The sequence below is a fragment of the Hoplias malabaricus genome, chromosome 2 (genome assembly GCF_029633855.1).
Source record: "Hoplias malabaricus isolate fHopMal1 chromosome 2, fHopMal1.hap1, whole genome shotgun sequence".
NCBI classification, from domain to species: domain Eukaryota; kingdom Metazoa; phylum Chordata; class Actinopteri; order Characiformes; family Erythrinidae; genus Hoplias; species Hoplias malabaricus.
This window is the reverse complement of record NC_089801.1, coordinates 836,592-954,607: the sequence shown is the minus strand read 5'-3', so window position 1 is coordinate 954,607 and position 118,016 is coordinate 836,592. Positions and strand designations below refer to the sequence as shown.

The 118,016-nt window shown below is 41.9% G+C and overlaps 4 protein-coding genes across 4 annotated transcripts; 3 read left to right on the top strand and 1 right to left on the bottom strand.

The window, feature by feature from the left end:
• Positions 1–12,557: 12,557 nt before the first annotated feature.
• On the top strand, positions 12,558–13,856 carry wu:fd46g04 (endonuclease domain-containing 1 protein). The gene is made up of 2 exons (XM_066659870.1): positions 12,558–12,874; positions 12,980–13,856. The coding sequence occupies exons 1-2, from the start codon at positions 12,575–12,577 to the stop codon at positions 13,484–13,486; spliced, it is 807 nt and encodes a 268-aa protein (XP_066515967.1). The 5' UTR covers positions 12,558–12,574; the 3' UTR covers positions 13,487–13,856.
• Positions 13,857–14,344: 488 nt separating this feature from the next.
• On the bottom strand, positions 14,345–41,020 carry casq1b (calsequestrin 1b). Its single transcript, XM_066659869.1, has 11 exons — positions 40,784–41,020; positions 22,641–22,734; positions 21,180–21,280; positions 20,964–21,075; positions 19,759–19,832; positions 19,184–19,314; positions 17,530–17,575; positions 17,376–17,430; positions 17,165–17,265; positions 16,387–16,461; positions 14,345–15,729 (listed from the first exon to the last, which is right to left on the bottom strand). The coding sequence occupies exons 1-11, from the start codon at positions 41,018–41,020 to the stop codon at positions 15,463–15,465; spliced, it is 1,293 nt and encodes a 430-aa protein (XP_066515966.1). The 3' UTR covers positions 14,345–15,462.
• On the top strand, positions 34,578–95,624 carry LOC136686236 (astrocytic phosphoprotein PEA-15). The gene is made up of 5 exons (XM_066659871.1): positions 34,578–34,881; positions 52,802–53,043; positions 86,185–86,359; positions 88,003–88,158; positions 88,762–95,624. Exons 1-5 carry the CDS (start codon positions 34,842–34,844, stop codon positions 88,824–88,826), a joined length of 678 nt encoding a protein of 225 aa, XP_066515968.1. The 5' UTR covers positions 34,578–34,841; the 3' UTR covers positions 88,827–95,624.
• Positions 95,625–96,650: 1,026 nt separating this feature from the next.
• sb:cb1081 (NACHT, LRR and PYD domains-containing protein 1 homolog) lies at positions 96,651–103,745 on the top strand. The gene is made up of 13 exons (XM_066662288.1): positions 96,651–96,685; positions 96,816–96,888; positions 97,916–97,958; positions 98,292–98,455; positions 98,650–98,687; positions 99,309–99,385; positions 99,479–99,693; positions 100,367–100,617; positions 101,105–101,224; positions 101,625–101,757; positions 101,847–101,876; positions 102,526–102,555; positions 102,739–103,745. Exons 1-13 carry the CDS (start codon positions 96,665–96,667, stop codon positions 102,996–102,998), a joined length of 1,455 nt encoding a protein of 484 aa, XP_066518385.1. The 5' UTR covers positions 96,651–96,664; the 3' UTR covers positions 102,999–103,745.
• Positions 103,746–118,016: the final 14,271 nt, after the last annotated feature.

The following is a 118,016-nucleotide window of genomic DNA, read 5'->3' as shown; positions in this document are numbered from 1 at the left end:
GTTTTACTCCTGTGCTTACACCTGTGTTTGTTGGTGTTGAGTGCTGTGTTCAGTAATGTATCTGGTGCTGTTTTACTCCTGTGTTTACACCTGTGTTTGTTGGTGTTGAGTGCTGTGTTCAGTAATGTATCTGGTGCTGTTTTACTCCTGTGCTTACACATGTGTTTGTTGGTGTTGAGTGCTGTGTTCAGTAATGTATCTGGTGCTGTTTTACTCCTGTGTTTACACCTGTGTTTGTTGGTGTTGAGTGCTGTGTTCAGTAATGTATCTGGTGCTGTTTTACTCCTGTGCTTACACATGTGTTTGTTGGTGTTGAGTGCTGTGTTCAGTAATGTATCTGGTGCTGTTTTACTCCTGTGCTTTACACCTGTGTTTGTTGGTGTTGAGTGCTGTGTTCAGTAATGTATCTGGTGCTGTTTTACTCCTGTGTTTACACCTGTGTTTGTTGGTGTTGAGTGCTGTGTTCAGTAATGTATCTGGTGCTGTTTTATTCTTGTGCTTTACACATGTGTTTGTTGGTGTTGAGTGCTGTGTTCAGTAATGTATCTGGTGCTGTTTTACTCCTGTGCTTTACACATGTGTTTGTTGGTGTTGAGTGCTGTGTTCAGTAATGTATCTGGTGCTGTTTTATTCTTGTGCTTTACACCTGTGTTTGTTGGTGTTGAGTGCTGTGTTCAGTAATGTATCTGGTGCTGTTTTACTCCTGTGCTTTACACCTGTGTTTGTTGGTGTTGAGTGCTGTGTTCAGTAATGTATCTGGTGCTGTTTTACTCCTGTGCTTTACACCTGTGTTTGTTGGTGTTGAGTGCTGTGTTCAGTAATGTATCTGGTGCTGTTTTACTCCTGTGCTTTACACCTGTGTTTGTTGGTGTTGAGTGCTGTGTTCAGTAATGTATCTGGTGCTGTTTTACTCCTGTGCTTTACACCTGTTTGTTGGTGTTGAGTGCTGTGTTCAGTAACGTATCTGGTGCTGTTTTACTCCTGTGCTTACACATGTGTTTGTTGGTGTTGAGTGCTGTGTTCAGTAATGTATCTGGTGCTGTTTTACTCCTGTGCTTACACATGTGTTTGTTGGTGTTGAGTGCTGTGTTCAGTAATGTATCTGGTGCTGTTTTACTCCTGTGTTTACACCTGTGTTTGTTGGTGTTGAGTGCTGTGTTCAGTAACGTATCTGGTGCTGTTTTACTCCTGTGCTTACACCTGTGTTTGTTGGTGTTGAGTGCTGTGTTCAGTAATGTATCTGGTGCTGTTTTACTCCTGTGTTTACACCTGTGTTTGTTGGTGTTGAGTGCTGTGTTCAGTAATGTATCTGGTGCTGTTTTACTCCTGTGCTTACACATGTGTTTGTTGGTGTTGAGTGCTGTGTTCAGTAATGTATCTGGTGCTGTTTTACTCCTGTGTTTACACCTGTGTTTGTTGGTGTTGAGTGCTGTGTTCAGTAATGTATCTGGTGCTGTTTTACTCCTGTGCTTACACATGTGTTTGTTGGTGTTGAGTGCTGTGTTCAGTAATGTATCTGGTGCTGTTTTACTCCTGTGCTTTACACCTGTGTTTGTTGGTGTTGAGTGCTGTGTTCAGTAATGTATCTGGTGCTGTTTTACTCCTGTGTTTACACCTGTGTTTGTTGGTGTTGAGTGCTGTGTTCAGTAATGTATCTGGTGCTGTTTTATTCTTGTGCTTTACACATGTGTTTGTTGGTGTTGAGTGCTGTGTTCAGTAATGTATCTGGTGCTGTTTTACTCCTGTGCTTTACACCTGTGTTTGTTGGTGTTGAGTGCTGTGTTCAGTAATGTATCTGGTGCTGTTTTACTCCTGTGCTTTACACCTGTGTTTGTTGGTGTTGAGTGCTGTGTTCAGTAATGTATCTGGTGCTGTTTTACTCCTGTGTTTACACATGTGTTTGTTGGTGTTGAGTGCTGTGTTCAGTAATGTATCTGGTGCTGTTTTACTCCTGAGCTTACACATGTGTTTGTTGGTGTTGAGTGCTGTGTTCAGTAATATATCTGGTGCTGTTTTACTCCTGTGTTTACACCTGTGTTTGTTGGTGTTGAGTGCTGTGTTCAGTAATGTATCTGGTGCTGTTTTACTCCTGTGCTTTACACCTGTGTTTGTTGGTGTTGAGTGCTGTGTTCAGTAACGTATCTGGTGCTGTTTTACTCCTGTGCTTACACATGTGTTTGTTGGTGTTGAGTGCTGTGTTCAGTAACGTATCTGGTGCTGTTTTACTCCTGTGCTTTACACCTGTGTTTGTTGGTGTTGAGTGCTGTGTTCAGTAATGTATCTGGCGCTGTTTTACTCCTGTGCTTACACCTGTGTTTGTTGGTGTTGAGTGCTGTGTTCAGTAATGTATCTGGTGCTGTTTTACTCCTGTGTTTACACCTGTGTTTGTTGGTGTTGAGTGCTGTGTTCAGTAATGTATCTGGTGCTGTTTTACTCCTGTGTTTACACCTGTGTTTGTTGGTGTTGAGTGCTGTGTTCAGTAATGTATCTGGTGCTGTTTTACTCCTGTGCTTACACATGTGTTTGTTGGTGTTGAGTGCTGTGTTCAGTAATGTATCTGGTGCTGTTTTACTCCTGTGTTTACACCTGTGTTTGTTGGTGTTGAGTGCTGTGTTCAGTAATGTATCTGGTGCTGTTTTACTCCTGTGCTTACACATGTGTTTGTTGGTGTTGAGTGCTGTGTTCAGTAATGTATCTGGTGCTGTTTTACTCCTGTGCTTTACACCTGTGTTTGTTGGTGTTGAGTGCTGTGTTCAGTAATGTATCTGGTGCTGTTTTACTCCTGTGCTTACACATGTGTTTGTTGGTGTTGAGTGCTGTGTTCAGTAACGTATCTGGTTCTGTTTTACTTCTGTGCTTTACACCTATGTTTGTTGGTGTTGAGTGCTGTGTTCAGTAATGTATCTGGTGCTGTTTTACTCCTGTGCTTTACACCTGTGTTTGTTGGTGTTGAGTGCTGTGTTCAGTAATGTATCTGGTGCTGTTTTACTCCTGTGCTTTACACCTGTGTTTGTTGGTGTTGAGTGCTGTGTTCAGTAATGTATCTGGTGCTGTTTTACTCCTGTGTTTACACATGTGTTTGTTGGTGTTGAGTGCTGTGTTCAGTAATGTATCTGGTGCTGTTTTACTCCTGAGCTTACACATGTGTTTGTTGGTGTTGAGTGCTGTGTTCAGTAATATATCTGGTGCTGTTTTACTCCTGTGTTTACACCTGTGTTTGTTGGTGTTGAGTGCTGTGTTCAGTAATGTATCTGGTGCTGTTTTACTCCTGTGCTTTACACCTGTGTTTGTTGGTGTTGAGTGCTGTGTTCAGTAACGTATCTGGTGCTGTTTTACTCCTGTGCTTACACATGTGTTTGTTGGTGTTGAGTGCTGTGTTCAGTAACGTATCTGGTGCTGTTTTACTCCTGTGCTTTACACCTGTGTTTGTTGGTGTTGAGTGCTGTGTTCAGTAATGTATCTGGCGCTGTTTTACTCCTGTGCTTACACCTGTGTTTGTTGGTGTTGAGTGCTGTGTTCAGTAATGTATCTGGTGCTGTTTTACTCCTGTGTTTACACCTGTGTTTGTTGGTGTTGAGTGCTGTGTTCAGTAATGTATCTGGTGCTGTTTTACTCCTGTGTTTACACCTGTGTTTGTTGGTGTTGAGTGCTGTGTTCAGTAATGTATCTGGTGCTGTTTTACTCCTGTGCTTACACATGTGTTTGTTGGTGTTGAGTGCTGTGTTCAGTAATGTATCTGGTGCTGTTTTACTCCTGTGTTTACACCTGTGTTTGTTGGTGTTGAGTGCTGTGTTCAGTAATGTATCTGGTGCTGTTTTACTCCTGTGCTTACACATGTGTTTGTTGGTGTTGAGTGCTGTGTTCAGTAATGTATCTGGTGCTGTTTTACTCCTGTGCTTTACACCTGTGTTTGTTGGTGTTGAGTGCTGTGTTCAGTAATGTATCTGGTGCTGTTTTACTCCTGTGCTTACACATGTGTTTGTTGGTGTTGAGTGCTGTGTTCAGTAACGTATCTGGTTCTGTTTTACTTCTGTGCTTTACACCTATGTTTGTTGGTGTTGAGTGCTGTGTTCAGTAATGTATCTGGTGCTGTTTTACTCCTGTGCTTACACCTGTGTTTGTTGGTGTTGAGTGCTGTGTTCAGTAATGTATCTGGTGCTGTTTTACTCCTGTGTTTACACCTGTGTTTGTTGGTGTTGAGTGCTGTGTTCAGTAATGTATCTGGTGCTGTTTTACTCCTGTGCTTACACATGTGTTTGTTGGTGTTGAGTGCTGTGTTCAGTAATGTATCTGGTGCTGTTTTACTCCTGTGTTTACACCTGTGTTTGTTGGTGTTGAGTGCTGTGTTCAGTAATGTATCTGGTGCTGTTTTACTCCTGTGCTTACACATGTGTTTGTTGGTGTTGAGTGCTGTGTTCAGTAATGTATCTGGTGCTGTTTTACTCCTGTGCTTTACACCTGTGTTTGTTGGTGTTGAGTGCTGTGTTCAGTAATGTATCTGGTGCTGTTTTACTCCTGTGTTTACACCTGTGTTTGTTGGTGTTGAGTGCTGTGTTCAGTAATGTATCTGGTGCTGTTTTATTCTTGTGCTTTACACATGTGTTTGTTGGTGTTGAGTGCTGTGTTCAGTAATGTATCTGGTGCTGTTTTACTCCTGTGCTTTACACATGTGTTTGTTGGTGTTGAGTGCTGTGTTCAGTAATGTATCTGGTGCTGTTTTATTCTTGTGCTTTACACCTGTGTTTGTTGGTGTTGAGTGCTGTGTTCAGTAATGTATCTGGTGCTGTTTTACTCCTGTGCTTTACACCTGTGTTTGTTGGTGTTGAGTGCTGTGTTCAGTAATGTATCTGGTGCTGTTTTACTCCTGTGCTTTACACCTGTGTTTGTTGGTGTTGAGTGCTGTGTTCAGTAATGTATCTGGTGCTGTTTTACTCCTGTGCTTTACACCTGTGTTTGTTGGTGTTGAGTGCTGTGTTCAGTAATGTATCTGGTGCTGTTTTACTCCTGTGCTTTACACCTGTTTGTTGGTGTTGAGTGCTGTGTTCAGTAACGTATCTGGTGCTGTTTTACTCCTGTGCTTACACATGTGTTTGTTGGTGTTGAGTGCTGTGTTCAGTAATGTATCTGGTGCTGTTTTACTCCTGTGCTTACACATGTGTTTGTTGGTGTTGAGTGCTGTGTTCAGTAATGTATCTGGTGCTGTTTTACTCCTGTGTTTACACCTGTGTTTGTTGGTGTTGAGTGCTGTGTTCAGTAACGTATCTGGTGCTGTTTTACTCCTGTGCTTACACCTGTGTTTGTTGGTGTTGAGTGCTGTGTTCAGTAATGTATCTGGTGCTGTTTTACTCCTGTGTTTACACCTGTGTTTGTTGGTGTTGAGTGCTGTGTTCAGTAATGTATCTGGTGCTGTTTTACTCCTGTGCTTACACATGTGTTTGTTGGTGTTGAGTGCTGTGTTCAGTAATGTATCTGGTGCTGTTTTACTCCTGTGTTTACACCTGTGTTTGTTGGTGTTGAGTGCTGTGTTCAGTAATGTATCTGGTGCTGTTTTACTCCTGTGCTTACACATGTGTTTGTTGGTGTTGAGTGCTGTGTTCAGTAATGTATCTGGTGCTGTTTTACTCCTGTGCTTTACACCTGTGTTTGTTGGTGTTGAGTGCTGTGTTCAGTAATGTATCTGGTGCTGTTTTACTCCTGTGTTTACACCTGTGTTTGTTGGTGTTGAGTGCTGTGTTCAGTAATGTATCTGGTGCTGTTTTATTCTTGTGCTTTACACATGTGTTTGTTGGTGTTGAGTGCTGTGTTCAGTAATGTATCTGGTGCTGTTTTACTCCTGTGCTTTACACATGTGTTTGTTGGTGTTGAGTGCTGTGTTCAGTAATGTATCTGGTGCTGTTTTATTCTTGTGCTTTACACCTGTGTTTGTTGGTGTTGAGTGCTGTGTTCAGTAATGTATCTGGTGCTGTTTTACTCCTGTGCTTTACACCTGTGTTTGTTGGTGTTGAGTGCTGTGTTCAGTAATGTATCTGGTGCTGTTTTACTCCTGTGCTTTACACCTGTGTTTGTTGGTGTTGAGTGCTGTGTTCAGTAATGTATCTGGTGCTGTTTTACTCCTGTGCTTTACACCTGTGTTTGTTGGTGTTGAGTGCTGTGTTCAGTAATGTATCTGGTGCTGTTTTACTCCTGTGCTTTACACCTGTTTGTTGGTGTTGAGTGCTGTTTTACTCCTGTGCTTTACAGTTGTTTGCTTATGTTTTTACCACTGTTTTCACTGGTGTGTTCTCTGTTGTGTTCACTGCTGTGTTTTTGTGTGGTGTTTAGTGCTGCTTTGATCTTATATTTTCTGGTGTTTACTGCTGTGTTTACTGTTCTGTTCAGTGTTTTATTACTGCTGTGATTCTTGGTGTTCACTGTTGTGTTCATTGCTGTTTTCTAATGTTCCCTGGTAATCAATGCTGCTGTATTTACAAAAAAATAAATAAATAAATAAAAAATTAATACCCATCTACAGGTAGAAAAACAAAACTGAGTTGTGAACAACTATTTACTCATTATGTACTGTTATCTGTAAAATATACCGTCATAAAGTCAGGAAAGAACATATTCAGTCTGCCCTAAATACTGCATTGTTTAATGCATGAATATTTTAACTGGCTTTTTCAGCTTTACCTTCATCAATAATCAGGTCTCCTCTGCTGCATAATGTTATTTAACTACTGCATCAGTGGCTTTTCAATGTGGTTAATTAAAGAATGTAACAGGCATTCGATTCATGTTTTTTTGACACTCGACGTCTGAAAACTCACTACACCTTCTCCCAGTATACACCGTGTGAGTATAGGGCCGGCAACTGTCTGACATCAAAAAAGGAACACAGAGGCCGGGGGACTAGTGTGCACTTGTAAATCTTTTCGACTGTAGGAAATCAGACATTAAGCCATCTCCCATCAGGACTGTCAGTGCCTGTCAGTAACAATGGCAAAGCAGAATCTGTCCATGTATTTTAAAAGAATCTTATTGGTCTAAAAGTCTAAGAGTCAGTCTCGTCTATTATCATATGTCCAGTCAAATGTCATAGATTTACTTGCTTGTTTACCACACATGCATCCTCCTGGATCACTGGCGTTGTGTGGAAATATTTTGGTCACATTCTGTAAAGTGTGCGGTGTTTGTGGGCACGGTTAGTACAGGAGTAATGTGTAGTTGGGAATTTCAAACTCATCCATTCACCAAATTAAATACAGTGTAAAAATCTTCACTTTTGGAGGAACATGACTCAAAAGCAACACAAACTGAGGAGGAAAATGCAGATTGAAACAAACTTTAGTCATTCATTCATTCATTGTCTGTAACCCTTATCCAGTTCAGGGTCACGGTGGGTCCAGAGCCTACCTGGAATCATTGGGTGCAAGGCAGGAATACACCCTGGAGGGGGCGCCAGTCCTTCACAGGGCCTTTGTTTATTCATTTATTACAAAACAAATTGCAAATAAGCCACACCATGTTAGAAATCCTACTTGTAGATTGTGCAAATAGACCCTCAACATATAATTTTCAAGTTTTTAGTGCTCTTAGAATAAAAAAACAAATGTCTTGCGTATATTTAAGCATTTGTAAAACATAAGGTTTTAAGTAAATATTACAAGTGATTACTAAAATGTATTGAAGCCAACATTAGGGTTAACAGCGTGTGTCACTTTTGAAGACTTCAGAGTGTTCAGCATTTAATGTGTGAGACTGTAACACCATTTCAGCACATTGGTAGTTGAGGGGGTGGGTGAAGGAAACGCAAGTGATGAACTGAAGACGTCTCAACGGATCTTGTGTGAGACCTTTTATGAATTTGCTTCCTGCAGTAGTTTCCAAATGAGCTCCATAACTGCACACAGTGAAGGTACGTTAGACTTTGATTTTCACCAGAAATACACCTTACTTTAGACATTCTAGACATAAAACAGAAAGTAGAGGAGATATTAAACACTAGTGATGGTTACAGTCATCAGAAGCTTTCATATGTGGTCAAATCACTGTAGAAAATAAACCCAAACACTGTATCTTCATTTTCATCATTTATTTTTGTTCATATATTTGACCCCATTTTAAACTGCTCCTCAGAAAATGGTTTTAAGATGGAGGCTGGTCCTGTGGGTGAATTAAACCTACGTTTCTAAAGCCAGCGGTCAGGGTTGTGCAGGGTAAGTCAGGACCTAAACACAGCCCTGAAACTAGAAGGTAATTTTATTAGAAATAAAAGGCCAACTTTTAATGAGCGTAGACTTAGAGAAATCCTTCAAAACTGACTTACGATAAAGTCTTTTATCATTAACCTACACTACAGAAGAAGAAGAATTTTGCTGTCTTCTGTAAAGTTGCCATTTTGAAGATATTTGTGTTTTTGGAGAGTGATGATACACACGAGCGCTGGAGCAGGATAAAGGAAGGAATAACTGAAACAATGCTGATCTGAATTCTGAAATCTGTCTCTCTGTCTCTCTCTCAGAATGAAGTGTGTTCTTATCCTCACTCTGCTGGTGAGTCAGGGGTGGACTGGCCACTGTGACGACCGAGACACCTACTCGGACCCCAACGCGTTTCCCTGTTTGCGAGCTCCTGATCCCGGAGCCTATAAGACCTTCCTGGAGCAACATCTGCTTCTGGAAACATTTGATGTCAAAGAAAATGCATCTTGGGCTGACTACTTAAACAAACGAGGCCTGTGTGGTCGGACGGGACCAGAACCTCAGTCCTTTTTCCAGATTAGTGAAAGAGTGAAAGCCATAAATATCTGCAACGGCTGGAGCGTTCGCCAGAAGCTCAATTTGTGCAGGAGTGTGGAAAGATTTGACATCTCACTTATTCAGAGTGAGAGGATGAACCAGTCCTGTAGGGTCACACAAATTACACAGAGGAGGGTTTATGTCACTGTGGCCTGTGATCTGGTCGGTGTGGTATGTGTCCCGGTCCACTATGAAGGACAGACTGATTATGCCCCGGATAACAATGGGACATTTTGTGAAAAACGCAAAGAATTCTGAAGCTAGCTGAAGTTTCCTGTTTGTTGCAAGTTTATTTTTATTATTAATTTGCATTTGTTCTTTTATTAAAGAAGCGATGTGTAATGCTAACTTTTCAGTCATTAACCTACACTAGCAAAATGCAAAAAATGAAAGAGCTGCCATTGTTTTTCCTGTATTTACAAGCTTTAAATTCCCGTTTCCACCTTAAATGTTTCCACTAGACGAGGTGGGTGTAATTTTCCTACATAATTTTGTCCAGTCCACCATTCCACCTTAACTGGGCTACTTTGCGAGGCTAACTTTTTGAATGTTCCATTCAACCTTAATTCAGCGACCACGCAAGGCTGAAGAGATTTTTCTCTCTTTCCTTATTTTCTTTTTTAATAAAACAAACAAAGATATTTACAGTTTTTAATCCACTCATCCACTTTGTACTTTTTTTTTATTATTATTATTTTTTTAATTATTATTTTATTTTTTTCAAAAATGACTTGCCATTATTTTCTCTGGTCACTGAGATGTTTAGATGGAAGCTGATGATTTTTATGTTTAGCAAACTTTATCTTATATCTCTTACTCTCTTCCATGGCTGAAGCACACTTTTTGTGGCTTCTATAGTGTGTCATACCTGGCAACCCGTGGTGTTCAGACTACGCTGTGATTGGACAGTGTGTGTGTGTGCCCCAGGACCAAACACCAATAGAGCTCCGCTCCTGAATGGACCTTGTCACGGGAGGATGTACGGACTGTAGCACTTCTCTGAGACTTAACAGGTTTCTTTAATCTCTGATGACACACCATGGTTGTTTTTTGATTGACTACAATAATATTACAGATTGCTCCTTTAATGGATTTAAACGCAAACCTCTTTTGAAAAGTGTTGCATCTCAATAAAACACCCTTGGTGCCCACCTTGTAGATCTGTTTCTTTCTTCTCTGGTGGAATAAGCCTTGCTCATGCTCCTGAGGTGTCCTTTTACCTCCAATAGCCTCTAATTTTCTGTGAAGTCATTACTTAAATATATTGGAAAACTGCTGTGAGGATCTGACTGCCTTCAGCCATTAAAACTCTAGTGAGGTCAGGTTCTGATGTTGGATTATTTTTGTTCTAGATCACAAATACCACTCCAGCTGGTTTAGGAATGAATGGAGGCTGTTCTACACCAATCCGCCAAAACATTAGAACAGTCTCCTTGTTTTTCCAATCACTGTCCATTCTCTCGGCTCCACTGACCACACAGGAGCACTTTGTAGTTCTACATTTATAGACAGAGCACATATGATTTGGGTGGTGGATCATTCTGAGCGCTGCACTGACACTGACATGGCGGTGGTGTGTTAGTGTGTGTTGTGCTAGTACAAGTGGATCAGACACAGCAGCGCTGCTGTAGTTTTTAAAGCCCTCAGTATCACTGGCCTGAAAAGGAGCTCCTGTCTCTGATTTGACCTCATGATTATGATTCTTGGTGTAGATGTAAAGCACGAAGGGCTATCAAAGACTACAGAACAACTGATGTAAAAGAACAAAGTGCAGCAGTATGGTCAGTGGAGCTGATAAAATGAACAGCGAGTGTAAAAACAAAGAGGATATGATGCTTTGGGTGTTGACACTTCACTGACTGGTTTCTGAAAGGACACTTTAATGCGACAAGTTGAGGGTGTGAAGCCACCACTGGTCGTCGGAGAAGGGAAACACTGAGACACCTTCTGTAGCTCTTAGAAAACCAACAAGACATTTCCTGTGGCTCAAGAGCGAGGTCTGCAGAGCTGTGAACATCATTTGTCGCCTCACACCATCCTCTGAGCTGAGAGAGACTCCTTCTATCTCTTTAATGGGAGAAAAGTGTTGCGTGACTTTTGCAAAAAATACATTGCAGGATGTGATCTGCTTGCCTTATATATAATATATATAGGGGACGTGTGTGTGTGTATCTCATTTAAGAGATATAACAGGGCAGCCCCCCACTTCATTGGCTTTAGGTGGCATATTATATGTTGTTGTATTTTCTCACTGGTCTTGATGCAGTGGTTCTAAAGATGGCCCTGTGATCAGGAGAGCATTTTTTTAATCTCTAGTGATGCCTCAGATATCAAGGCTCAAGAGTCCAACAGAGCATCAGATCCACAGTCTCAAAGTGAATACAGGGTGGGCCATTTATATGGATACATCTTAATAAAATGGGAATGGTTGGTGATATAAAACTACCTTAAAACCAAGCACACCATTGTTTTTCTTGTGAAATTCCCAATAAGTTTGATCTGTCACATGACCCTCTTCCCATTGAAAAAACAAAAGTTGGATCCAAAATGGCAGACTTCAAAATGGCCACCATGGTCACCACCCATCTTGTAAAGTTTCCCCCCTCCCATATACTAATGTGCCATAAACAGGAAGTTAATATCACCAACCATTACCATTAAGGTGTATCCATATAAATGGCCCACCCTGTAGAATCACCACACTTGTGCCCTCATGACAAACAAAACGCTGGCTAGTTTGGGCATTTGTTACCTATCATACCAGAATTGGACAGTTAGTGATCTTCTCCAAGCGTGTTGCGCTGTCCAGTGGTATATTGTTGGCAGCAGTAGTTGTCTTCACATGTCTCGGAGGAAGGTGACATTGCGGGATGATGGGAATTCTAATGGAATTGGAAATGGCTGCCAAAACTTTAAATTCACAAACACCAATTTCTCTAGGACTGAACTTTTCCAGTTTTCCCTCAGCCGTGTGAAGTGGAGCAGCTCGTGATTACCTTTGATAACTCGTTGTTAGGGAAAGATGCCTGAAATGCACCTGTCTGCATCATTATATAAATGACCTCAGTCTGGTAGAAATATCTGTTCTACCTCAGTCAGCTGAGAGAGGTTTAGTGACCCAAAGTTCCAATGAAGTGGCTCCATTCTGAAACTTCATGTAATAAGAAAGTCCATAATCATCCTATAGATCATAACTAGTATACGTTTCCTGTGTTGCAGAGAAGACCTGGTTCCTATCACCACAACTGTAAACATCTGGTAGTTTTTTGGTTATTTATTTATTTTTTTAAACAAGCAAACATCTCATTTGTGTGTTGTTCTTTTGGTACTCTGGTTTGTGCCTGAATTCTAAATCCTGAATTCATAGAGGCAGTTATTAAAGCTCCTTTTGGTTTTCACAGCTTTACAAATGCTATGCTTTCAAACCCAGTGAGTTGCAGGAAGAATGCAATGGTGCATTCCAACGTCCAGACTAAAGCCTTCCCAGAAGAGTGGAGACTTACTGCAAGTGACTAGTTCATGGAAATCAATTTTTTCTTGCAAATATGTGAAGAATAGCTTCTTTCTGTGTGTGTGTTTTGCTGCCGACCTTTACAGATATCACTAATACCAAGCTGTGACTATTCCCATACGGAAGTGTGGACACATTGCCATAGTAGTCAATAAATAACAGGCTGGGTAAAAATAGCTTTCACTTCCCCCTGTTTGTGAGCACCGGTGTGGGTCAGTGGAGTATTTAAGAATCTAGTAAAACAGCATTCTCCCACGTCCTTGTCTGTACATCAGCCACAAACAAAATGGCACACCTTTGTGTAGTTCTTCTCTTCTTACTTCCAGCTGTCTCCATGGCAGAGGTCACCTCTTTCACACAATGCCCACAGTTCTTCACCGGGGGACTTCCTCCCACAGTTCTGGAGGACAAACTGGACAATAATCGCTACCAGCAGATATGCCAGTGCCTTCTGGACCAGAACGAGAAGCCGGAATATTTCTACGCCACGTTGTATGACACCAGGAACAAAATCCCTGTCTACTCAGCCTATGAGTTCCACCGGGCTGAAGTGGAGAGGGATGACCGCTGGTATGTGGAGCCGCAGGTAAGAGCTTCAATTTAATTGTCTAGTAAGGCTTGCCGCTACCATCTACCAATCCCCTGGATATGAGTCTACAGTTGTGTTAATCTATGACATCTCCCTCTGCAGCTGGACGGGGGAACTCTGCAGTGTATGGGAGGCCAAAACAAGATCCCCATGGCTAACAGAGGTCAGCACCAGGCTCTGAACAAAGACTATGATAGCTCTGGGTATGACAAGGGTCACCTGTTCCCTGTGTATCACACCCACACGACAGACACCATGCTGTCCACGTCCACCCTGACTAACGCTGCCCCTCAGGACCCCAACTTCAACCGTGGCCAGTGGAGGCACTACGAGGAAGATGTGGCTGCTCTGCTGCAATGGGAATGTGACGGCGCCTATGTCGTGACGGGTGTAATTCCCGGGAATCAGCAGATTGGAGATGGTGTCAGAGTGGCACAGTATTATTGGAGTGCTTTTTGCTGCTTTAAAGGAAGTGAGGTGCCACACTCAGCTGGCTACATCGGCCCTGATAACAACGGTAAAGTGCAAGAGGTGGAGATGAAGCAGCTGGAAGGCATACTGAGTGACCATTATGAATCGGAGTTTAGCATCTTTCATGGCACATGCTAATTATGACTGACTACAAGCTAATGAGCAACTACAGGGTGAATTATAGAAATGAGAGTGATTTCAGCCATGATTATAAATGATCTACAGTTACCTTTGCAGAGCTTTTTATACAGTGCTGTCCACTGGAATTATGTTTGTGGAGGGACACTTGAATTTCAGGCAAATCAGCATTAAAACCTAACCATGAGCCCAACACTAAGCTGCAAATATTAAAAAAAAACAGTGTGGGATTGTAGCCCTTCTAACAAAGAATATGAGTGGATAAAATAAAAAAGTGATTATTATTTTAATGGTGTATATGTTTAAATAAAGAGTTTAACTCCTTATATTGACTTGGTTTGTAGGATGTCTTTCAGTCCTGGTCTTCTACTCCCCATCAAACCCTTAAAGCCTCTTTGTTTTTAAGTGTACCTTAAGTGTTTCAGAGCTGCTCTTCTACTCGGTGGTGACCAGCCAGACTCTGCCCCACGAATGCTTCGATGGGGTGGAGTCAGGCCAGTCACTGCAAGACAAGTGGGCCGGTCTCTCAGTCCCTCTATGATTTCTGTTCCTCCATGGACTGAATGCAAAGGACGTTTTTAAAAAATAAAAGTACCATTGTCAGTAACTTGCAGTTAAGTTTTATTTTGTTACTACCTTTTAATTAAAAATAAAATAAATAATCCAAAGGTTCTAACCTACCTTCAATGGGCAGTATTTAATTAGTAAGACAAGGCTGCTGACCTAGAGACCTCCTGGAGCAGGCCACCAGCCCCTAGACCAGACTTTGGTCCATGGAGAAACAGAAATCATAGAGGAACTGAAAGACCAGCCCCTTAGAAGGAATTTGGGGGAGGGCCCCCAATTCATGATCCTCTCTGTGCTTGAGGCCTAAAGTGCCCCTGCGCTGCTTTACTGCTTCGTGGTGATCGGCCTGAATCCGCCCTCATGGGGTGGAGTCTGGCTGGTCACCACCGAGTAGAAGAGCAGCTCTGAAATGCTTACGGTACACTCTTAAAAACAAAGAGGCTACAAAGGTTTGATGAGCGTTGCAATAGAAGAACCACCTGAAACAACTATTTTTTATTTATTTGAGTTGTTGTTGCCTGGTCATTATTTAAATATTGGAAACCAGTTTGTCAGAAGTGATCACAGTTGTTCAGAGTCCAGTTTCAGGAACATGTAGATGGATGAGAGGATGAATAGCATTAAGTCAGTGAAACCATCAGTGGTGTTGGATGAAGTTGTGGAACAGGAATCCTATGCTACTGCTCTAGAGAAGATCCCACTAATCAGCAGATCAGCACCTTGTGGCATTCTAACCCGCTCTCTCCAACAAACACTTACAAAGAACTGACATGAAGATCATGGATCAGTTTTCTTCTTTTTTTTTTTTTGGACCAAAAAACAAACATCGAAATTACTTTCACGCTTAAATTAATGTTGGACAAAACAGAGGCACTTTAAGACATTGAAATTTGAACAGACTCCTATTGCACACATGCTCTCTCTCACACACACCCCTTAGTTACAGCAGTCTCCGCCCTCCTAATGCTCCAATGAACAAGCCAGCAGTGGGCAGCAGTCTGAGAATCTGAGCTTGGACCATAGAACTCTGATTACAGTGTCTGAGGCCGGGGTCTGAGTCGAGTCTCGAGACCCTAGGCTCCACAATCTAAGTCATTAGGGTCTAAGTCTGAGTTGAGTGCTGCTCATTTCTAAGCTAAGGATATAGGTCGAGTGTATTTTTTTAATTTTAAAAAAACAAACAAACAAAAACTTCACTATAGTTGAGGGACTTCTAAAGACCAGTCCAGACCTGACCCTGAAGACTGGACACTCCATCATTTGATGAACTGTAAAGCTGACTGGGTGCTACTGATGTCTGGACAGTGCCACACTAACATAGACTGACCCCTGAGATGAGTTTACACACGGTGGTTATTGTCTTTGTCATTGTCTTCGCTATTGTGGGTGGTTCTGTAGATGGCATGAGTTTATTCGTCGTCATCGTCATCCTCCTCCTCCTCCTCCTCTTCATAATCGTTGTCATCATCATCTTCATCATTGTCATGGTTGTTGTCGTCATCATCATCATCTTCATCATTGTCGTGGTTGTCATCATCATCATCGTCGTCTTCCTCTGTATCGTCATCTTCATCAGGGTCTACTTTGCCTGCGAGGACATCCTCGATCCAAGTGTCCAGTTCGTAGGCAGTGGGCATGTCCTCTTCATCATCCATCTCCATCCAAACACTGTCAGCCTGTTTGAGAGAGAGAGAGACGTAAATGTAAATACAGTGGGAAATACACTTAACCCTCAGAAGATGATGCTGAAAAGGGTTAGTGTTAAATCTGGAGAAGAGTCCAAATTTTAAACCGTCAAAAAGTCTAAGAGGGTGTTTTAATATGCAAATTAGTTGTTCTATTATTATAATCCATGTAAGCTGTCTGACTGCCTGAAGAGGTGTCCTCCAGCAGAGGGCAGTTTTGAGCCTGCAGCTTCTAGAGTTTCAATTTCGCCAAAATACAGAAGCATAAATAGACTACAGCAGGAGCATAAAGGCTAACGCTCACCGCAGGAGGATCTCTACATCAGCGCTGCAGAGACAACAAAGTGCAGTTAAACGCAAACAGGAATTAAACATACAAAGACCATGAGCTGAAGCTTTTTTACAGCATGCAGTGGTAAACGTAACAGGGAGTGAGGTGATGGGGGTGGGGGGGCACAGAGGCAGGCAAAACAGAGGACAGTAGGTGAAGAAAGATTGCAAGAAAGACACAAAAATGACACAGTCCAAGCTCTTACAAACTCTCCTCCAGAACACAGCCCACTATTTCAGGCAACGCTCAGGCAGCTTATCACAGCCCTTCAGGCAAGAGTCTGGCAGTTAACACAGTCCTCCAGGCAGCGGCCTTACATCCTCCACATCCACCACGCCGATCTGAGGGGAGGACAGGTCAATGCCGAAGGTCTTCTCCCAGTACGGCACCAGCTGGACAACACAGAAACAGAGGTTACTGGACATAGGACATACTCCTGAGGCTCTACAGGTTCACTAACTGAGGTCTGTCACTAGGTGGCTCAAGGATTTTCTCCACATAAGGATACAGTCTAGGGAAGGGGCCATCTTTTTTTCTATAGCCTATATCCTGTACTATTCATGACACTTCACTTACAAAAGGTGAAAGTGTACAGGTGCCAGGTCCCACCCACCGACCCACAGAGAGGGGGCCTAACCCTGAGATGGAGGTGCTTTCATACAGGAGAGTCAGGAGGGGGACATGTGCTGCCTATTCTCCTTAATGAGGCTGGAGCAGCAGATCTGTCTCCTCCTTGTGGCTGGAGATGGTGTAGCAGGTGACCAAGAATCTCCCTCTGCTGGGTCTTTACACTCCTAAATCACATTTTCAGTTCTGCATCTATGTTAGTTCCTGCTCAGCAGCTTTTGAACATAGTGAACAGTAATTGCATATATTTTCTGGGTGAATTAGCAAAATTACAAATGTCTGCAATTAGGGCCTCTGCTCGTTGTTGAGGTGCAGGAGGTGGAAGAACCGAGTCTGAGTTTTACTTGACTTTTCTGAACGCTCAGCCTCCTGCCTTGCATTCGTCTGCATTCAAACCTCTGGTCTAGGTTTAAGCCTAATCTCAGTCTGCAACTGTTTTGTCAACATCAGGTTTCCAGTGGCTCTCACCAGAGGGAAATCGTCCGGGTCGATCCAGATGATGCTCAGCTCTAGGTTCTCCGTGTTCTCACGGGCCACTTCCTTCAGAATCTCAAGGAACTCAAACCCGTCTGTCCAGAGATGAGACAACAGCAGGTTAAGGCCATGTTTTTTAAAAGTAAATAAGCTGAATACATGGTTGTTACCACTCCCTTATTTTAACATAAAAGTCTTAATGTACCGGGGTCAGTTTCCTCAGCGAAGGCCACAATGTGCTGCCCATTGATGTCATCCTCCTAAACCAGGAAAAAGGAGAAAGAGCAGGACACAGACTCTAATCATTTTCTGTTTCGTCCTAATGATGAAGGAACTGTGTAAGTGTGGGCGGAGCTTACCCAGGTCTCATACATGCTGTGGGGTTCCAGCTTTCTCAGAGTCGGTCTGAAAGACGAAGAGGAACAGATTCCAACAGAGACCCTCAAACATACTCCAAACTCACTGAATAACATTCATTTCCAAACAAAACCATTTGATTTGAACATGGGCTACTCTTTTATTTGTGCAAAGGGCAAAACATCCATCCATCCATTATCTGTAACCGCTTATCCAATTCAGGGTCACGGTGGGTCCAGAGTCTACCTGGAATCATTGGGCACAAGGCAGGAACACACCCTGGAGGGGGCGCCAGTCCTTCACAGGGCAACACAAACACACACACACACATTCACTCACACCTACGGTCACTTTTGAGTCGCCAATCCACCTACCAACATTTTTTTGGGACTGTGGGAGGAAACCGGAGCACCTGGAGGAAACCCACACAGACACAGGGAGAACACACCACACTCCTCACAGACAGTCACCTGGAGGAAACCCACACAGACACAGGCAGAACACACCACACTCCTCACAGACAGTCACCGGGAGGAAACCCACGCAGACACAGAGAGAACACACCACACTCCTCACAGACAATCACCCAGAGGAAACCCACACAGACACAGGGAGAACACACCACACTCCTCACAGACAGTCACCCAGAGGAAACCCACGCAGACACAGGGGGAACACAACACACTCCTCACAGACAATCACCCAGAGGAAACCCACACAGACACAGGGAGAACACACCACACTCCTCACAGACAGTCACCTGGAGGAAACCCACGCAGACACAGAGAGAACACACCACACTCCTCACAGACAATCACCCAGAGGAAACCCACACAGACACAGGGAGAACACACCACACTCCTCACAGACAGTCACCGGGAGGAAACCCACGCAGACACAGGGAGAACACACCACACTCCTCACAGACAGTCACCCGGAGCGGGACTCGAACCCACAACCTGGAGCTATGTGACTGTAATACTTCCTGCTGCACCACCGTGCCACCCAAGGGCAAAACATATGTTCCAAAATCAAACTAACCAATTTTATTTAAATTTAATAACCAGTGTCAAATGATTATAAGCCCTTTAATGATATCCAGTCTGAATGTGTTCAACAGCAGAGTTGTCTCCCCCTCGTGGTCAAAGGAGCCTTGCAGGACCTAGAGCTTCATAAACTTTAGCAGCTTCCACTGCAGATACATAAGGAACACACTTGGTTCCATGACAAATAAGCATTTATGTTTTATATTGTCTTGTTTTTATTAAAATCTTTAATTAGATCCCTGTTTTTTATTTGTGCTTGTATTTTTTTAATTATTGCTACTTGTTTTATTTTGTGCGGCATGTTGTTCAGCTCATGTTGTTTTTATATGTGCTTTATAAAGGACGTGGCGGGGTTAAATCATGAGAGGTTATAGTGAGGTCAGGTGCTGAGTTGTTCGATGGAGCTTCATCACTGCCCCATAAGCCCAGTGCTGAAGGGCTTCATCTTCATCCCCCACTTTCTGTCTTAGGGCATGATGACCATAGGTCTTTTATTTTGTTTTGTGCTTTTTCTCTGATGATCAGTGACCACAGCTGGTGTCCCTTTACAGAGGGGATCTACAAAGGTTTGGATTAGATTAGCGTTGTAAAACTAAAAAAGTAACAGCACCTCTCATGTTCCTCAATGTACTCGATGAGCTCTGCCTCAGTGTATGGTTTTCCTGGAATAGTGACTGGCTCCTCCATGAAAGGCTCATAGAAATCCACCTCATTCAGACCCAGGTTTAGCTTCTTGGAAATCTGCAACGGGAAGTGGACGAGAAGAAACACACACTCAAACTCACTCTCTCACAGATCAGCTGAAAAGTTTTTTCTGACCACCTCGTATATATATATAGTTTACATAAAGTTAGTGAACCTACGTCGAGTCGTGCAGTGTACTCAGACATTGTGTTGTGAGTGTGTGATAAAACATAAAAGAGCTACAGATTAAAACCTGCTATCGTCTACTGAGATTTCCTTCCACGCCAGGGTAATAGCAAATAAGTTTCTTAACAAAGTTGTATTTATTACCCATACCACACTACAATATATACATATAGGTGTTGTGTAAAATATACTGTCTATTATTACTTTATTTGACTTAATTTTAATATCAAATACAGGGCCAATCCTTGTAAAGCTCATGTCTCTTGAGTAAATCCATATTAAAATGTGCATTTATTCATGATGGGAGCTGCTTACTTTTGGGTCGAAGGTGGCAAAGAACTTGACAAATGGATGGAACTCTTCAGCAGCATCATCATACTCAATAAAGTCTGAAAAAAAATTAAGATTCAGACTTTAGTCAGTATATAGTTTACTATAATGTCACTCTTGGGAAGGTTACATTTAAAATGTATTCCACTGCAGAAAAAAACACATGCCTTGAAATGTAATTTTTAACATATTCAGTTACTGAGTGTGAGTAACGTATAAAAATACTTTGGAGTACTTCAACATTTTCTTATTTTTTAAAAATGTGAATGAGCAAAAAACAATACCCCAGTGACTGTATTATTAGTTTATAGTGAAACATACTGAACAAATATAAAATATTGTTTTTGTAGAATTTACCGTTACTAACACAAATATTACTTGAAAAGCTCTTAAAACACAAATGAAATGTGTCTGAAATATTACCATTTTGGGTAGAACTTTGGATTAGTTTGGGGGCATTTTCTACCATTTAAGGTGGAAAGAGATTCTTCATTTCATACTGGTGAGAGTACTCGAACATAATTATAGCACTGTTTAAAGGCTAAGCAGCAGCTCTATGAAAGTGTCAAACAAATAAATACAGTGGAGTTTGAGTTCCTAACTTGTACCAACATTTTTTTGGGACTGTGGGAGGAAACCGGAGCACCCGGAGGAAACCCACGCGGACACAGGGAGAACACCAACTCCTCACAGACAGTCACCCGGAGCAGGAATCGAACCCACAACCTCCAGGCCCCTGGAGCTGTGTGACTGCGACACTACCTGCTGCGCCACCGTGCCGCCCACTAAATCACCAATGTAACTATATTCTGAATACTGTATCTGTATCCTTCATATTTTGCATTTTACATACATAATGCTGTTATTCAATTACTTCCCAACATTGTATGCACTCTATGATCAAAAGTCTAGGGCAGCTACACAAGTCAAAGAGCCAGCAATGGGCTGTAGGCAGTGGAACTGATGGAGCACCATGAATTACATCCGAGACCAATGGGAGTGGTGTCCGTGATCCAAAACTAATCATCAGTGCTACATCAGTACCTGACCTCACAGGTTATGAGGCTTAATGCCATCAAATCCTCACAGTAATGGTACAATGACTAATGCAGTGGCTGTCATAGCAGTAAAGGAGGACGAACTCCCTGTTGCTGTAGTTCTGGATAAGCAGGTCACTGCTCAGTACTTACGGCGGGAGTTCTCGTTCTTAAAATACCCCACCAGCTTGGTGTCCTCTTCGAGGTTGAAGAAGCCTTTTAGTTCCCTTTCGTTGTCAATGATTTCGACTGGATCCTCAATGACCTGAGAACGGTATCAGCAGAGCAATGCACATAGCTTAAAAGACTGACCACCTGTAGTCCTGAGACCACCCAACAGGTTGTGCTCAAATAGTTGATGCGCCTCACATCGTATAGGAACTCCACCAGAGTGTCTGCAGCCAGCTGGCCGTCGTACTCAATGATCTCGTCATCAGCGAAGATGTAGATGCTGTCAACCTCATCCAGACCTGTCCAAACGGATGACTGATGGTCAGAGGGGTGCTGTTTACAACAATAATAAAACCCAATAGTCAAAGTGTCACTGCATTGATTCATTGCAGCATCCAGCATTCATTTCCTAGGACTGGCACCATAGATTCATTAAACATTATTTCAACACCTCACAAAAACACTGATCAGCCAAAATAGTAAAACAACATCAATTCTACACTCACTGTCCAAGCTCCACTTTTGTAGTTCTACAAATACAGAGTGTAGTCCGTTGGTGGCTCTGTACATTTCATTAGGCCTCTTTCACCCTGTTCTTTAATGGTCAGGACCCACAAGTGTGAATTGGGTGGTGGATCTTTCTCAGTGCCGCAGTGACACTGACTTGGTGGTGGTGTGGTTAGTGTGTGTTGAGCTGGTACGAGTCGATCAGACACAGCAGTGCTGCTGGAGCTTTAAACCACTCAGTGTTTGTAGAACCACAAAGTGCCCCTGTGCAGTCAGTTGAGCTGAGAGAATGGACAGTGAGATTAGAGTTTCTTTTTCCTACTGACCTGCTGCTATCGTATGATTTAATTTACTCGGAAAATGTACTAAATATTCTACATGTTCATATTGTTAGCATTAGAAGTAGTAATAATAATCGCAATAACAAATAACAAACAGCATGTTTGTTTGAATATTTGTTATAACTTTATGGTAAAATCTAGGGAACGAGTAATTTGTAGAACATTAAAGCGAACACTAAGTAAGATTTTTTTTTCCTCCTGGGCTTCCTCTAGAGCTCTTACATTGTAATTCAGTTTACAGCACTATACTGAAATCAAGTAGAAGCGGGAGGGAGGATGTGCCAAAAAAGCTACATAGTGTAGTTTCTGTAGTGCTGAGCCCAGAGAAGTAATGGCAAGGGTCTGTTCTCCCTATTACTGGTCAGTGGAGCATCATAATGATGTTAATAAAATAACCTAATGTTGCTTTAAAATCTTTTTTCAAAAGTGAATTATTACACTTTTAAACACAAATATCTCAAATTATTGGAATGGCAGGAAATATAAAAACCAGACATGTAATCACATCTGTGCCCAAAGACCACCACTGTCTGTCACTATGTTTCTTGTCCACTAAGATGCAGTTTCACGACTCTACCAACAGAGGGAAGTGTTCTGTTTAATGTTGAACAGATGTTACAGCCCTGTAGGGGGCTGTGAACGCAGCCCTTAAAATGTAGCAAGTGGCTAGAGGAGGAAGAGTGATTCCTTTAATCTGCTCTTCATATGTTTCTAACCTCCCTGAGAGGAGAGGGCTGATGGTGACTGAGCACCGAGATGGAGCAGGCCATGATTGTGCTGGGCTTGAGAGATTACAGTGGGAGGCCATTACCCAGTTTCTTGGCAACGGCAACATCTTTCTTCTCATCCACCAGACCGAATCCGACGTCCTCGTCTTCGAGATCGTCCAGCACCTGGGCGGCAAGCTGTGTGAACAAAGAGGTAGAGGAGGAGGTTGGCAGAAGCCCAGACCCACTGTGATAGACCTGTAGGTGCGACCTGAGTCAAAAGCTGCACGACCAAGCAAGGCGTCTTAGTGCTTCCCGGACCCTTGAAAGGGTGCAAGCGCTTGTGTGAGGGGTCCTAACAGCTGCCACCCCCACCGAGCTTCTTCCTGCAGAAAGCTTAGCGTTGGACATCACAGCCAATCATCGTGAGGGCTTTTGCTAGAGAACCACCATGTGGAAGCCTTTCTGACATGCTACTGGTGCACACAGCCCTGCCAGGAATTCTCCTTGCATACGTGCAGCCATTAAAGCAGCACTAACCCTAGAGCTGTTGAGGAATAGATGGCTCACAGGGCGTTTCACATACACTCCTGAAACATGACAAAGTGGGAAAACTTGTGGAATACACACACTGGCACACAAAAATCCACCAAACTGTACTGTAGTCTGATCACAACAGGGGGTTAATCTCAGACCCTTATTCCTTTTGGACTTAATACACAACAGACCTGCTAGTCTGCTGAGGACAAGTGTCGCCCATGGAATACCGAATATATACTCTACTTTTCCTTACGCTGCTATATTGCTAAAGTAGTGCTACTCTTATTACTAGGCACTGCAATCTAAGACCTAATCACATTTACTATAGCTGCTGTCCCTTATTATTCAAACCCAAGGCAAGCTCCCATTCTCCACAGCCAAAGAAGCAGCATTGCAAGCACAGGTCTGTCTTAAAAACACACCTCTCCCATTATATCCAGGAGATATGACACTATGGGAAATAAAGATGACAGCCCGTGGTCTTCAGTACCTTTATTAATGGCACATAATGGGGCCAGGTTGAGTTGTAAACTAAGCTATACTACTTTCCTAGCTTGACCTTAAAGCTGGAGCTAACCCTAGCTTGTTTTTGAATATATCCAACTGAAAAAAAAAACTACACTCTCCCTTACGCCCTGCTTCCAAAACTACTCCCCAAAACACTTGAACACTCACTGCCGGACTACAGCTGGAGGAGTCAACAAGAGCGTGTGTTGGAGAGAGAAGCTAGTAACTTGTTCTTTCTGGATTTCTCTTTCTTTGTTGAGCAGGGAACACTGTTGTCAGGAGTTGTTAAACCATCTGCCATTCTTGAACTACAATCTCTATATACAAACAGATTGCTTTAAAATATAAAACATAAAAGAAGTGCTTCTAAAATAAACAACTAATTTCAGCTTTAAGAAACATGCAGCATGTCTGAAGGGAACACAACTAATGCCAATGTCATTGGTTGGACGAGTGGTTGCAGAAAGATGGAAGGCTCAGACGGGAGGGTTAGACAGAAGCCAAGAAGGGTTAATAGCTGTAGTGGTGATTATATGAACATACAATCAAGGCAGCAGAGGTTCGGCGTCTTGCTCTTCCACAGCTAAGCATCGTCCTTTAGAGAACGCATTGCCTCGAAGGTAAACAAGCCACATTCAAAAAATCTACAATAGCATCGCTCTCTGTTTCCTTCCTCATTTCGCACGCTAACGTAACGTGTGAGAAGATACCTCAACAGGTGAAAGAAGTCCAAACAAACCAATCCTAGACAGAGAGAAAGGAAGGATGCCATTCAGATTTTTTTGATCAGGCTTTAGTGACAGGGCAACAAAGACAGAGGGAATAACATGAAAAGGGAAGAAAGGAAGGAAAGAAGAAAGGAAAGGAGGAATGTATCGAGGGCCTGGACATACCTGGTAGGTCAGGGCGGCGGGACTTGTTAGCAACTGCAGAGAGAAGTCAGGTGACTTTTTAGAGTGGGACAACCAATGGATTACACACAATCATGCAACTCCAGAGGATACTCAAGAGCAACCAATCGCACACAGAGTCAGTCACCTCTGGAGGACAGGGATCAGGAAAACAGAACTGAGACTACGGTGGTCAAACAACTACGAAATGAGACACAATGCAGCAAAGAACAGGCAGAACCACTTCAGGGAAAGTGCACACAGGGACAATGTCACTCCACTGGACAACAGATTCTTAGAGACTTTTCCAGGCTGTGTAACCCATACCCACTTACCCTCAAAGTGGCCAAACTTCAACCCAAATCAGATGTAAACAAAGTTATTCAGAACATGTCTCAGCAGTGTTCACAACGATGGTGAACAGACCTAGATATCCACAGCATGTGTTACCTATAATACCTAAACCCCAGATGTAACAAGGTTCCTATCCTTTTTAAACTCAGCCCCAAATTATCCAAATACAGGCTCCTTGCTCTTTTGACATCCCACCTGGCTTCCAAAATAACACACCGAAACAAACTAACTAGCATAAAGCTATTACTTGCTAATGATCCTGTTTTTTTACTTTCCAAAACCCCATCCAGTGAAAGTCAACGGTTTGACCTGGTTATCAGATCCACGTGGTGGTGTTGACAGTAGAAAACATATCATGAGTGAAATAAGCAGTGAACACAATGGCCGAGCATTTCAGCTTTATAAACTGCAGTGTTCCAAAGAGAGGCAAAAATGGGCAAATTCAGACAGACAGGGTTTCTGACATCATAAACCTGAGGAACTAATTGTGACTTGCAGGGCAGGGTTTTCAAGCTGCAGGCAAACAATGAAGGAGTGGGTGGAAGGGAAGGAACTAATTGCATATTCATAGATCTGTGAATACAGAATGAAGGTGAAGGTCTAGAGTTACTTATAAGCCTTAGGCGACTGTTTTTCTTGGCAATAACTTCTATATCAGTAATATTGTCACTCAGAAATGACTGTTTACATTTCACTGATCATGTTCTGCAGATAATCTTGGTCACTGGATGATATCTCGTTTAATTAGCACTGGAATACAAAGCACAAAGCAACTGCTGACACTAAACTATGTCCTGAGTGACCAGAGCAAGACATGGTTAGAAACGTCCAATCCGTCAGCAGTATCACTCCCAAAGCATAGCCTAGTGCAGGAGAGTCAGTGAGTCCGTTTACAGAAAGAACATGCAGTAACTATGCTCATTAATATCAGTAAACTCCATTTCTTTTGCTGTGGCTCTAAAATACACTACATGGACAAAAGTATAGGGACACACCTCCTAATCATTGAATTTAAGTGTTTCATTCAGTCCCATGGCCATCGGGGACTAGCCCTGTAGTATGCCTTTAAAAACATTTCTAAAAGAACGAGCTCACTGAATTCCAGTGTGGCACTGTAAGAGGATGCAACTGTTACAAGAAATCATTTCATAAAGTTTCTCCCCTCCTAGACATTCAACAATAAACTTTGAGTGGTTTCACAGAAAAGTGGAGCATTTAGGAACCACAGCAACTCAGCCACCAAGTGGCAGACCATGTAACGCGACTGTGCTGAAGCTCAGAGTGCTTAAACTCTGCTGACACAATAACTACAGAGTTCCAAACCTCTTCTGGTGCATGGCATGGTTATCAATGATTGAGCAGCAGCCTGCAAGGCCTTACCTCATCAAGCACAATGCCAAGCATCAGATGGTGGAAATGTGTTCTGGGGAGTAATGCTTTTGTGGATTGATGGATGGGTAAAATTTCACACAGATGCCAAAACCTTGTAGAAGGCCTTCCCAGTAGAGTGGAAGCTGTTACAGCTGCAAAGGGGGATCACATTAGTCTATATTAATGCCTATGGATTTAGAATGAGATGTCACACTGCTGGTGCCTCAAACCCTTTGTCCATATAATGTACATCCTTAAATTTAACATGCAAGAAAAAAACATTCTCACGCACAGATTACATTTAATACTGAAGTTCCTAACAGAGGAAACTGTTGTTCCCAGCTGTTTCCCAGCTGGAACCTGTTGATATCTTTGACATATTGAGTCAGATGGGCTTCTCTTGCCCACACAGCTCTCATATTTCAAGCTGAGATAAACTCTACATCCCACTGTCTTAAAAATGCTACCGAAAACTGGATTGGGAAGATGTGGACCTCTGCAAAAGATTCCAGTGTTTAAGATACAGCAATCAGCCAAAACATTAATACAACCTCCTTGTTTCTACACTCACTCTCCACTTTATCAGCTCCAGTGACCATACAGGTGCTCTCTATGATTCTACAATCACAGACTAGTCCATCTGTTGCTCTGCATACTTTTTGCCCTATGTCGAAGGCCCCCCCCCCCCCCCCCCTGATGTGCTGGTGGCGGTGGTGTGTTAGTGTGTGTTGTTGTTGGGGACAGGCTATCTATCTTGTCTTGGGCAAGCGAGTGTCAACAAACTTTTCAGTGTACTGTGCCCTACTAGTCATTGTATCTGCGCGGTCACCAATGACTCTCACACCCACCATTCAGTAAGGAATGACGACATGGTTTGAACAGCGATTACGAAAAGCCCAACAGAAGTTGAACGAAGTTGGAGTCTGATGAGCTGTCAGGAGACAGAAGGTTTCTGGGATGATTGGGGTTGGTTTGGTTACCGTGTGAGAGAGATGACAGATGAAATGACTCAGACGTGAGCAACAGACGGCAGCATGCTGCATGGATAGAGAAAAACACACAGGGTCTGTGTTCGGCGCTAGGAAAGAGAATGTCTAGAGGGAACAATTGTTTAACCGGCGAGGGTATACTTTCTCCATCACTCATTGTTCAAAGCCCTCAGACAACGATGGCAGTGGAGGCAGCCGAAGAGAAATTTTCACTAAGATTTTGGCTGAAATGAATGGGTTTGAATCACTCTTGACCTTCCTTTGATCTTCCCATCAGACGAAGAAATAGAAGGGGCACTAAAATAGACATCGCTTTCATCAGGTGTGACCTCCACACAGCCACTCAATGAGCTTCTATTAAAAACACAGGAATAAACTCTTTCACAGCAGCGACGCTCAAATATGAAGTGTGTGACGGTGTCAGAGGGGTCAGCGCTGAATGCTTTGAAGTTGCCACTTTCGTCCATTATGTAATTTTCCGTTGTTTTTTTATGTCTCCTTGGAGCCGGTGACGATTCTTCCCGACGTTCATAAAACATAAGCTCTGCCCTGCGGTCATACACTGTCTTAATTACTTCCATTCGTTTAGCATTTGTCTGATCTAGATCCTGCAATTAGTTTGTACAAACGACTTCCAGGTCTAACTTTGCGGATACATTTGGTCAGTTCCTTTGTGTACATTCATAAAGTGCCATATGAAATACATAATATACCTCACAGTGCCTCTGTAAATGGCTATTACCCTCTGGAACTGTAAGTACTTGGAGGATAATTACATCCATGACACTTCATAAAACAGATACTGTATATGATATTATAACGTCTTAATACATCTGTTCATAAGACTAGCGTAAGAGGTATGTCCAGACCTCAGCCTACAATGGTCATCATTCATTCATTCATTCATTCATTCACACACTCACCCAGTCACTCACACTCACACATGTGGAGAGTTTCCCACAGTCATAGGGAGTGCCACCATAGGTTTAAAAATGGGGAAAGACCTCCCAGCCCAGTCCTCAGAGCAATACCACCTCTGTAACCATATCATTCTTTTCTCAAATTGTACAAATAAATAATGGCCACTGTGGTCTTTGCTGTCACTGCTTTCTGCTGCAGGGCGAGGGTGAATCATACAAAGGTAACATGGAGCTATTCAAGGACCAATAAGAATGTCTTCTCGACAGCTTAATGTCTGATTTCCCTGGACCTGAGGTATTCACTAGGTGGTCTTTGGCTTTTGCACACTATATGTGTACACATGCACAGATAGCCTATAAATGGGCTGAAATCACTATAATAATGCGAAATGGAGGTCTCACATTTGCCAAGGCTTTGTATCTGCCTGTTCTCTGCATTCTCCTTGGCAACCCGAGGCTCAGTGCTGGCTGCTGTAGCTGTACGATTCACACACTCGTCACCATTTCACACAGTAAAAGACAAAGACCGTGGGCAAAGGTTCAGGTGCCCCCTGCTCTAATGTCCTGCTCTGTTGATTGTCTATTTGATGATAACACAACCTCTACAAGAACACAGATCTGTACGCAATTCCAGTGCTGGGGGGATTAGTACCCCACCTGCCAACACTTGGCATTGCACATGGTGGTCCTGGTCCTCTGCAGCTGTTTCAGAGCATCCCATTACATTTCAAGCTTTCCTTTGGTGATTACACAACTGAGTGTGGGACATGATTAACACCGTAGACACAGAGCATTATCAAATCTAACAGGAAACTTGAGTTATTCCTTTGATTAGAACAGTACCCACCCTCCTAGACATGCCCCCACCCCCATTCCAACTATTCCCACTGACAGCTTTATATCCCAGCTCCTGCTGAAACAGGAGCATCTGATTTGCTTCATTTTGGTCGTGGCACTGATATGAAAGCAGCGCTTCCCGTTGTGAGTCGTGAGAACTGCCATTTGATGCGTCCCACAAATAACAGAGCACCTTCTCCGGGAAAACAAGAAGGGAATGAGTTAATGAGTTAATTAAGGGCTGATAAAACGTCCTCCAAACTCAATTTCCTTCCAACTGGGAAATATGACTCGTTCTCGTAGGACGTACACTGCCGTACTTTCATATCCGGCCATGAGCAGAGAGCGAGGAGAAGTGCCATGTGCTTCTTAAAGCAACACTAGGTTTATTTTTACTATTATTACTCTTTAAAATTACAGCTTCTAAATCATTGTGTTGCTTCACTGAGCTGTAACAGGGCTCAGCACTGTAGAGGTTGCACTATGTAACTTTTGGTGGACAGCAGGCTCTAATCGCTGTGAGATCCTAGGTTTCGTCTCCTAAATGAGAGCTGAATGAGGACAGAACTGAATGAGTTGGGAACGGTCATGGAGAGGTTCAGAGATGTAAGTGTGACATGGTCAGTCCCCTGCTGCTTGCTGGACACTGTGTGGAGCTGTTGGACATGACCAGGGAGAGTGGACAAGCCCTGCAAATAACACCAAGCTGTGTGTGAACTCCGTCAGATGGTCACCGAAGATGAAGTACATTTAGTGTGCACAGATTTCTAACAGGACATGGGCTGTTCTGTTATTAGAAATTGGAAATTTACAGTAACATTTCCTGTGAATGATGTAGTAATTATTTAAATGTGTTATAATAACGTGTTATATTAAGGTGGCATTTCTAAATTTATTATCAAACGTGACAAAGTGAGGCACTATATACACTGTTATTCCTGAAAGTCTATGGAGTGGATGTCCGTTTACAGTGGTGACAGTCTCTACAATTGGAAAACTGCAGTGAGGATTTGATAGAGTTCAGTCGTGTAAATGTTAGACAGTTACGACACTGATGTTGGATGATTGGCTCTGGATCATAAACATCACTCTAACTCATCTCAGAAGTACAGTATGGTGGTCGATCACTTCAGACAACATCATTCCATAGCTTCACAGCCCACTTGGCACTGGGCATGGTGACCTTCAACTCATGTGCTGTTGCTCCAAAGTGTCACATTCAGTTAGAAGTACAACACAAGCTAAACACCCATCAACAATGGGTTCATCTGAAAGTACCTGGACTAAGGGTGGGCTACAAAATGGTTGGATGTTTGGAGTGTGTATCAACATCCTAAGGGTCCTATAAGCTCCTCGGTACAGTCGAGGTGGAGCAGTTCTTATAGAGATTCCCCATTGGTATCAGCTATAAATAACCGTAGTAGACACTGAGAGCTGTACACAAACAGAATTACATAACACTGCACTGGGTAGCTATGAAAGATTTAGATTCTGTCTAGAAATACACAGATCACCACAGACCCTAGCCATGAAAGATGAAAGATCAGCGGGGACAGGTGCACAGACGCGTTCACTTTAAAAGCTCCACATTCAGTAAAGGATTTAATGCAGGCAATAGAGGAAAACATTCATTCGTTCATTCATTCATTCATTCATTCATTCACACACCTGTGGACAGTTTCACACACTCACCCAGTCACTCACACACTCACACCTGTGGACAGTTTCACACACTCACCCAGTCACTCACTCACTCACACCTGTGGACAGTTTCACACACTCACCCAGTCACTCACTCACTCACACCTGTGGACAGTTTCACACACTCACCCAGTCACTCACACACTCACACCTGTGGACAGTTTCACACACTCACCTAGTCGCTCACACACTCACACCTGTGGACAGTTTCACACACTCACCTAGTCACTCACACACTCACACCTGTGGACAGTTTCACACACTCACCCAGTCACACACACTCACACCTGTGGACAGTTTCACACACTCACCTAGTCACTCACACGCTCACACTTGTGGACAGTTTCACACACTCACCCAGTCACTCACTCACTCACACCTGTGGACAGTTTCACACACTCACCTAGTCACTCACACACTCTCACCTGTGGACAGTTTCACACACTCACCCAGTCACTCACTCACTCACACCTGTGGACAGTTTCACACACTCAACCAGTCACTCACTCACTCACTCACACCTGTGGACAGTTTCACACACTCACCCAGTCACTCACACACTCACACCTGTGGACAGTTTCATACACTCACCCAGTCACTCACTCACTCACACCTGTGGACAGTTTCACACACTCACCTAGTCACTCACACACTCACACCTGTGGACAGTTTCACACACTCACCTAGTCACTCACACACTCACACCTGTGGACAGTTTCACACACTCACCCAGTCACACATACTCACACTTGTGGACAGTTTCACACACTCACCCAGTCACTCACACTCACACCTGTGGACAGTTTCACACACTCACCTAGTCACTCACACACTCACACCTGTGGACAGTTTCACACACTCACCTAGTCACTCACACACTCACACCTGTGGACAGTTTCACACACTCACCCAGTCACACATACTCACACTTGTGGACAGTTTCACACACTCACCCAGTCACTCACACACTCACACCTGTGGACAGTTTCATACACTCACCCAGTCACTCACTCACTCACACCTGTGGACAGTTTCACACACTCACCTAGTCACTCACACACTCACACCTGTGGACAGTTTCACGCACTCACCTAGTCACTCACACACTCAAACCTGTGGACAGTTTCACACACTCACCCAGTCACACATACTCACACCTGTGGACAGTTTCACACACTCAACCAGCCACTCACACACACACACACACACAAACACACACCCTGTGGACAGTTCCACACATTCACCTAGTCACTCACACCTGTGGACAGTTTCACACACTCACCCAGTCACTCAACACCTGTGGACAGTTTCACACACTCACCCAGTCACTCACACACTCACACCTGTGGACAGTTTCACACACTCAACCAGCCACTCACACACACACACGAACACACACATGTGGACAGTTCCACACACTCACCTAGTTACTCACACACACCTGTGGACAGTTTCACACACTCACCTTGTCACTCACACCTGTGGACAGTTTCACACACTCACCCAGTCACACACACTCACACCTGTGGACAGTTTCACACACTCAACCAGCCACTCACACACACACACACACACACAAACACACACCTGTGGACAGTTTCACACATTCACCTAGTCACTCACACACTCACACCTGTGGACAGTTTCACACACTCACCCAGTCACTCACACACTCACACCTGTGGACAGTTTCACACACTCACCCAGTCACTCACACACTCACACCTGTGGACAGTTTCACACACTCACCCAGTCACTCACACACTCACACCTGTGGACAGTTTCACACACTCACCCAGTCACTCACACACTCACCTAGTCACTCATTCACACCTGTGGACAGCGGTGTCATTCAGTTCCCATCTCAGGTCACTGTGTGTGAGGAGTGTAGTGTGTTCTCCCTGTGTCTGGGTGGGTTTCCTCTGTGTCCTCCAATGACCCTGATCTGAATGAAACTGTTAAAGAAAATGAATGAATGGATGAACAACAAATTAATGAATGAAAAGTGTGGGCATATATTGTAGCTTAACCCAGTCAGAGTCACATGACTTTAACCACAAACTCATAGAGGTACAGTGTCTCAGAGCTTTATCCGTTCACAGTCCAAAGTGGTCAGTCGACTGTGGCCAGAAGTGCATCTCGATTTCTAAGAACTTCCCACACTTCCTCCGGAACAACACGATCCAGTGGCAAATAAAAACAGGATGTGGGCCTCGGTGGTGAGCCATGCTGTGGTCCTGCACATCGAGCACAGGTGTGTGAGTGTGACATGGAGTGTGTGTATATCCCCATACTGATCAAACCACAGCTGAGACCCATTACACACCGACTGAATGAGGGAGCGTGGGGGGTCAGGAGTCAAGGGTTTGGCCGGATGAGCAGCCTTCTGTTTACCAAACACATATGGACAGTAATGGATAAAATATGTATCTCCCTTTTCTATTGGCCAATGCTCTTCTGTGGAGATTACACCAGCTATGTGTGTGTGTGTGTGTTGGTGTGTGTGTACACAAAGGAAAACCTGTATCAATGAAAGTGGATGTGTTTACTAATGTGAAGGTGGCCAGGTGTCTGTAAACTTGTGGCCACGTCTGTCCCCTTGTTTGCAGTGTGTTTGGCGAGGGGGCCGCAGGGGGACATAGTGAACCAAAACTGACTTCACTGAATATTTCATGTGGCACTTTGCTACGTTCCATCTGCATGACATACTCAAACACAAGCAGGGGATATTAACACAACAGCGTCTTAATCCTGTATTAATCCTCACACACACACACACATACATTCTTCTAACTAAAAGAGTATAGAGGTATACATCACATTCCCTCATGTCATAGTTCATCAGTGAAGCTCATCTCTCAGAGCAGTGGAGTGCAGTCGGCTCGTATTATAGACGGACGGGTGGCTTTGGTTATGTAATCATGGTCACACACACACACATACACACACGACTTGGTTCAACTTGAGGATGTACGCGACCACTCTAGGTCTTCTCGAGTGATAGACATCGCTAAAGTCAGTGTGGCTCCATACAAAATCCTCACTGTCCCAATGTTCCATCATGTTACTTACACATCAACAAAGCAGAGGGAGTCCCTCGTTTCCAGACTTTTTCAAACCTCAGCTGGTTACATGAAGGAGCAGTGCCTCTGCTCTAAGCTTGGTCTGGACTGGAGAGCTCAGAGAGGTTGAAGTGTCCCAGCATCGGATAAGGATGTCCCCTGGACAGAGACTGTGCCCAGCAAACCACTGGGAAAACATTATTTCCACTGTTTCCACAAAATCATTCTTTCAGTCACTGCAACAGACTGTAGTGATGAAGAGGGAGCTGAGTCTTAAAGCAAAGCTGTGAAGATAGAACTCGATCTACGCCTCCATCCTCATCCATTGTCATGGGAATTTGGAACAAAAACAGCTAAAGAAATATGAACAGGCTCTTTCTGATTGGTTGATTAAATTCTGTGCTGATGTTTTTCTAGGTACTGTACTAAGCATTTGGCACCAGTTTCAGGTCCTTCTCTAATACATTCTGCCCAGTTCTTACACTCAAACCTGGGGCAAAGAACAAAGAACTCATGGAAGAACACTGACTGTGCTTCTTTTCCTCAGGCATAGGCATTGGGAAGATGTGTAAGTGCAGACGGAGATATAACGCACTCTGTTCTGCTTTATTTACTAATGTCTGAGCAAGTCACAGCAACAGGTTTTGCGCCTGATTTCTTCTACCTTTTAAAATAAGGCATACATCTGTGTTAGATCCTAAATATCCAATGATTTAATTGGATTTCAACAGATTTAACAAAACAAAAACACTGCAGATTTACAGGTCTGGCCTCTTCCGACTGACCCCCAGCAGGGGGCAGAACCAGCCAAACTGTGGGACATATACCAATCTTGGTAAAGAAGAAGAGCTCGAAGAAAATGGGGGTCATTCTTGTGGCCTGGACATTACTGAAAGCGCAGTTAGTTTCAGCAGAGCCACTGCATGTCAGGGGCTTGGGAGAGGTGGTAATGGAAGCTAAAATTAGCTGCTAAAAGGCAGCCACCAGGCCATAGCCAGCGGGAGCTATTCTGGCAGTCAGAGGCATTTTGGCAGCTCCTGCAATCTGCTGACACTACAACAGACCTTCTCTTCTCTGCAGGCCGGGCCGTGGAACAATGGGGAATGTGGTTGTATCACCACCACAGACGGACTGATGGAACGTGTGGAACTTTGGCAACCACAGAGAATTTCAAGTAAACAAGCTGATTCATTTCAGAACACATTCTGTATGAGTTACTATTACATTTAATATTACTGTGATAGGAGGGAAGGACAGTATGCAGTAAAATGCCTTCCACTGGAACCAAAGTTTTTCCAAGACATGAGCTAATCAAAAAAGGATCTAATCAGCACATCAATAATTTACCTTAATATGCATTTTTTATTGAAAAGCCATTACAAACACCAGCTTTCCTTTGGGAGATCCATAAAACCAAATCGGAAAACTAAAGAAAAATAACATTTCTATATTGTCTATTCAATATATGATTTACTTCACCATCTGTTTTCCTTATCACTAAAAGCAAATTTGAGTAAAGTGCAATGCAAAGAAAAATCAGTGGTTAGTAAATTACCTGCAGTGTGTTTAGAAAAAACAAACTTTTTTTTAAAATACTGAAATTCTTCAGTAATTCTACTGATTTTGTTAGTTTGCTGCTCAATGATTTATTTGTATTCCTCCTGCGAACACTGTCCAGCTTCTAAACTTATTTCTAATAGATGCAGGATTTAAGAGGTCAGATATTCCTGCAGGATGTTCTCTGAAACAAAGGCTTTCAAAGGATGACATCATTAAGTTTAACACGCTAATGTATTTATCTGCACAGGCCTTCTTCTACTTGTGTTATCCATCTCTTTGATCTATGACTCTGAGAAATTCCATAATTGCATGCTACATTCTTGAATGAATTATTTATTATAATCAAGAATCCATCCTCCTGAGGAATGATTTCAGCTAATAGACACAGCATGGATTATTATATCTTCAGAAAAGCTAGGAATCTTTTTATGGAAACTAAGATATTAACATTAAAATCATATCATCACTATACATGATGTACATGTGTAGTTTAATAGGTTCGATGGTGTTGCTAAATTTGGTTGCTATGGCATCCCTGTGGTTGTTAGGATGGTTTCCATGGTGTTGCTCCTAAGGTGTTTCTCTGTGGTTGCAATAGTATCCTAAAGGATTCCAAAGGTGTTGCTGGGTTGCTAGGTTTGATGGTGTGTGTTTCTAAGTGGTAGATAACAGTGTCAAAGGTGGTTGCTGTGGTGTTGCTAAATGGGTGCTAGGGTGCTGCTAAGTACTTCTCTGTGGTTGATATGTAAATCCAGGTGCTTGCCTAGGTGTAGCTAAGTGGGTACAACTGCTAAGTTGTTTCTTGAGGGTTGCTATGATATCCCAGTTGGTTGCTAAGATTTGCAAATGGTTGTTATGGTATCCCAGGTTTTTGCTAGGGCATGCTGTGGTATATCACGTGGTTGATTGCTAAGCTGTTTTTAGTGGTTGCTAGGGTGGTTGCTAAAGTGTTTTTGCTTACAAATGCTAACTACCTCAACCAAGTAAAGGAAAAACCACAGTGTTCCATGAAAACTATGAGTAAATGAACAGAATGAGACCCTGTGGAGCAGGTGCACGTGAGCTTACTATGCCCAGTTCCAAGTGTCAGCCAAGGGGTAGAAACATCTGTAATACTGGGAGTGATGGATCTTTTTTCTCTGGAGTTATTGATCTCCATCTAGTACATTTTGAATAATTTGGAGTGGTGTTTGTGTACCACAATTAATCATCCAACACCAGACTCTGAACAGTGTTACTGCTTGAGTACAATCCAATACTCAGCGCAATGTTCCATGACATGTAAGCGCTTCCTAGTCTCTTATTAACACTGTTCACTGTTCACCAAAGGCAGGGTTTTTCTTCAGCAAAGGTGTATTGATGTCCTTGATTTCAGAGTCAGTGATGAGTGAACATGTGTCCAAATAATGTGTTGATGGATATTAACTGACCCTGTTTAACCCTCATGTTTGCTGACCACAAAACTGTCCATAAGGCCTTTGATTGGGAGGCTACCTGCGCATACAGTGGATCTGTACTGAGGCAGAACTGTGGATCAGTTACACAAGCAAAGGTCAAACAATCCTCTAGACTCCTAAAGCAAGAACACAGAAAACAGACTTTGAACCATGCAGTGCCCTTCACTCTGTCCAGCTTTCACTGCTGTGGTCAGCATGGTGGTCCAGAGCCTTTCGACAAACAAAAGATAAGTACACAAGGACATTAAGGCAGAAGGTTGAGGCTGAACGCCCACCTGCTCCTCCAGTATTTCTTCCACAATGGAGGGCATCTGTTGAACCTTTGTCCCCCTTTTGTTACAGTAACAGCCTCTGCTCTTCTGGAAAGGCTTTTCCATAGTTGCTGCAACATTGCTGTAAAGATTTCATGGTATTTAGCCAGTGAGATCGAGTACTGATGCTGGACGAAATCAAAAACACAAGATGGTGGAGGTGTATGGGGCTCCATCTCTCCAGAGAACAGCTCTGTGCTCCCCAAGTCCAGTATGGTGGGGGGGGTTTATACCTCTCTACCTCACATTTGCATTGAGCATGGTGACCTCACGCTCATGAACAGCTGCTCCAGAGTGTCCCACTATCCCGGCAAATGCTTTTCTTTGGAGATTGTACAAACTGTGCAAGTGCCATTGGGTACATTCTTGTACTCTGTCTTTGAGTTTGTGTTTTTGTGACTCCCTGGGCCACTATAGTCCTGCTTAGTCATGCCAGTTAATAAGAGACTGCCAGAAAGTGTGAGTCCAGTGCTGGAGCCTCGCAGAGAGAGCATCAGGAGGAGAGCTAGATCAGGGCTTTATAACGACATTGCAGTTTCCACGACAGGGCTGTGATCGCAGCCAGGACTGGCTCTAATGAGCAGCTGTAAGACGATGACAGCCCTAGGCCTCGCAGGCATCCAGAGGCAGGGACAACATCCACACCCTAAAATGATTCCAGCTTTCTCTCTGTGCATTGCCACGGCTGAGAAATGGCATTTAGAGGTGTTTGGACGGTTGTGAGGCCTACAAATGTTGAAAAGCATGAAAAGAGATGGCGATGTTGCTCTATTCTGCTCCACATGTGGGTAAAACTGACTATAGAGGCTGTTGCAGATGTGTTACTTAAGTTGGACTCTAAATTCAGGAGGCCACTAACATTCCATGAAAGTAAACGCAGACCAAAAGTGCTACAAAAACTATGCAGCTCAAGTTACACAAGAGTTTCTGTTGTAATTCAAACAATGAATAAAAACTTTCAGACAAGTTCATATTCAGCTATAAATAAACTACAGTCAGTTTCTTACTTAAAGATACTATTCCACCTTAAAAGATGCAGAGCTTCTGAATGGACACAGACAGAGGGGGACAGATTGTTTTGCTGTGAGAACAGATGATCTCCAAAATCGTCTGCATTGCCTTGAACTCTAACCCTGACCATAACGTATAACCCTAGCCCTAACTTTGGTCCTAATCCATAACTCTGAACCTAACCCTTCAGTCCAAATTTTTCTTTTTGTTTTATTTTGCCATCATACTGTGTTACACTCTACCACAACAGTTACAGCACTGTGTCTGTGATTCTTCTTTAGGTTCATAACAGACAGTTTTCATTGATTTAATAAAACAGCACCACCAGTGGACAGGAGCTCAGTAATTGTAGAATAACTACCAATAACTACCAATTCAATTTTAGGCCTGAAATTACTGTCCAATCTTTTACCAAGTCATTATAGGTTTCCAGGGCAAAGAAGCCATACACAAGCCAAAGATCACCCTGAGCTATGCCAGGTATCGGCTGGAGGGGTGTAAAACACAGCACATTTGACTCTGAAGCAGTGGAAGCATGTTTTCTGGACTGATGAGTTCCACTTGAACATCTGGCATTCTGATGGATAAATCTGCCATTGTTAGGAAAAAAGCTCCCTGCCGTAGTTCAGAGAGCCTACAGTAATGTTTGGTGAAGCAGGAATGAGCGATCTGGGGCTATTTCTTATGATCACCTAACACTGAAAGGAAAGTAATCTACAGAATTGTGTGCTTCCAAATTTGTGGCAATGGTTTCCTCATTCAGACAATATCCACAAAGTCTGCAAGATCCTGATAGGCACAGGGATCTATGCTGGCCAATCCCCATCACAGATCTTAGGAATGAATTAATAGTTAGCCCAGGTAAGTGGAGGTGGGAAGAAACATATATTAATGCCTGTGGTTTTGGAACGAGATCGTCACAAAGTTCATATAAAACCACAGAAATTGAATTATGGAAGACAGAATAGCCTTGCAAATAAAGCAGACACTTATTATATTTACATTTTGACAGTTGTCTGTAATTCAGGCTGTTTTCTATGCAGGCAAAAACGCAAATGATGGCTTTACTTCAAGTCATAATAAAACACTTTAGAATTTATCTTCCATTCAAACCATAATGCCATTTAAATTGTTTTTGGCTCAACTCAAAGGCTATTAAGCCTTCTGTGAGTACCCTTTCAGTAGTAGGTTTGCCAGCTTCCTGTAGGCCATCACTTTAAAGAATTCTGAAGTGCTCTTAGCAACAGCGCATGGCTATGAACTCAGATTGCAGAGTGGAAGTGAGTCAAATCGAAAAGTTATAAAAATCCAATAGTGATTTATAACATCGACCCCTTGCCAAGTTTTGGGAAAAGATGCGAAAGGCATGAGCTACAACTCTCGCCTCCCTACCTCTCCCCAGAGTGCTGTCTCTGTTAGCACACAGCTGTCTAGGCCTATTTGCTGAGGTGACTTATACCGGTCGGCTTGCTCTGTAAGAGGACACTTCTGCTGTGGACATCAGCTTAGCTCCAACAACAGTCAGGTTACCCAGGAGGACTCACCAGCCTTTCACCCAGATGATCTTCAGAAAAGCATTTAGGGTGTTGAGGTTTGTCTAAAACACAGAACTTTAACTTTAAAACTCTGAAAATCAATTTCTATCCAACACATTGCACCTTTATAGATGTTTATGTGGATTTTCATCAGTTATATAGTTATAGGTGTCATTTCAGTTTAGCTAGAGTCCTAGCAGCCAATAAGAAATCTGCTCCCCCTCATTCTATACCAGTTAAGATGGTTACCTGTCAGAGGGTGAGCTAAAATCCTGCCTTTAAAGCCCTGCATGGTCTCACACCCATCTCTCAATCTGAATTTCTGAAATTCAAAACCCTCATGTTTGCAAATGTCTTCTGACTCTAATCTTCTAGCTGCCCCAGTTTCAGGCCGTCCCCCGTGGTGGTAGGTCTTTTAGTGCTGCTGCATCTACCCTCTGGAATACCTTATCTTATCCTTTCATGGAATAACCCCGCTCCTTCTTAACTGCTGCTTCTGACTGGGGATTGATGTTTTAAAGAGAATTTAGGGATGTGAAAAATGCTATTTCATTCATTCATCCATTCATTCACCTAGTTACTCACACATTCACACCTGTGTACATTTTCACACACTTACCAGTCACTCACTCTCCCTCTCTCACACACACACAACTGTAAACAATTTCACACAGTCAACACAGCTACCAACATATGTTTTTGGACTCTGGGAAACACCACAGCACCTGGCGAAAACCCACTCCAAAACTGAGAGAACACGTCAAACTCAGAAAGTGACCAGTGATCATATGTTTCATCTATTATTATTAATATAATTATAAATCAAATGATTGCTTTCTGCACATGCACTGCAATCAAGAACCAGGTCTCCTTAAGTCAAAAAAACAAGTCTAGATTCAAAGCAAATCTTCCACCTAAATGCTTTATCATGAATGACCCTTGTCTCCACTGGCATTTTGCCTGACCAGCCACTGACACCCTTCAGCTGGGTCTTATTTCATCCTCCTGAATGCATGGCAAGGACCATCTGAGGTTTCAACACTCCGCTACATTACACACTGACAGAACGTTCACCAGCTCTTCCCTGGTAGTTAACACTTACTGGACTTTTAGGGCCACTTTGGTCAAACCTGTAAACCTAGAGCTTCATGGTCACTCCATCAAAACCCTTGCCCCAGGTCTGGTGGAACCCAAGAACACACCTCCAGAGCGAGCTCTTCCACCTCGAACTGCTGCCTGGCCATGCGGTTCTGCCCCACAGCCTTGTGGTAGTAGATCACCATGACGTCATACTTTTTCATCACTGTCTTGTAGTTCTTGTTGGTCAGTACGTGGACACGGTCCTTGCCGTCATACTCGGGGATCTCCAGACCCCTTTCGCCCCAGGATAGAATTCCAAAGGTGAGAAGAAACGCTGCAAGCCCCCAGCCCCACTTCATGTTCCCTCAGGTGGAAAAGTACAGAAATAGTTGCTTGTTTTTCTAGGTTTTTTATTTTTTTGCTTTGTTCCTAACGGCAGGTTACATAAACAGTTAGGAACAAGGTCCAGTCCGTGTATTCACCACCCAGGAAAGAGCAGGACTGACCCTTCACACCAGCTTTTAACACACAACAACGTGCTGTGCACTTGCAGGGGCGGGTACCCCTCTGTTAGAGTTGCATAGACAATGAGGAAGCATCAAAACAACTGATCCGTGATTGGGCAACTACTTGGAAAAGGGGTGGGCCGTGTCCAAGGTGGGGGGTGTGCAGTACAGACGGCACCTGTTGGAAGCAGCGGAAGGGTACTGAGAGGGATTCAGATACCGTCCCTCTCAGAGCTGCAGCTGAGCCCGAGAGGGAGGCGGTAAGATTCCATTGCCATATTAAGTTCTGGAGAGGATTTTGACCCTCTCTAAATATAAATGCTCATTTGGACAGTGAAAGCAAATCAGCCTGGGTCTCTGCTGCTTGTTCTGATTGTGCTACAGTAACAGTGTCACATTTGGCTCTGGTCCCTTTGGCGCAGGCTGAGTGTCTTCGCAGCGAAAAGTGACACATACACTCTTAAAAATAAAAGGTTGTTAAATGTTTCTTAGCTTGAGGAAACAATTTTAGTGATCTCAGTATGTGAAGTTATATAATGGTATTTGTCTTCTGTGTTCTCTGTCTGTAACATAATACAACCCCACCACTTCCCGAAATCCCTGCACTGTCAAACCAATCCAGCTGCATGCCAAGACACTGATCTATAAGCTAAATAGTACAAACAAATATGAGTTTAACTCTCCCGTTGGTTGCTGAAATAATCCAAACACAACAGTTGGCTACTGCTGTCAAGCACAGAACACATGCAAGAGACCAGCTTTTACTCTTCGGCATCCAGAGGTAAATCAAAAAACAAGAAACGAAAACATCCTGCCTCCAAAATCCACCCAAACCCAGCTGGAGTATTTGACCCACCCACCATCCAGTGGCACCATCAAAAGAGGGAGGACTAGAACTATTTCAGCTGCTCTAGTTCCTTAATGAATATCACATTTGTTTAATATATAGATGTTTAGGAAAGTTTTAAGCACTCAGCGGAACCAATCAGCTCACTGATAAATCATGACATTATTCAAAAAGTGTTTTTAAAAATGAACAAAATGAAACAAAAAAAGACTGTGTACTTACGTTTTTTAATGTCTGAATGAACTACTTATGCCACAAATCACTTGGAATGGTCTCAACCAATCGCATGCACCACATTTCTCTAACACTTTTTAGACAACTTTTTCAATCACATATTTATCTTGTGTTTTTGTGTTAATTTTATATTTAATAAATGTATATTATTATTATTATTATTATTATTATTTATTATTATTATTATTGTTTTTGTTGTGCATAGTTGTTTGTGCAGTTTTTGTTATTGTATCGTTAAGGTTTCTAGTTCCTGCTTCTTTCTGGCACCAGGCCACACATTTTAAATCTCCATGGTAACATTGCCATCTCTTATTGGTGGAATTTGCATTAAGCTCTATTCGTAATTGTAGAATAAGGGAATTAAACCCCTCTGTAAAAATCTAAATCCATATGGCGATAATGATTCGAATTTTTACTTCTGGAATCAGACGATTCAGCTCTGTCAAAACTCAGGAAACATCTGAGCAAAGCCACAGGAAGAGCGACATGTTCGTACATATTCCAGGCTGTTAGTGACAATCTTTAATTGCTTTACAAACTGCAATAACACTATAAAAAATAAGGAAGTCAGACATTGCTGTCCCTTACTGAGTGACTGACTGACAGATGAAATGCATGTGAAAGGTGGCACTATATACTATCAAACATTAGTCCAATGCTCCCATTGTGTTTTTCTCTGGCATCCAATGTGCACCTATTCCATGAATTCTGGGAGTTGGAGAAAGACCGGTGGCTTGTTTATGGTACTTTATCTGACCTACGATCTAAAAAATACATGGTCTTGCCACCGGCGGGAACGCACGTAGATTAGTCTGTGCTTCTGCTCCTGGCAAAGCTTGACCTTTGTCTTTTCCTTCAGAAATTGAGAGCAGCTGCTAGAGACATATACTGAGAGAGAGAGAGAGAGAGAGAGAGAGAGAGAGAGAGAAAGAAAAACTAGTCCACCTTTTATATTTATTTCCACCTTTAGAGAACCAACCGAAGAGATTGAGGCCGTGTCCAATATTATTTTACAGAGTGAAACTGGAGACTGGGGTTATTAATAAAGTGAGACACCTGATCTCCGCTCCTTTATTCTGTGTGTTGACTCAAACAGACCATGGCATTTGAAGAGGTAGGACGGGGGGAAGGCTGCGTTCAGCTTTCTGAAGCCTGTTGAAGAAATGAGCCTTAATGGCATTTACAGTTATGTTGTTGTATGATCACAACCGACTTTATGATAAAATATAATGATCATATGATATAGTTGACTAACATTTATTATTTCTAGGTTCCAGTTTCTTCTTTGCATGGTCAGACTATGCTCGTATGATGTCCAGAACACACAACAACAAAGCCAAAATCTAAAGGATGGCAGACATCTGGCTGAGAATTAAATAACTTGTGGCCCTATGTTATGCATGGAAACTTTCTTAAAGCGCATGTATGGGCTGCACTGACCCTCAGATTGCCATTGGTACTGCTCTGCTTCATTTACATCTGTAAACTTCCAGCAGAGTATGGACAGAGTGGCTCATCTCCAACTGCATGTGTATTTAAGGTTGAGTACAAATGAGTATTTGCTGACTGACACGTACACCTGCAATCATCTCCTGGGGAAAGCAGGAGGTGGCGCTACAAAGTGCCATCCCCATGCTCTACCAGCTCCACTTACATCTGGACGGACAATAATGGAAGAAACAGCAATAGCAACTGAAGATGAATCAATTAAACTTTGAGGGTCACTTGTATTAATATTTAACGATAGTCCTCATTTAGGAATAATGACACACTCTATATTTAAGCTCTTGTTGTGATGTCAGCATTGATCAACACTCAGTCCTTTTAGTTTCTTTCCAAGGCTCATTACTTTTCCACTGCACTTTTCGGGCCGTCTCCTTGCTGTGATTTTCAAACAGTGCTTAGTCCAGGCTTAGATGGTGTGTGTGTGCGAGAGAGAGAGAGAGTGGGTGAGCATGTGGGTGGGTTTTGTTGTGTTTGCAGGATTTTGTTTTCCTCCATGTGGTCTTATCTTGTGCTTATCACTTGAAGGTACATATACATTACATGCAGCGGATTATGGATTCAGGAGGGAAGCCAACTCCACCAGAAACAACATGCTGAAAATGTGACACCTCTGACTGCAGGCGCTAACAAGATCCAACAACAGAGATCACTAACATCACTCTATCTCATCCCAGAGGTATTGGATGTGGCTTCGTCCCTCTAGAGAACACAGTCCCACTGCTCCAGCTAAACACGATGCTTCATGGGGCACAGGGTGCACATACATAGTGGGGCTTGATGGGGATGGGTTCAAGTGGTGCCTCTGATACTAATCTTCCAGAACTGGACCTCACCAGAGCTGTTGATGAATGCCTCTCCATCCTCACAGCAATGGTCCGACCTATGGTCCAAAGAGGGGAAATCTTTTTAATACCTTCAACACGTTACTAGCCTCCATTTCAGAAGGTCCTTTGAGGGAGAAAGTGTCCAGACACTTTTGTCCACATGATACTGATCAACCATAACATTAAAACACCCTGATCACTCTACAGGCCCCTGAAGAAGCCTGTGGTATCTGGCCCTAAGGCGTTAGCAGTAGATCCCATAAATCCTGTAAGTTGTGAGGTGGGGTATCCATGGATGGACCTCGTCACCACCTTGAACTCTTTAACTAATGTTCCACAGACTATTTGCAGTGTGGCACGGTGCGGTATCCTGCTGAAAGAGGCCACTGTAAATAAATCACAGTAGCATCCACAACAAATGTCCACAACTTCCACAACAAAAACAGAACAGAAGACTGACCAGAGCATCACACTGCTTCCATCCTGGACTTGCATGATGTAAAGAAACATGATTCCTCAGTGAACCTTCCTTCATGGTCCACTTTTAGCAGTGGACAGGGGTCAGCATGGCATGTGCACTCTGTCTCTTTCTTTCTACATCTTTCTACCACAGAGTACACTGACAACTTCAAGAGCTGAGTGGTCACTTGCTGTCTAACGTATCCCACCCCTCGACAGGCGCCACTGCAACAAGATAATCCGTGTTATTCACATCACATGTCAGTGGTTATAATCTTGTGGCTGATGGGTTGAGGCTGTATTCTATATTAAAGATGGTGTGGGTGACTTGTGGAGGTGGTTTTGGTTTTATCCGGAATGTTTGATGGGATTATTGCTGGAGTGGTCCTGCTGGCGTCTGTGCTTCGGGGGATTGGATTGGAGCCGAAGCCCTCGGCTGTGGTGGCACCTGGGAGCAGACAGAAGCTTCACGCTGCATATATTTCTAGGAGAATGCAAGCTTCAGCAAAACACATCCTGGCCATTCTGGCACTCTGACCTTGCAGCAAGACTGAGGCCATTGCCAGTGGATGACCGGCTGAAGGCTTAAAGAAATTTATGTTTTAATATCCAGTGATTTATGAGGAACCCCGGAACCACAACAGGAAGCTGCTACACTATGTCCCTGTACTTACAGACATCAATGGTTTTTTCCCCACTTTCACCAGAAGCTATTAGGTGGGCACAAGTTACTGATTCACTTAATAATACAGTGAAACCTTGACTTACAAGTGAATCAAATTACAAATTTTCCAAGATATGAGCCATTGCCCTGACAATTTTTTGCTTTATGATGGCAGCTGAGATCTGAGTTACGAGCGAGCTAGCTAGGTAGCCCACTACGTAGCCTAGCGAGCATTCGGTTCACTTGGTTATCTTGCTGTACAAGCATCTGTCGTATCACTGTTTCTTGTAGCATGGAAGCTTTAAGTGTGCAGCGAGTAAGTTAAGTGATAGAGTACAAAAATATTACTGGGCGGCACAGTGGCACAGCAGGTAGTGTTGCAGTCACACAGCTCCAGGGACCAATTTCCGCTACGGGTGACTGCCTGTGAGGAGGTGCTCCGGTTTCCTCCCACAGTCCAAAACACACGTTGGTAGGTGGATTGGCGACTCAAAAGTGGCCGTAGGTGTGAATGTGTGTGTGTGTGTGTGTTGCCCCCTTCAGGGTGTATTCCCGCCTTGCACCCAACGATTCCAGGTAGGCTCTGGACCCACCGCGACCCTGAACTGGATAAGGGTTACAGACAATGAGTGAATGAATGAAAAGGTATTACTGTATTTGATAATCTTTCAATACTTTGGTGGTCTCATGATAGTATCTTGTTAGTATCTGGTGTTAACTATTTCTGATTTTGTTGTATTCTGTGCTCATTTTAGAGTATCTGGTGATCATGATGTAGACTATAGTATTCACCAGACTTTATTTGGTGCTTAATGATTGTATCTGATGCTCACACAATTGTATCTGGTGTTCACCATATAGTATCTCAGGCCAGGTCTTTCTGAGATGACAAGAAAATGAAATAATAGGTCCATTCTTCATGAAAGTTGACAGAGCAGGTGTTTTCAAAAGGAAAAATGGAAGATGACCCAAAATGGAGGCGAGGGTGAATTCCAGCAGTGACCCACACAGTGTCTAAATCTTTTAGTTGTGCTCAGACAGAGTCTCCTAAAAGCAACTGTGGCTCTTGAAGGTTTGTGTTTTTTTCAGCATTCAGCCATGAACAGATGGTTCAAAGAAGAAAAAAAATCAATACCGAAGGCATTTCACTTCTGTTCGGCATCAAAGTAGCGGTGCTGCTCTCCGTCTGGTACTGCAGTGACCGGACCCTCGCTGCAGGGTGGGGGCTGACCGCGTGCAAAGAGCAGCAGGGCCACCCTGGGTCTTGTTGATGTTTGAAATGTCTCACAGTGTCTGGCGTTCATTCTCGCTCACACTCCCGTTGCTCAGCGGGACGGTTGTGAAGACACACACACACACACACACACACACGTCGCCCACTGCCCGTATGGAGCCAAACGGGCTCTGAGAGATGCTCAGAGTGCTCTGTGCTTGGTCCCTAGACAAGCTGTTGGCAGATGGTGGTGCCAGAACATGACCAAGGCGGAGGGTGCTTCTAAATGATGCTTGGAGGGGTACCAAAAAGCTGGAGAAATGTGCTGCTACCATACTTTCAGAACTTTTTACACTGAGTGTCCAAAGGCCTACATAACATTCACTGAATAAACCCTCTTATGGTTGTAGATTTCAGAGCTGCACCCAGTGCAATACTGAATGTCCCTAGATCCTGTTTCACCCACAGGCATATGCGACACTAGTCTGTTTTTGACTGGCTTCTCCCTAATTTAGGCATTGCCATATCCCCCATTTCTAGGGCATCCCCAAATCACACAATAGTACCAACTTAGGAGGCTAAAGGCTCTTCAAACTGCTGCGAACACAATGTGATTAACACACTTGCAGGAGAACATTAACAGCCCAGATCTGACTTGATAGCTCAGACCCCACAACACTGTGGTTAGGCAGAGGAGGGCCATTTATTGTATTAAGCGTGGACTGTAATAAATGACTACATTGTAATTACTATAGCAAAACTGCATGTATGAATCTAATAGTTAACAAACAAGTTGAGAAGCCCACCTCATCTGTGCCTGTGCAGTCAAGGATTGAAAGTACATTTGGACTTGCAGCAATATTACACACAGTATGAATATGATTTTAACAATGTGCCACATGGTGAAAACTCCAGGAGCGTGACGGCCCTGAAAGGAAGCGTTGAGTTTTGAGTTATGTTCACAATTCATCATCAAAGGCAACGTTTGAGGAGGAATCTTGTTGCCGGGCAACTGCAGGCTTAATGGATCTGATGGCTGAGGGCGGGTCTGAGCGAGTGGTCCTTGGGCTCTGAACATGGTGTTCACGCTGTGGTTTGTGTGTTTGTGTTTGCTTCAGTCTAAGCTTCTGTTTACACGCTGCTGTCAGAGTGTTTTTTGGGGAAAAATCAAGTTTACAGTTGGCCCCGCCCCCTTCTGGAGAAAAGTAGTCTTTTGCTGAATCTTGAGGTCTTCATGGGTTCACATTTGAATTCCACTGTACCCCAACAAACACTGCATGTGTTGATTTGACATCACATACGTGGCAACCTCACCAACAACACTGTCATATGTGGTGGTTATATTTTCTTGACAGTGGTAGCTCACAGCATCTGTGAAGTCAAGATCTGATCATAAATACTACTCCAACCCAGCCCAGTAACACTCAGCTGCCCACCTGCAAAGATAGATGGCCTCCTACCACTCCGACTGAGTCTTGTCTTTGGGCATGGTGGCTTTGGACTCATGTTTAGCTGTTCTACCGTGTCTCATTTAATTTTTTACAGAAACTGTACAAATTCCTTGTGGCCTTTAGACTACCTAATTTTGTAAACCTTTGGACACCAAAAAGGGCGGCAGTGTGGCGCAGCAGCTAGTGTTGCAGTCACACAGCTCCAGGGACCGCTCCGGGTGACTGTCTATGAGGTGTGTTCTAACCGTGTCCGCGTGGGTTTCCTCCCATGCTCCAACAACACACGTTGGTAGGTGGATTGGCGACTCAAAAGTGTCCGCAGGTGTGAGTGTGTGTCACCCTGTGAAGGACTGGTGCCCCCTCCAGGGTGTATTCCCGCCTTGTACCCAGTGATTCCGGATAAGCGGTTTCAGACAATGAACAAATGAATGAAAGGACACCAAACAGCTACCGTCTAAAGCTTCTGCAAAACACGAATGTCCTCTCCTTTAGCATTTCAACTCCTAACACTGTCCCAGCAGATGTTCAGATAGATGAAGGCGTAAAGGTATAATCATTCTTTAGACTCAGCTGGGACTCCATACACAGGTGCCTCAGGTAAACAAAGCAGATGACTGCACATGCTCTTGATGTTACAGGCTGAAACTCGTCTACGTCTACAATCTCAGAAAAATGGTAGAGTGCTACATTATGGTCACTAAAGGTACACACAATGTAAATGTGACTTTAAAGGTACAACAGTTGTGTTAGAGTCCAGTTGTGTTCCTTAAATGTACCATACATTCTCTTCTCCAGAAGGAGAGGGGAGTATATGTAATCTTTCCTTTTAGAACTGTCTAAAACAAAAGAACACAATTGAGCTGTTAAGCAACACAATGTACATCAACACAAAAGGTGCAATAATGTTCCTTAATTAAAGACACATATGAACCCTTGAGGGTACTACCACAGGGACAGTTTTTCTGACAGTGTACTTGATGGCACAGTAAACAGTTTCTGAACATCTTCACGTTACACTGAGCTTACAAAATACTCATTTTCAGTGACTGGATACACAGTTTATATGTGGATGAAACACCAAAAAAGCACAGAATATCTATGTTTTTAAAACCCCTGGGGCATGTGTGGACAAAGCCTTGGAGAACAGTGATTTTCAGCCATTTCTGAGAGAAACACAGGCACAAATCTCTCTCCCGTGGCAGGCGTTTTGTTCCCTTTTTTCACTGAACTGTCGGATCAAGCAGGGCATCAGAATGCCAGCGTAGCCAGGCATTGTGATCTAATTGGGCCTGTAATTACAGTATGACATGAACTGAGAACAGTCATAATTAACTGGAGGTTGGTAAAGGCCACTGATTAGCTTATTAGCGTGGCGGGTTGACATAGGAGAACCTGCAGCCGTGAGTGTGTGTAGAGGCTTGGCAGGCTTTCAGTGGCCGTAAAGGAACAGCACACTTACACACAGACACACACACATTGTCACCATTGACCATCCACTGAGGCTATGAATCACCCTGCTGTGTTTGTGTCTCAGAGTCAACATTTGCATACAGCATTAACAGGCATCTGATTTGTTTCAGTAATTTCCTTATCAGGCTGTTGTTGCTAGTCACTGGTGTGCTTCTTTTGTTTAAATTTAGCCCATTGTTTGTATTTAACCCTGATGAAGATATGGCATGATTATTACAGTATTTTTACTCGTTAGCATTCTGAAACCATTCTTCAGGACAAATTAAAGAAGAGCTTTGAAAATAGGATGTAAATCAAATAGCGCCATGCTCAATGCTGAGTGTAGGTCAGAGGGTATAACACCCTCCAGCATTGGGCTGTGGGGCAGTGGAACTGCGTTCTCTCTGAAGTCATGGAGCACCCTTTTATAACTTTGGGATGACTACCTGTTCTCATTAAGGCACTGAGGGCTGAATGCAACCGAATTTTCACAGCAATGTTCCAGCATAAAAAGCCTTTCCAGAAGAGCTGTCCACAAACATTTGGTCTGATTCAAACCAGAGCTGTACAAAGTGTGGGTTTAAATAAGAGCTTCAATACAGAGCTCTGTTGAGTATCAGACAAAGAGAGAGAGAGAGAGAGAGAGAGAGAGAGAGAGAGAGAGAGAGAGAGAAAGAGGTAGGTATAAAATGACTCTGCATTTTCTTTGTTTCTCTTTCTGTTGACTCACTCACAATTCAGACACGTGCACACACACACACACACACACACACAGCTCCACAAGAAGTAGTTCATTTCAGAGACATCACAGAATGAGGACGAGAAGGAATGGAACATTCTAGAACCTCAGATGAGACACAGAGACATGTGGTCACTCTCTCTCTTCCCCCTTTTCCCATCTCTCTCTGTCCTTTCCCTCTCCTTTTGCTCGTTCACTACTTTTCCAAACACTCTCTCTCTCTCTCCATTTGTCTTTGAACTTTAATTAGATATTTTTATCTCTGCCAGCGCTGTGAATCCTTTCTTTCATTTCTCATTTTCTCTCACTGATTCAAAGACAGGAAAGGACTCTCTCTCTCTCTCTGAAGGACATACCTCTCTTTCTCTCTCTCTCTCTCTCTCTCCCCGCCCTGAGGTTGTCACCTCATGTAGTTTGGCTTCTTCAAATGAGCTGATCTTGTGATGGGAAAGGGTTTCACACACACACACACACACAAATTCAAGGAATCATGACTGGGCAAGATTCACCAAGTACAATTATGTTACATTTTCAAAATATATCTCGGTGAAATGCAAAACTCTGTCACCCCTGGGTCCACTGACACATTTTGTTGATTGGATAAAAATATCCAGCCACTCTGCCTACAACAGTTTAGCTCCACCCATTAACATGGTGATTGTGACCAAAATATGCATAAATCATCACTGAAAAACAAGTATCTCCCAGAATAGTAACTTTACAAGGAAAGGAAAAACCTTCTAAACCTGTAATGGAAGTCAATGTAAATAGATTTTATTCTGAGTTATTTTGATTTTATTCCGAGCATTTCTATTGGCCCATTCATCATCACAACTGCTGTGTTCAGATTATGTAGTAAACTAAAAAGAAAAAAAACCCCACAAAAATGGGGATGCACGTTTTTAATCGGACAGAGGTGATATTCTATGTGAACAAACATGACAGCTTTGCCTCTTCTATGTTGAATGATGTTGGAAGAAGAAGGGCCAGTCAACCCACCAAGGGAGAGTGAGGTAATTTTTCGATGCATAGTACAACATGGAACTGGCTTGCAACTCATTCACTCATGTTTAGCAGGTTGATGATTCTCCACAAGGGGTGGTATCTGCACTTGAGTGGTTTTGCTGCTTCAAGTGCAGTGTGCAGCAATGACACTCAAAACATTAGCGTCTCTGCGATGTAAAAACAAATGAAAACTTGTGTGTTAAGCTTTGTTTATTGCATTCAAATGAACTGAGCAGAGCCTTGCTGTTCTTTGGTTGCGTGTACTTGTCCTTGACCTGATTCATGTGTGCGTATGTGTGTTAGAGTGAGAGCAAGACAAACCTCAGGCTCTGCCAACCTTTGCTACAAACACAATAAAGAAAAAATAAACAGAAAAACACTGCATTCTGAGGGGAAGTGGAATGGAAATGAAATAAGAATAATACTGATTACATGAGTATACACTTACACATGCTAATGATGTTAACACTAAAGTACATAAAGCAGAAGCACTCTACTGTAGGCCTATGGTGTAAACACAACCCTGAGGGTCTCACAGTAATGTACAGATTAATGAAAAAATACATTATATGTCCAAAGGTTTCTAGTCACTGCTTACAACTAGTGAGTTCCAATATAATGTGCACTCTTTGTGGACATGAGCTTAACATCACCATGTTCGGTGCTAAACTTTATATAGGGAAGCATCCATGGGTGGCAGGTAATGTCACGGTGTAGAGCCGCTGCCTTATTGGGGACCTGCTCATTGCTCAAAAAAAACTGTGGTGTTTATACCATTTCATAGTTTCTTTCAGCATGCCTCATTTAAACATTAAAAAGAAAGGAATGTAAGTATGGATCCCTGACCCATTTATCTACATCACGTTTTTGAATAGAGCTGTTTCCTACATAATGCAGTGCACACAGACAGTACTTAGACACTAATTTGAAGGGAAAATGGTTGAAACTTATAGCTCATTAAAAGTTATTTCTAACATATAACGCACAAGGTGAGCCCAGAATCCATTATTTTATGACCTACACTATGCCCTACAGAGGTTGTAAGGAAACATTTTAGATTTGGCCTCAGCTTCACTCCTTCACTGATCACTCACACTTTCAGACAAGGAAAGCTGAAAAGCTATTGAACTTTAAGCCAAATCTGAAATTATTTAGACAGTAACAACAAAATAATATTATTCTCAACACTCTGTTCAAAATGCTATTATAGCTAACAGCTGATAAGGTTTTTTCTTCTCATTAGGCTACACCGTGGGATCCTTTACCCCGAACGCAAAGAGGCAGTGGGCTTCTGTGCTTCTGCCTGCTGTGAGACTCTCTCCAGAGCTGCGAGAGGAGCTATGTACAAGATCAATTTATCATCTTTCCCTTCTGCGCTCTGAAACCAGTGAGTTGATCCCCAATATGGTGCCCACGCCAAACAAATCACATGGCTACAACCCATGGATAGAAGGACTAGGAGGAGCGCCACCCAATACCTTAAGGGTAAGGTGAAGTGATTTTGTGATCCACAACTGGTCCAATTTCAGCATCTGACCTCATTAAGGTCCAAATGAAAGCAATGCTCCAGTATCTGGAATAGTAGATGCTGCGGGTGCTGCACAGGGGGACAGATACTCTTGGTATAAAGGAGATAACTCAAAAAACACTTAGCAGCACAATGTGAACACAGCCCTCCACATTTGTTTAGACACTCCATCCGAACCTGAAGGAGCAGCTCTCGTTCACCAAGAGCCCCAAGAGCTTCAATTAATCTGAGTATGACCACAGTCCAGTCCCTTCCCCTCCACCTAGGGCAATAAAAACAATCTCAAAGTAGCCTGCACTTTATTAAATTCAGCTCTCAAGCTTCTCTCTCTCTTTCTCTCTCTCACACACACCTACTCTGTCATTTTTTTCTCCTGAAATTTCTCTTATATTCAGCCAACAAAAATTGTCTGCAATTCATTAAAGACTATCTATCTATCTATCTATCTATCTATCTATCTATCTATATATCTATCTGTCTATTTATCTATCTATCTATCTATCTATCTGTCTGTCTGTCTGTCTATCTATCTATGCTTTTCTACTCTTCTCTCTCATATTCCACCTCCCTCCTCTGTATGGAAAGAAAAAACGTCCGACAGTATTTCCACCCAGAACCAGATTCAATAGGATTTGCATGCAGCCGTTGTGCTGATAAGATTCAAAAGAGCTGGTCTGAATATTACAATAACAAATGGCTCAGTGTCTCTGTTGGTCAGTACAGTGATTATGTGTTGTCCAGTCCTGAGGACAGACTCGTTTTCTTCTGTCTTTTCTTTCAGTCTCTGCCTGTATCCTCCTCTCTGAGCCTCTTTGTGGCTGTGTTTTTTGGAGCTGGTCATGTGAGGTGGGAATATATTGGCTCTTGATGGAGGCATCTCTGTTTCTCTTCAGTGAGCAGCTGAGGTCAGGGCGCAGTCGAAGAGATCCAAAATGGAATAGACTTGGAATAAAATATTACACACACACACACACAAACAGAGACCGTCAACTTGTAGAATGTCACATATTGGAGAACAACTAACATTAACACCATAATATAATATTTTCATCCTTCGTTTAGTAAACACAGATCTACGAATATGTAATTATTACCAACCTCAGTGTCCAACCAACACCCCACCTCTCACTTGTCACTCAAAAGCCCCACATCTTAACTTGTTATTGATTCCTTAGATTTGTGATGTAAGAAACCTTGGCTGTGTGAATCAAGGTGGACTTCGGAACACTCAAATCCGAAAAGCTTATAACACTTGATTTTAACTCACAGTACGTTTCTCTGCACAAAAGCTTTATAGATTTCTAGCACATAATCTAATGTAAACATTGAGATTAGCATCACATGCTAACTGGGGACACTTATCAGAAACAGATGGAAAAGCAATTTACAGTAGCCATTTTCATGTGGAGTGGGGCTTTATCTGTCCTAGCGTGGTTTCACCACTGGTCATTATATTAGTAACTGTTTGAAAAGACTTTAAAGAGTGCAGTATAAGTTAAAATGGCTTATAGTACACACAAAATGGTGTCTGTAGCTGTTCATATTTAACGCACTTTTACATGTACAGACTGTTATTTAAGGGTGAATATCAGGTCGACGTCGGCATTTTAAGAATAGAAATAATGTAGACCACACAAAAAAAGGTTATTGTAAACCCTAGATCCAAGCGCTGTGGCTGTAAAGAGAACTGCAGTTAACACAGAGCATTCCATACGCGGTCTCTTTCACGTTCTCATTAACCTGCTCCTCTCCGGATTAACGCGCCCTACACTACATTAATATGGCGGCTTTCAAGCCTCGGTGAATGAATGAAAAACAGAGAGAGAGAGAGAGAGAGAGAGAGGGGAAAGGGGGCTGTAGATGGAGGGATAGAGAAGAAAAGAGGAGGGATTAGCAGACCGGATAGTCCTGTGACATCAGGCCCGAAAAATGTGTGTGCAGCGAGGAATGTCCTCACAATGACAGCCCAACTGACCAGTGTAAACTTCGGGATTAAGACTTCCTAATGGGATTTGACCTAATTGTTACCATCACAGACCACTAAGACACTTACATCGAGTTAGAAAACAGTCGGCTGTAATCAGTCACTTGTCACACGTCAAATATTAGAAGTTTTAACGTATGGATATTAATCAAAAGAGCATTTCTTCCTGATAGACTCCAATAGGAACCAACACAAACTATTAATGTCTTGTATTTACACATTATTTGGACAAAATAACAGAACAAACACTCCCGTTTGATAATGCAGGTTAATCTTGGTGTTAGGTCCTCACAAGTATAGTAAACCCAGATTAAATGTGTGTTTACGTATTGTATTTACTGTCCCCTGGATGTAGGATTTAGGGAGGGGTTTGTGTGTAAGGAATTACAGCAGTTAGCAGAGTGTGAGGATGTTATGATATTCCAAATATAATAAACAAAATGCCGCAGCATTTCAACGTTTCATGTGGAGATAATGTGTTTCAATAATAATAATAATAATAATAATTTGTAAACATTTTATTTTGGGGTAAAAGGGTTAAACTGAGGTGGATACAACAAAATAATAGAGGTCGAGAGAGGCTGGGGGTTTGTGGGGACCAGGTGTGTTGGTGGAATGACAAACATGAGGCTGCTGGGTTAACGTTAATGTGGAGGCATGTTACAGCCGTTAATGCAGAAGTCATAGCAGTAACGAGGGCAGATATAAGAATCTAAACTCGTGTGTGTGTGTGAGAGAGAGAGAGAGAGAGAGAAAGAGAGAAAGAGAGAGAGAGAGAGAGAGGCGTTTCCATTCTCACACCGGCGAGACGATTAACGGACACGCGCAGTAACTTTGCCGGACCGTGGTGCCGAACACACGCCGTTACAGCGTTCACGACGTCCTCTCGCGACCCTTTCTACACGCATTTCTCCATAAGCTGCATCCTTATCGACGTTTTACACCTTTTTCGGCGCTTCTGAGGTAGAAAGGACTTTGTTTGGTCGGGTCTGGTGGTGAATAAGCGACGAGTTTGAAGAAGAATACGGACCGAGTTTAACCTCAGCATCGCTCCACAGCTTTTAGCCTCCACAGTAAGTCACGGAGATTATTTCAGCTCGTTTTTCTCAGTTTTTCGGAATAGTCTTTGTTCTGAAGTGCTCTGGTATGTTTTCTCTCGGTATTCAAACATTAGCAGCTGAAGCTATGTGCACCGTTTCTGAATTTGAATCTTTACGGTGGGTTTAGCGACACAACTTGTAAATTTGAGCAGTAAAACTAAACTTAACGCGATAATATTCGTGATTTCTGACTCTGGTACAAACACTGAACATTTGATGATTGTTAGATACCCGCGGCGGTCGATATTTCTTCTTTAAAAGCTCCTAAACTTGCAAAAATAGGAACCTGAAAAATGAATGTCACTTTGTGTGACACCAGGCAATGGGAATGTTTAATTAACCATTTACAAAGTCTTTATTACAGTTCAACAAACCGATTTAGTTTACTTTTACTTCCTTTTTTAGGTTGAAATAATCTAAAATAAAATGAAAATGTAGGCCACAATAGAACCACAGGAAAACACTGTAAAACGACCTGACAGTTCATAATGTGAATGTTTGCAGTTTCAGGGCAGATTTGGTACAGCACTGGATTCATTACTTTTCTGCTTCTATCGTGATGCCGTTGATAACAATATACAAACTTAAAAAACCGTGGTTCACCTAGAGAAGGTAAGTGTAATAAGAAGAGGTTTGGCTATTGTAAGGTGTGTTTAAAGATACGAAGATCAGCTCTTGGTCCATAATGGAGTGTACAATCTTAAAATCCAATTGTACCATGGGTGCTGTATTTTTGTGGCATACAGATACAACATATTTTCGAAGCCTTTTTCAGGACACATCATTTTGACAATTATAGAGAATGTCTGAGAGATGCTACCTGTGCCAGCCAGCCAGAAAATATGAGGAACAGTGCTAACAGAAAAGGACAAATCGATAAGTGACAAAAGGAGTTGCTCGAGTGAAGTTGAAACAGAAAACAGCATGGAGACTCATCCAGATTCTTCCACAGTGACTAAACGCAGGAAATGAAAGAGAAGCATCGTTACTCATCTTAACATCTATCCCACTTCTTTGTTTTCCAGAGTATTTTCAGCCCCAGCCGACTCTGTTAGCTGTTTACTTGATTGCCACAAATCTGGCCAGAATTGATTCAGAAAACATGTTGAATGCAAGTGAAAGGGTTTGTATTCCCATCTCTTGGGACTAAAGTGTGAAAGGGTGTGTTTCAGTGGCCTGAGTAGTTGCCTATGCTGCATTGATCCTGTTGGAAAATGGGCAGCACAGCACAAACCGCTTCCCTTCCTTCTACATCCTGTCTCTCTCTCTCTCTCTCTCTGTGTGTGTTTGGAGAGGGTTTTTGTGGCTGGGATTGTTTTCAGGCAGCGAGTCAAGCGGTTGTTGTAAACCCTGTTTTACCGAAAACTTAAACCAGTAAGTCTCTCCCACTCTCCCGCCCCTTTCCTTTGCTCTCCCTTCCTCTATCCGTTTCTTTTTTTCTCTCTCGCTTTCTCCACACTGGGCATTCACTCTCCCCACACTGACTCAGCAAACGACTGTCAGAGCCCAGAAACAGCAGACAACTTTCTTTCAAAAGCAGAGTCCTTTTTTCTGCTGGTCTTTTCTCATTGTAAGTTCTTTGACAGACACTTTAACCTCCTCTGCCTTGACTGCCCTGTCTCCAGCGCTCCATTTTTCCAACCAGCTTCTCCTCTATCAACGCTGAAGGTGTACAGATAATTCCGCTTGTCGTTCATGTGGTGAATCCCTCACAATGTGTCAAAATTCTAGTGCTGGGGAATCTATTTTATATGTTGTGGTATAACAGTGGTTACAGTATTGATAGAACGTTAGGTGTCATTTGCTTGGGTACTTCACGCTGTTGTGAAATGTGGTTGATTACGGTCAACTCCAGGCTCAGCACTGCAGAAACTGCACATTGTAACTTTTGTAGGCGGGTAGAAAACCATCACCCCACCATTGGTTTTAGCACAGTGTTATAAAACTGAATTACATTGAGTGACGTCCCATGATGCTGCAGTATGCACTCTATGGACAAACCTTCTTTTTTTTTTTAAATAAGACAGGGATTAATGAGGAAATCTTTAGACTCGATGTTGGGGCGTTGCTGTGAGGAACAGGAACATTAGTGAGGTCATGCTCCAAGAACCTACTCCACTGCAGTTCATGTGTTCCCAAAGGGATTATGTGAAGTTCAACCACTCCAGAGAACACAGTTTCACTGTTCCACAGCTCAATCCTGAGGGGCTGTCCCACCCTTGTCCCTGGGCACAGCTTACGCTCATGTGCAGATGCTCGAGTCCTGTTTCATTTAATGCTTTTCTGTGGCATTTATATAAGCACCAATACAAGGAGTGTGTACATATTTGGATCTACAATGTATATATGTCTATGAAAGCATATGTTTATTTTTACAAATAATGACACAAGTTCGTTCAACGCTCAGTGCGAAGACAACAGATATTTTTGTTGTGGATGGTTGGACTAGGGCTCCATCGTGAAGTGGAAGCGCTTGATTTTGCAGACGTATAATTCCATAACAGGCCGTATTTTAGAGCTGTTATGTAAGAATCCTTTTGGGCTGCAGTTTTGTACTGGATTTGTGTGTGTGTGTGTGTGCTCTATCTCCATACTGCCTCTATTAAAATCCTGCTGCCAATTCGCAGGCCTCTCTTAAGAAGTGACATTGGGAAAATCCGGATCAGTGTCCACCACAAGGTCACACACATCCCACTGTCCTCTGCTCTGGGAACTGAGAGCTCCAGCTCCTTTCCCTCCAGACCAGCGGGCCGGAAGAACAATAGACCTCGTGAACTTTTCCGTGCAGCAGTTCTGATAGAAGTTTACTTGCTGTAAAATCTATTAACACATGCTAGTTTTACTCCAACCTCTGCACAAGATATTGTTTTTTTTCATAGATTTCTCAATATGCGAAAACACGCAAGGCCCTGTGCTACTCCTGTTCCCTGCCCTAAAGTTGTTTACTGAGTTCTGAGTGTTTCTCACGTTTTCTAGATCATCGTGTGGGTGTCTGTTGGATCATGGGAATGTGATCATGATTCTAAACCATCATGATCACAATATAAACCTCATTGGTAAAGATAATGCATTTTAATTACATAATTTATTATATAATTAGGGGCGGCACGGTGGCAGCAGGTAGTGTCGCAGTCACACAGCTCCAGGAACCTGGAGGTTGTGGGTTTGATTCACACTCCGGGTGACTGTCTGTGGGGAGTGTGGTGTGTTCTCGCTGTGTCCGCATGGGTTTCCTCCGTGTGCTCCGGTTTCCTCCCACGGTCCAAAAACACACGTTGGTAGGTGGATTGGCGACTCAAAAGTGTCCGTAGGTGTGAGTGTGTGTGTGTGTGTGTTGCCCTGTGAAGGACTGGCGCCCCCTCCAGGGTGTATTCCCGCCTTGCGCCCAGTGATTCCAGGTAGGCTCTGGACCCACCGCGACCCTGAACTGGATAAGGGTTACAGATAATGAATGAATGAATGAATGATATAATTAGAGCCTGTACCTCCAGTCATTTCAGTTTGTTGAAGAACAACTGTGCTTTCTCCTCCAAGCGTGTTGAGCTGGCAGCTCACAGAGAACATTAAAGAAATAAGTCTGATAAAAAGGAGGAGGAGGAGGCCACTGAGGAGCCCTTCAGAGTTATTTTTAATATGTTGCAATTACAGTAGGCTATACAATGCACATTATTTACTCCTCGAGCACTGTACGCAGGAGTTATCGTGACTGAGCACAAATAATGAAGGAGGCGTGTCCCTCTGAATCTCTCTCTGCGTCTAGGACTGATCACTTCTCCTGTTTTAAAATGTGTAGCTTGCTCATTGTCACTGGTATCGACTTTCGGCTCAGTCTTGGTGGGATTAGCCTCAAAGAAAATGGATTCAGATATCTTTACCTTTACATAATTATTTAAAGTCATCCATACTCCCCCCCTCCACCCCAAGAGTGTCATTTGTACAGAAGGTAATCTACCGCTGGAAAATAACGTGTGAATCATGTGGGAGACGTGTGGAACCTGATTTTGATTTACTCAGTGATTCATATGTCTAAACTATTGTGTGGTAGTATGAGTCGGCATAAAGCGTGCATTTTTACTTAGTGGAATCTGCTTTTAAGTCTAGCTTTGCTGAATAGACCTCCTTTGTGGCTGCAGAGATGAAGAAGGTAAACACAGTTTAGATCCATCTTTTCAGTTCAGTGAAGCAGAAACCCGCCCATGCTTCTCTGTGCCGGCGTCTTGACCTTCCTTCTGCCTTGTTTTTCATCTCTTTTTAAAGCCATTGAGGTTTTTGCAGAGTCTTATGTGGTCTGGTTTGGTTTAACTCTTTTTTTGCTGGTTTGTCATCTACGCTTCCTCTAATTGAACTCACCTGATTGAAGTCAAGTAAGGGCTTACTGATCAGTTGATGCTTTGAAATGAGTGGGTCGTACAGTTTTGAAAAATAAAAAAAAAACAGCTGTCTGATGTTTTTTTCCTTCAAGAGCTTGGACACTTGGAGAGCTCTGGACTGGGCAAATGATGGCTAAAGTCTAGTCACAATTACTAGGTTGGGAAAACACTACAGGTACTGACAGACTGATCCAAAAATACATATTAAGAGTTAAAGAAACACTAGGTGGATTTGGTATTTGTTGCCCTTGGGCTCCCACCACAGTTCATTTATTCATTATCTGTAACCCTTATCCAGTTCAGGGTCGCGGTGGGTCCAGAGCCTACCTGGAATCATTGGGCGCAAGTGGGGAATACACCCTGGAGGGGGCGCCAGTCCTTCACAGGGCAACATAGACACACACACACATTCACACCTACGGACACTATTGAGTCGCCAATCCACCTACCAACGTGTGTTTTTGGACCGTGGGAGGAAATCGGAGCACCCGGAGGAAACCCACGCAGACACAGAGAGAACACACCAACTCCTCACAGACAGTCACCCGGAGGAAACCCACGCAGACACAGAGAGAACACACCGACTCCTCACAGACAGTCACCCGGAGGAAACCCACGCAGACACAGAGAGAAAACACCACACTCCTCACAGACAGTCACCCGGAGGAAACCCACGCAGACACGGGGAGAACACACCAACTCTTCACAGTCACCCGGAGCGGGAATCGAACCCACAACCTCCAGGTCCCTGGAGCTGTGTGACTGCGCCACCGTGCCGCCCCCCTCTTTGAAATTTGCATCTGAATATGATGCTTGTGAAGGGATTGTTCTTTTAAAAGTTTAATTTTAGGAAACCTCCACATGTTGTACGAGTGTGTGGTGTCTAATAAAAATTTTTAGATGTGAAGCGCATATTGGAACTGACATGAAACTCACGCACACACATTCAGTCTCTCACTTACATTTAAATACATGGTCCACTAGGGGCAGTATTCAGTGCTTTGCTTCGCTGGGGTTATCCTTGCTATCCTTGTTCCTAGAGCCATATGAAGAACTGTATATTCAAGAGAGAACTCTAACCCAGCTTTGAAGGACACAAAAAAGCCATTGAATACTTTGTGGCCACAACACTGCAACACCGCCAACTGGGATGAGGCCACTGTAACAGACCGGGTGTCTTTGCTTTGTCCTGACACTGATTTGCTTGGTACGAGACGTTGGCTATGAAGTGGTTCTGAGGTGGAACTGGGTCATCTGCATCTCACAGACTGACACAGCTAGGAGCAGGGCCTTGTGGGTAATGTAGTTGGAGTGGGAGAGCTTGAGTGCGGGCTGATGGATTCACACAGGTTAGTTTACGACTCCCAGGGAGGGAGACGTTATGTTCCTTTAAACCTACAAGTGCCACAAGCGAGCACATTACGTTCTGTTCGTTATCACTGAAAACTCTAACTGTGGCATATTAAAAATCCACTTGTAAAGGCTTTCATTTCTGCCTCGTTTTTCAGCGTTCCATGACTGCTCCCCCTTGGTTCCGGCCCTTTAAGGTGATAGGAGGAACAGAGGAAGGGTTATGTCATCCTGAGACAATGCAGTAGACCTACACCTTTCCTTTGATGTAGGACAGAGAGCCTCAGCATTTGCGTCATGGCTTGGCTCGGGACTCGAGTCATTCATAAGATATGTGGCGATTGCTCTGTCCCTTTAAGAGACCGATGCCATTCCTTTAAGGCAGGCAGCAGAGTCTGATCAGGGCGTACGATCCCCAAGTCACCAAAACATTACATCATCCTGGCTTGTGAAGAAGTGTTGTCATAGCAACCACTAGCAGTTGCACTAAGGTTCATAATGGCTGAGGTGAGAAATGCTGTTATGGTCCGTGTGGGAGTTGAACCGCAAACCTGTTGGCATCGGTGACGGTGAGGAGTTATTACAAAATATATATATAATAATAATAATAAATAAATAACTGCCAAAGAAATATCAAGGCAGTGGCAGAGCTGACCCATGTTATTACTACTGTAGGAAGATGGTGGGACCATTATGTGCCCACCTGAAAACACTCATATTGAAGTCAATGCCTTGCCCTTGCTGTCCTCCAGGTCAACTTCAGAATCCAATTCAGAATCTAATGAATTAAAATATATTATTAACAAGTACCACTTATAATGACTGAATTCAGCTACTTTTACAGTGCACCTCATTTGGCTTCACTGCTAGATGTTGTCTAGAGGGGTTAGAAAACTCCCCAGCTCTGGGTTATAGTGTTGTATAGAGTTGTTTGTGATCTACAACTAATCATCCTACATCAGTACCAGACTTTCTCATGGCTTGATGCAGTCAAATCCTCACAGAAATGGTCTCACACCTAGTGTAAAGCCCTCTTAAAAGGGTTAAAGCCGTCACTGCAACAAAAGGGAACACTTTTCTATTAAAATCCCTGATTTGAAAATAAATATCAGACTAGCATGTGTTTAAACACTTTAAAGCAACACCCAGATGTATTTCTATTTGAAAATTATAGTTTAAAAATCATTGTGTAGCTTCACTGACCTGTAATAGGGAAAACAGAGTTTCTGTCGTTGCTATTCCGTTCTCAGCACCGCAGAAACTGCACCATGTATCTTTTGGTGGAGGGTAGGAAACAATAGCCCCCTCCCTCAGCCATTCGTCTTGATTTGAAGATGGTGATTATAAAAGTGAATTACATTCTGCAACTGTGGGGGGGCAGGTAGTGTCGCAGTCACATAGCTCCAGGGACCTGAAGGTTGTGGGTTCGATTCCCGCTCCGGGTGACTGTCTGTGATGGGTTTTGGTGTGTTCTCCCTGTGTCCGCATGGGTTTCCTCCGGGTGCTCCGGTTTCCTCCCACAGTCCAAAAACACACGTTGCAGGTGGATTGGCGACTCAAAAAGTATCCATAGGTGTGTGTGTGTGTGTGTCTGTGTTGCCCTGTGAAGGACTGGCGCCCCCTCCAGGGTGTATTCTCGCCTTTCGCCCAATGATTCCAGGTAGGCTCTGGACCCACCGCGACCCTGAACTGGATAAGGGTTACAGATAATGAATGAATGAATTTCAGAGAGGTACATTACATTACAAATCACAATGTTTCAGTTTCAGAACAGACTTTGTTATATTTATAATCAGACACTCTCACTTTACAGCTAATGCCAGTAAAACTGGCGTATCCATTCCTATGACAAATGTAATAAGGTTGGCTTTGTATAGTAGACATGGCATGCTCACGGCTGTCTCCTTCTCTGTTTTTGTCCCTCTCTCCGTTTCCTCTTCACACTTCAGAAACTCTGTAGATATGTACCTTAGATATGTTAACAATGCAGAAAATGTGGATGCGAAGCAGTGAAGCCCTGCTTATCAGTCTCCATGAATGAGATGTGCTGCAAGTCGAATGCACTTAGATGTGCTATAACAGGGCTGAAGGCGGTGCCATGGTGGACCTCACACCACTGATGGCTTAAGTACCTTATTTGATTGGCATGTGGTGGTGTATGTAAATGTGGGGCCTTGCATAATTATGTCTATTGTTTTAAAAGTACAGAGGGGAGCTGTACTGTATTTTACATTAAATTCAGTTTGTTGGCTCTTCTCTGTGTGTGTGTGTGTGTAAATACAAATAATTGGGAATTTTTTAAGGCATTAGTGAATGTGCTTTGACCAGGGAAACCTGTACTCCTCAAAGCATTCTGTATAAAGAGACAGTAATCAGACATCTGACTGTGATTGAGTGTTTGTGTCTGTTTCTAAGTGTGTGTGTGTTCAGACTGCAGCTGTAACCCTTCACAGCAAATTCACCAGTGTTAAATCAACACTGTTAGTGTAATAATTTAACACTCTCAGTGTGAAGTTAACACTAATAGTGTTGATTTGACACTGGAGAATTTGCTGTGTGGTTGAACAGTGAGGTTAAATCCTCTGGTTCTTTCTTATATTCTGTCACTCGCTCACCCCATTCTTTTCTCTATATCTCTCTTTCGCTGAGAGCTGGAAAGACAGAAAACACACTCTCTCTCTCTCTCTCTCTCTCTCATTTTTAGCTGCTCTGATAATGCCCACACCCCATTCACAGTAGGCCACTGTTCATTTCTGTGTGTGTGTGTGTGTGTGTGTTTGTGTGGGTGTCAAGACGTTGCTTGAGATTGGGAGCTGACCGAGACAGACACTACTGCACTAAACTGAAGTGAAAACCAGTGAGGGTCAGAGGAAGAAATGAGAGAGCTGAGGAGGAGGTAGAAACAGGAAGCAAAGGAGGTGGAGGAGAGGAATGAGAGAATGGGAAGTGAAGGCTCTGGCAAACAGAGGAATAGGGGAATCTTTTTTTTTCCTCTCTTCTGTTTTTCTGTTGTAAAGAAATATTTCAGCGTTTCACAACCTCATCTGACACCTCTCTCAGTGCCGGACATCTCCGAGCGACAGCATAGAGGCAGGACACAGGCGTCGGAGGGTTGCTGACAGCGCGCAAACATAACAAAGAAAACTAAATCCTGAAAAACAACCCACAAATCTTAGAACACTATGAAGGGCACAGATGAGTAAGACACGAGAACACGGATCACGTCAGCCAGGTACCAAATAATGACAACAACACAAGGCCAAGGGCAAGAGGAAGATCAGCAGGGAGCAATCACTAACTGTGGCAAACCGTCACTCCCTGCTGCAGCACCACATGGACGAGGCCAGTCTCATGAGTCAGTGGAAGCATTGTTAGGGCATGACTTGTAACCGAATCCTTTTGGAGACACGCTTCATATAAGCAACACCTCAAGACATTTCAACCGTAACTGTACGTTAAGGGTCGCCATCCAGAATAATCCCGACTTTAGAGACTGGAACTAAAAGCAGGCTGAATTTTATACAAGCGTTCGATTCAAACGTGACTCAGTGCGGCTGGTCATTTTAACACATTACCTGTACCTGGCTATTGGGCTGTCCAAGCTGGTCAAGTGGTACATATCTGATTTAGATTTTTAAAACCACTATTATAACAGTGCTTTAATTATCATTTATTTTGATACGTTAAAGTCCAGGTCTGGGGGCGGGCACAGTGGCGCAGCAGGTAGTGTCACTGTCACTGTCACACAGCTCCAGGGTACTGGAGTTGTGGGTTTGCGTCCCGCTCTGGGTGACTGAGGAGTTTGGTGTGTTCTCCCTGTGTCCTCATGGGTTTCCTCCAGGTGCTCCAGATTCCTACCATGGTCCAAAAACACACATTGGTTGGTGGATTAGCGACTTGGAAGATTATCCATAGGTGTGAGTGTGTGTACCTAGCCACTGGAATGCATTGCATTGCAGTGCTGGTCCCAAAGCCTGGATAAAGGAGGGTTGTGTCATGAAGGGCATCCGGCGTAAAAACTCTGCCAGATCAATGGTGCAGATCGTGATTGATCCGCTGTGGCGACTCCTGACGGGAGGGAGCAGCTGAAATAAGAAGAAGATAGTCCAGGTCTTTGGTTGTGAGTTCACACTGGTGGCCCGTGGCATGTGATGTTTGATTGCTCTTGTTTGTCATCTACATAAATCTGACAAATGCTAAAATTAGTTCATGATGCAGATTTTAGTAATAACTGCAGCTCTTTCCTGGGTTTCCTCCGGGTGACTGTCTGTGAGGAGTGTGGTGTGTTCTCCCTGTGTCTGCGTGGGTTTCCTCCGGGTGACTGTCTGTGAGGAGTGTGGTGTGTTCTCCCTGTGTCTGCGTGGGTTTCCTCCGGGTGACTGTCTGTGAGGAGTGTGGTGTGTTCTCCCTGTGTCTGCGTGGGTTTCCTCCGGGTGCTCCGGTTTCCTCCCACAGTCCAAAAACACGTTGGTAGGTGGATTGGCGACTCAAAAGTGTCCGTAGGTGTGTGAATGTGTGTGTTTGTATTGCCCTGTGAAGGACTGGTGCCCCCTCCAGGGTGTGTTCCTGCCTTGCGCCCAATAATTCCAGGTAGGCTCTGGACCCACCGCGACCCTGAACTGGATAAGGGTTACAGATTATGAATGAATGAACAATGATAGTTATGGCTGGACAATAATTCAATACCAAAATATATCGCAATATATAATGTTTCAATAACAATGATATGAGTTTTAAACGCATTTGTAACATTTAAATATACATTATTTACAGCATCTTTCATTGACTGATGTTCATATCAGGACACTGCCATCAGTTCTGCACTTAATTTTAAATTTAGTAAAAATGTTAATACTGACAAAGCCAGTAGGTTTATGTTTGATGGTGAGGTCATGTTTCTTGCTTGTTCTTGGATGTTTTTCAGTGGATCTTATCTGAATTATATCGTATCGACCAAAATTAAGAAAATTTCGCCATATATTCCAGCCCTAAATATGATTATATAACACCTTTCTAATTATTTTTTATTCTAAATAATATTATTCCTGATAAGGAAGTCAGTTTTGTACATGGAACTGAAATATAGAATAACACTAATAAGTAAATAAACATATTGTACAGGTCTCATTCTATGTTTATTTGCCTGTAAATGTATAAGTTGACCTAGTTTATAATTATAATCTGCAACCCTGTGTTGGCTGTTTATTTGTTTATTTGTCTATCAGCAAAGTTTTTAAAGAATAGTGATTACTCTCTATTGTCAAATTAATCAGATTATTCCCAGAGGTGTTTATCCACTGGGCGCTACAGCACTGTACAGTGACAGATTTACTCACTAACGCCCAGAGTCTGAGAGGGCTATAAAGCCCTAGCTTGCTTGTCTTATGCAAGGGGAAATGGACCATGGTATTGGAGCAGGGTTTAGACAGTTCTGGGTTTGGATTTATAACAGTACCACACTAACAAACCATCTGGGGGAGGAATATAATCAGTTACTAATATTACTATTAATAATAGTTCAAAATCAGAACTTCTGTATTGTGTTATTCTGTATGTGGGTCATGCCTCGCATCCCTCTCTGTCTTTAAGGTATGCAGTTCTGGATCTTGTTAGCACTTTTAATTAAACGCTCACCATACTGTGATCTGTCTGATTCCTCTTTCACTTTGAATTTCCATTAGATCAAAGCTTTTAACACAACATCAACACAACCCACTGTCCAATCAGCGACATAATCATACACTTTTATTACTGAATATGTTATATAATGATTATAGGCTTTGTTCTCTCTCTCTCTCTCTCTCTCTCTCTCTCTACCACAGAAGAAGCGTTAGTCTCTCTCTCCCAGAGGCAGTGTGATATTTTTATCTAGCACACTTCCTGAATGCTAATGAACTGAAAGAGTTCCTCCTTAAATATGAAATCTCACTTTTATAACTTGGCTAAAAGCTGTTGGTCCTTTCCATCCTCAGTAAATATGTATATTTACAAACAAACAACACACTTTCATTAAAATTCACATTCATATAAATGTAAAGTATTTTTCATATTCATATTAATATAAAGTAAATCTTATATCAAACCGACACAGAGTTAAAGTTACACTGTATATCCAAATGTTTCTAGATGCTTCTAATGAATTCAGCTAATTTTAAGCTCTTATTGTGAAGAAGAATGGGAGCTGAGGGTCCCCAAGCACTGGATACAGAGGTATAAAGCCTGGTCTCTGCCTCTGTGATGTTTTTTCACCTCCCTACACCACCCCCCCCCCACACACACACACACACACTCCCACAACCCTCTGTGGGGGTTAGATCTTGTTAGCACCTCTAATTAAACGTGTCATATTTTGCAGCTTGGCTGATACCTTCTGGCAATTACTGTTCTTAGTAAAATATGTATATTTAGATTTATTTCTTTATGATGTCATATTCAAAAACATCCTGTTAATTCCCATCCCAATCTTAGTAGAGAGGCTTTAGGTCTGGAGAAAGAGTTTCTCTTCTCTTTAGTACTTCCTGTGCGGGGGAAAAAAATCACTCTTTCAGGGGGAAGGGGAGGGGAGAGAAAAATTACGGGATGAGTCATCAAATAAGCTGTGTGAATGAAGTGGAAGTGTGTGTGTGTGAGAGAGAAAGAGAGAGACAGCTGTGAAATGTTGACCACCCCAGAACTTCATTCAGTAAAACACCATTCGTGACTATGATCAAAACACATTGGAGACATTTCCTATTTCTGAGTGCTAAAGCTGTTCAGTTCTATGTGAAATCATCCAGTGTGTTACGTGCAGTACAGTCCATTACGTTTGACTGGTTTGACTACAGAACAATGGATTTGAGAATGTGATGGAAAAGTGCAAAATGTCAGCAGTAATTTGAGGGTCTGTGCGTAGTGAATTACAACTCTTTAAATACATCATTCATGTATTTTTAAGGAATAAAAACAATTGGATAATGTGCTGCTTGGTTATGGCTAGCTGTGATCAAGTACAGTGATTTAACACAAATAACTGACTGTTGATGTAATGCCAAACATTTTTTGGGTCCAAATCAACTATTGGATGCTTTTCTACACAAGGCTAGAGGATATGGCAAAAATATAACATTGCCGTACTCAAATACAGTGGAACCTCTACCTACGAACTTGATCCGTTCCGTGACCTGGTTCGTAAGTGGGAAAGTTAGTTTCTTGAGTCAATTTTCCCCATTTAAAATAATGGAAAAGCAATTAATGTGTTCCAGCCCCCACCCCGAAAGTCACCCTTTTTGCACTGATATATGTTTACAACACTCTCAAATTAATAAAAAATACATGTAGCGTTACTAAAAATAAAAGAGAAATACAGTGGAAACAGTGATAAAAAAGAAATAATAAAGTTGTAAGTGGTTACACATCGCTACCTTGAAGACGTGACGACTGGCTGGAGGAGTAACACAGGCACTGGCTGTATGACGGGAGGTGGGGGGGTGTGGAATAATGGAGAGTAGGCGGTGAATGTGGGGAGACGAAGCGTAGATACGGCTTAACTTAGCACGAATTTCAGTGTCTGCTATTTACACTAATGCTAAATTGCTAAAGCTACAATGTGCTAATCTTAAAAGCTCACTCCAGTCTGGGAGCTGGGAGACTCGCCTATTGGGGTCAGTGGCCATTTCCAGACGCCGGCTCGGAGGAGGCTCGGGTTCGTTTCTAGAGTCGTGGTTCGTTGGTGGACGCAAAAAATATTCAACTGCTCGGTTCGTATCTTGGAAAGTTCGTTAGTAGAGGTTCCTTGTCCTTGGAGGAGAAAACTAACTGCCCGGTTTTGCTTTGCCATCCTATAAATGATTACTCTGTTGTGATTCATTGTTGTGGTTCATTTCCTTTCATTTTATAATTACTTTCGACATTTTGCCCAGCACTGATGCTGATGCATGCACTGGAGAACTTACCAACAGCAAACTGGGAGAGCCTAGAATGACTGGAGTAAATTTTGAAACATTTTTAAGTGATGAACAGAGGAACATAGGAATGTATGGTGAGGAACAGGAACTGCTTGTGTGCTGATTAGAAGAACTGACAACACTTGCCTTTATTGATGTGACTGAACTAAACCCTAATCTTCTGCTAAAAGAGCCATGAAATTGGAGCCAGAATGTGGAAGGCCCTTGACTCTGCTGTCAGTAACCCGACGTGAACTACACTGAGCAGGGCAGATATTTCATTTACTGAAGCCAAGACTGGAGACGAAATTCCCTGAAACAAGCCCATGGAACTAAACATTATTTCACTGCAGCTCTGGCAGAACATCACAAGGGAACTTACTCAGCGTCTTGTCTGTTAAGTCTTTGAGTTGCATACTTCTTGCAGCCTTAGGCTGTGAAGGATTAACCTGTGCATTAAACCCCATCCTCCCCCCCCAAATAACAACTAACTCGTAAGCTGGTTTACACAGTTATTTTTTCAGGAAAGGCTTGTAAGGCATTCCTAACGTCCACAACCAGTGGAGAACACGTAACTCTTCCTCTACGTTTTGTGCCTCCACACAGTGGGTGGACAAGCTGGGGCCATCCAGTGGATGAAATGTGCCATTGACTCTGTGGTTTCTAACTAGTTGTGCTTATCCTAACCAAGGTCTAACCCATCACTGGTGTTTTACCGTTGAATTAACCCTGGCACTGTTGAACCCCAGTTTTGGATCGCAGACATTTCCCATTCGCAAGAACATGAAGACTGGAATTGTGTTCTGGAGAATGATGTTCTTGAGAACTTACATTGAAAGAGCAAATCCATGATGCTGCAGTGATTGGCTTTTAAGCTGTTCTCGTTGGGAAGTCTCAAACTAATGCATTCTTATTACTTGGGGAAGTGCAAGAAAAACCGGTAGCTTTTAAAGAAACAAGATCTCATTATAGATTGTGCTATTTATATGTGGTGTATACTTTGTGAGTCAAATAAAGCATTTGCCAGTGTTCTCTTATCTAAGCTTAACAACAGTTGCTAGGAAAGAAAATTAAATATCAAACATGTAAGCTGCGTCCCTATTACACACTTTATTCTAACTAGTGTTTGAGTAGTATGTAGTATAGTCACAAGTGTCAAAGCTGAGCATACTAAAAAGTCCATAGTGTGTATTTTAAACCAGTTGAGTACGGTAACAATGGACGAGTAAAAGGGAGGGTCCCAAATAGTGCCCTACTCCCCAAATATTAAACGACTACACAGACAGAGGGAAGTGAACTTAAATAGAATATAAATTGCTTTATTATCTGACACAAACTTTGTTTTATTATCTTTATATATCTTTTATGATATCTATATTAGGACAGAAAACATTATTATATGACCTACACTGTGCACTACGCAGGGTGGAGGGACATGTTTGATATTCAGCCTTTGAAAAATGGCAGACAGCGTTGCCACTGAAGCTTGGTATGATATGCGTTGTGACAGCAAATCTTCAGCAAGTCCTGTTAGTATGAAACCATGTAGTATGTTAATATTTTGTGTACTAGCCTGCCAAAGTCACTCTATTAAGATTAGCTCACAGTAGACTGTACAGTATTAGTGTGTAGTATAAAACTGGGGCATGGTGGAGACCAACTTTGCAGTTGAAGTGAACTGTTAAAAACAGAGGTAGGAGCATTGTCCAAATAACAACAGTGGCTAAGTACTTAATGTACGCTGAACACATTAGCCTTAATGGTAGAGTAGCAGAGTAACCCTCAGTAGACCCAGCACTAAGAAGTTAAGATGTGATTATGTTGAACTGCATGATGGGAAATGCTGTGAATCACTTCTCTGACACATGCCAGATGTTTTTTCTTCTTTGTGTAGTCAGTTAATAAAAACTAATTTCACTGGCTTCTTACTCATGTGCTCTGTTTTACATTGCCAAACTACATAGCCAAATATGCCCACAGTTTTTGCAACACAGTCCTTTTATTATATATATATGGACCCCCATTAGCTGCTATCACATTGCTTGATCACTTCATGCATTGTATTAGACATGGTGATCTTGGGATTGTGTGCAGCAGCTCCAGAGCGTTTCATTTTATCTGCAATGCTTTTCTATTCTAGAGTTAGTTACATTATTTTTTTTTGCTGTGGTGGCCATTTTGGTGGAAGAGAAGCCCACCATCTGTTCACATCAGGGATGTAAAGGGTGCTTACTGTGCTTTACAATGAGGGTAGAAAATGCCATTTCCCTCTGTTAGCTATATTGGTATGTTTCCCTCATTGAATCTAATGGAACACTGTTAGCACTTTAGCTTTCATAGCATTTCTCTGCTCTTGTGACCAAATCTGTGAAAGAGCAAAATACAAAGTCTACACAGCAGATATCTTCAGCTGCTGTTATCACATGATCTGTTTGAGTTTACTGTCTAGTGGTCCATAACCTGAATGGAGAGAGCTCTGTGTTCTTATCTCACGTGTGTGTGTGTGTGTGTGTGTGTGTGTGTGTGTGTGTGTGTGTGGATTTAGGGTATTGCAGCTGTGACAAGTTCTATAATGGATAAGCAGAGACAGTGTGTTTCCAGATCATGACTATGAAGTAACTGTTTTTGATGGCATGGGTGTGTGTGTGTGTGTGCGCGTGTGTGTGCGCACATAAGAGCAAGAGCATTTCCTCCCATTTTTCATCTTGCTAAAGTGAGGAAACGGAGAGATAGAGTGCTGTGAGTATAAATTTGATTTATCTCCACTGAAAAAAAGGTGAGAAAATAGAAGGAAAACATCTGTTTCTCTCCATTGACCTATTTCACTCCATTTCTCTCTCTCTCTCTCTCTAATCTGGCCATCTGCTGTGGTCCGGAGGCCATGACGAGACGTTTGCCAGTTAGCTGAAGCACACAAACGTGCTCACAATCACACACACACACACACACACACCTACATGCATTTCTGTACATGCACCAAATATATAGGGTTTCTAGCACATCGTTAGTATTCTACCAGAGCCCTGAAACTGTTCTTCCACCATGTGTTGTGTTTCATAAAATGTGTTTAAATATCGTGATCGTTTTTACCATGCCGCGCACTCCTGCATTAATATGAACACAGACATTCTTTGTAGGAAAACACTCACAGCTGAGCGTCCACAATATCAACAGCGCACGCTGATTGGCACACTATAAAATACTCTGTTACAGGATAGCAGCAGTAATACAGGAGTGGGGGCGAGGAAGAGAATGTGAGGTGGAGAGAGGAAGAGCATGAGGGAGGGAGGAACTGTGTGTGTGTGTGCTATTGTGTAAATCTCAAGGATTACTTGGCGTCTTACTGTAACTCTGATGGCTGCTCCAGCTGCTGTTTTTGCCTCTGCCCTCTATGTCCGGCCAGGATGCGTTGCCATGGTGACGGCAGGAAGTGATGGCCGGCCAGCCACTCACAGCTGGGTCTCCATGAGGACCTGGCCAGACTCCAGCAGCAGAGTTACACGGCTGGAGAGACGTAAACACAGGAAAGAAAAGGTGGATACAGTGAAGAAGTGGAAGTAGGATTTCCTTAATGTCCTCCTTCCTCCGTGTTGTGTCCTAAGTCCACCGCAGAGACACTCTGTTGGGTGTGTGTGTGGATTTGTGTAGTGACTGAGCACATTCCTTTAGGGATACTCTGAGACTGCTGTTTGGGCCCAAATCAATAAGCAATAGTTAACTCTTTAGTGTTAGTAACAGAGCATCTAAGACCAGGGACAAAGAAACACAAAGCCTCAGACGACTGAGCCCTTGCAACAAAGAACTGTTTGTGAATTTTTTTGTAAACACTTCTGAAGCTTTGAATAACACAGGTTGTTATACCATTTAAAACAAATCTGTCACTAAAGCATTCCCTCTGTTTAGCTCTTTAGCTCCATTGCTACGTCTGAAAAGACAAGCAGTACATCATTTTACGTGTTTTATTTGCAGTGAAAAATAAGCGGAAATAATGCACTGTGAATGTCTGGATATGTTAAATGTCTCATTAAATAAATAAAAATTCCAGCATGACAGGAAATTAGAAGTGAGTGTAACACTAGTGCTCCTGCCGTGCAGCAGTAAGGGTCTGTGGAGTTGTCCACTGTGCAGTCCATTCAAGGGGATGGCAGCTAAAGGACGGGGCTAGAAGATGGACTCTAAATTTAGATTTCCCATATTTCTGAATATCTCATGCACACACACACCTCTGCAGCCTTTTATTTCTCAGATGAAAACGACAAAAATCTTTTCCTTCTCTTGCCATACAGCTCCCTCCCAAGTTTGACCTTTGACCTCCATTACATAACGCCTCCTCTGCTTACAGTGCAGGGTTTGGGAAAGTGTGGGAGACACACCCACACAACTCCCAGAGTGCTTTGCTCTGGCTGAGCGATTGGCAGCTTGGCCTCACTGAGCTTCGGCAATATCTGGCAAAACATTCAATACACACACACACACACACCCTGACCCAGAGTGTGTTGACCGAATAGATTCTTTTGTGTGTGTGTGTGTGTGTGTAGTCTCTGGTCTAAATGCAGGAATGTGCTGTAAACCCAGATGTGCGATGATTAACTACAGGACATCATGTAAAATTAGACCCTTAATGCTGTGCTGCAGTAATGGCTTCTATCTGCTGTGAGGATTTGATGGCATTCAGCCAAGCAGCCGGTCACTGAAGTCGGATTAGTTCTCAATCTCTAACACATCTCCAACTCCTCCCAAATGTACTGAACACTACAGCTGCTCTAAAGCGTCCCAGTCACTGCCATCTTCTGGAGATTATACAAACTGCACAACTGCACCTTTAACGTATTAAACAAGTATGCACACACACACACACACACACACACACACAATCATAGCTCACAGAGAGAGTGATTGTATTACTTGGGAGATTGTCTATGAAAGTCTATTATAATCTAGAAATGTATGCACTCTAGATTCCTATAGCACTGTCATGGGGAGTGTGTGTGTGAATACATTTGTGTGTGTATTACAGTGAGTGCGATTGTGTGCCTGTGTTTATTAGAGCCATGGTTTGTGTTTGAGTAAGTGGTGTGAGATATCGTGTGTGTGTGTTTTAGAGCAATGGATTGTATTTATCACAGCGAGTGTATGTGTTTGTGTATTAGCGGGAGCATGTGTATTTTTTTAGAACGAGGGTGTGTGTGTGTGAGCAAGTGAGAGGGGGAGGGGGTGCTGATGTGAGCTGATGCATCGTGACTGTGTTCATTAAGCTCGGAGGATTTCTCTCCATCTGAAGCTGGAAAAATCAGGGGAGGGGAGCAGCAGCGTGGCCTACATTCCCTTCACCGCCCTGACACAGCATGCCATCCCTTCCACGTGGACACATCATACCCTCTGAGTACCTCGTGTTTTGTGTGTGTGTGTGTGTGTGGAAACATATTTTGGCCAGTCATCAGCTAATGGACCGTTCAACATGGTGCTGGCAGGAAATGACCAACAGTCCATTTAGTCAGAGTTAGAGGGAGAGAGAGGACGGATAGTGAGAAAATGTATATAGGCTCTATACACATTTTCGTGTGTGTGCTTCCTCCGCAGCTGCTCTTGCAGGGGTTTTCAGGGGGTGTCAGAATTGTGTTCTCTCAAATTATGACTAGTGTGTGTGGTGGAAGGAAATGCAACAATAGGTGGAGGCAAGCTTTGCATTAAAAAAAAAAAAGATATAAAATATATGGATGCATTAAGCAGGATACAAATGCAAATTATTAGAAGAATATATCAGAAACAGAGCTGGGTTTTACAGTCAGGTTTGATCATCACTGAACAGAAGATGAACAGCTATAACCCAGAACCTCACCCTCACATTTAGCCTTCAGTCTGCAGCTCTGCTTTTGTGTTAAGAAAGATTAACATGTTGACGTTCTCCGGGTTGAGGCAAGAACACATACAGCTGTGGAGGTCTCTGAACGTTTGAAGATGTCGATAGTTTGCTAACATGCTACTCGAGGCGTGTTGGTTGTTAGATTTACAGACAAGAGCCAAATGATAACACACGTTTAACACTGCTCCCTCTGCTGGAGAATAGTGTTAAGATTTTTATTTATTAATTAATTTTAATTTATTTACATTTTATTTATTTAAAATTTCTAGACATTATTCCAGTTGTTCATGTCGCAGCACCAGGAAACACATTGAGCGGATAAAGCTACAGAAGGTCCGCTCTTTGCCTTTATTCTTAGTGATTTCTTCAGAATTGCTAAATGCATTCAGTTAAAATCCTATACACGCATCATTAGATTAGCCTCTAGGGTCCTGCTTTACATGTTTCAGAGAAGTATACAGTACAATTTTCCACTCCTCCAAAGTTCAGTCTTAGAAGTTGTTTACATTTCTTGTTTTTTCACAAACCGAGGAGTGACCGACACATTCAGTGATGTGGAGCGCTGGACTCTGGTCAGTCTGTTGGTCTGAGAACATGGGCAGCTGCTTTGTTTAATGTCCAAATAATGTTCTTTTTTTTTTTTGTCCTTTGCTTTGTGACAGATGCTGAGTGTGAACGGAAGGTTGCTCACAAATCACTGATGTATTTTAAAATGTATTTTTATTTTTAGATTTGAAGCAAATGTTGGCTTCTTTGTGAGAAGGAAATGTTGCGCTCGGTGTGGGTCATTGGGAGCAGGTCAGCTGAGAAGGACTTTTGCATCATTTCTCTAATTAAATCAAGCCTGTGACGTTTATAGGATCTTAAGGCTCTTGGGTCTTTCACTGCTGCAGTCACGTTATTAGAAGATTTACTGCTGTGAAGAATCAAAGGGAAGTAACTAATATACTCGCCCTGTTGTAGCTCAGCAGCAATCTCACACACTGATGCTTCCCCAGTGCACGCAGTGTCCAGCGCATGAAGTTTCAAGGAACTTTGTGCTTGTGCACTTGGACCATATGCAGCTGGGGACTCTCCATCTTTGTTTCATGATTATCTGCTTGCACCACAGTGACCACAACAGAGACACACAACTGACCGATTCAGGCTCCACCTCCAGGTTCATTCCTCACCCGCCCCACAGCTCCAGGGTCCTGCCGTTCTGTTTGATCCATCCCTCGAGCCACTGTGAGGAGTTTGGTGTGTTCTCCTTGTGCCTGTGAGGGTTTCTTCTGGGTGCTCCTATTCCTTCACACAATCTAAAAGCACATGTTGCTATATGGATTGGCCTTGTGGACCTGTCAAAGGTGTGAGTGTGCGAGGGTCCAGGGCGGGTTCCTGGCTCTGGACCCACCGTGGCAAGGTGGATGAATGAAATTGAAAGGTCATACTGTTGAGATAGTTACAGCAACAGTAGTGTAGCTTTACATAGAAAAACAGAGTAACTATGCTAAAGATAGCTCAGTTTCTCATTATGTGGAATGGCATCTCTTGCCAGTTGCTATGGAAGTACTCGTTTGTGGATGAAACATGGATAGACCAATTGTTATCCTAACAACGCTGATGGCTAATAAAAGGGAAAAAAAAAACAAGCCCTGCCTCTTTGCTTCCCCAAAGTCGAACAACAAAACGTAAAACAGAGCGAAACATTTTGGAAAACAGCTGCAGATGATTCACCTTCGCTCTGCTGTTGAGGAATGTTGTAATTGGTTGATATCCTAAAAGCCTACAGGCACCACATGCTAACGTTTGGTTCTTTGGTTTTTCGTAAAGAGATATTTTCAGCGAACCCAATATTTTAGCTGAATCAAATGTGGAGAACATTTTCGTAAGTTTAAAGAACCTCCAAATAATGATAAGTACTTGTAGAGTTTACTTCTATAATACTGTACATTCAAACCCAGAACCACTACATTTATAAGACTTTGTAGTAATAGTAATACATACAAGAGCAGCTGGGATGAGTCAAGCTATGATTGTATGTGCGTGTGTGTGTGTTCGTTCATGCCAATGAAATCTCACATACAAAATCCTCATTAGTCACAGAGTTGCCATGGTTACCTTTGACTACCATTTGGCTCCTTCAACCCAGCAACAAGGAACTTTGTGTTTTACTTGGAGAGATGCACCGCGGGGAAGAAGTGTTTGCCTTTGAGAAGATGAACACAAAAGGACTTGAGGGGATGGTGCTATTGAGACCACCGCTGGTCATTGGCCATACCCAGCGCATGCATACATCCGTACAGGTTTTAAATCTAAACGCTTAACTGGTTTTAAATATCTACTCAGTTTTGGAAGCATATGATCCCAGCTAACAAACACTGTCCACATCAGCACTCCCCGAGGCTCTGTTGTGGGCTGCTGCATAAATAACCGTTGTTATTAATGGTGTAAATAATTTATGAAACATCCTGCAGTCAGGTCTTCACTGAACTGTAAATGTTAATGTTAATGTCTCTACAAAATGACACATTTGGTATAATAGCACTGAGCCTCAGATTACAGTCCAATTAAAATCCATTAATTATGTCAATTTTCACTGACAATCCCAAAATTATGAATTAAGAGCTCATGATTATTGCATCTGGGAGGCATGGTGACACTGCAGGTAGTGTCACTGTGACACAGCTCTGGGGTCCTGGGGTGACTGTCTGTGAGGAGTGTGGTGTGTTCTCTCTGTGTCTGTGTGGGTTTCCTCAGGGTGACTGTAATGAGGGTGGTGTGTTCTCCCTGTGTCTGCGTGGGTTTCCTCCGGGTGACTGTCTGTGAGGAGTGTGGTGTGTTCTCTCTGTGTCTGCGTGGGTTTCCTCCGGGTGACTGTCTGTGAGGAGTGTGGTGTGTTCTCCCTGTGTCTGCGTGGGTTTCCTCCGGGTGACTGTCTGTGAGGAGTGTGGTGTGTTCTCTCTGTGTCTGCGTGGGTTTCCTCCGGGTGACTGTCTGTGAGGAGTGTGGTGTGTTCTCTCTGTGTCTGGGTGGGTTTCCTCCGGGTGCGCCGGTTTCCTCTCATGGTCCAAAAACACACGTTGGTAGGCGGATTGACTACTCAAAAGTGTCCGTAGTTGTGAGCGTGTGTCAGCCTGCGGTGGACTGGCGCCCCCTCCAGGGTGTGTTCCCACCTCGTGCCCAGTGATTCTGGGTAGGCTCTGGACCCACTGCGACCCTGAACTGGATAATCGGTTACAGAAAATGAATGAATGAATGAATGATTGTCTGCTCTATTACTTACTATCCTATACTTATTTATATTTCATAACTATTCATTACCATGCCAGTTTAATTATTTAACAATGTCATTTATCACTTACCATCTCAATTATATTTTGTGATAAATCTTTTGGTTGAAACGTGCTTCAGAAATAGCTGTGCATGTCTTTGACTGTACACCTGTGGATGCCTGCTCATACATGAAGGGGTTAATAGTCAGTTTGTGCCCCCTTTGGTGCAGTAGCAGTCTCCACTCTTCAGGAAAGGCTTGATATTGGAACACTCCCTTGGGTATTTACTAACATTAAGGCTGTTAATACCCTTCATTTCAGAAGACGCCGGATGAGCTTGTGTCTGTGTGGATCAGCAGTGGAGATGATGGAACTGGTGGAATCTGTGAGGGTCCTGTCCTCCAAACCATCTGCCTGCATTTTCTGGACAAAATGTTTGACTTGAAATCCCGCTGACACTGAATGGCACATTTCTTATGATTTGTTTTGCTTTGTTTGGTTGTTTTTTCTCACATTCTTCTCCAAATAGCAGAGTGACTCATTGGCAGCATGAAATGTTTATGTCTCTAAAACGTTGGCGTTAGTGGATGAGCGAGTGCATGTTTGTGTACACGACCGCGTGGTTATTTTTGCCCGGTGATGTCAGCCTCCATGAGCTTTCAGTTCCTTTTAGTTGTTCACCCTGTTCTTCTCTCTCTCTCTCTCTCTCGCCCTTCACTCGCATTCATTCGCACCGTGGATCTTTTTTCACAGGGTGAGGAGGGAACTTCGTTGGGGGTTACACTCTTGCCCTGTTGCTAGGTTACAGTCTCCAGGCTCAAAGGCAAGCCAGGGCTGGTTGTCATGGTGATTTCAGCCATGTGAAGGGTGAATGGAGTTTGGGTGGTAGTGGCAAGGTTGGGTTTTACACAAACACACACACACACACGTTTTCTTCTATATTTGCATAGTATATGTGTTACTGCTATTATACACAGATAGATGGCTGCATATTTGTGAACTCAGATTAAGATTATAATGCAAATGTATTATTTATCCAGCTGTTAAAACCAAAGGCACAGTTTTATTGGCTGAGAACCTTTCTAACCATGCTCTTGTGACATCCACATCACGTTTTCAGATCTTTACTCTGGGAACATACCATTGGGCAGTGGAGCAGGGGAACTGTGTTCTCTGAAGTGACGCAGTGCCACTCATCCTTTGGGATAAGTTGGTGTGACATTTGTGATCCAGATCTATCCTATTATCTCACACTAGTCTCTGACCTCACTAAGGTTCTTGTGGTTGAATGCCATCAAATTCTCATAGAAACATTTGAGTATCTCATATAAATGCATAAAAGAAACACATTGAATACAAGCTCCCTATGGATCCCGTTCTTTCCAGAGGAGATGTTGGATTAGCAGGTGTTTCTGAAGTGTCGGGATGCTTGAATATTAGCAGAAGAATTGGGAGCTGATGAACTGGACTAGTTGAAGGACTCTGAAGTTGATGAATAGAACATGGATTGGCTACGATACACCTTCTGTTGGTCCTGAGTCCTGCTCTTGAATCCCCAGTACAATCTGCAGTGAGTGCAGCTTGACTCTCGACTCGAGTGGCTGGAGTCGAATTGATCGTGGGCGCCACACATGAAGAAAGAAGGCAGTAATTTCTACCTTGTCACTTCCAGGTGCCGTTTTGATTTAGTAGCACAATCAAACTATCGACAAATTCCTGTGCGCTGCTGCTGTATCCAGACTGTAGATTTACCCTCACAATCAAGGCTACTGCGCTTCAGGCCTTTTTTTTCTTCTTTTTTTCAGTTGAAAATGGGACACATACATTTCACACTGTAATACCAAGATACGTCAGGAGTCCACAGCGTCTTCTCTGCCATTGCTGTATTTTACTACAAAGAATCAGAATTTATAGCTGCATCTGAAAAAATATTGTCCAAAAACATTGATTATGTCAAACACCACCTGCAACACATTGCCCCCCTGCTTGCTGTTGTATCAGATCCTACTCTTCCGGGAAGCCTTTACTCTAGGTGCTGGAACATTAGTGAGGTCAGATACTGGGCTTTTTCAGTGAGTGCTTCTGAATCACACACACCATTTTAGCTCAGCCCAACAATTTTGGATCCCGCTCCTTCATCCCATTAAAGATAAACAGTTCACGCTATTTTGTGGCATTGTGACTTTGGGCTCATTCCTTTTTAATGCTTTACAATGAAGTGGTTTACTTTAAAAATGGCAGGGTTCAGGAACTGTATAGTGTTGGGGTCTCTCCAAACATTTCATCATTGTACTGAACACCAGTTATAAAGGTGAAGTCCATGATGATTTAGGAATGCAGTTAGCGCTGTGTTAATCAGTGGGCAGTGTAACAGTTGTCAGCTGCATAGACAAACTATAGCTTTAGGAAAATAAAGGAATAGGGCTGTAATCACTCCAGCTTTTTAACCTTAGGCATTGTGGTTAAAACATTAACATCTCCAGCTGTCACAGTGCAGATTAAATACGATCACTCTCATCGTTTCTTCATATATATATATCTGTGTGTGTGTGTGTGTGTGTGCATGCGCATTACACTGACAGTGGTAGATTTTGGAGAGTAGCCAGTGAAAAACTTAAATAACCTGTGCCCACTTAAAGAGCAGAGAGAGAGAGAGATGGAGCATGTGTGTGTTAAGGGGAGCTGTACTAAAAGAGCAGTCTACAGAGAGAGGGGGGCTCCCAGCCAAACCCTGCAAAAAGGGGGAGTTAAGAGTTTAGTCACGGGAAAGAGAGGAACAGACCCCAATTCTCTTCAACACACACACACACACACACACACAAAAGACATGGAATGGTGTGCCCAGCTCAGTACAGCTCTGACACCCCTCACACAAACACACACACACAAGGAGGAGAGCGGGAGACAGAGCAGAAAGACAAAAGCAAGCTTGTGTGTGAGAATGTGAAGGACAGGCCTTTTCTGCAACACTGTGTGTGTGTGTGTGTGTGTGTGTGTGTGTGTGTGTGTGTATGTGCTGGATGGGGGGCAATGGAGGGCAGTGTCAGACTCTTCCCAGAGAACCAGAATAGTGAGAGACCTATTCAAAGGAGAAAAGTGCATAATAACAGTAGCAGTAATAGTAAGCTGTGGGTTATGAAGGTTATGTAGAAGCCTTTTGATACAGTATCACACTTCTTCGGCCAGGCGCTGTATGACATCATTATGATTTTTAAAAACGCCAAATAATGTGATGATATTTGGTGATACATATCGATTCATTATTTTTCTTTGTTCTATAACATGGTATTATATTATTTATCATGTATAAAGTGTACTAAAATATTCTGTGATTTATTATTTTTCACTGCATCAAAAATACCCTATTTCATTATATTGAACATATATGCATTTATTGTTATAACACAGCTTTATTGCAATGTTAAATAAATGTCAACTATCAGTCGACTAGATATTTTAAATAAGCTGAAAACCCCCCAGAAAACTAAAGATACTGTTGCTGATGATGCAGTCTACAATTAAACCAGCAGCAACCAGCAACAGTGATATAAACACTATATAATGATATATTAATGATTCATCTTTCAGCTCCAACAAAACTAAACTAACTAGTACTTTTTGCTAAAGTCTGTTTATACATGACACATACCCACTTGTTTAATCTTGGAAGACAATATTAAGTCCTGGTTTGGTTTAGAAAAGAATGGCGAGCTCAATTTGTCTAGATGCCAATAGTTTACAAGCATTAGATTAATTTAAAACCAAGAAACAAGTTTGTAAATGTGTAGAAACAAGAGACAAGGATTGGGTTGGACAGATGTCTGGCCCTTTTTGATAATATGAATATTTTTTAAACAAACATTCATTCATTCATTCATTCATTAACTGTAACCGCTTATCCAGTTCAGGGTTGCGGTGGGTCCAGAGCCTACCCAGATTTACTGGGTGCAAGGCAGGAACACACCCTTAACAGGGCATCAGTCGTTTGCAGGGCAATACACACTCACACCTACGGACACTTTTGAGTCGCCAATCCACCTACCAATGTGTGTTTTTGGACTGTGGGAGGAAACCTACACAGACACAGGGAGAACACACCACACTCCACACAGACAGTCACCCGGAGGAAACCCACGCAGACACAGAGAGAACACACCACACTCCTCACAGACAGTCACCCGGAGGAAACCCACGCAGACACAGGGAGAACACACCACACTCCTCACAGACAGTCACCCGGAGGAAACCCACGCAGACACAGGGAGAACACACCACACTCCTCACAGACAGTCACCCGTAGGAAACCCACGCAGACACAAGGAGAACACACCACACTCCTCACAGACAGTCACCCGGAGGGGGAATCAAACCCACAACCTCCAGGTCTCTGGAGCTGTGTGACTTAGACACTACCTGCTGCACCACCGTGCCGCCTAAACATTATTAATCAATTATATTATTATTAATTTTCCACTATTCCACTATATAAATAGTGATTTTTTTAGATATTGATATATAAGGTGGGTGTTTTTAATTGTTTATGTTTTTAATATTACAATACTACTGTCACATATTTATATAACGCTGTTCATGGACATAAAGCTGCTCTAGAAATATCTTGAACATTCTGAGGAACAAAAGTGGCCCTATGTGGAGAGCTGCACTGTGTCATTACTACAGGCTTTTATCATAAAAAGTCTGGAGCTTCCTGTCCATAATTTCAGAGAAAAACGAGACGGAAAATGGTGGGGAGGAGGTGTGGGGGACACAAAATCTGCTCCACAAAATAATTGGCAATTCACTGAATGGAAGATTTGGTATCTTTCTTTGTTCTATACGTGCGCACACACACACACACACACACCTGTGTGTAATGGCCTCCATCAGCCTCCTCTCTGCTGTCCCCGAGCAGAGTATGCCACGGCACGATTGAAAAGATTAACTGTGACATTTATGGAAACGATTGTGAGTGGGAGGGTTTATAATCCCAGCATCAGCGCCTGGAGCGAGCAAACCCCCAATTAAACGAGCACTCTGCTTTATGAAGCCTGTCCAACACCTTCCATTTAGCCCAGCTCTCGAGTGCAACCCATCAGAGCACCTTGTTTTCATCCAAGCTCTGAAACCTGACCTGCATTTACAGCTCCTGATTGAAGCCGCATCCACCAGGTGGACATCATCAGCGGCGAGAGGTTTGTTGGTGCCCTTCACTGATCTTCACATTTCCACAAAGAGCTGAGAGATGGATCAAACATTAAATACACTATAAATCCACATCGTAATTCCAGGAACTTTAAGGTGGACTCACTGTGAACAGCTTGTGTGGTGTCCACAGAAAAACATGAACCCAAATGTGACGCTCCAAAACAGCTTCAGCGCCGAGGGTCAGATGGAGGGGTATAGAGCGCCGCAGCACTGGGTTGTGGAGCAGTGAGCTATGATCTCTGTAGCAATGGAGCTTTAGGGTGAGTCTGAGATGGAGTTTGTGCAACATCAGGACCTGACCTCGCTAAGTTTCCATCAAATCCTAACAGAATATTTACCTGTATCCAGGATAAAAACAGTACAAAAGTAGAAGCTGCAAGAGCAGGAAAGGACAAGCAACTTAATAATTATCTTGAGTTGAATGAGGAGGTGTACTTATACTTTTGGTTCCTTTCGGCCCAGTGTCTGGATTATTTTTTGTTAATCTTCGAACTGAATCAGAGAGGCTTTATGAATGGTTGATAAACTGACCCTCTGCTGGACAGCAGCTGTAACTGCAAGTGCAGTATTTAGGTCAGTCACGGCTCAGGCCTCTACTCGAGTGATTTATATATGCCCTGTGACTGGGAGACAATAGCAGAGGAAGTGCGATTAGAAAAAGCTGTGTGTCTGTGTGTGTGTGTCTCTGTGTGTGTGTTTTCTCCGACTGAATGGTGGCATGTGTACGATGCTTTTGCACTGCTCCTTGTTATTCCCTTTAAAAGGCTGTTGTGGTTGAGGGGAACACACACAAACAGTAACACACTTATTTTTTTAAACTATACAGTCATCATCCTCTCAGCTTAGGTGATAAATAAATGTATTTCATGGCCAAAAGTTTGCAGACACCTGCTCATCCAGCCTTCCTTCTAACACCAAGTGTATCAGACAACGGAGGACTGCTGTGAGGATTTGTTTGCATTCAGCCGTGAGAACATTAGTGAGGATGGAGAGTGATGGTGCATTCTATTAGGTTCAGAAAACCATCTCAAAAGTACTGGGTGGTGTTCTATGGGGGGGCTTTCACCTCTGAAACAGGGGCGGATGATGCGTCTCCATACTGAAATACGATGACATGTCACTGTATGCAAATTAACGAGCCACTGTTGCCACCCACTAATGAACCTCGCCTCATCCCTCGCTCTTACTGGAGGATACATACATTTTCTGTCTGCGTCGGTCTCCGTGTGTCTGTGTTTCTGTGTCATTATGGAAACGAATCCAACAAACAATGCAGCTCCCAACGGCCAGATTCTATCCAGAGCAGTGTTCAGTAAGAGTTCAACAAGAGGTAGAATTAGCTGAAGCTAGGGGGTGTAGTTACACTTTAAATGAACTGAATTCGCTAATTATACAGGGACCGTGTAGTTAACAGCAGCTTTGAACACAGCTAAGACAATAAGATTTTAGAACCAGAGCTGACAGTTTAATAATCTGTATTTGCAAATGGTCACAATTGAAATATTTAGCAAAAATATTGTATAATGCTCATTCTGCGCTAGATACAAAGAACTAAAGCCCTACAGTCATTGCCAGTGACCGAAAGGACATTCTGGGACACACGCTACTCAATAGTTCTGTATTTTTATCAGCTTTCATCACAGAAGCAATGAGGAATGGAAAGTGCATGAATCCACAGTTGAAAACAGAACCCGTCTGATGTCGGGGGGGAAAAAAGCACTGGGGAATGTTGAAGCTTATGAAGCAGACGCCACACTTGCTTTGGAGTAATTAAATGTAGAGATAGAGATAAATAGCAGTCTATGACAGTGACATTGAATTCTCTCTGCTCACATGTCGAATCGTGCCCACTATAAGCTCCAGCAGAGGGCGAAAGAGTGCTGTGAGCAGCTTCACAAAACACAGAAGATGATCATTAAAATGAGCCGTAATGCTCTTAATGAAGCGTGACTTCACTTAATGATGGTAGCAGGTTTCAGGACTCGGATCTACTTAAGCGTTGAAGTGTCATTTCTGATGATTATTTATGACCTACCTCTGTCCCCTGCAGATCATGTCGGAGTACAGCTCTTTGCTGAGTGACCTGTCTGAGAACATCACTAATGAGGATCTGGAGCAGCTGAAGTCGGCCTGCAAGGAGGACATCCCCGAAGACCAGAGCAATTCCATCACCTCCTCCAAAGAATGGTTCAATTACCTGGAAAAGAACGACAAACTGGCTCAGGGTGAGTGAGTCTCCAGAGAGATTATCACATAAAACCCTAGAAATGGAGGTTGATTGTGGGTTCTTTACTAAAGATCATTACACGCACTCTTAGAAAGAAAGGAGTCAAAAAGGGTTCTTTGTGCAATGCTATACATTCAGAAAAACTGTCACTGTGGTGGTACCCTCAGGGCACATCTTCAGTGCCTTTAGATTGGGAACAGAATAGTACCACATTCTAAATTAATAGTAGGTTTTTTTAATACGCCCCGTTTCATCTCCAGGGCGTATGTTCTTATATTTTACACAGTTATATAATTAAAGAGGACAGATATTCACCTCCCGTTCTGTAGAAGAGAATGTAATGTACCTTTGGGGAACAAAACTGGTCTCTAAAGCCACTTCTATACCTTTAGTGACAATAATGTAATAATGTATAGGTTTTTCTGAGTGTGACCAACAGTTATATTCAAAATGTTATGTTTAATCGTCTGCAGAATTTTGGTACACCTCCTCTACTAACAATACTTAAAGGCCATTTAGATGATGTTACTGTAACAGGGGCTCCTGGTGCTGTTTGGGAATTTAATCAGAGCCTCCAGTGCTTTGGAGTTCTGCAGGTAAAAGCCAGGAACAAGGACTCAAATACAGAGCAGAATGAAGGAAATATAAATATTAAAGTGTCAGAAGCCTACAGGACTGCGCTCAGTAGGGGCACGCATAGGTGCTACTCATTGCCCTAAATGACTATGGAGTAACTCTGTGCCTCCCTCTGGTGGGCGATGGTGGCTTAGCAGGTGAACTAGCCACAGGCAGGACTCTTAGAGTGCATTCATTCATTCATTCATTCATCCATCAACTGTTTATCCAGTTCAGGGTCACAGTGTCTATCCGGACTCACTGCGCGCACGGTGGCGATAACACACCCTGGAAGGGGCACCAGCCCTTCACGCGAACACGGGGAGAACACACTAAACTCCTCACAGACAGTCACCTGGAGCGGGGCCCGAACACACAACCTCCAGGTCCCTGGAGCTGTGTGAGAGCAACACCTACCTGCTGCACCACCGTGCCGCCCAGAGTTAATTAAATTTTACATATGCATTCATTCATTCATTGTCTGTAACCCTTATCCAGTTCAGGGTCGCGGTGGGTCCAGAGCCTACCTGGAATCATTGGGCGCAAGGCTGGAATACACCCTGGAGGGGGCGCCAGTCCTTCACAGGGCATGCACATATTAAAGGGGACATATTTGAAATTCAACGAGCGAACACAGATCCGGGGTCTTAATGGAATGCCTGTTGCATTCTATGGTTATGTTTTTTTTTTTTTTTTTTTTTTTTTAAATACCACAAGGATCAAACACCACAGCAGTGTTCTCTCATTTCTCCACTTCTGTCATGTCAGTTTTACATTGTTTAACCTTGCCTTTGCGCTCTCACATAAACACGGGTGTGGCATTGTGATTGGAGAGACTCAGACTGTCAGACCAACTCTAACTCTCATTCAATGAGTGATTTTTATTTTATTTTATTTGTTTCCTGAAGAGAATGTGTTAACTTTTATCAACTGGAGTTTCCAAATGAATCAAATAACATAAACTCAAAGGACAAAAAATCTGCCGAAGTGTTTTTACTGATGTGTGTTTTTGTCTGAACCGTGCAGATAACCTCTCCTACATTGAGCACATCTTTGAGATCTCACGACGGCCTGACCTCTTGACCAGGGTCATCGAGTACCGCACGACAGTCCTGAAGATCTCAGAAGACGACGAGATTGACACCAAACTCACACGCATTCCCTCGGCCAAGAAATACAAGGGTATCTGCATCTAGTCCTCGTCTAGTCAAGCTTTCAGTTAGTGGCATATCACTGTTAAGATCCTCTTGTGTTTAGCTCTTAAATGAGAGAGGCCTCCAGCGAACGCTGTTGGCCCATAGTGCTATTGTTTTGACGTTTGACATTTTGTGACTGGGGTTTTAAAGTTCATTTTCTCAGCATCCACTTATTCATGTCACAGCGCTTTGTGTCTGACATCCTCATTGGGTCAGAAAAGGTCAGTCATAACATAAACAAAGTGCCAGCACTGGAAAGCCGTGTGTACACTCTGAGCAGATGAGATAAGATGGTTTAAATGTAATCAGAAACGTTATGAGGATGGAGACTTGTCAGTGATCACAATGAATGGGAAGGTTTGTATGGGTAAACATGGGCAACTGTTTACGCTTCAAAGACCCACCCTTCAAAGAAAAGGGCCAATCAGCTCCCTGGTAAAGCACCATGTTGAAAAAAAGCCTTCCATCCATATGAGCTGTAACCAGATCAAGAGCTGAAACGGCTCGACAGCCAAAACAAAACAATGCTCATCTTCAGACAGCAATGTAAAGACAGTCCTCTTATGTTTACTTTTCCGCTTCCTTCTAGATATCATTCGCCAGCCTTCAGAAGATGAGATCATCAAGCTGGCCCCTCCCCCTAAAAAAGCCTGAGGTCAGAACTGGTGCCCCGTACTCTTCGTCCCTGGCGCTCCACCTCGTCAAATCATCTTCAGCCCCTTTGTCACTAAACCCCGCCCCCCGGTCACTCACCACTAGCCATCTCTAATAGCCATCGCCAAACACTTCACACCCCAGAGGCTTGAGAAGATTCCAAGAACCGGAAGAAGGAGGAGAACAAAAATGGATTACGGAAAAATGGAAAGGACCAGTAAAGCAGTTGTTGTTGTTGTTGTTCGCTTGGTGGTCGCTGCTGAGGCAGAGCCTCCTATGAAATGAAATGGGGAGATGTTTGTGAGTATGTAAACTTGCTGGTTTAGAAGTCTGTATGTGTGTGTGTGTGTGTGTGTGTGTAGGAGAGAGTGTTATTGTTTTTGGACTATGGCCATGTTGACTGCAGCAGTGTGGTGAGAACCAAGCCGCCAGCGTAAGACTTCTGTGTTTCCCGATTCTGGCATTAGATCCGGAGAATGGTAGTCGTTTCTCTTGTTCTAATGTAAACAGAATTGACATGGCTGTTTGGTCCCTTTAAATCACAATTGAAGAGCCTGCAAAAATATTCCTAAAATTTGTCAAGACTAATCTAAGCCAATATTGCCTTCCATAGAGATTCATTATTTGTGCGCACATTTTTTTTTGGCTGAATTATAAATATCCTTAACATTGTAAAGATACATATTAAGAATTCTAACGAATATCATGTCACATGTCAAACAAGGTCAACTGTATTTGATCTGAATGCACAGCCGTATTTTTGTATTGAAGCCCAAATCACGATAGGTGGATCTTTGTTCAATATCGATATGTTAGGCCTCAGTACCTCAGAAATAAACCCTGCCTTGAAAGACAGTCTCTCCAATGCAAAATAGAACTAAATACTGACCAAAAACTCATCCATTCCACGTCTTACTGGCTCCATTTTCACAAATCAACTTCAATAGTATTTTTGCACAACTATAAAAGGGCACATTCAAATGTAGGGGTTTGGAATGTTATTTGATATAAACTGTGAATTTTATTAATTTATTTGAACTTCTCACTACATGAAAAGTCATATATTGTTGAGACATTTTATGGAAGTTAAAGAATTGCTATTAATATTGTGAGTATTCAGTATTATACAGATAACTTTCTACATTACATCATTCAGCATGCTGTAGTTGGTGCTACAGTTCAAGATAAAAATATAAGAAATACTAAAGAAATGTAACACATTCTGAAGGAGAGCAGTGGCGTGGAAATCAAGTAATTCCCATGTACTAAGATTCCTGTTCTTTTACCAGTCATTCTCAAACGCATATTCATCCTCCAAGCCATTATAAGTCATTGCCCAGTTGCAGAAAGACTGTTTTAACATTGACTATTCGCTCGATCACTGTGTCTCCTTCCCCAGCCTCAACAGACTGTTGCTTCCCTAAGCTAAATACCAGTATGCATTCATATCATATGACAACGGAAAACCGAAACAATTCCGAAGTGAATAGTACCTTTTTTGTGTGTGTTTTCAATCAATTCTGGGGACGTAGGATAGAACTTCTTTTGGACTTGAAAACGTAGTCGGTGTGTAGAGTCCCATTAATCGATTTATAGGTGGTTTCAGTTCATCCCCTGCAGGGTATCCATGGTTCTTTACTCTGTCGTTTGCGAACCCAAGAGCCACATCTCGTACCGTTTCAAACAAAAGTTGTCCAAGGTGCTGATTTCAAACCTATGCTCTTGAACAGTCCCAGCGTGGGAAGGTAAAAAATAATGGACCTGAATTTATAGGTTCACTTTAAGTCCTTTCTGTATCTTCTCTTTCATCTCCTTTCCTTGTGCCAACAGTTGAAGCGTTCGTTGGATTGGGCTCTTTGACCTTTCTGTTCTGTTTTGTTTTGTATCGTTAGCTGTATTAACATGGTGTTGTCAGACAGTAGGTATGAGTATGTATCCTATGCAGTTTCACACTTTTAGCCCTAGACTCTTTTGGGCCCTCGTTATTATTCATTCAAATCTGGCTAGAATTTGCCTCCCCCCGATCTTGATCTCAGTCTGAAGCATTCTGAAAAGCTCTGGATGGTGTTCTAGCGTCTAGCATCCTTTGAAGAAGGATCTTAATCATCCTTATAGCTACAGGGCTAGACACACAATGGACCACATCTCTGGGATTTCTGAAGTGACGTCACTTTTCCTTCATGATTCAAAAGTTCTTCACTAGAAAAACCCAGGAAAACAATTACTAGCTTTAGTCTGAGGATTCAAAACTGAGGGCTTGTTTATCACCTTATTGTCGTAATTTGCAGTGTTTGTGATCATGTGACGTTGGTAGTTTTCCCTGTTTGATCTCTGACAGTTTGAGAAGACTGCACTTCTACTCCCTCAAGCGCGGTCCCCAAATGGTTAATTGTTACAGCCCAAAATCTCCATGCTTTGTTCAGTTAATCTGTTTAAAGGCAATGATGTGTGCTCATTTTAAATCAAGTTCCCAGCTGTTGTTCTGCATTGTTTTAAAAACCTGTGATGTCCCCAGTCAGAAAGCTGCATGCCAAACCTAGTCTTTCGCATTGAGCTTAACATTACAGCGGACCCCAAACCAATCAAAAATTAAGGGCTTGACATGTCCTCACTCCATTTGTGATCTTGTCCAACAGCTTCCATCACTGCAGCCACTGTTCTGGGAACTCCAGCGAATACCTGTTAACAGTCTTAAACATAAAGGGTTAAGTGGAGAGATACCATACAGATGTACATGATCCACAAACCAATAAGATCTGGAGAAGGTAAATATAGATCCGTACCCTCACCAGGAGAACCTCTTTCACTGGGTGAGTATGTGCGTCAGTTATCTGGGGAATCTTATGGTCCTTGATTGTCCAGCATTTTGGGACCCTTTATTTTCACCTGTGGTCTGTAAATGCATTAGAGGATTCTGGGAGAAAATGGATGGCAGTCACAGTTGCTTCAGGAATTGGATTGGCTGCAGTAATATGAGAAGAGACCGGGAGAGGTGTAAAATATGTATTAGACCCCACCCCTTTGTCATCTGCTTGCAAAAGTTTGAAACCGTTTACAGTGGTAACAGAAGGTGAAAGCGAGTAGCAACTTGACGTAGAAGTAGTGTTTAATGTTTCGTTCTTGCTAAGCTCTGTCTACATTATGGCATTGTAGCTGTTCTTTTTCTGGTCCATGGGCACATCTATAAGAATCCCCTGAGCTCTATGCAGAAAATATCCAGCAGAGGCACTGTGCATATATATATATATATATATATATATCCACACGTTCCCCACGTGTTGCTGGAATTGGGTCTTGATCATTTTGCAACTCAACATGCAAATCATTAGAGGACTCTCTAATTGCGTTCTGCCAAAAACTGGATCAATAGTCCAAACCCAACACAAGACTTCTGACATTCGCTACGTTTGATTGGCGATTTGAGAAGTCTTGAACTTCCTGTCGAAGCCTTAGATGCATTAAAAACAGTCATACTGTCAAATTGGATGTCATGAAACTTAAGAACATATCAACATTAACAATGCTGCAAAAAAAATAAATAACTATCTAGCGCTAAAGGTGAGTCGTTATTGGCCATAGCTTTGGATTTTTAGCTTTAGTATTACAAAATAAAAGTCTTACAACAGAAATAACTAACTACATTCAAACCTAAAAAAAATAACTAACAAAAAATTCTTTTCCTTGTTCTGACTGATATTTTCTCCTGATAAGCAAGTTGTACATATATATTGTGAATTTATAGCAGTGTGTTTTATTATTGATTTATTTATTTAATGCAAATGTACTTTTTTTTTGTTTTGTTTTGTTTTTTTTGTGTACTGAACTATATTTACTAACTGGAAAAATATGGGAAGAAACATAATTGTAAAGAAAACACAAAAAAGTGTCATGAGCCTGAATTTGATATGATTTCAACAGAAATGAAAGAAAAACCTTTTGTTTTGGGGTTTGGGCTCAGGATCCTTTTGCTAGCTGCCAACGATATTTTAAGATATTTTATATTTTGAAACTCCTCTTTATTGACTTCAGTTATTTTCCTCATTGCTATATACATGAGGCTTTTTTAATTTAGTTTTTCTGTAATTTTACAAAAAGAAAAAAAGGAAATGAAGTTGTGTAATTTCTGTATTTATTCATTTCTGTCCTTTCTTTTCATCCTTACATTCCTTTAAGGTTCAGTTTGCTTTGATTCTTCTGGCTTTCGGGCTGGAAAAATGCTCACTGTGCTTTTGGTTTATCTAAGTATTTTTTTCTCTGTCAAACTGACATGAAACTGACATTTTTTTAAAGGGGCACTCTGGCCAAAATGAAGTGTATAACTATTGCTGTGTGGTAAAAAATATCTGCATCCTACAGTGTTTATACCATAAATCTCAGTCTCAAGAGTGAGATTTTCTTTTGGTTTAAAGTCTAAGAAACCCATCTTCCTCTCATGTATAATGAAGGTGTGTGGAACTTTAGAAAACTGCTATGAAGCTGAATATAACATCTGTATATTTTAGCCTTTACATCAGTGCATTAAAGGGACAACCAATATTTGCCCAATGCCTGCTGGGGACTGTAGTCAAAGAACATTGAAGGACAGAACACAAATCTCTGTTGAAGAAATGAGGCTGAGCTCTACATATGATCACATTAAGGGGCAGGTGATGTGCTAGATTTAGGCCCGAGTGCCCCATAAAGTGAAGTAAATCATTTGTATTTGGTTGTTCTCTTTCCAGCACTCGCTTGTTTGTGTTACACAGTAGAACTCTGCATCCGAACATGTGCTTGCTCGACATATTGTGCCGTGTAATGTTTCTGAGGCCAATGGCTGTACAGCAAGAAAACCTTTAAGGAGCCATTGTTTTATTTAGGTTTGTTTGATTATGTTTTTTGGACAAATCCTGTGATAATTAACTGGGGTTTCTTGGGTAGTGCCATTGCTAAACAGGGTAAACATCCAACTGAGGCCTTGGAACAGATGGAGCACCAATCAGACTGGATTTAAAATGCTTTTTAAAACAGGACTGGACCATGAAAATATGTTCTGTCATTCCTCAACTAAGGTTTTTTTCATGTTAAAGCTCTGAATGTAGGTGAGGTTGTGTCTTTGAGTGGGTAGAATAGAAGCTGAGGTTCATTTGGGTTTGAATGCTTTTCTTTAGATGTTTTTGAAAGGTTTACAGAGGAAGTCTGATGGTTAAAAAGATCGCAGGCTGGAAGCTGTGGTTAATTAAATGTTCTAGACGGCTTAACCGAGGCATCTGACATCAATGCACATGGTTTTCTCTCAGCAGCAAGATCCAGTGCATTTACTAATACACTTGTATTACACTGTTAGGAAGGTTGCTTTTCTTTGTAAATGTGAATTGAAGACAAAGAGTTTACATTAAGTACTAAATTATGTTCTCATGCCTTCAGATAGTGCCAACGCAGTTACTCCGCTGTTTAAGTACAAACTGTTATGAGTGCTATTGACAAATGATCACATTATATACACAATATACATCAAATGAAGGTTGGTGATTGTGGGTGGGATGGAGCGCTACAGTCTTTGTGCTTGTAGGTAGCAATATGATTTCATTTAGAGGGTGGTATCGCAATCTACACATTCCCACCCATTGTGAAATAGACTAGAATCAATTGACATAGTTTAAGAGTGGACAGAATGGTCGGTGTAGATGACTGGATATTGATAAACTATTTAAAACAAAGGTGTCAAAAGGGGTTCTTTGGAAATGCCTTAGATCATAAGATCTCCAGGTCTGGAATTTTAGAACCGGAGACAGGGGAGACACTGCACAGTCTGTCAGTTACTGCAAACTACCAGAGACTACATAGTACAGCACCGAGTACAGCACTGGAAACTGGTCTGGATTTCCATGGAGCCATGTTTGTTTCCCTACGGAGCCTTTTTTTGAAGAACCATCCATTGAAAGGTTCTTTAGGGGTTCTTCCATGGCAAAGAACTCATTTTGACACCTTTACTTTGAACAGTGGGTCTATTTTGTTTTCTTAAAGGGTTCTGACTTGTTTTAGAGCATGGCACTGATTAAATAGTGGCTACACTTAAAGAAAATAAAATAACCTCAAACCTCTGCAGATCCAACCCAGAGGTGGCCACACCAACACTGACACATCTGACCACCTATTTAATCACAGCTGTTGGACCTAAACCTTGTATCTCTGAAATAATAAGGTCTTCAAAGAATAACATTCTCAGTTTTTATTGGAAGTCAAATCATTCTGTTCCTAGAAACACTGGAGCACTTCTACTGGCCCATTCCTCATGAAATGTTGGAGACAAGGGATACAGAGTTTCCAACAGCAGCTGTGTGTAGTTTAGAAAAAAGCTCACGATGTCACTAGACATCTAGACATTCCTCCACAGCAAAGGATCCAATGTTAAAATGGCTTTAATAGGTGAACAGTTTGCAAAAAACACTGGAGTCAGTTTTGCTAATGTCTATTTTGACACGTATCCAATTGAGACACATGAAGAACTCTTTAATTTTCACTTCCTCTTTTCCTCCCTCTCTCTCTTTTCTTCCCTAACAACAAACCCCAGAACTGTTCATGGGCTGCAGGCTGTTAGATTTATTGTATTTTTTTGTTTTGTTTTTTTGTTTTTATTTCAGGAGAAAATTGGATCAATATTTTGCAAATGACAGCATTATTGCAATGACAAAATAAAGACATGGTATGGAAATATGTACATTAAATCTATGATGGAGTGAATTAGACTAAACGGAAAAGATGCCATTATGTCATTGTGCTGAAATGAGTATAAATATTATATATTAAAAATATATTTGCTAACCTACAGATGTGTGGGGATTTGTGTGTGTGTCTTTACTGCAAGCTCACGTATGTGGGAGGTCATGTGACTTGGGAAGAATGAACAAATTCGAGGATATACGTTTAATATTAACGGGATATTAGACTTAGCTTTACACTGAAGGTGAAGTGAGTGACGTATTCTGAGGTTCAGCTGTTTTACTTGTCTCCTGATCCTAATTTGATCCTAATCATATTTAAATTTGATCTTTCCAAAAGTCTTTTCAAGGTTGATTTGATGTGAAACACTGGCCTTGTTCATCACTTCTATTCATTTAAGCTTTAAAACTCTCAAAAACACGTCTCCTTGAAGAAATAACTGAATTCTCAACTTTTCATGTTTTTAACACCCAAGGCAGTGACTGTGGGACGGTGAGGAGTGAAATTGTGATGTTCACTTCTCCAAAGCTAGGTGCTAATCACAGAACATCACAGCATACGTTTTAAAATGCATTTTCCCCAAGGCACCCATCTTTGCCACTAAATAAAAACACTCCATTAAATCAAAACATAAAATGCAGGAATAAAATCACGTCTATCAAAGAGTGAAACAACAAAACCTTTCCCTGTAAATGCATAACAAGGTGCTGTAGATCAGTTGAATGAATGATTTTCTGCAGTCGTCTTTTTCTAATGTTATTTATGTGTTAGTGGGTTTTTAATGTTCTTAGTTCTCAGGATTGACTTGATTTTAGCGCCAGCATTTACACCAGTGTCAGCAGTTCCAAACTTCCTTGGGGTAATTCCACACTTCACGAGTTCGCTAACATTAGCAACAGTACAGAAGATAAACATTGTGGATCTGTGAAGAGTCCCAGAGATTCGTGAGAGTGGTAGGATGTTTCTAATGTGAATTTGTTTAAACATTTTGACATTTTTGAGTCGGATTAAGTTTTCAAATCAAATTTCAAAACTCTAAATTTACCTTTTTATATATGTTGAACGGAATCGATTCATTTGAATAAATAGATTCACCAATGGAACCCTATCTTTAGTAGGATTTGAATGAGTCGATTCGTATGGACGATGCATTACTGAAGGTAAAACTATAGGAACAACATTCAAGTGAGAGCATCACGACTGAATCACGTTTTATAACACTGTGGAAAATTTATATTTTCTCCTTAATTCTTACATTAGAACTTATGGTATTTCCTTCACATTTCCCAGTGTGTATTCCGAGTTCAGAAACTGAGTGGTCCGAGAGAGAGAAAGACAGACATGGCTAAGCAGATAGAAAACGGTGAGAAATTTTGCAATTCTTGTTGCACTTGGTTCTACATATTAACAATCCCAGAGGTGAGTAGAGACTTATGATTTTTAGATTTGTTATTTTCTCTGATCAAATTTTCAATTTATTATTAGTGAATAAAGAAATTTAAAAAATTGTTTTGCCTTTTACTCCATTGATAGTCAACGTCTTCATTTAGAAGTAAAGTGTCATTTGATCAAATCCTACAAACCACAAATTATTTATCATGGTCAAAATAATAATAAATAAATAAATAAATATAAAGTGTTCGAACGTTTGATCAAAATTCCAAAAAGCAAATTAATAAGTAAAAATCAAGGTAGGGTTTTAAAACATTTTTATAGGTTCACACTATATTTTGTTCCTAAAATGCTTCAGTGTAAGATATTTATGAGTTATTAATATGCACCACACAAATATATTTTCCCTCACTCACTGGAGAGGGTTCCACAATAGAGTTTCACCAAATTGTACACCGCATGCATTTCCGAATTTCCAAATCATGCAAAGAGTTAACAAGCCTGAAATACTCCTACAGGTGCAGTAACATCAAACCTACAAATCAAACGTCAAACTAGGGTTTTGGCAGAAACTGATTCAGTCACATCATGCTCTGTATCACTGTTGTGAGCAGCATTATGATGTTTTGGATCGTATCTGGACAAAATGTAATCCAAATGTAACTCTTTTAGGTAAATCTTAGTACAAACAACATTAAAGCAACCGCTAACACGTGACAATTCATCACCAACAGAACTGAGTCAGGCAGTGAGGGTCTACTACAAGTGTGTTGCACTCAAATTGAACTTATAAGGATAAAACTCCAGCATTAATCCACACAGAAGGATCACATACATAACCCCGTTACAGTGATATTACTGTATTACACATAGGGCAGATTTACCAGAGATCAAGCCTAAACTACACTGTATTCTGAATGGAGTTTCTCCATTTAAAAGCAAATGTAGCTCAGGAGTAGGGTTAAAATACATAGCACACTTTCTTCTTTTATTCTTAGCACCTGGGGCTTGGAATCTGGATCTAGACATTCAGCCAGGGAGGTAAAATAAAATGTTTTTTTACTCTAATAAATATTATACATAAAAGTTTGTGTACGTCCAGTTGCCTTATATTTCTGAAATCAGCTGCAGTAAACTTTTTAAGGCAGATACTGGAACATTGTTGTGAGTATTGACACGTGGACATTAGTGATACAATTCTAATGTAGCTTGACAGCTCTGGATCACAGACCCTAAACTATTCTTCCCAAAGGACCAGAAAATAGACTGTCACTGTTATACAATCCAGGGCTGTTTAATCCCTGTAGCTCACACTTTGTCTATGCTTCGGGACACAGAGCAAGACGTGACTGCTGATTGGTTTTCCCTTTGCAGTGATGATATGCAGATGACTGGCTTGCAGTCAGAACATGGTCAAATGCTGTCACTCAGAAATAAAGAAGGAATATTGACCCCACTCTACAAAGCACTGGGATCAAAAATCAGTTCCTTCACAAACCTGCTCACGCAGTCAGAGGTGTCCACTGTCCTGGCAATTGGTATTTATTTTTGTTTTTAAAATTATTTTAATTACAAAAATATTCTGAAAGTTCTGAAGTATTTTTCATATTATAAAATATAATTTAATATAACTTTTATATGAAGTTGCCAGTTCAACCACAGGGAAGATGCCAAGCCTTTTTTATTTTTTTTGTTCCTAAAATGTAATTCATTTTCTTTATTTGTATTTTAGGGTCCAGAAACCTGTGTAAATCCTGCTCAACACTGGAGGTAAACACTAAATATATTTTTATCCTAGTCCAGGTTAACAGACCGCATTTATATTTCTAAAAACATATTAACATAACTGGGCAATGTCTTAGACACCCAAAGAAACTTTATATGTTATAGCTATTAAATGGAATAAGACTCAATTATGATGTCATAATGATTCATTAATTTCTCATCATACTCAGAAAATATTATACAGCTATCCGATACCAAGTTGTAGTTTTGAGATTCTGATTCATAATTAGGAGATGCATAGCACTGTTTATGAGATACTAATCACATTTGGGGTGTCATAAAGTCATATTTATGATGTACTGTTTTTCCCCTTGTACTTACAGAGGTCAATTTTCATGGAGTAATCTAGAAGTAATGTGTAATCCTTTATTGACTGAGAGAACTATTTGGATTGGATAAGCGGTTACAGATAATGGATGGATGGAGAACTATTTGGTCGTTGCTAATGGAGCACTCTCTCATTCACATGTAGCAGACTGGAATATGTCCACAGGGGGGCGCTATTAAATGTCTAAATTGCTGTTATTTTTATAGTTTACTGGACAAATGGACCAGGAATATCAACAGTTTTATAATTCTGAATGACAATATGACATTTTTTTCCAGCAGTCTGCTGCTCAGGAATGGCAGATCATTGAACCTGAAGCTCTGTCAACTCTAGCAACTGAAAATCAAAAGTACAGGTATTTAAACGTATTCAAATACATTTATGTTAAACACTTTACCGCACTGTATCGTTACTTTATTTCATTTTGCTTTTTTCCATTAATATTCAGAATCACTGCCGCTCCAGGGAGTTATGAGTGCAGAGTGACTGGTCTCCGATGGGAAAGTGCTGATAAAGTTCAACTCGAATATCACTTGAGTGACTGGGAAATTCTTAAAGAGTTTCTGGAAACAAAGCATATTCAGCCCTGTGGTCCCTTACTGGACGTTACAGTCTTCTCAGGGAACCTCACTGCTGCTCATCTACCACACTTTCTTTGTTTAGGTACAAATATTTTGATTATAAAATATTTTTATATTAAAATGTAATGATATTTGCCATCTTTACTGGTACAGCAGTTACTGTTGTTTACAGGCCCCAGAATGTAACTACTGCAACATTTATAATGGAACAGTAACTTACAATAGGAGGCTAGTTTCAGTTTTGTGGAATTGGTTTGAAAAAGTAATCAAAATAGTGCTAAAGACACTTATGTTAGTAGCATTAATAATTTGTTGTTTTGCGGGTGGATTTTTATATATTTTTTTTATCAATGTATTTTACTACACATTAGCTATAATTATAGAGGGTTATATCATTATAGAGGGTTAACACTGTGTCCCAAACTGAATGCATTTTATCTTCAAAAATTTCACTCAAATGTTTAAGTCAAGGACCGAGCCAGTGTGTGACTGCACTACATTCTCACATTTAAAGCTTAAGCTCCTCCCCGAATCACATCAGCCAGGACTCTGATTGGTCAGTCATCATGTAATTAAGAAGTGTTGGGCATATCTCTGGGTGTATGTAGCCTTTCAGAGAGAGAGAGAGAGAGAAAGAGAATATAACAAATACAAAAACAAACCAACCAAGTGCAAAGGAGTTAGTGCTATCAAAAATTGCTTGATCACAAGGGACACTAAAAGAGGTCCTCTAGTAACTACGGTGCCTTCTACAGGTTCCTCACCTTCCTTGAGGGATGCAGTCAGTGTTCTTCATGTAGAAGACGACATCGGTGTCTCTTTAGAAAGCTGTGAGCTGTCTTGCTTCGGTGCAAAACTCCTCCACCCCACATTCTCACCAAAAGGAGTTCTGGTCAAAAGTGGGTTCCCAGTGAAAGCCCACTGTGACGTGTTGATCTACTGCACTTCCACTGCCCACCTGACTCTTCACGTGTACCTGCTTCCGTGTGATTCAAAGATGATAGAGGTGAGAACCATCACAACTTGACATCTAATAATAATGCCTCATTTCTGTTGTTCCCTTTTGCTACAGTCATTTTTAGGAGGCTTTACACTAGATGCTGAAACACTGTAAAGATTTCATTGTATTCAGCCATGTAAACAGTGAGGCCAGGTTCTGGTGTTGGATTAGTTTGGGATCCCAAACAACAGCAGCTCATTCATAAATTATTAGATGGTGCTCCATCACCTCAGAGACTGCAGCTTCACTGTACATTAGTCCAAAGCACATGGACTTTATACCACTCTAGCCAACATGTGGCATTGAGCATAGTGACTATAGGCTCTTGTGTGACTGCTTCAGAGCAGCCTATTTTGTAAGTCATTGCCTGTTTAACCAGTAACAGCACCTCAGAGTAGTGGAAATCACTCATTATAAGGGTAGTCATATATACGTATGAACGCAGAGTGTCGTGTACAGCTCTGTTTTTACTGAAAAAAAGTTTTCTCTGTAGTCTGTACAGAAAAAGGAGTATGGCAGTGTAAGGATCTACAAACCGAGGCCAGACATCTCTCTACAGATGAAGAATCATTACATTCTCAGCACAACATGCCCCTCTCAAATCACACCTGAGGTAAAAGTAGTGATTTACAATAAAAACACCAAATCATTTAGTTATAAAGACCTTCCTTCTGTGCCAATCGTTTTCTCCAATGATTCTTCTTCACGTTTTGCAACTGCCACAATACTGACACCTACTGGTGTCCTGGAGGTATCAGATTCTGTACTAAACCTATATTAATAATAGGCACCCAGCTGGGGGACCCCACTTTATTTTGAACATGAACTGGTTTATTCACGGAGTACAAAGTACTTTGATTCCCTGAGTTCCATGTTACAGAAATATTGGTTTGTGTTGATGAATAAAAAGAATAATTGCTCTTTTCCCCAAGTCAGTTTTGGAAAAACAATTTTGGAATCAAAGATTTAAACCACAGCTTCCCATTTCATTTTGCATTGGCTTTTCTCTGAAGAAGCTGAAGCTGAGGTACACAAACCAAACCCCAAACTTTTTTGAGGTCTACATTAAGGACGCGAAAAATGACTTTCAGCTGCTCTTAATGACTGAGGAGAAGCAGTCAATTTGGGGAGTAAACATACGATCAGGTAAAGGAGCCCACCTTCAAAGTATAGTGCTGTGATCAACAAAGTTATTGTTAATATTTATGAATTTTCTCTTCTTTTGGTACGTTCAGATGAATACAATCAGAAACTCAGTTCTTTTGGTAAGTGACCATCAGTTAATTTAGGACTGAAAACAGCCAGAAAATATGATGGCATTTTAGGGCCTCGTGTTTTAAAATATAAAAGGTTTCAAGAATATAGTAATATTTCAATAATAAAGGTGGAAATTCTCATAATATGAGAATAAAGTTTATATTAAAGTAATATTTCAAGAACAAAGTTAAAACACAGTGAGAATAAACTCCCTGTGGACTATCAGGCAGCTTCTCGTGGTGATCTCCATTTCAGTGTATGACAGAGCGCGGTGGTGTGCAGGGAAATCTACTTGTCATGAAGAAACAGAGATATTGAAAATGTAAAATTTATTTACACTGTTTACTGAGGTTTAATCACAACAAAGACAAACCAGACTGGTCCGAGGAGAGTGTTAAAAACTATGTAGAAATGGCCGTTCAGCTTTCCTGTTATTAAAATCAGAAATCACTGATCACTGATGTATTCTGACGTACAGGGCCTAATTTTCAGGCGTCTTTACTGTAGGTATTTGGCAGTCCACAGCCAAAGTAAGCTTTAAGTAAGCTTAAAATATTACAACTATTGTGGAAATCGTTTTCTTTTTCAAATATGTCTCAAAAAACTGTCATAAAAACTAGATTTACCCATCATTCTGATCTTTTCAATGCTTTACAGATAAATTCAGCACAGCTCCTCAGTCATCTGGTAAGTAATTACAGAGAGACATTTCCCTTTGTTTTTGAGGTCTTGCAGAACTAGTAGTTGGTGTTCTCCTCCAAGTGTGATGAGCTGTGATAAAATATTAAATCATGAAAAAATATGGTGTCACGTTGTGATTCAGGAGACATCTCCGTTTCATATCTCTGCTTTCTCCTTGCGTCTGCACAGATATTCATTTTGTGGACCTGCACAGAAAGAGCCTCGTTCAGAGAGTTAACCTGGTGGAACCCATCGCAGACGGCCTTTACCCACACATCAGCAAAGAGAAGCATTCTCAGATCAGCAGTGCTAAAACCAGCCAGGACAAAATGAGGCTGATTTATGATTTGGTGCTCTCAGGAGGTCCGACGCTGAAGGATGTTTTTTTACAAAGTCTCCAGGAAAATGAACCTGATCTTATTAGAGATCTTTGTCTCTCGAATAAATAACATTACTATTGTGATTAACACATTAATTTAGAACCGGAGGCATGCTAATGATACTCTAATACAATCTAATATTGATAGCAACCATTAAATTGATAAGAAGAATCTGTTTTATTACTGTTGTATTTTCACTCATTCCACATAAAAGTGGAGGTATGATTTGGCGATGAATAGCTCTCAATGCTGCAATGACACAGATATCGTTGTTAGGAGTTTGTTGTAAGCACCAACATTAAAAATATATATATATGTGCAAGTTACTTTAAATTAAGATTAAGCCCCGTTTTCATGTTTTTTTTCTGGAAATTACGAGTGTTTATTTAGAAATATACAATGTATGGTTAGGTAACAAAAAAAAAACATACAAATAAAAATCAATATGTGGTATGTCCCTGTAAAACAAAGCAAGAATACTGTCTTAGAAACGATTTATTCCTAGCTTTTCTATTTTCTTGACCCATATACGAAGTCATTCTTGTAACCTCAAAAGTCATGAGAAGGAACTTGAGAATCGTTTGATGGCAGTAAATTAAAGTTACAGTAGTTTTAAGCAATAAAAACTTATGGACCTGAAATATTTGATTAAACTATTTTGAGGGCTCGGGTTTATTTGTTAATAACAATCCATGTTAAATATTAATATTCACATGTTAATTGTCACGTGTTTATTTCACATTTTATGCAAGAAACCCAATAGATTCCTTTTTAGTATCGTTCCAGTATTTGTAAATAACACCAGCCGCAGGCTCCTTTGTGTCCCTGTTATAAATAAGATCCCTGTGTCTGGATCTTATTTATATCTGGTTTCTTCTTTGTATTTGTGAGAATGTGTGAAGAATAAATATCTGTACTTTTGTAAGTTGGTTTGACATCATTAGGTCCAACGACGTGAGAGAATAATAGATTTATATGGTTATTTTTAAACCAAAATAAGCCTTGTAATGTTTGCAAGTTGATGTGACATCATTAGGTACAATAACGAAAGAGATTAATATTTGGATATTAACAGTAAAAACACTTTACATTTATTCTAGTAATTGTGCGACGGTCCCTAACGCTGGAGCTGGGCACAGGGGTAAAAACAGCGATAATCGGCTGCGTTTCTGGTTTAATCTCAGAAAGTACAGTTTAGTAAATAAAGGTTAGGGATGCCATTTTTGGTTTCCTTTGTTACATTAGGAATCTGCAACTGTACCGATGAATATACGTGTGGTAACTAGCGAAAAAAGCGGAATTCCAAACGTCAAACGAATGTCGAATATGAAACTCCGGTAAAGTTGGTTTCATATTCGCATATTCAGACTTCTTTCTTCAATAGCTCTCAAACGGTGCATGCAAATGACTTAAAACTTGCAAAGTATTGTTTTTGGGATCCAAGACAAGCAACTACAACTCACTTTATGTCAGAATTGTTTGCCATTTAAAAAACACGAAATATATTGTTTTCTATGTGCTGCCGCAATCTCCGCGAGAGCTAAGAGACCGTTTACAAACTACACTACACAGTAAAAACGAAGGTGACGAACCTCACACATGATGTATACTACATCTCTTACCTTGATAAATTTAACCATTACTGGCCCGTGGTGATACATTTTTCATTACAAATTTCAATAGCTTTCGAACCTTTGATGATATGGTTTCTAAACAAATTTTATTTGATCAGGTGCCACCCACATGACGTACTACACCTCTTATTTTGGCAAATTTAACCCTTACTGGCCCGTGGTGATAAATATTTCATTATAAATGTCAATAGCTTTTGAACCTTTGATGATATTGTTTCAAAACAAGTTGTATTTGATCAAATGCAACCCACATGACATACTACACCTCTTATTTTGGCAAATTTAACCATTGCTGGCCCGTGGTGATGAGTTTTTGAAAATAAATTTCAATAGCTTTTGAACCTTTGATGATATTGTTTCAAAACAAGTTGTATTTGAACAAGTGCCACCCACATGACATACTACACTTCTTATTTTGGTAAATTTAACCCTTACTGGCCCGTGGTGATACATTTATCATTATAAATTTCAATAGCTTTTGAACCTTTGATGATATGGTTTCTAAACAAGTTGTATTTGATCAAATGCAACCCACATGACATACTACACCTCTTATTTTGGCAAATTTAACCATTGCTGGCCCGTGGTAATACATTTTTCATTACAAATTTCAATAGCTTTTGAACCTTTGATGATATGGTTTCTAAACCAGTTGTATTTGAACAAGTGCCACCCACATGACATACTACACTTCTTATTTTGGTAAATTTAACCCTTACTGGCCCGTGGTGATACATTTATCATTATAAATTTCAATAGCTTTTGAACCTTTGATGATATGGTTTCTAAACAAGTTGTATTTGATCAAATGCAACCCACATGACATACTACACCTCTTATTTTGGCAAATTTAACCATTGCTGGCCCGTGGTGATGAGTTTTTGAAAATAAATTTCAATAGCTTTTGAACCTTTGATGATATTGTTTCAAAACAAGTTGTATTTGAACAAGTGCCACCCACATGACATACTACACTTCTTATTTTGGTAAATTTAACCCTTACTGGCCCGTGGTGATACATTTATCATTATAAATTTCAATAGCTTTTGAACCTTTGGTGATATTGTTTCAAAACTAATTGTATTTGATCAAATGCAACCCACATGACATACTACACCTGTTATTTTGGTCAATTTAACCATTGCTGGCCCGTGGTGATGGGTTTTTGAAAATAAATTTCAATAGCTTTTTAACCTTTTATGATATTGTTTCTAAACCAGTTGTATTTGAACAAGTGCCACCCACATGACATACTACACTTCTAATTTTGGTCAATTTAACAATTAATGGCCCATGATGATGCATTTTTGAGAATACATTTCAATAGCTTTTGAATGTTTAATGAAATTGCTCAAAAAGAACATGTAGCTGTTTGAATGAAGTAATGGTGGGGTAGGCAATAATTTGAGCAGCTTTTTTAACAGGTTTTAAAATATTTTTATTGACCAACTGTCAATATTTTGCAGAATATAAGTATATACACACAAAACAACAGCAATAGTTATAATCAAAAAAAAAAATTACTTTCAATGTAAAAATTAAGTTGTCTGACTCATGAGAGACATAACTTTTGCCAGAGGTGTACATACAGTAGGTGTATGCAAAATGTTGGTGTATCCACAGGATACATTTAAAGAAAGCTGGAGCAGACATTCCCAGAAACAGAGACTACCTTATGTAATGCATAACATGAGATCCACAATGGCCCTTTACAGACAAACAGTCTCTGTTTCTGGGAATGTCTGCTCCAGCTTTCTTTAAATGTATCCTGTGGATACACCAACATTTTGAAAGTTATGTCTCTCATGAGTCAGACAACTTAATTTTTACATTGAAAGTAATTTTTTTGGATTATAACTATTGCTGTTGTTTTGTGTGTATATACTTACATTCTGCAAAATATTGACAGTTGGTCGATAAAAATATTTTAAAACCTGTTTAAAAAGCTGCTCAAATTATTGCCTATGTTCTTTTTGAGCAATTTCATTAAACATTCAAAAGCTATTGAAATTTATAATGATAAATGTATCACCACGGGCCAGCAATGGTTAAATTGACCAAAATAACAGGTGTAGTATGTCATGTGGGTGGCACTTGATCAAATACAATTTGTTTAGAAACCATATCATCAAAGGTTCAAAAGCTATTTAAATTTGTAATGAAAAATGTATCACCACGGGCCAGTAATGGTTAAATTTATCAAGGTAAGAGATGTAGTATACATCATGTGAGAGGTTCGTCACCTTCGTTTTTACTGTGTAGTGTAGTTTGTAAACGGTCGCTTAGCTCTCGCGGAGATGGCGGCAGCACATAGAAAACAATATATTTCGTGTTTTTTAAATGGCAAACATTTCTGACATAAACTGAGTTGTAGTTGCTTGTCTTGGATCCCAAAAACAATACTTTGCAAGTTTTAAGTCATTTGCATGCACCGTTTGAGAGCTATTGAAGAAAGAAATCTGAATATGCGAATATGAAACCAACTTTACCAACTTTACATACCGCGACACGCCTAGACTGAATAAAAACAGGTTTCCCGCGCGATCGCGCTATCATTACCACTGCAAGGACGTATAAGAACATCATTAGAAAACGAGGTAATTAATCCTTCTTCAATTTCAGAGTTGAGTATATCACGTTTCCTTCTGATAGCATTCATTCATGCTTTGTTTTTTAAAGGATTCCAGGATTGTTTACTGTCCCCATTATACAGGTCATAAGCTGGATGGCTCTATGTGGCTTTTTCCATATTGTTCTAAAGCTGTGGTTCTCAAACTGTGGTACGTGAAACAGTAAAACATAATGACCTCAAAAATGTACTATAATTAAAGAATTAAAGAATTAATAAATGAAAATCTAAAGTGTATTTTCGGTGTAGGTGTAGTTTAATCGTAGTTTATTAAATATGCCTGTAATGAAAGGTGGCGAAGGAGGGGGAGGTTTCCTCAAGTATTTTCTAATATCTATGTAATTAAGTCCAGTTTCAGCTCCTTACTGCAATTTGGACTTTACTACAAAAAGGGCAAAGCGGAAACGAGAAAAACAATTCGAGTCCAGACCAACTCCAAGAAATACTCCGGCGCCGAGAAAGGATAAAATTGAGAGGCAAAAAGAGAGAGGGATAACTAATTATGTACACCTCAAGACAAAATAGAAGAAAACGCTCAGCTGAAGGAAACAACTTGACCGTTCCTCAAATCACTAGAGAACACTGTTTAACACTGCGCTTCCTTGACCTCCGGGTACAAACGCCGAGAGCTGCTGTAAGTACCAGCTCAGAGCGCCGCGCCTTTTTCACTTACAGCCTAGCGAAATACCATTTACAAAAACTGACGTTTTCATAAGTGTATTACATTTTTAATGAATGATTTTATAATACTTTTGTGTAAAGAATGCAGATTTCATGTATAAAAGCAACCAAAACATAAAAAAATAAAACCAACGCTTTGCCTTATGTCCCCATAATTCTGCCATCGACAAACAAATCGATTCATAAATGTGTTTGTTGAATCTTCAGGATTGCACAGTGCCATCCATGAGCCTCAAGAAACCACTGCTTTTTTTTCCAAACTGCTGATAATGCAAGGACATTTGATGTCCCCCCCTACCCCTCCACACACACACACACACACAATGCTAGTTATTAGTGTGACGTCTGTCAGCTAATGTGTCCAATCTGGGCAGTTTGTGTTACTCTCTGGGGCATTAAACTTTTCATTGGCCTTGCTTCATCAGCAGTTTGGAAAAAAAGCAGTGGTTTCTTGAGGCTCATGGATGGCACTGTGCAATCCTGAAGATTCACTGAAAGGGTGGACATGGAGATAAATAATAGTTGGGGAGGAAATTAAACACTGTTGATACAAATCGTTTTAAAATAAAGGAGACAAAACCGGGTGGCAGCCTAGCACATGTATTCCCTAATTACACAACCATGGTGTTGTAACAAATGTAGCAAAGTGTTGTCACGTTGAAATGGGCATTAATGAACAAAGAATTGCATTTACATGGTAATAATCTGGATGGTCCTTATGTTCTCTTGCCCAGGAAAACCATGTCCATTATCCACAGCTTTCCTTGACATTCTCTCCCCAAGGAAAAACATGGATAGAAAGGAACCATCGTGAAATGGCTGAAAGTTAATATCCGAGTGATGCATTACAGGGGTTAAATACATAGTAATGGAGTCAGCAGCATAAGGAAGGGCAAAAAAGAGTGGGCCCACATTTTAATGTATTAGTACCCAATCAAAGTGAAAATCTGCAGTCAAGGAGGAATAGGTATATCAAAGCTCAAGAGACAAGCTAAGCTGGTACTAATAATGCACTAATACAGAAAATGTTTTTCTAGATAAGCACCTTACATTTTAGTGTGGTTTACAATGTTATTTCCACTGAGCCCCTGAAAGGAGTGAGTTAAAACCTACCCATTTGCAAATACAGCAATATAAATAGGCCTACCCCTTTAGTCTCTAGTTCCATTGTTCTGTGGTATTACATTTTAGGGGAAATGACAAATTGGAGATAAACCACTAATAATAACATAAGACAAAAACAGATATAATGTGTGTATGTGTGTCTGTGTTGCCCTGTGAAGGACTGGCGCCCCCTCCAGGGTGTATTCCTGCCTTGCACCCAATGATTCCAGGTAGGCTCTGGACCCACCGCGACCCTGAATTGGATAAGCGGTTACAGATAATGAATGAATGAAAAACAGATATATTATGTATTATATATATTAAATATATGTATAATACTATATATTAAAATACAGATATATTAATTTATCATCATTAATCTCTACAAACATCTGTTTGCAGATTCATTTTTCACATTATTTTCCATGTAACACCATTTGGGTGACCAGCCTCCATAAAATACATCATCTTTGTTGTTAGACATAAACATGGAGGTTGTTAAACCAGCAGAGAGCCAAGTCCATGGCTCTTTAACTTCCCTGGCACCATTGGATGATTTTCTGGACAAACTTGACATAAACCTAACAGACCCAGGATGCCAACAGACTTTGCCAAATTTCTACAAAGGATCACCACCCAACTGGATTAACTATTATATAGCGGAGGAGCAAAACACACCATTAGTCAAGAGGAAATCTTACAATGGTGTTATAGAACAAATTAGACAATGCCAAGAAAACAATTTTACAGCCTTCAGCATTAAGATTCTCCACCTCCCAGGAACTGGAGGTTCTACATTGGCCATGCAGGTCCTTTGGGATTTGAGGAAGGAATTCAAATGTGCTATCATAAAGCAAAACAATGCTAAGCGAGCTATCACCATAGATCATATAATCAGATTCTTTGAAGAAGGATCTCCAGATGACCAAAGAACCTTACTCTTGCTAGATGACAACTGTGGTGAAGGAGATTTGACAGGTAATCTAAAACGGGAAATTTCTAAGAGAGGAATACAATACAAAGTTCCAGTAGCCATCCTGCTGTATGTGAAGCGAATGTACACCTTGACAACAGAATACTCCATATGCCTAAGAAACAAGCTCTCTTTTGAGGAGAAGAACAACTTCAAATTAAAGGAAAAAGAGATGAAAATGAAGCACAGTGAAGAGGAAATAAAGCTTTTTCATGGGTTTAATCTCATGAACAGCAATTTTAGCCAGAAGTATGTGACTAATCTCTCTACAATTAAACAAATTGCTAAATATGTGAAAACACACAGAACAGCTTCCAATACTGAACTTTTCTCAGCTTTGGTGCTCTTAAATTCATATGTACCTGGGTCATTTCTGCCTCTCTCTCGATGCCAGGATCTCTTAAAATCTCAGTATACAGTCTCACAGCAAAGCTCACCTGAGAGAATGGCAACAGTAGAAGACTCCATACAAGTAATACCTGGAAAAAGCATGGAATTAAAACTACAAGAAGAGTCCTTGTCTGAGCAACAGCGATTTGAAAAAATCATGAAGCCTTTTATGAATCTCTTAGTTACATTTTCAAGAGATGAGTTGAAGTGTGTGTGTGTTCGGTTAGCACATCCAATGATTGCTAATGAATGCCTTAATATTCTGAATGAGGCTGGTATGAAAAAAAGGAGAAATTGCTAGAAGGTTTCTTGAGGGCTGCAAACCAAATGAGCCACAATATATTGTGAAAATAATCAAAAGCTTGCTAATTAAAAGAGAAATTCCAGATGAGGACGAAGAGGTGTTCTCTGGACTCATTTCAGATATAAAAGATGAAGGTGATGTAAGGATGTGTGAAGAATTGTTTCAAATTGCAACAGACAAATTTAAAAGGGATGCCTTTTTCCCACATGATTTTGCTCGTTTCCTCTACATTGTACGACAAAATTATGGTGAGGCTGAGCATAAGGCACTTGAGGCCATTGGACGTGATTCCCAGAATTCTTTTCTCAAAGATACACTTGGACAAATCCACAAAAAACATTTGCGAATGTGTGCAACCCGCAGGTTGCCTGCCTCAATGATTTTGCAAACTGCAAAGTTAGCCATAGCAGCATTCAAAGACGAAGAAGCAGCAGCTGAAAATGAGCAAGATCCAAACACATCCAATGCTCATTCAAAGAATGTATCGCATGCTTTCAACTACAGAGGACTATTTGGTTATATTCAAGTAGCCACAATTATTTTTGACACTCTGACATCTCTTGACCAAAGATGGTATGATGTTCTCATAGGAGAAAAATCAATTCTTCACCTGCCTGAAGCTGAAAACCTTCAAGGCTTTGAAGACCTCATTGCAAGTCTAAAGGACAATGTACAAAGGAAACATGCCTTTTTTGAGAGCTATCTGACCTACTCCAAACCCAGTCGATACAAAACAGAACCAGGGTACTTTCAAAAGGATGTTGAGATGTGCTACAGCAAATATTTGCTTATGCTCTCAAAATCAGCCCCTTCCTGCCATTCCATAATGGATCGAAGTTTCCCTGGTCTGTTCTCTTGTCTAAACCAACCCTACTCCAGTGATTTTCTTGAGCGCATTACAGAGCACACTAGGAGAATTTATGAAATGGATCAGGATGATGTGAATGCCGCCATGAACTATGTTCTTTCAAACCTCGTCCTCAGCAACAAGAATGAGAAATCTCAGATACTACGGACAGTGACAGATCTGAGAAAAATTCTATGGAAGTTTGTAAAAAAGCTAAATATTTACCAAAGTCCAGAATTTTTCCTGCTGGTTTTGCTCCTGTTTTGGCCAGATGGCATAGAGCATCAACACTCTGACTACATCCTGGACTTGAATAACATCACTGAGAATATGAAGACAGCCTTTGATCAAACGTATCAAAAACACTTCCGCTCCAGATACTTGAGACCACTCTTCTTCCTGGGACAGGGCATGGGACTGAAGAGGCTTATCCACAGCTGGAGGATTTACACAAACACAAAGGACAGTGAAATTAAGAAAAGTGCCCAGCAGAAAATAAAAACATGGGCTAGCCTGGATTGGGAAAACAGAAAGCTCTGGAAGAACAGGACAATCCAGAATCTTCTACTACGTATCTATGGTGTTTTCAGAAAACAGCAGCTATTTGCGTGTTTTGAAGATAAAGAGATTCCAATCTATTCACACGAATCCTATGTGTCATATGACGGTCCTGTTTCCTTCTTCCTCGGCTTTACCATCAAAGGGCTTGTAGCCTATGACATCAAATTTGAGACTGACAGTGATAGAACAAAAAAGGACAAATGCATGGAATCCAAAGAATGTCAAGGTAGGACTCATCCTTCTAATTGATGTCATGAGTTAATGCACCTCTGTAATTTAGGGTTGCCATGTTTAATAACCAGCATCTGTATACCTCTATATATAGTTGAATGCAAATTTTGGGCAATTGGTTTTGGATCAGGACAAACAGGAAGTAATTAGAAAAAAAAAAAATAATTAATATATTTATTTATACATTTACTTGAAGAATAATACACATTCGAAAAAGACAAATTAGAAAAATACCAATTGAAAAGCTTTTGCACATGGTGCATTTTGTTGTTTAAATAATGTTAACTATATATTGCTTGCGATCAGAAAATCTACAAAACATCATTTGACAAGAATTATTATTTATCATTATTATAACCTGTTGAAACATTTTTTGTTAATATTCATGTTACTTTTTAGAGTACAACAGGCTACTCCCAACTTGTTCTTCCTGTGCTGATTTTAAGGTGAGGATTACATTTACATATGTCTAATATTCCACTAGAATACAACATTGATCCACATTATCAGAAAGTAGGTCCTCCTTTACAATTACCAAGAAGCATAAAGTATATAAAAAAGCATTTACAGAGGCTCTGTTCTCCTCTTTACATGTCATTACAGGATCACAACAATTTTGAAACTGTAAAGTAAAAATGTTATGTAGTGTTCCTTTAAAAGTATCATGTCAGAGAGACTTTCAGAAGTAAAACTGGGGAAGGATTTGTAAGATATGGGTAAAAAGTGAAATAATTCAAGAATATTGATTCTTAAATTAAAAATAGTAAAGAACTTGAGGATTATTTCAAAGTTCAAAGAGAGTTTATTGTCATTTGCACAGTAAGGAACAGGTACCATGTACAATGAAATTCTTTCTTTGCTCCTCACCAAGAATGCCAAATGGAAGAGAAAATACAACGAATAACTAAATAACTAATAAAGTGCAAAGTTCACCGAGATATATGCAAAAGAGAACAGTAAAGTGAACGAGTGCTAAAATCACAAACAGCAATAAGTTGAAACAATCATTTGTGTGACAGTAAATGACAGAGGCATGTAAAAATGTTGACAGTAAAGTGCAGGGTTATTTCTGAGGTAGGTTCAGGAGTCTGATGGCAGTGGGGAAGAAAGAGTTAACCTAGTGGTCTTGCATTTGACACTTCTGTGCCTCTGGCCTGAGGGCAGAAGTGTGAACAGTCCGTGCTGGGGGTGGATGGGGTCTTTAAGGATGGAGGCAGCTCTCCTGCGGACTCTCTGGTGGTAGATGCTTTGCAGAGAGGGTAGTGGAGTCCTGGTGATCTTCTCAGCAGTCTTCACCACTCTCTACAAGCGTTTTTGGTCCATCACAGTCGTGCTGCCGTACCACACCGTGATACAGCTGGTCAGGAGGCTCTCGATGACACAGCTTAAAAAATTTCGAAGGATTCTGGGTGACACCCCAAATTTTCTCAGCCTCCTCAGGAAATACAACTGTTGCTGAGCCTTTTTGACCAGCTGCATGGTGTTCAATGTCCATGTGAAGTCTTCACTGATGTATACGCCCAGGTATTTAAAACTGCTCACCCTCTCTACTTCAAGCTCCCCAATGAACAGTGGCTGATGAGGACCTCTCTTTTTCCTCATATCCACTATCAGCACTTTCGTCTTGTCTATGTTGAGGGTGAGGTTGTTGTCCTCACATCATGCTACCAGCCCGGTCACCTCCCTCCCGTAGGCCTCTTCATCTCCATTAGTGATGCGTCCTGTCACTACAGTGTCATCTGCGAACTTGAGGATGATGTTGTCCTTGTAATAGGTGACACAGTCATGGGTGAACAGGGTGTAGAGGATGGGGCTGAGGACACATCCCTGTGGAACCCCAGTGTAGGTGGTGATACTGGCTGAAGTCCTGTTGGCAACCCTGATGGACTGGGGCCTGCCAGTCACGAAGTCCAAAAGCCAGTGGCAGAGGGTGGGGTGCAGGCCGAGTGTGGACTGTTTGTGGGTAAGTTTGTGAGGGATGACCGTGTTAAAGGCAGAACTATAGTCCACAAAGAGCATCCTGATATAGGAGTCTTTGTTTTCCAGGTGAGAGAGAGAATAGTGGAGGGTAGCTGCGACGCAATCCGAGGTGGATCTGTTGGCATGGAGGCGTACTGCAGGGGGTCCAGCGTATCCGGTATACTGCGCTGGATGTGGGTCAGCACCACTCTCTCAAAGCACTTCAAAATGATTGGCGTGAGTGCCACTGGCCTGTAGTCATTCAGGCAGGTGGGAGAGGGGGTTCTTGGGGAGGGGGATGATGGTTGTGGTTTTGTAGTAGGTTGGAACGATGCTCTGGCTGAGGCACAGGTTGAAAATGGAGGTGAGAACATCAGCTAACTCGTTGGCACATGCTCTGCGGGCCCGCCCCGGAATGTTGTCTGGTCCTGCCGCTTTGCGAAAGTTAATCCTTCTCAGAGCTCTGCATACCTGGCCTGATGTTACTGAAGGTGGGGAGAAGAGGGCTTGTAAGGACTGGGTGTGTATGTGAGACTCTTGATGCTGTTGCTGGGGGTCTTGAAGCGAGTGTAGAAGATGTTGAGGTAGTCTGTGATATGCTGCAAGCCTTGCCATATCTGCCTGGAGTCAGCAGTGGAGTAGAAGCTGTCCAGTTTCTCCCTGTACTGCCTCCTGGCTGCTGTGATGGCTTTCCTCAGTCTGTACTTCGCAGCTTTGTACTCAGTCTCATTGCTTGATTTGTACTCAGTCTCATTGCTTGATTTAGATGCCAGAGAGCAAGCCCGCAGCATGTGTCGTACCTGACTTTTGATCCAGGGCTTCTGGTTGGGGAACCTCTTCGCCTGTATGGTGGGCATGATGTTGTCCACACAAGTGCTGATATAACCAGGCATTTGCTCTGCATAGTCCTGTATATTGACAGTATAGTCCTTCATAGTGGCTGCAGCTTTAAGCACATCCCAATCTGTTGTAGCAAAACAGTCCTGCAGGATGTCCTCAATCTCCGGCGTCCATAGTTTGACTGCTTTGGTTACAGGGTTTGTTTGTTTAATTCTTTGTCTGTAGGCAGGAATAGTACAGGAATAAGGAGATGTGGTCTGAGTGTCCAAAGTTGTTGTATACGTGATCCAAGGGGTTCTTGTCATGGGTGGGAATGTCCACATGTTGCCAATATTTGGGGAATACGGTCCGTAAGCTGATACGTATGTATTGTTCGGGGGCAGTGCCTCTGGACTGGCAGACTGGGGTGGTGGTTCCCCTTTTCAAAAAGGGGGATCGGAGGGTGTGTTCCAACTATAGGGGGATCACACTCCTCAGCCTCCCCGGTAAGGTCTATGCGGGGGTACTGGAGAAGAGAGTCCGACTGATAGTTGAACCTCGGATCCAGGAGGAACAATGCGGATTCCGCCCCGGTCGTGGAACACAGGACCAGCTCTTTACCCTTGCTAGGATCCTGGAGGGTGCATGGGAGTTTGCTCAACCAGTCTACATGTGTTTTGTGGATCTGGAGAAGGCATTCGAAGGTATTCTGTGGGGGGGTGCTCAGGGAGTATGGGGTACTGGGCTCTTTGTTACGAGCTATCCAGTCCCTGTACAAACAGAGCAGGAGTCTGGTTCGTATGGCTGGCAGTAAGTCCGACTGGTTTCCAGTCGGAGTTGGACTCCGTCAGGGCTGCCCGTTGTCACCGGTTCTGTTCACAATTTTTATGGACAGAATTTCTCGGCGTAGCCAAGTGGCGGAGGGTGTCCGGTTTGGTGGTCTCAGAATTCCATGTCTGCTTTTTGCAGATGATGTGGTCTTGTTGGCTTCATCGAGCTGGGACCTCCAGCTCTTGCTGGACCAGTTTGCAGCCGAGTGTGAAGCGGTAGGGATGAGGATCAGCACCTCCAAGTCCGAGTTCATGGTACTCAGCCGGAAAAGGGTGGAGTGCTCTCTCCAGGTTGGAAGTGAGATCCTGCCTCAAGTGGAGGAGTTTAAATACCTCGGGGTCTTGTTCACGAGTGAGGGAAAGATGGAGCGTGAGATTGACAGGCGGATCGGTGCAGCGTCAGCAGTAATGCGGGCTCTGTACCGGTCCATTGTGGTGAAGAGAGAGCTGAGCAAAAAAGCAAAGCTCTCGATTTACCGTTCAATCTACGTCCCAACCCTCACCTATGGTCAGGAGCTTTGGGTAGTGACCGAAAGAATGAGATCGCGGGTACAAGCGGCTGAAATGAGTTTTCTCCGCAGGATGTCTGGACTCTCCCTTAGAGACAGGGTTAGGAGCTCGGACATCCAGGAGAGACTCGGAGTGGAGCCGCTGCTCCTCCACGTCGAGAGGAGCCAGTTGAGGTGGTTCGGGCATCTGGTTCGGATGCCTCCTGGACGCCTTCCTGGAGAGGTGTTCCGGGCATGTCCAACGGGGAGGACATGTCCCCGGTGCACGGAGTGAGTTTCAAGCTGAATGGCCCTGTCCGGCACTTTGTCTGTGAGCCAGGTCTAGGTGAAAATTACAACGCAGCACTCTCTCATTTCCCGCTGTGTTGTAATCCTTGCTCTCAACTCGTCCAGCTTGTTGTCCAAAGAATGCACGTTAGCTAGCAGGAGGCTGGGCACCAGTGGTCGGCTGGCGCGAGCTTTTAGCCTCGCATGTAGCCCTCCGCACTTGCCTCGCATACGTCGCCTTCTTTGAAGCACTCTCCTGGTGTCAACATGCTCATTCGAGGTCGGTGTCTTGGGGGCTTTCTTGGCAGTAGTGGTGGTGGTGGCTGTGGGAGCGAACAGTGTGTTGTAGCTCCGGTGGAATAAAACCTGTAAAACGAAAGTGATTATGAGATGCAATGTCCAGCAGCGTTTGTCTGTCATATGTTAGCAGTGCATGGCCTTTGTGCACTTTAGACAGAGCGTAAAGGGCCCTAAAAAGAAGAAAAAGCCGGCATTCAAGAGCAGAGCGAGCAAACACATTCGCCACGGAGGGCGACATCTATGCTACACAATATCTTTAAAAGATTCTACACAATATCTTTAAAAGATTCAGAGAACCTGGAGAAATCTCTGTATGCAAGGGATAAGACCCAGAACCAATACTGGCTGGCTGTGATCTTATGGCCCTCAATTTAAAACTGTATTCAAAGAAGATTAAGATGGACTGAGGCAAAATGGATAAGTATCTTGTGGCCCAACATATCAAAATTTGAAATTCTTTTTTGAAATTAAGGATGCCACATCCTCTGGGCTAAAGAAGAGAGGGACCAATCGGCTTGTTACAAACGCACAGTTTAAAACCTAGCATCCATGATGGTATGAAGGGGCATTAGTGCACATTACATGGAGATTTGTTGACTAATGCTGAACATTTCACTTTCAAAGCTACAGCAATTGGTCTCAGTTTCCAAATGCTTATGGAGTGTTGTTAAAAGAAGGTGTGATTCAACACAGTGGTAAACATTGACAGGAATGTGTTGCTGGCATCAAATGTAAAACATTTTGCACAAAGCCCCAACATTTTTTGTAAATGAGGTTTGGAGGTGAGCTAACAAAATGAGGGCTTTAGAAGATAAAGGTTTTGGTCATCTAAGATTAAAACAAAAGTCCTCAGAACTCTAGACCAAGACCAGACTCCAGACCAAGCTCTGAGTGGTACACTGTACATACAGGGATTGGACAATGAAACTGAAACACTTGGTTTTAGACCACAATAATTTATTAGTATGGTGTAGGGCCTCCTTTTATGGCCAATAAAGCGTCAATTCGTCTTGGGAATGACATATACAAGTCCTGCACAGTGGTCAGAG

Excerpts from the sequence above, each read along its gene's own strand:
- casq1b (XM_066659869.1), bottom strand. The coding sequence starts at position 41,020 with ATGAAGTGGGGCTGGGGGCTTGCAGCGTTTCTTCTCACCTTTGGAATT. Across the intron at positions 21,281-22,640 it reads TGCCGTTGCCAAGAAACTGG|GTCTGGATGAGGTTGACAGC; the intron begins GTAATGGCCTCC and ends CCGTTTGGACAG. Across the intron at positions 17,266-17,375 it reads CGCTGAGGAAACTGACCCCG|ACGGGTTTGAGTTCCTTGAG; the intron begins GTACATTAAGAC and ends ATCTCTGGACAG.
- sb:cb1081 (XM_066662288.1), top strand. The coding sequence starts at position 96,665 with ATGGACGATGCATTACTGAAG. Across the intron at positions 100,618-101,104 it reads GTGATTCAAAGATGATAGAG|TCTGTACAGAAAAAGGAGTA; the intron begins GTGAGAACCATC and ends TTTTCTCTGTAG. Across the intron at positions 101,225-101,624 it reads CCTCTCAAATCACACCTGAG|AAGCTGAAGCTGAGGTACAC; the intron begins GTAAAAGTAGTG and ends TTTTCTCTGAAG.
- LOC136686236 (XM_066659871.1), top strand. The coding sequence starts at position 34,842 with ATGGAACGTGTGGAACTTTGGCAACCACAGAGAATTTCAA. Across the intron at positions 34,882-52,801 it reads GCAACCACAGAGAATTTCAA|GCTACACCGTGGGATCCTTT; the intron begins GTAAACAAGCTG and ends TCTTCTCATTAG. Across the intron at positions 88,159-88,761 it reads CTCGGCCAAGAAATACAAGG|ATATCATTCGCCAGCCTTCA; the intron begins GTATCTGCATCT and ends GCTTCCTTCTAG.
- wu:fd46g04 (XM_066659870.1), top strand. The coding sequence starts at position 12,575 with ATGGCACACCTTTGTGTAGTTCTTCTCTTCTTACTTCCAGCTGTCTCC. Across the intron at positions 12,875-12,979 it reads GCTGGTATGTGGAGCCGCAG|CTGGACGGGGGAACTCTGCA; the intron begins GTAAGAGCTTCA and ends CTCCCTCTGCAG.